The sequence below is a fragment of the Ostrea edulis genome, chromosome 1, assembly GCF_947568905.1.
Source record: "Ostrea edulis chromosome 1, xbOstEdul1.1, whole genome shotgun sequence".
Classification (NCBI taxonomy): Eukaryota; Metazoa; Mollusca; class Bivalvia; order Ostreida; family Ostreidae; genus Ostrea; species Ostrea edulis.
The window spans coordinates 22,204,358-22,326,253 of NC_079164.1; the positions used below are offsets into that span (position 1 = coordinate 22,204,358).

Here is a 121,896-nt window from a genome sequence, read left to right on the forward strand (position 1 = left end):
GGTCACTGTAGGAATGTTGACAAATTTGTAGAACTTTGTAGAAAACATGCACACATGGACCTTAAAGGAAAATAACAATTTATATTTTAATAACTATCTAAGCGTACATATTTTCATACTCTGGACTGTTTATTAAATGATACTAGTGCTCGGAAGCAAAACAAAAATATGTATGCAGGTGTTTTTTTTTCAAAATCACCGTTCTCAGTGTTTGAATTAAAAAAAGTTATATATTCCAATAGACCTCTAGACTTCAATTCATCATCATTACCGGTACCAGCACCATCTTCAGCGCAAAATCAAAAAAAAAAAAAAATACTTGTAGAGGAATAGAGGTAGTTTAGTAGCGAAGAACTCAACTTCTTTTATGAACGTTTCACTAAATCTTAAGTTAGCCCCATCCTCATGTGACGTCATAGGCTTTTGCAAAATCTTTTTTTGATTAAACTTTGTTCATGATAGAAATATATCTAATGGAGTAATTTTATTCAAAGGATGAAATGATAAATTTAGTAAACTATCGATACTGAAAAAGTTGATATTTTCCATAAATAATCAATCATTTATAATAAAAATATGTTTTCAAGGGCAATAGGCCTAACTCCTATGTTGGTATTTTCTCTGAATACTGCATGTCTATTATACAATGATTTTCCTGATATCCACAATCGATTTATACATATTTATAGGGTAGTCTTTTTTAACTGATGACATTAAAAATTAGTCATTCTAACAAATTTTATGTATTTTTATTATTCTTTTTAATCGAATGATGCGACATTCTGATGTTGACATATATATTTCTGTTTGTGTATGTCTGACATCATTAAAAAGGTGGCAACACATTTTCTTTGGTTATTGATTAAATCAAACTATATCAAGTGAAAATTAATGCAGTTTTTCCACTTTGAACCATTAATATTGATAATTCACGTGAGGATGGAGCTACCTTAAATAAGGATATGTCAACGATGATTTCGTTTTAGCATATATACAATTTCACTCTTTCAATTTATCTTACAGTCAGATCAGTAAAACAACCATAACGCTGAAATCAGCTGATTAAGTGTTTAAAACGTCAACAGAAAAAACCCACCGCAAAACAAATCATCTCTTCTGAAATCAACAGGATAGAAATGGCAGTTATGAAGCATCTGCAATACAGGTCTTTTCGTAAGTTTTTACAACATCGATAATTTTATGTACATTTGTTTTGAAGATTTTTAAATGTAACACGAACTCTGATAAATAGAGACATACGCACATTAACAGCTTAGCTGTTCTTTTTTATATACAAATAATCGCAATAATATGATTAAATATCAATATAAACATGCTCCACCTTTTTGATATAACTATATTTATACTATCTTTATATTCTAAATAACGAACCAAACACACATGCTAACTCCTCCCCCCAAATAAAAAATAAACAACAACCCCAAAAACCAATTAACAACAACAAACGCAGAGGAAACCCACCAATAACGCACATATACCCCAAAACCCACCAATAACGCACATATACCCCCAAAACTCACCAATAACGCACATATACCCCCAAAGCCCATCAATAACGCACATATACCCCAAAACCCACCAATAACGCACATATACCCCCAAAGCCCACCAATAACACACATATACCCTCAAAACCCACCAATAACGCACATCTACCCCAAAACCCACCAATAACGCACATATACCCCCAAATCCCACCAATAACGCACATATACCCCAAAACACACCAATAACGCACATATACCCCCAAAGCCCACCAATAACACACATATACCCTCAAAACCCACCAATAACGCACATCTACCCCAAAACCCACCAATAACGCACATATACCCCCAAAGCCCACCAATAACACACATATACCCTTAAAACCCACCAATAACGCACATCTACCCCAAAACCCACCAATAACGCACATATACCCCCAAATCCCACCAATAACGCACATATACCCCAAAACACACCAATAACGCACATATACCCCCAAAGCCCACCAATAACACACATATACCCTCAAAACCCACCAATAACGCACATCTACCCCAAAACCCACCAATAACGCACATATACCCCCAAATCCCACCAATAACGCACATATACCCCAAAACACACCAATAACGCACATATACCCCCCCCCCAAACCCACCAATAACGCACATTTATTATATAGCTAATAAATAGTCTATTATAAAATCTGCGTAAAATCTAGAGAATGTTAGCGTTCAATATCCTGAGAATTTATTGAACGCTAACTTTGCATTGCGTAAATTGTATGCGCCCGAAACATTCCGAGTATGAGCGTTCAATATTGACGTTACCGTAACGACGTAAACAAGCGAAAATGGCAGACGACGGTCCTCCGAATCTGACAGAGCCGGTATTTGATATTTACTTAAGCAAAATTTTTTACTGTACATAAATTATGATGTCCCCATTTGCAAAATCAGTTTGCTTCATGCATTAATGACGGGTTAAATATTGAACAGTTAAGAAATGCATGCTGTTATTGCACACCTTTACCTTAGATGCCAACATTGATGAATTCTCGTCTGTTTTGGAGTAGTTTGAGTGAAAAGGGATATAATTTAACAACTAAATACTTTAGCTATATAAGAAAAGGGTTATTGAACTTATATAGGTGAATATTGGCACTCGTTGGCTGTCAAAATGCACTCGCAAGCTCGTGTCTTTTCACAGCCAACTCGTGCCAATATTCACCAATATAAGTTCAATAACCCTATAATACCCCCAAAACCCACCAATAACGCACATATACCCCCAAACCCACCAACAAAGCACATATACCCCCAAAACCCATCAATAACGCACATATACCCCAAAACCCACCAATAACGCACATATACCCCCAAAACCCATCAATAACGCACATATACCCCAACACCCACCAATAACGCACATATACCCCCAAAACCCATCAATAACGCACATATACCCCAAAACCCACCAATAACGCACATATACCCCCAAAACCCATCAATAACGCACATATACCCCAAAACCCACCAATAACGCACATATACCCCCAAAACCCATCAATAACGCACATATACCCCCAAATCCCACCAATAACGCACATATAACCCCAAAACCCATCAATAACGCACATATACCCCCAAAACCCATCAATAACGCACATATACCCCCAAAAACCATCAATAACGCACATATACCCCCAAAAACCATCAATAACGCACATATACCCCCAAAACCCATCAATAACGCACATATAACCCCAAAACCCACCAATAACGCACATATACCCCCAAAACGCATCAATAACGCACATATACCCCCAAAACCCATCAATAACGCACATATACCCCCAAATCCCATCAACAACGCACATATACCCCCAAAACCCATCAATAACGCACATATACCCCTAAAACCCATCAATAACGCACATATACCCCCAAAACCCATCAATAACGCACATATACCCCTAAAACCCACCAATAGCGCACATATAACCCCACAACCCAACAATAACGCACATATACCCCCAAATCCCATCAACAGCATACACATGTTTTAAAAATGTTGTGATTATTCAAAATTAAAACACAATATAGAAGAGATGACATCAAAAGTCAAATGTTGGTCAAATTATTTCCCCCATAAGACTTCCTTGTGCCCTCACATTCTAATTTGATGACTAGAACCCCAGCTAGAACAGTATCGTAATGAACATCGTTATTGTATGATTATTTTCCATCTATAAGGCGTTATCACTGATGTCAGCGTTCTGTTATAACCTGCAATATGGTAATTGTAGTATTTGATCTAATGGAGGGGGATTAATACAAAGGAGTCGATGACTTCAACTGCAAATCAGCTATTGGACAACACGTGAAGTTTATGCAGTGCATTTACACCATGGTCCATATGTATGGAAAGCCAACGGGGTAAAAATTCTATCCCTGTAACTCTGTTTTTTGTAACTGCGCAATGCACCATTCGTTCATTGTAAATGTAAAAATGTTAAATGTAAATATAGAAATGTTAAACGTAAGTGCATAAATGTTAAAAATAACTTGACAGTTGCAGTATTTTGTATCATAATTAATGCAATGCCAATCCAGTGGTTGGAATGATTGTGTAAGTGTTGTGACACAATGCATTATCCGTTCGCAACTTTTAAGTTGTCAGTGTGTAATTTGTTCTTTGATAGCTCGTTTTGATGTACAGGTAGATCCATCATTTGTTATATTAACATTTGAAGTTGAGTTCTTCTGGTTGGTAATCAATGTTTACAGGTGTCACGTCATCATTCGTTCAATGTAAATTAGCTCGTGGTGCCTCTTTATGACCACAGGGGCGCGTAATGCAACAGAAATGCACTCATGTGTTTTACGGTGTGACCTTTGAGACGAGCGAAGATCTATAACATCTTGCAACACGACTTTAGGCCTCCCCTCCCCCGGTCATTCATTTAAAGATAGCATCTTCTGTCATTTAAGAGGATTCACAAGGCCTCATGGGGATCTCCCGAACATGTCGTAGAGAATCAGATCGATCACATCTGCCTCAACAAGAAATTCCGAAGATCGTGGAAAGGCGTCAGCGTGACTAGAAGTGCAGAAGTTTTGTTAGACCACCATCTTCTAATGACGACAAACACGCGATCAAGATACAACATGGGTCTCCTCAGAACAACGGACGTGAGGATAGGGTTCCACCTCAGCCTGTCCAACAGATTCCAGCCCTTACAAAACCAGCAGGGAGACCAGCATCGAAACCCAGTGGCAGCACATCAAGGAACTGGGGAAAGACATCTGTGAAGAAATCCTCGACGGGGGAAAGGCTCAACACAAAGAGTGGATCTCTGCTGATACCATTAACAAACTGGATAAGAGGAATGAAAAGAAAACTGCACTAAAAACAAGTCGGAAAAGATTACACAGTCACAGACAAAGAAGTTAAGAAAAGTATCAGGAAAGACAAGTGAGATCACATTGCCAAACAAACAGAAGAAGCTACGGGACAAGGAAACTTGAGAGAAAGAACTGTACATGATCATCAAGAAGCTCTCCAACAAGTTCCAGCAGACAGACAAGCCGGTGAAAGACAAGAACGGAAACCCTTCTTACAACAACAGAAGAACAATTGAAGAGCTGGACAGAACACTTTGGAGAGCTCAACATAAGATCAACACCAGAAACACCACCGGGCATCTGAAGGACTGCAACAGCAGCAGCAGCAACAACAACAACAACCGTGGAATCGTGCTCCTGTCAGTGTCCAGTAAGATCATCAACAGTATCCTTCTTGAGAGGATGAAAGAGGCAGTGGACCCCAAGCGCCGCGACCAGCACGCTGGTTTTCAACGCAACAGGTCATGTGCCGACCAGATAGCCAGTCTGCACATCGCCATAGAACAGTCCCTGGAGTGGAAGTCCCTCTCTGTCAACTTCATCGACTACGAGAAAGCGTTCGACAGTGTGGAACGAGAGACACTATGGAAGCTACTGAGGCACTACACAGTACTAGTACCCGAGAAGCTTGTCTCCCTGGTCTGTGACACCTACTAAGGCATAACATGCAGGGTCGGCCACGCTGCCCAGATGTCTGAGAGTTTCGAAGAAAAAACAGGGGTTCGACAAGGATGGTTGCTGTCGCTATTCCCTCTTCTTCTGATAATCGACTGAATCATGAGGACTACCACATCAGACAGGAACAACGGTATACAGTGGACACTCCTGACGCAGCTTGACGATCTCGATTTCACCGATAACCTGGCCCTCCTCTAGCACAACCACAGTCAGATGCAGGACAAAACAACTCGCCTCGCAACAACATCAGCAGGAACGGGTCTCAAGATCAACCCTGAGGAATCAGAATTGATGAAAATCAACGCCACTGCCCAATCACCAGTCACATTTGGTGGAGAGCCCATCAGAGGAGTCGAGTCCTTCGTTTACCTGGGGAGTGCGATGGACAGAGAGGGAGACATAGACCGGGACATTTAGTGAAGAATTGGCAAAGCACTAGCAGCGTTCATCATGCTCAAGAACATCTGGGCTCAAAGGACATCCGCATGACCACCAAACTGCGGATCTTCAACTCCAATGTTAAGTCCGTTACAATACGGAGTGGAGACATGGAAAATTACTAAAGCAACCACGCAGAAGATCCAGACATTCCACAACACCTGTCTCAGGCACATCCTTAACATCCGATGGCTTGATAGGAACTGTGAAGGAGAGCAGGACAGAAGCCGATGGACTTACAAATTAGACGGAGGAAGTGGGGCTGGATTGGACACATTCTAAGGAAGCCGCTATCCAAGACCACGCACCAGGCCCTGACTGGATCCTGCAGGGTAAGAGAAAAAGGGAACGGCCCAGAAATGCCTGGAGGTGGGATACTGAAAAAGAATTGAAGGCGCATGACATCACCTGACAAGGCGCATTTAGAGCGGCGCAGAACCGTGTTCGCTTGAGGACTGTCGTAGATGGCGTATGTTCCTTCCGGAACGACAGGCCTATGTATGTACATTTGCGTTTAACATTTCCACATTTGCAATGAATGAATGGTGCATTGCTTAGTTACAAATACACAGTTACAGGGATAGAATTTTGACCCCGTTAACTTTCCATACATACTAGTATGAGAAAGTCTGCGTTGGTCATTGCCTGTTACTTAAATCATAAACTGGAATTTCCAAAGCGATGGGAATTAGATGTTGAAACTTGCTAAGGAGTTTGTCATGTAACTGAAGCTTGTATGGATAAAAAGTATCATAGAAGTAAAGAAGTCATTTACATTTAGGCTTAAACTTAGATATTAAGAAAATTGTCTTATGTGGAAAAGATGTATTAAAAAATGTTTCGGAATGATGTGTTAGACGTCTGGCTATATTTTTAGTGATAAATCACCAGAACTAGAAGCGAATGTTTCTGTGGAATAATGATTTTAACAGATTTGTTTATTGGTAAAAAAAAAAAAACCAAATAAAAAACAAAACAACAATTAAAAAAAATACGGACTTTGATATTTCCAATTTAAGATACGGAATCAAAGTATACTTTCAAGTAGAATGGGGTGATAGCTGCTATTCGAGAATGGTTAAAAACAAAAATATCGCTTGTTTGCCAAAAAATTACGTGCCATATATTAAACAAAAAATGTGTTGTGTATTTAATGCATCCAGACTATTGAACCGGTAGGTAAAGTCAGCTGCAACCGGAATATTTTGAACGGGATACCGTTTTTCTCTACCAAAGATGCAAAACTTCAATGGTTTCATTTTCGAATAATCATAAAGCACTACCAATAAATGCATTTTTACCTAAAATCAAAAGAGTTGATTTATATCATTGTTCACTTTGTGAAAACAAGACTGAAAATTACTGAGCACATTCTCTGGGTATGGGAATTAATACAAGGTTCATTTAACGATTTTGCCAATCGTAGTTTTAGAAAGAACCAAACCAATGTATTGTATATTCAGACAAAGCACTTACACCGGGATCATTTGAAATAGAGTAGTTTGAAAAAATGCTTATTTGTATGCTTGTGCTGCTTAATTAGCTCTCAGACAATGCAAGTCATACTTAATTAGCTCTCAGACAATGCTAGTAATGCTGGATTAGCTCTCAGACAATGCTAGTAATGCTGAATTAGCTTTCAGACAATGCTAGTCATGCTTAATTAGCTCTCAGACAATGCTAGTCATGCTTAATTAGCTTTCAGACAATGCTAGTCATGCTTAATTAGCTCTCATACAATGCTAGTAATACTGAATTAGCTCTCAGACAATGCTAGTCATGCTTAATTAGCTCTCAGACAATGCTAGTAATGCTGGATTATCTCTCAGACAATGCTAGTAATGCTGGATTATCTCTCAGACAATGCTAGTAATGCTGGATTATCTCTCTGACAATGCTAGTAATGCTGGATTAGCTCTCAGACAATGCTAGTAATGCTGGATTATCTCTCAGACAATGCTAGTAATGCTGGATTATCTCTCAGACAATGCTAGTCATGCTTAATTAGCTCTCAGACAATGCTAGTCATGCTTAATTAGCTCTCATACAATGCTAGTAATACTGAATTATCTCTCTGACGATGCTGGTAATGCTGGATTATCTCCGACAATGCTGGTAATGCTGAATTAGCTCTCAGACAATGCTAGTAATGCTTAATTAGCTCTCAGACAATGCTAGTAATGCTGGATTATCTCTCTGACAATGCTGGTCATGCCAATTTTCATTGCTGACAGTGTCTATGGTTTGTTAGTTTTCTGAAATACTCAAAATGCTAATGCTAGTTTATGTATGAAATATTTGTCTCTATATTGTAATCATAATCATGCGTTTAGTGGGGAAAAAAACTGCTGCTGATAATGAAATCCCAATCAATGTCAATGAATTATACGTGCATGAGTGACTTAACACCCTAAAAATATACCAAATATCATTTTGTACTTGAGTATATCTTTAGTTTATGTCTCCAGGCCTGAATGTAGTGTGAAAATGGAATGTTTTAACTGAAAAATGTCAGTTCACATTGTGCGGACATTGACAGCTATTGATACCGATTACTGCTTTCATTTAGAGTTTTCACAGCGAGATTCTTTGATTAGAACTGATACCAGACAGAAAGCGCATATTTATGCAAAAGATGAATTCTGATAGATATTATTACATCATTGTGGTGATATATGAAGGAAATGAAATGATAAACAAATGATTAATGTTTTATACCAAAGTTAGAACCTCCCAACAAAAATCAAGGGATTCCCCAAAATTAAGGTTACCAAAAACATGATAGACCGAATGAAATATGGTGTTTTGTGAGTGATTAACTTGATGTTATGTCTCAACGTAGCAATATATTAGCTAAATCTCCCTCGTTATCTGTTCAGTCTTGTTTTTACGATGTTTGACATTTACCACTACACTTTCAAATGAAAACAAACGCTCTTTTTATTAACGATGTACATCCTTCAGCTAAGTTCGATAACTCTCATCCAGGAATTTCTCATTTTTCAACAAATCACAGTGATGAAGTGCGGGACCTCTAATTTCTTTTTAGATATAAAGTTCAAATCTTAGCAGAGGCATAATATTTTTTTCATTGCCACAATTATTTGTGAATTATTGATGCTATATCTGATAAAAATCAAATATGCAATCTTTATAAAAGGATGGTGAAGAGTCTAGCTAATTTAAGCTATCTCAATATTTTGTCTTAGGGAGGGAGGTGTTCAGCCTTAGTTTTTATTGTAGACGTTGGTAGATTCCTTTTTAGATTTCTCCCTAAAATCCCAGTCCTTAAACGATTGCTCTCTCAAGATCATGCCGTGATTTCTTTCGTGGGAAATATTTACTTAATTCAATCCATAAGAGGGGAGGGGGGGTGTAGATCACTACATCAAGACTTATACAGTTTATGTAACTACGTCACAAGATAGCGATTAAGATGTTTTGTGAAATTACTTGCTTGATCATCTCAGTGGGTAGGGTAATGGGTAGTAACTGACCCGCAGATCCCGAGTTCAAAACCGACAGCATTATCTATTCAGTATTGAAATAAAAATTTTGCAAATCAAGTTTTTTCTCTGCAAAATTGCAAACTCCGTGCCTATTTGACATATGTACTTATAACATTTCATCATATCTTTCATGATTAAATCATTTTGTGTTGATTTGAGAAACTCTTTCAATGTGTAGTGTGCCACCTTAATTGAAAAAATGAAGGGGAAAAATCAATCTATATCTAGTTTATGAATTGTAAAACCCATTTTAATGATTTAATGCCGAAAGCTACTCACGTGGTCCTGGTATTGATAGTAAGTTTGGTATTGTGCAAAACCGTCAGCGTGAAGGAAATATACCTGAAAAAATACACTCATTTTCAAATTTTAGAAAATGTAGGCCTATATGTATTTTAGAGAGCAAGATAAGAAATCCTTAAAAACAGACCTGTGTGTGGCCGATGAATTGAAGAAAAGAAAAAGAATTATAAGGGAAGGATATCTTTTGAAATTATTCTCTGAATCATTTCTTGTTTCCTGTGTGGAGTTGTTCGCTTCAAAAGATCATTTAATATCGATACCATGTTTTGATTTCTTTTGCAGGAATCAGTACAAGAAAGTCGTTGACATTTGTGACGATTGCTTCTTAACGAATGCAAATCATTTTTTTATCCGACCGGACCTACGACATTATTGTATCTGACGTTCATCCAACTTCATCCGGATAATCTTGTAACCTGAAAAAAATATTTCTTTGAAGGAAAAAAAAAGGAAATTTTTTTTTTTGCATGTGTGTGCAATCATTTTATTCATTTATCTGGAATGGAAACCCCATCGTTTGTTATACAAATAAAATCATGCATAAACTGGAACACGATCTACTATAAAGCATAAAGTACACATGCGATTCTGACGGGGGTAGGGGTGGGGGTGGGGGGTGGGGGGTAGTGGTTAGAATTTTAGAATGTTCACTGCTGTGTGACGTGTGTCATGTCCATTGTTATTCTTTACATACTGACTTTTTGACTACTGATTATGCATTATTCCGTATAAAGGGTTCACGGCGGGTGTGACCGGTCAACAGGGAATGCTTGTACTCCTCCTAGACACCTGATCCCACCTTTGGTATGTCAGGGGTCCGTTTTTGCCCTGCTCTTGTATTCTTCACAAGATTTTCATTATCCTCACGCAACAGAAATGCGCAAGAATATATATCGACTTGCCTGATCGTTCTTGTGTTCATTGGTTCTGCCTTGTGTACACAATTCTCTTGCCTTATCAAACCTTTAGGAATAGTACCTTGTATAAAGGCCATGTTTTGTATTGAGTTTTAAGTTTACAGAATGAAGGTCAAGGTCACTGGAAGGGAAATTCTGTAAAAACAATATTTTGTCACATTTTGCAGTAAACATTTATTAACATACTTTCAGAAATAGAAACTTGTATAAAATATGGGTCCCCGTTGGTTTTCAAGAAAAAACATGAAACGGGGGTGGGGGTGGGGGGGGGGGGTGTCTGTATTTTGCATTTTATTTCAAATGTACTTGCAAGGATGCTATCTACCGCAAAGATCTTTGCAATGTCAAACATAAACAATCAACTTCAGCAGAATGGAAATGGTTTGATTTCAACATATCACTTGTTGGGATATATACCATATGTTGTGAGGAGTAACCACTAAGCGGAACCTTTGATACCTTTAAAATACTAATAAAGACTCTATCATCTTTACCTATTGCACTGGTGAACCCAGCGGGGGTTACTGGGATTATAAACTGATAATGAGAGAGAGAGAGAGAGAGAGAGAGAGAGAGAGAGAGAGAGAGAGAGAGAGAGAGAGAGAGAGAGAGGAGAGAGAGAGAGAATTTGATCGACTTTAGTGATATAAATGGATATACATGTAGTAGTACTATCTCCCCTTCTCGATTGTTATCTGCAAACATGTCCTAATTATCCCTGTTCTGTGCATGAATTTTCTATTTATGCTTCCAAAATCAAGTATCACATTACTAATAACCTTAATAATAACTTATGAGCTGCACGATACCTGTGTGGTAGTATCGGTCTATATTATCTCCATTTCATTATTTTTCTACTTACTTGTCTACGTAAATTCCTATCTTCGTATTCGAGCTGTTTATTTCATGAAACAGGAAGAGAGTTATCTTATATTTTCAAACGTATTTTATTACAAAACTTCTCATTGGTTACTTCTAGATTTATTATCAAATCACATTACAGGTAACTTTTACTTTCATTCTTTTGTTAAGAATAGTATTTAAACCCGAGCACAACCGTGCTCGGGGCTTCTTCTGAGCCAAATCTTGCAACAAGGTAAATATCAGGAGTTGCCTCACCCTGTGTTTTTGATTACTGTTTCTTTATTTTTTCCTATTTAATTATATTTTTCTCTCAAGCCACATTCATTCCCCAGGATTATCATTTTGGTATTTATCATATAATTGTTGAACTTTATTAAAGGTCTAAAACTTCATTTATTTATTATTTTATTACTAGTCTCACTCTAGGTGGACTCAAACTTACCTGGAAAAATCTAAAGGGTTGAATACTTTATATAACACCTATCATCATTAAAAAAACACACCGCGAAGTAAAAATAACATATCAATAGTAGTGGCAGAATGTCCAACTACTACACATGTATAAATACTTTATCCTTTAATATTGAACCAAGAGATTAAAAGCTCCATCTATATGACTGATAAAGATCATATTTTGTCAAGGTTAAATAACCATACTTGTATTTTATCAAGGGTAGCGTTTCACAATTTGATCTTATGAATAAATGAAAATGAAATGAATAATTGTGATGTATACTATTAGATACTGAGTGCAGTCAGAGAGAAAATAGGATAGCACCCCCCCCCCACACCCACACCCCCCCAAGTTATCTATAATTGGGAAAACATGTTCCTTTTCGATTACATCTGTATATTATATTACATATTTCAATGTCTTTTTCTGGCAATATTCGTCTACAGTTATGTTCATTGTATATTGCATGTACAACTTCTTAATCCCTCTATAAAGTCTCCTTTTGTTATCTCGTAATTACGATTTGTTATCTCATAGTTACGACTTGTTATCTCGTAATTACGATTTGTTATCTCGTAGTTACGACTTGTTATCTCGTAATTACGACTTGTCATCTCAAAATAATGACTTATTATTTCGAAATAATGATTTCTACACAAATAAGGACTGTATACAGTTGTATGCAGTTGGTCCTACCCCAGACGACTGTAGTTGTTTGTTGATGTTATTCGGAATACCCCCAGACGACTGTAGTTGTGTGTTAACTAGTGTGATTCGGAATACCCCCAGACGACTGTAGTTGTTTGTTGATGTTATTCGGAATACCCCCAGACGACTGTAGTTGTTCGTTCGTTAGACTGTAGTCTGATGAATCAGGAATTTAGTAAACCTGCGCAATTTTGAGATTCATGTACTGATAGGATTCGCGATATATGAAAGAATCGTCAAAATGTTGTTTATACAAGCAATGTGTACGTTAAAACTTTTAAGTCTTCCCGAAAAACCTTTTCTTCCTAGTACGTTATTTTCACATGCAAAGTAAAATATATTGGCTAACACCCCCCTTAATTATTTTATGTATAAGTATATACATAAAGTCCTCCTATATATTCCTATGAAACTGTTTGATCCCCTATTGTGGCCCCACTGTACTTCTGGGGGCATATACTTCTGCACTGCCGGAGGATGTTTGCTTGTGAACATGACTAATCATGGCCTAGCTTTTCATGTCAACTTTTTGAAAAAGACTTCATTATAAATTCCCACGTAAACTTTGGCCCCGCCCTACCTCCACAAATTGAACACACTTATACCTGCACTTCTCGCTGCTCTATTTAAAATTGTCTTCCATATATAACCCCATATACAACTTTGTTTCCCTATTGTGGCAACGCCCTATAGTCTCTTTATAAAGACGAGGGTTGCGTCAAAAGTTTAAGGTTTAAGTAACCAACATGTCTTGGCCTTTTCAATGCGCTTATATATATATATATATATATATATATATATATATATATATATATCACAATAAGAAAAAACAAACGAATAAGTACAACAAACATTTCCCGGTAATTTTTCAACACGTGCTTTATTTTTTCTGTGTGTAGTACACAAACACGCCTATCTATAAGCAAAATAATTATAATCAATATAAATAATTAAATGAAAAAGCCAAGATATATTCAAATCACTAGCGCTTTCTGGATTTTAACATCCATCCTCAGGTGAATACAAATAATGAATATCAATGGCCCAATATTTGTCAATAGGCCTAATTGTTCAATATTTGTATTCACCTGAGGATTGATATATAAATGAATAATATATTTTGGAACTGCATATTTTCCTGCTTTTTTATTTAAGAGAGAGAGAGAGAGAGAGAGAGAGAGAGAGAGAGAGAGAGAGAGAGAGTTACAACTCAAAACAAAAATCCATACAAGGATATGACAAAGAAAATGCAACATTCGCCGTAGATTGGAAGCTCGTGTACCTTTTTTGTCTTCCAATTCCATCATGGCCATTATGCGATAAAGCATAGTTGATGAATGAAGTAGGTGTCGCGGTATTTTATCAAAGTTGTTGTCGGTGATGATAACAAAATTGGATTTTGCGTTTAATTTGTAGTCGTCTAATTGCTCCTGAATGATTAAAAGTTCACAAGTGACATCAAATGATTTCCTCTTCCGTGTAAACATTTATTCTACAAAATTGGTTTTTACTACCATTTTATGCTTTTATATCTCTGTAACTTTGGATTGTTTTATGTCGTTAATTGACGTTGGCAGATAGAGGTCTTTGATATCTACACCATTAGAGTGATTATTCATTAATTAGTGTGCCCTGATCAAACTTATCACCTTGTAAATTTTAAGGTCGAGATCAAAAGATCGATGCCGGATAAAATATAAATTCAAATAGTTAGGGGTAGGGGGTGGGGATAAAATCTCCCGTAACTTTCTGTCACCCGACATCCATTACACTTTAGTGGAAAAAAAGACAAAAAGACAAGCGACTGTTAAAAACTACATAATAATATAACATTTTAATGAACATGTAATAATTTTAATGTACACTGTCATCTGTGAACAAACAGTAGAAAAGGTATGCATAGTGTTTATGTATAATCGCTTTCCATAATAATCGTATGTTTTACTTGTTAACATGTTACGTAGTAGTTTAAACATTCATCATGTTTAGTTTTAATGGGGGGGGGGGGGGGTGTCTTGGTGAAAACTATGTGAATTCAGTTTTTCGTCAGACATCGAACTTTTGATATCGCCCCTTAATAGATCTATAATGAGTAATTCAGTTGGTGGTGGAATTAACATGATATTGAGTTTTCCGCCGGTGCTACTTTTCTTTCTTTCTGGATAATATACAAGCCTTTTAAAATATACTTCTTTGTAAATATAAGAGCAAACAAGATATGTATTTGTGAAACACAAATACCCCCGATAATGGCCAATTCCAAAGATGACCAAGGTCGCAAGGAAAAATATCTTCGTACCAGTAGATAGATCTTATCACAAGAAATGCTCATGTGCAAGATGGAAGCTCTGATATTTACCATTTAGAAGTTATGAACAATGTAAAAAAAAAAAAAAAAAAGTAGGTCAAATGTCATGGCAAAAGGTTTAGTCCCCACGAAAAAGTCTTGTCACAAAAAATACCCATGTCACTTACTGTTCAAAAGTTTTAAGCAAGGTTAAAATTTTCAAAAAAAATAGGTCAAACTCCAAGGTCAAGGTTACAGGGTCAACAATGTTGGTACCCACGGAAAGGTCTTGTCACAAGGAATACTCATGTGAAATAGCATAGCTCTAGCACTTACTGTTCAAAAGTTATTAGCAAGGTTAAAGTTTCAGGCAGAATTACAGAATGACGGAATGACAGACAGGACAAAAACAATATGTCCCCCCATCTTCGATCTCAGGGGCATAAAAAAATGATTAATTAGTACTTAAACGAAAATTTCTGCAGTTTACTGTATTGAAAACATACAAGACAAACATTCTAGTATTCAAAAGAGTCTTAAAATTTCGTGACATATGATTATAAATATATGCATCGAGTTAATAAAACTTGTGTAAAATAACGATAGAGTATAGAAATCTTAAAAACAGTAGAGAGAGAGAGAGAGAGAGAGAGAGAGAGAGAGAGAGAGAGAGAGAGAGAGAGAGAGAATTATAATCATTAATACTTTGAACAGAAAAGGTCTACGATTTTCTCAACCTTTCAAGAGATGTGTTTTTCAATTTGTTTGTAAACTAGTAATGATAATTTTAAAAAACCCAACTCAAATAAAATGAAAAAGTATTTGATCTCGTGCAAATTAAAAAACGAACAATTCTTTTATTCAATGTTAACTCATGTATTCATCAACAGAAAATTTTATGTGCGATTTTCATGTCAATTTTTATTTGGTCCTTTCAAGAAACACATTGATAAGAAGTTCATATCGTAGATAACATAACAGAACTACTTCCTGGAAATACGGCAGTTAACCGCCCGGTCAGTGCATATCAGAAAATAGTTCTATACGGCCTTGACGGAATATACCCTCCGGATACATTTCTTTGGATAAGAGAGATTCGCGACTTATACCTATTAGCACATTTCCTCAAGTTTTCTCCTTTCATGTCGAGTTCAGATGCTAATGCCCTTATTATCTGCCGTCTGCTGGCCGTCTTAAATCAATGTATAATTATTTGTTTCCCGTTTATTTAACTCTGATGTACTCAGAGAGACTCTTTAGAAATTCTGATAATGTCAGCTTTCTCTTGAAGTCATATCAGAAAAACCGTTATATTTCTATTAGAGCCCACTTTATGGTATCTCACTTCCACATGTTTTACATTGGGCGCTGCTATGACAGACCCGCAGAAGGATAAAACGTACGCTCAATAACCCGAAAATAGTTCTCTAAAATGTGTGTATTAATGAGCGACAGACCCACAATTCAGCAACAGCGAGAACATCCGTATTTTAAAATTCGTTATAGCTGTGTCCGATATAAAGTTTTTAAAAAATGTACATAATAGTGAGTATTTATAGTAATTCAGCTAACCAAAATGAAGACCCCTTCTACACGAACACTTCACGAAAACAGAGAAATTGTTCCTCAAAAAGTAAGTATCCTATGCATAGTGAATTATTACCCAAAATATAAATAAATGACTAAATAAAACTAAATAACAAACAAACAAAAAATTAGATAAATAAAAATGCCAACCCCTAAAAACCCCAGAAACTGAGAATATGTAATCGATATTATTTTTCATCTATTAGTTGAAATGATATGTCACATGATCATAAAAGCACGCTACAAACTGTTTTATCCAAAAATAGAAGAAAGAAAAATAATACATGTAAACCAATAGCACCATGTTGATCTAGTTAAGAAAATGATAAAGCAATTATCACCATGTTGATGTCGGTAAATGCATGGTTTTTTCACACCAATCATGCCCAAGAGAGCAAAATCGACCAAAGTCAATATCGCAGTGGCGGATATAGCGCCGGGAGCTATAGGAATATATATATATATATATGGGGGTCTTCTGGGGATCCGGGTTAGAATAGGTCCTCATTACCCCATGCTTGTCGTAAGAGGCGACTAAATGGGGCGGTTCAATCGGATGAGACTGCAAAAACCGAGGCTCCGTGTCACAGCAGCAAAAGAACAACTACAAACTGAATAGAATGGTCATTCTAGATTTACTGATGATTCTTAGATTGAATATATCGCCAATACGCAATAATTTCTTCACGCCGTTCAATTGCATCGTTTTAACCTTACCACCTACGGACAAGACCATAAAAACCGAGGTCCCGTGTCATAGCAAGTGTGGCATGATAAAGATCCCTCCCTGCTCAAAGGCCGTAAGCATCGAGCATAGACCTAAATTTTGCAGTCCTCCACCGGCAATGGTGACGTCTCCATGACTTACTTGACTTAATCCTCTGGGTTCCTTGGGGAACATAGGGCCGCAACCATACTCTTCCAACGTACACGGTTCTGGGCGATCCTCATTAGCTCAGCCCATGTCATTCCAGCAGCCTTCACTTCTTCGTTTACGCTTCTGTGTCAGGTCTGTCTGGATCTTCCTACTGTTCGTTTGCCCTGTGGGTTCCATTCAAGGGCTTGTTTGGTGACGTTTGACGAAGACTTTCGAAAAGTGTGGCCAATCCAGCTCCACTTCCGTATTCTGATTTACAGGTCTATCGGAACTTGCTTGGTCTTATTCCAGAGTTCTGAATTTGGAATAACATCCGGTAATTTGATGTCAATGCGGCGTCGGAGACATCTGTTGATGAATGTCTGGAGCTTGTGGGTATTTGTTTTCGTTGTTCGCCAAGTTTCAGAGCCATAAAGAAGGACAGATTTGACATTGGTGTTAAAAATTCTGATTTTGTTGTGGAGTGAAAGTGCAGAGGAATTCCAGATTGGTCTGAGGACAATAAAGGCCGGTTTTATTGATGCAACTCTTTATGTCCTCGTCCGTCTCGCCATCTTTGCTAACCACACTACCGAGATAGACAAACTTGTCTGTTTCCTTGATGTCTTCCTGTCCAAGTCGCAATGGGTTCTGGTACCGGTTGTTTACTCTCATCACCTCTGTCTTTTTGTGTTGATCTGGAGGTATGTCTTTCCTGCTTCTTTTGCAACACGGCACAACTTCTCTTGGGCATCTTGCTGCTTGTGGGAGAGAAGACTGATGTCATCAGCAAAGTCCAGGTCCTCCAACTGTTTAGCGAAGGTCCACTGGATTCCTTCTTCTGGCCTGTTGTGGACTGCCGCATTACCCAATGATCACTATCAGGAAAATTGTCGGCGAGAGTAAGCAGCCTTGGCGAACACCGGTTCCTACAGAGAAAGGTTCCGTCAGCTTCCTATCATGTACGACCTGGCATGTGGCATCTTCGTAAAGTTGTTGGATGATGGAGACAACTTTACATGGTAAGCCGTAGTGATGCATGAGTTTCCAGAGGAGTTATGAGATTGATCACTGTTCGTTATCTTCACCTTTCATGGTATCCCTGTCAACACTGTCAAATGCTTTATGGAAATCAACAAAGACTGCATATAGGGGGGTATGCCACTCCATAGACTGCTCTATGATTATTTTCGTTGTGGCAATGTGGTCGGTGCAGGATCTGTCTTGACGAAAGAGTGCCTGTTCTTCACACAGAGTCTTGTCGAGGGCAGTCTTTAGTCTCTCCAACATGATTCTGGCTAGCACCTTCCCTGGAATGGAAAACAGCATAAAGCCCCTGCAGTTGTTGCATAATGAGATATCTCCTTTTTCGGCAGCTTCACAAGGTGTCCTTTCTTCCAGTCTTCTGGCACTGTTTCCTGCTCCCAGATCTTGTGTAGGAGGGGGTACAACATCACTGTTGACATGTGGATGTCTGCTTTCAGTACTTCAGGTGTATTCCGTCGGGACCCGTTGCTTTGCCCAACATGAGGGACTTAATAGTTTTGGTGACCTCTGTCTTGGTTGGCCGGCCAGTATTGATGTCTAAAAGCTGGATTGGTGATGGAAGGGGGGGGGGGGTTACTGGTCTGTTCAGTTTCTCTTTGAAGTGCTCTGCCCACCTTGCTCTTTGTTCTGTTTCTCCTGGGATTGTGTGTTTATTCTTGTCTTTGACTGGACATGTAGGGTTGCCAGTTTTTCCAGAAAGCATTCTCGTTATCTCATGGAGTCTTTTTAATATTTCTCTGTCCTGCTGCTGTTTCTGCCTCCTCTGTGAGCTCATGAATGAATTTATTCTTATCCTGTTTCGCACTTCGTTTGACTTGACGGTTGACTTCCCTGTATGTCGTGTCTGTGATCTTCATCCTGGGTCTGGGTGATCTTGTTTTTTTTATTCCAGGTCTTTCCGTTCTGTGATCAGAGTCCAAGTTCTAGGTGTTAACCATTCTTTATGTCTTCTCGATTTTTCCCCCCAAGAGCTTTTCCGCATGTTGTCTGCCAGACATCTCTCAGGCCACACCAGTGTTCTTCAACTGTTTCTTCATTTAGTTGGGAAAGTACACTGAATTTGTTTCTTATTTCCAGTTTGTACTCATTTGCTGTCTCCCTCTCCTTGTGGCTGTGAACATTGTATTTGTGGGATGTTCGACCTGATTGGTCTTCGTAGGCTTTCAGTTTGGTCTTCAGCTCAGCCACTATTAAGTTGTGATCCGAGGCTGCATCTTAACTCTTACGTCATGCAAACTTCTGCGCCACTTTCTGCCGATTGTGATATGGTCTATCTGGCTATGAGTCTTCCCGTCGGGTGAAGTCCAAGTTGTTTTGTGAATTTCCTTGTGTGGAAATATCGTCCCTCTGATGACTAGATCATTGAATGCACGACATTCCACAAACAGTTCCCCATTTTCATTTTGTATTCCAACACCATGTTTGCCCACAGTCTCTTCTCTGTGTTTGTTTTCTGTCCCCACTTTTGCATTGAGATCTCCCATGAGGATCTTGAGGTCTCTCTTTGGTGCTGTATCAATGGCTGTTTGAAGTTGTCTCTAGAATTCTTCCTTTTCTTCTACATCTGCAGCGTTTTTTGGGGCATAGCTCTGTACGATTGTTGTTTTTCTGCCTGAATGGCAAAGGCAAGATATATTGTCATATTCTATGGTTTGTGATGATGTTAAACTCTTTCAATTAAATCATAAACAAGTAAACGTTACACTCCCTTTTCCGTCAGCATTAAAACGATAAGATTAAAAATTCCGATTTGAAGAAATAGCATGTTTTTGATGATATTCTGCGTATACAAAGTGACTGCTCATATATATGTTATTCATAAGCATTTACTCCATTAGAATTCTTAATTAAACCGTATAAAGGACACATAAACTTTGAACTTTTATGCCCCCTTCCCTTAAATCTGGCAATGAATAAATAATTCTACCGATAATAAGTTGACACAAATAACAGAAGGTATCGACTGGTGACAACTGATGACGTAATGAAAGTTGATACGACATCACATCCTTCAACACGACTGAAATACTTATAAACGAAGATTTTATGTATACAATGTATGTTTTGTCATAATTGCAAATTATGCAAATGCATATAACTAAACCATGGGCGGATCAAGAATTTCAGGGGGGGGGGGGGGGTCTAAGACGCAGGGGATCTGGGGACCGTCTTTAGATCCCCAAGTGGGTCCATTGCAAAAGCTCTAGGAGGGGGGGGGGGGGTCAAGCTTCCGTGTTTAATTGTATTTTGATAATGAAATGTGGCATAAAACTATAATGCTATTTTTTAAATTCTTTAAAAAGGAGTGCCCCCCCCCCCCCCGTAAATTGTTAAAAAGGGGGATTTAAGAAATAGTATATTTTCATAAAGCTATTGATTTTTTTTTTTCAAAAGTTGTTCAACAAAAAGAATTTTCAAAATCTTTAACTCCCTTAACCTAAAAAAAAAAGAACAGATCTATAAAAGAATGGCTTTTTTTTTTAATAACTTCAATTTCCAGAATTATTTATGTATAAAATAGCTTTCATTAGTTACTATATTAGTGTTTTTGCTACATTCAATTGCTGTTTCGGAAATGGCGTGCCTTAAAATCCCAATTCTTACAGACGATATCACTGCTGCAATCTAATTGGGAATAAATAATGTACTTTTAACTTCACCCAGTCATGTTTGCCCTGCCGGCTCTCTTCCTAGCATTTTATTTTCATAGACAGACATGAGTGACGTCGATTTATACCGAAAGCTAGAAGAGAGGGAAAAAATGATTTATACATTTCAATTTGACATTAAACTAAAGTGTTAATCAGGCATGGACACATATTTTAGAGATCATATTCATTAATTTATTTAGTCACCAATTCATGTGCCGAGATTTCATTTCTTGATTAAAAAAAATAAATTGATATATACATAGGTCTTCACCAAAACTTTTCTGAGACACTAAACCAAACTGGCTTATCAATTTGACAGATTTACTAGACCAATGTCACCATGAAGATTTACTAGCCCGTAAAAAGAACATAAATATATTGAAAGCATAATTCATAGAATACATTCTAAACACTTACGTGTAGGTCTAGAGATGCTTAAAAAGCATTGCACATAATAATGGACACACATACCATACTCAAATAGTAGAAAAACACTATGGAAGATTTTTTAAAATTCAATACAATATTTCACTAGACAGACAGGCTTAGTGTGTTTGCTGACTCCCTGATGCACGTGGTTTAGTACTGTTTGTTTGCTGACTCCCTGATGCACGTGGTTTAGTACTGTTTAAGACCTCTTACGGCTCACCTTCCATTTCTTAAACATTTTATGCTCTGTTACATTATTAATCGGACACCTATGAAATCTACGGCGAGAGTAAAACTTCTGATTTGAAGAAATAACATGTTTTCGATGATATTCTGTTTAAAAAGTGATATTTTAATGAATTGATCTACATTATTTATATACACATACTACATAGAAATTCTGAATTAAATTGTAAATTTGAAAAATTTAGGGAGGGGGCGCAACCCCCCTCCAATCCACCAAAGTAAGCAGGAATGAAAAATGGAGCATTAATATCTGGACGATTAGTTTATACGATAAGCTTTAAATAAGTGTATGATACTATAAGCACTGTAATCTCATTCTATGCAATTTAATTCAAAACCACAATACCTACATAGAAATATTTCTGAAGGTGTAATTTGCATATATATTGTGTCCTGCATTTTAACCATGCATATTTACTTTTCTTTCTTTTCCTATAATGGTAAAATGCTTCTTAAATGCAGAACAAATAGAAAAGACAATCAACCCAAATGAAATCTACTGAAACATAGTAAAAATTATCTAAATAAAATCTGAACAATTCAGCCCACATACGGTCTAGTGTTAATAATTGTTTGAAATTCCATTATTCTAGCTCATGTTTGTACCTAACATGTCTAAAGAGAAATAACTGCAATTCAGGTCACGTATAAAGCAACATTTTGTAAATTTTGTATCTAATGCCACCAAATCAATTACAGGTTAGTAGTGACGGTATTTCTCTTACCGACTGAACATCGAAACATTTTTTTAAATCATCATTCTTAAAACCCATTTTATTTGGACAGGTAGCCACCCACTCTGTGTTAGAAATCTACATCAAGTATATACCCCACCTTCCATGCGAAGCTGCCATCGCGTGAAATTCGATCATAAAGGTGTAAATCTGTAAATCGACAACCAGGTCTGTTTTAAAGTTAGCATATTTTGATAGTTCCTTGATGAGGCAATTTTAAAAAATGTAATGTCAGCTCTAAATTACATTACAGAGGGTTTTATATTTTGACATTATAAAGTTATTGCAGCAAAGAAGGGGAGAAAAATCTGTGGATGAATCGGAGATCGAACCTGAGACTTTTACATTCCTACTACTAACCACGGAGCTGACTAGGCCGACATATGAAGTATAGTAATATCACTACAATATACAATTTGATTAAACCTATTTCAGAATTCATATAAGAACGTATCGTGGAGATGAAAAAATTATTTTGTGGATGACCTTAAGGTAGAAATTCATTTGAAACTAAAGACGTACATACTGTAACCTAAAACTTTTTAAAAATTGTTAAATCATTTGATATAACAAGAGGCCCATGGGCCTAGAATCGCTCTTCTGATACATTGTAGAACAGGCAAAAATTCTCACTAACCAAGATTCATCAATTAACAAAGTTTGATGATGTTAAGTCAAATAGTACCTGAAAATTTAAATGTAACTGTCCAAAAGTAGGTCACGGTGACCTACTTTTGGTCGACACACTGAAGACTCAAGATGCATCAACTGACAAGTCAAATAGTATTCAAATATAGCCGTCAAATTCCAAAAGAAGGCCACAGTGACCTACTTTTTGGTCGACACACTCCAAAGACTCAAGATGCATCAACTGACAAAGTTTGATAATTGAAGTCAAATAGTATCTGAAATATTCAAATATAGCCGTCAAAATCCAAAAATAGGTCACGGTGACCTACTTTTTCGTCAACACACTCTGAAGACTCAACATGTATCAACTGACAAAGTTTGATAATTGTAAGTCAAATGGTATCCGGAATATTAAAATATAGCCGTCAAATTCCAAAAGTAGGTCACGGTGACCTACTTTTTGGTCAACAAACTATGAAGACTCCAGATGCATCAACTGACAAAGTTTGATGATCCTAGCTTTCATAGTGTCCAAAATATGCATCTAAAATTGAAAATGTGAAATTTGAATGTCTGCAAAATTCAAAAAGTAGGTCACTGTGACCTACTTTTTTTTATAAATATGTTTCGAGGCCTCTAGATGCATCAACTTACAAGGTTTGATGATTCTAAACCTCTCGGTATTTGAAATAACAACCTAAAATGTATTCATAAATGATTAGCCATAAAATTCAGACAGTAGGTCATGGTGACATACTTTTCAAATGACGCACTTCAAGGTCCCATGATCCATTAACTGACAACTTTTGATGATCATAGTCTCAAAAGTGTCCAAGATATGCATCAAAATCCATTTAATAATAATTACCTGTGAAATTCAATAAGTAGGTCACCATGACCTACTTTTGAGACAACATGATATTATGTCCTAAGATGCATCAACTGACAAAATTTGATGATCCTAGTCCTTATACTAAGCAAAATATCAAAGTTTTAACAAAACAAAATTGAAGGTCAACTTTGAAGTGACCTTGAGACCACATCCTTTGCCCCAGGATGATGCCTTGAACAATTTTTTATCTACAACCTATCCTCATCCTTATGCATAAGTTTGGTGATAATTTGCCCAGTGGTTCTTGAGATGATTTTTTAGCAACCACTACTTTTGTTTGCATTTTCCTAATTATCTCCCCTTGTTAAAGGGTCACAACCCTAGTTTTAGTAAAAATGAAAGCCCTTGGGCCAAGGATAACCTGTGACAAATTTGACAAAAATTGGCCAAGGGGTTCTTGAGATATACCCCTTTTTCCAAAAAGTTGACACACACCGCACGCCAGACATATGGCCATATGATTAGCTCTTTGAGCCTTCGCTCAGAAGAGCTAAAAATAGTAACTGAAGAATACAAAATGGGGAAAAAAAACCAAGGTGATAAAACTTCTCTCAATATTTTATTTTGTTCTATTGATGAAATCAATGTATGAATAAATCTTTTCTATTCTTAATAGCACAACAAAGAATGTAAATATGAGATTAAATAATAAATAAAAAGCATAATAATTTTCATGTATATGCATTATATTGATGAGAAAAAAGTAACAGACAGAGATCCACTAGTATGTTTTTTTTATATTAGTTACTACAATTTGTTCATTATGCAGTTCCACAGGTCTGTGGCAAAGCATTGTCCATCCACAGAGAGGAATATTGATGCGAAGTTTGGATATTCTAAAAAACAGTCGCTTTAATAGATCTAAATGGAGGTGGGTGAATGAACATGTCTGTGGAGAAGAGATCATGCTTGGTAAGTTGTGGAAGAAACATTGCCTCCGTGACCAGTCCAGTTTGTGTGGATGAAGTGTCCTGGGTTGTCCAGCAGTTCGTAAGTGTGTGCTCCGAAGTAGTCCCGCTGAGCCTGCAATGAAGGACGAGAAAGTAAGGGAAGTAACTACACATTGCAGCTTGGAGATGCTATTAAAAATCTAATAATCAAGATAAAAATTTTTTATCAATCACTTATCTTAGAAGTTTATGATACAGTAAAAGGACTTCATTCAGTAAGGGCCTAATTTAGCCCCCCCCCCCCCCCCCCCCCCCAAATGACTTTCAACTTTTGTAAGCAAAGTTTAATTTACAATAATTCCAATGTTATTTATTACAATTGTTTTGATTGGACAAAAATAAAGCTGAACAAGAGTTTATACATCAATAAATCCGAAAACGCGATGTATTCATACACGCCTGAAAACAAATAACATAGTGTGGGGAAACTATTCAAATTTTTGCAATTGTTAATAGAGTGAATGAATTGGAATTATAAGAATCAAACATTCTTTTTGAAGAATTTATCGATGTGTAAACTCCGGACATTTTACTCACAAACTTAACATAAAAGTGCTTTGCACTTTTATTCAGTTTGTGAGTAAAATGTCCGGAGTTTACACATCGATAAATTCTTCAAAAAGAATGTTTAATCCTATAGTAAAACAAACTTAACACAAAGTCCTGGGGATGAACACTTTTGATTCATTATAAGTTAAATCCAATATCTTTTTTAAACTTCAGGGGATGAAAATCATTTTGCTGTAAGCATATATTCATTATAAGCATGATCACTACAATAGTACTGTAGTTTGATGAAGATGCACAGTTTTCAGATCTATTTTTTTTTATATGGAAAAATACTGGTGAAGCACCACCATAAATATATTTTCTTAATTTTTTATGATAAAGTGCATATTTTGCATGATTTTCCTTTCAGCAAACAAAAGATGATTTATATTTTTACTCTGCATGTCAAACTTCAGCCAGAGTTCGTTTGCTCACAAACCAATCTCTTCCAGTTAGGCATTATGGGATAGCGAATTCTTATACCAATTATACTGTGTGACGTCACTGTAGAATGACGAAAAAACCATAACGTCAAACGTAAACAGTTCAAAACAAGAACGTAAACATTAAACACTATAATTTGAACAGAGTATCCATACCTGTTGATGATCTTTTGATAATTTTATGTTTAAAATAAAATCCATACTTTTATAATAATGCTCTTAATGTCAATATTTTCAAGCTTTTAACTACAAACTACTTCTTTATTGTTATTTGCCCGCGTGATAATCGCGGACTCACAATATACACATCTGTATATTGTGCTGCGTCACATAGGAGAGGTCTGTACGTAGGTGACGTAATGAGGCCTCGACGGGGAGTTTGCTCTGTATGTATCACTCAAAGATGGGTCAATGTTAGAAAAATAAGTCATCCTCTCCAATGCACTCCAGCAAAATAAGAAAAATTCCTAAAAGTGACATTTTCAGTGAAAGAAAAAACCCCACCCAATCACAAACAATAAAATGCTTCATGTTAAATTACAAACAAGAGGCCCATGGGCCACATCGCTCATCTGAGTCACCTTGGCCCATATCTGAAGACTTTCCATATATATTTGCATGTAAAACCTTAGTCCCTATTATGGCCTTAACCTACCCCTGGAGGCCATGATTTTTGCAAACTTGAATCTACACAATATTAGAAAGCTTTCATGTAAATGTCAACTTCTTTGGCCCAATGGTTCTTGAGAAGAAGATTTTTCCTATATTTGTATGTAAAACTTTGATCCCCTATTGTGGCCCCCATCCTACCCCCGGGGGCCATGATTTGAACAAACATGAATCTACACTATGTCAGAAAGCTTACATGTAAATATCAGCTTTTCTGGTTCAGTGGTCCTTGAGAAGAAGATTTTTAAAGATTTTCCTTATATATTTGTATGTAAAACTTTGATCCCCCTTGTGGCCCTATCCTACCCCCATGGGCAATGATTTCAACAAACTTGAGTCTACACTATGTCAGAAAGCTTTCAAATAAATATCAGCTTTTCTGGCTCAGTGGTTCCTGAGAAGAAGATTTTTAAAGATTTTTCCTATATATTTGTATGTAAAACTTTGATCCCCCCTTGTGGTCCCATCCTACCCCGGGGGCCATGATTTGAACAATTTAGAATCTGCACTATCTAATAAAGCTATCTATAAATTTCATCTTTTCTAGCCCAGTGGTTCTTGAGAAGAAGATTTTTTAATGACCCTACTCTATTTTTACCTTTTCTTGATTATCTCCCCTTGGAAGGTGGCCTGGCCCTTTATTTTAACAATTTAGAATTCCCTTTACCTAAGGCTAAGGATGCTTTGTGCCAACTTTGGTTGAAATTGGCCCAGTGGTTTTTGAGAAGAAGTCAAAAATGTTAAAAGTTTACAGACAGACAGAGTGACGGCCAAATGCCAGTGATCAGAAAAGCTCAATTGAGCTTTCAGCTCAGGTGAGCTAAAAATGGCCTGAAACTGTAAACATTATCAAGATTTTGTCACTCTAGAACTGAAGTTTGAAATGATACATTTCAAATCTCTTAAGATTTCACATGGACTTTCAAATTTTTTAGGTCGCCACCCGAGTCAGGTCCTTATCGTGTAAATCACTTTTTTAGAGTATCAAAAGAAATACTGATACCTGCTACATATATTCTATTGCAAACAGATTTGTCTAAGATATGCCCAAGTTGTTACATGTACACACATATACTAAAGTACTAATATAGAAATGAAACTTTTACACCTTATCAAATTTTCAAAACATTTAAGCAAGTTGCCAAGGCCTTCTAAATTTACTCGCACAGGTAATCAATGGTTCCATCTCTTATTTCCCTTTCTGAGCAAAAATGTTACAGTATATGTGCTAATTATTCAAGTGAAATTCATAGTGTACTGATTTTGGCACAAAAGTAAGAGTATTGTTTATGGTTGTGCTAAAATACTGAAGACTCTTGTTATACATTATGATAAACCAAAGAAGCGCAAATGATTACGTCAACCAGTACACCAGCTTCAACTGAGGTTTTAAACAGGCTAAAATGTAAAATAAGTACACACACAGTGTTGTATGTAAGTTTAAAAGCTTCAATCCCCATCTGATAGGGAAGGGGGATTGGCTACTATCTATGATCACATCCATCCCTCCTTTGAAAATTTCCTGCATCCATCCCTTAAGAATAAACTTTCTAACACTGGCTCAGCATAAAGAGATTATGTTTTATCTATACATTGCACCAAAGACCTCCAACAAATCTACATTTTACCTGAATGAAATTTTACCTGAATGAGATTTTACCTGGATGAGATTTTATTTGGATGAGATGTTACCTGAATGAGATTTTACCTGAATGAGATTAGCTGGTAGCCTGGCAGATCTGTATCCATCAAAGAAAGCCAGAGCAGTGCTGAATGCTGGAGTGGGGATTCCTAGAGTCACTGCCGTGGCCACAACCTTCCTCCACGACTCCTGTGAGAAGACATTGAAATATCAAGGTAGATCAATCCTCCCGTGATGTCATAGGTTTTTGTGAAAATCTTTATTGAATTAAACTTTGTGTATGATAGAAATCTATCTTTCAGACGAATTTTTTCATTGGATAAAATAAAAAATATGGTGAACTATTGATAGTGAAAAAGTTTATATTTTTCATAGATAATCATGTTGTCAAGGGGAATAACTCCTATGCTGGTATTTCATCTACATGTACTGTATGTCTTCTACACAATGATTTCCCCAATATCCACAATTTATACATATTCATAAACTATCCATTTTTCTAAACTGTTGTTATTAAAAATTTGTCACTTTATCAAGTTTTTATTTATTCTTATTCTGTTTTACACAAATATGTGACTTTCTGATGTTGACCTGTACTTCTGTTTTGTATGACTGACACCTTCAACAAGGTGGTATCATGTATATTTTCTTTGGTTATTAATTAAATTAAACTATTTTGAGTGGAAATTAATACAGTTTTTTCATTTTCAGCCATTAATATTGATAAGTTAAATGAGAGTGGAGCTACCTTAAAGTAATATATTTATCAAACTAAGAATGACTTTTACATCAATTGAAAATTTGATCCCACTATGTTTAATTTTCATGGGTGATGAAGTATGTGTATTAGAAATTTAGTTTTCATATCAATCGTATAACAACTGCTGTGATCACTGGCACACTCACACAAACAGCACTAGTATACACGCATAAAGCTTTTAAAGACATTTTACTTTTGAAATATGTGTTAGACTAGTTCATAAAAACTTTAGCCTTTGACTCAGGTGAGCTAAAAATTGATGGAATTCGACCGGATTGAAAACATTTGTTTTTTGAATCTTTGGTTTTTTTCTGTGTCTAAAAATAAGAACTGCTTAAATCTATTTCCTTGGCACATCCAGTAATGCAAACCACGACCCCCCCCCCCCCCCCCCCCCCCCCCCAGATAACCAAGCCATGCCACTTGCTATTAATGACTGAAAAGTCATTAATTATTAATTAACTCTAGTTTTGTGAATAAAACTTAATGTATCCCTACAACAACAGTGGGGAGGGGCTCAAATATTTTGCAATTTATTCAATAATGATATATTTCATCATTTGTGTTACAACTAGGATTATGTACAATATCATAAATATGGTTCTAATTTTCTCTTCTGATACATGCCATTGCTACAAGGAGATTGTTAAATGAATTTCATTTAAGAATTAGATAGGTGCGCATGGGGGGGGGGGATCCGTGCATGTATGTACAATAGTGTTGGATTTATCGATTTATTTAAAATTATCATTATATTGAAATGTGTTTAATGTTCAAAGGCAGTGCTGTTCACACAGTTTTACAAACTTGAAAGGTTTGCAACAAGACTGAGATATTGAGAGCAGAAATAAGGAAAGTAGAGGCAGTAGTGAGCATACAGTTCAGAACATTTTGCATGTCAAAGATTAAGCAAGTCACAGTGAAGGCAACAGAAATAAAATGTATATAGTATAAACATATTTCAGTCACATTCATGCATAATATGTTTCACTATGTTTACATCTTAGGTTTGATGTGTCTACGGCACGAGTGGGGCTTGAACTCAAAACCTTCCAGTCACAAAGCGAATGCTCTACCACTGAGCTACCGTGACCAGTAATTCTGTAGGTAAGGCAATATAGTATCTCCTACCTGGCACTTCTGGACCTCCTTCTTGAAGAAATCATCCAGTAGCAGATTACTTAGATCTGGCTTCTTGTCAAAAGCTTGTTTGATGTTTCCTAGGAAAACACTACCAACAAAGACACAAAAACATTCATTACTGTTCCTTATGTATTTCTTGGAGATACAGAAGATTAAACCAGAAATGGCAGTGAATTCAGTTTCTTGAGTTTTGTTCATGTTTAAATAAACATATACAGAAATGGCAGTGAATTCAGTTTCTTGAGTTTTGTTGGTATTTAAATAAACATATACAGAAATGGCAGTGAATTCAGTTTCTTGAGTTTTGTTGGTATTTAAATAAACATATACAGAAATGGCAGTGAATTCAGTTTCTTGAGTTTTGTTGGTGTTTAAATAAACATATACAGTAAAACACGGTTATAATGAACATCTACGGCTAGCAAAATAAACAAGAGGCCCATGGGCCACATCGCTCACCTGAGTCACCTTGGCCCATATCTGAAGACTTTCCATATACATTTGCAAGTAAAACCTTAGTCCCTATTGTAGCCCTGTCCTACCCCTGGAGGCCATGATTTTTACAAACTTGAATCTGCACTATGTCAGAAAGCTTTCATGTAAATCTCAGCTCTTCTGGCTCAATGGTTCTTGAGAAGAAGATTTTTAAAGATTTTCCCCTATATATTTCTATGTAAAACTTTGATCCCCTATTGTGGCCCCAACCTAACCCTGGGGGACATGATTTTTACAAACTTGAATCTGCACTGTGTCAGGAAGCTTTCATGTAAATCTCAGCTCTTTTATCTCAGTGGTTCTTGAGAAGAAGATTTTTAAAGATTTCCTCTATATATTTCTATGTAAAGCTTTGATCCCCTATTGTGGCCCCATCCTACCCCTGGGAGCAGTGATTTGAATAAACTTGAATCTGCACTATGTCAGGAAGCTTTCATATACATGTCAGCTCCTCTGGCTCAATGGTTCTTGAGAAGAAGATTTTTAAATGACTCTACCCTAATTTTGCATTTTTGTGATTTTCTCCCTTTTGAAGGGGGCATGGCCCTTCATTTGAACAAACTTGAAAGCCCTTCACCCAAGGATGCTTTGTGCTAAGTTTGGTTGAAATTGACCCAGTGGTTCTGGAGAAAAAGATAAAAAGTTTACAACGATGACGCCAATGACAGACAACAGACAAATTTTTATCAGAAAAGCTCACTGGAGCCTTTGGCTCAGGTGAGCTAAAAAAAAAAAAAAACCAGTTCATTATAATCAAACTTCGTTATATCAAACATGTTATTTTGCTCTCATTGGGGAATGAATATCACTTCACAATAAATGTGAATTCATTATAGGAATGTTTATGATAAGTTTGTTTTACTATACAACACCTTCTTATGATACAACCCCCTCGCCACATCAGAGCGATCCCTCCGAAGTTTAGCTTCCATTTGAATTCCTTAGCTGCCTCTCTCATCAACATAAAACCTTGGGCATAGGAAACTATTTTGGAGGCATATAGGGCCTGAAAATTAAAAAAAAGTTTGAATTTGTTTTAAATTAAACAGTCACATGATGAAAAAGTTGACCCCCCCCCTCCAGAATTTACACATAGTATTGTTACCAAATGCAACATCTATTCATTCATCAATCAGATATTTTATGGTTCAGTTAAGAGGGGGGGGGGGGGGTGTCTGTTTACCTACATGGAAAAAAAATCATTTTAAATAAAACCAGTTCTACCAACTCAAAAATGGTTTTAAAGTGATACCGAAACATAACACTTTTCTACAGAGGATAGAATTTTAATGATTATACAATTTTACTTCCTTGAAAAAAATTATCATATAAAAATTCTATATATGAATATTTCTTGTTCCATGCACATGCATCTATATTACATCTATCACTGCATGGGTAATGGTTATTCTTATGCTTATTTCTACATGCTATTTTTAGAATAGGAAGGTTTTAGGTATATATAAAAATCATTATTTGGCAGATACTATCACTTTTTAAACATGTCTAGAGACTTTTGAAAAAAAAATGAGATGTGGATATCTTAGCATTGAAAAGAATTGTTCAAATGTACCAGCTTTTTTTTTTGTTGTAAAATTTCCTTCAAATTCTATTTGGTTCAAATCTTAAAAGGTTTTGCAACATCATGTTGATTTTTAAAACAATAGAACTGAAACCTAGAACAAACAATCAAGCATATCAAAGGGGAAATAAAACTTCAAATCTTAAAAGTTCTGCGCAATATAATGGTGATTTTTAAAACAATGGAAATAAAAAAATAAAACAATGACATTTATAAAAGAAGTAAAAACAACTTGAAGTCTGATTATCTCTCTGCCAATACATGTACTTACATATTTGATGTCATTAATAAACTGTTTTTTATCTCCCTCATATTTGGTTTTACTAGGACCCTGGATTTGTTTGCTAGCTTCAATTCTCTCCCCTTGTAGTGAGGATAAGCACCTCGCAAACACTGCCTCAGCTGTCAAACAATGATATACATTTATATACAATAGTGTACATTTATATACAAAAGTGTACATTTATATACAATTGTGTACATTTATAAACAATTGTGTACATTTATATACAATTGTGTACATTTATATACAATTATGTACATTTATATACAATTGTATACATTTATATACAATTGTGTACATTAATACCAAAGTTCAAAACAAAATCCTTAATACTTGTATTTGCAGTTTGTCCAATTACTAGAAATTCAACACTTAAATTTATTAATTAATTTCAACGTTGATGTCGCGGTCTTATGATGCAATATACTGCCATTTTATGACACGTCATTACTTTTCTGAATTGCTGATCTCTGAATGACAAACAGGCCATTTAGCAGTCAGAATAGTTTTCTAATTTGATAAATCAATTGTATTCAATGTAATGCATTACCAATCAGTGAAACGGGAACTCCGTACTCCAGGGCAGATATGGCGGTCCATTTGCCAGTCCCTTTCTAAAGAAAAAATATTGTTTTTAAACATTTGCTTCCAAGTTTAAAATCAATATACATGTAACTAAGCCTATACACAGGCTAAATGTTCATGCTCTTTCATAAAATGATAAAAAAAAAAGGCATTGCTACAGGGGTGCACAATACCATTCATCAACCCCAGGGACACACTCAAAAATCAAAACCTAACATGCACTCTACATGTCATACCCTATCATTTGCTGAAATCAAATCATTTTCATGTGTTACAGTATGTCAGTACTGTGGTATAGTGATTCTCTGTTTACAGTATGTCAGTACTGTGGTATAATGATTCTCTGTTTACAGTATGTCAGTACTGTGGTATAATGATTCTCTGTTTACAGTATGTCAGTACTGTGGTATACTGATTCTCTGTTTACAGTATGTCAGTACTGTGGTATAATGATTCTCTGTTTACAGTATGTCAGTACTATGTCAATCTAATTAGAATTAGATATTATTCCGCTCACATACATACATGTGTATACAAGCGGGTCTAACATCTGATTGTAATTAGATTGGTACTATGTGTAGCGATTTTCTGTTTCCAGCATGTTTAATAGTGAATTATCTGTTGATACTGCATGCAAATGAAGTTACACTGCACAATTTGATAGAGGAGATATGTACCTGAAGCACACATAGTGAGCCACTGAACAGTAATTTCCACATGCATGAAGCCGAAATGACAGGTGTAAGCAATCCTCTACACTATGTATGATAAATTTCCATTTCTAATAGACTAACCTGCCCAGCAGTGTCTCTGATTTTCACTAACCTGCCCAGCACTGTCTCTGATTTTCACTAACCTGTCCAGCAGTGTCTCAGATTTTCACTAACCTGCCCAGCAGTGTCTCAGATTTTCACTAACCTGCCCAGCAGTGTCTCTGATTTTCTCGAGAAGATATTGTCCATCCTTGTCTTTAAAGCGCAGAATGTCTCGGGAAATTTCTATTAGGAAAGAGTCCAATTCTCCTTTATTCCACTCGTCCAATACCTGAAATTTTTTTTTACATGTAGTTATAAAATGGCTGGTACATGTATTATCTATCAATTCTCAATTCTTTGAAAATGGGCGAGAGTCGTCTGAGAAAAAACTTCAAGAGTTAAATGCAAATTGTTTATTCTGATTATGCGAGTTATTTGTCCTACTTCATTAAAGCAACAAAGAAGGTAATACACTATTCAATGCTTTATATCAAAATAAAGTCTTTTGGCAAAAACTATACCTGATGTTCTGACAAGGCATAAATCACAATGACAAGCAAATTCAGCTTCAACTGATGAAAACGAGAATCTTTGCCCAAGACAAGAATTCATTTGTAAACCTAACATGACCTGTCTTTCATATGTAATTAAATAAACAATTTGATTCGCTGGCTTACATCAGCCATCTCTGCTTGTGACATTCCGAGCGCGTCCTTCATCACATTGTACGCCTCACAGATCAGCTGCATGTCGCCGTACTCGATTCCATTGTGTACCATCTTCACAAAATGGCCCGCTCCATCAGGACCAACCTAAATACAGGGTCAAAGTTTAAAATGTCTTTTTATAACTTCTTTTCAAAAGAGGACCACAGTCAAAAATTTCCCCTGAACAGACAAGTGATGTTCATGATTGGTTAGAATCACTGGTTCATTTGTATAGCAGAATACACAGCAACACCAACTACTATTTTGGCAATTAGATTTATCAAAATCATATCTCAGGAAACCTTTAACCCCCAGTTTATAGGTTATCAAGTAAGCCCAGTTAATAGGTTACCAAGTAAATCCAGTTTATAGGTTAATTACCAAGTAAGCCCAGTTAATAAGTTTATAGGATACCAAGTAAGCCCAGTTAATAGGTTACCAAGTAAATCCAGTTTATAGGTTACCAAGTAAGCCCAGTTAATATATTACCAAGTAAGCCCAGTTAAAATTTAATTGCACATCTACAGGACACCACCAATCTTCCAAAAAAAAATGATTTAGCTACTGCGTAAAATGTAAGGAGTCCTGGGAACCATATATTTATAGAAAAACAGTGTTTTCCAACCCCCGGGGTAAAAATGAAAATTTAAAAACTTTACTACACATCTACAGGACACCACCAATCTTCCAAAAGATGATTTGGCTACTGCGTAAAATGTAAGAGGAGTTCTGGGAACCAGGTTTTAGTAGAAAAACGTAATGTTTTTTACCCCCAGGGTAAAATTCAAAGTTCTAAACCTTATTGCACATCTACATGACACCACAAATCATATATTCCAAAAGATTAATTGGTTACTGCTTAAAATAAGAGGTTGAGGAAGAAGAAAGTGTGATAGATGGACGGACGGACCATGCTAACAATATACCCAAACTTTCTTAGGAAAGTGCGGGTATAATGACATTTCCAGTCACAATAACATACCAAGTCTAAATAACTTACCCAATCACAACATGGCTCATTGCCTGACTTTGCTGCTATGGACTGGAAAATATCTTTGATAGCTGGCCTACAAGTGATATAAAATTACCTCCACGTTGATGAAACAAAACTAGCTATTTATACAGGTTAATATTGGAAAATATCTTTGATAGCTGACCTGTTTTAAATTTACCTCCATGCAAACAAAATATCTATAAAAAGTTACACTTTCTGTTTCATCCTGTAAATCCACAAACATGATCAATATTCTTCCTAAATTTTCTTCACATATATCAGCAAAAATCTACTATCAGAATCCTTAACATGATAAGGTTTCGTCCTATGACACATCTTGACAGCACATATAATCAGAATCCCTAAATCTGTATAAGTGGACATACCAGGCCTGCTCAGCTCCCCCAGGCATCAGGGAGGGGCCGTATCGAGCACCATCCTCTCCCCCTGATACACCACTCCCCACAAACAAAAGACCCTGGGCAGCTAAAGCCTTACACCGCCTCTGTAATGGTAAATCATAATCTATATTGACATAATTCACTTTTACAGTTTCTTGATTATGTATAGTTTTCTGTTGAATGAGTTCGACTACCTATAAATAAGTACAGTATATGTTCTCAATGTAGAAATCATGGCTATTGTAAACACTAGTACTTTTCATCAATTACATGTACTCATGATTATCACTGAAAACTCACATTACTGTCTGTGTATTCTGAATTCCCGCCATCAATTATGATATCTCCCTTTTCTAATAATGGAACCTACAAAGTGACAAAGTCATACAATACAGACACAGTTCAGACTGCATTATTCCTGTAATTAACTTATCCTATATATGTCCTATGGCACTAACTGGCAACATTTATTTCAGATGATAATTTTCAAAATCTGACCAGTTTGAGGATGAAGTCATCCACTGCTTGACCAGCCTTGACCAACAACATAACCCGTCTTGGCTTCTTTAGTTTGCTGACCATGTCTTCCATGGACTTGGCACCAATGACCTTGGTTCCTTTAGCCTCATTTTGTAAGAAGTGTTCCACCTTTTCTACAGTTCTGTTAAATGCAACAACCTGCAACAAACATTGTACCACCATTGAAATTACATCTCTACGAAATATACCATATGTCAATTTTGGCGCAACAGTCTCGGATGTGATATGTGTACAAAGAGATAGAGATCTGTGGAGGATCTACATAAAGTCTGCGGAGAGTAGATCGAAATTAGTTACTGAAGGATTCTCACTTGGAAGCAGATCAATCCAGGTTTATGACACGAACCCATTCTCTGCGGGTACAGACTCTCCTGATGAGAAAGTTGTTCGAGTCCTAATTAAAGGTATACCTCTATCGGTTGAAGATTCATGTATTAAAAAGATGCTCAAAGGCTTAGGTCTAGGAGTAGAATTAACAAGTGATATCAAATATGAAAAAATCAGACATCCTAAAACCCACAGAATGACTGAAATATTAAATGGAAATCGTTTTGTGTATATGTCGCCTCTAGAGAATGGAAAATTCCTTCCACGCTCTGCGTCATGTGCAGGTTTACGCTGTACCATATCTCACAAAGGCCAACCCCTACGGGAACGAAAGAAGCAGTGCACAAACTGCTGGGCAGATGACCATTACAAAAATGCTTGCGAATTCGAGCAGAGTTGTAGAATATGCAAGCTACCAAGTCACTTTCCGGGATCGGATAAATGCAGATCATATGTCACTCACCAGGAGGACATAGTATGCTTCTCTGGAAAAGATAACCCTCTTTCAAATTTCTTCCCTACTGAGTTAAAGGTTTTTGGGCAAACATATCCTTCAGCCGAACATGCTTTCCAACACATCAAATCCTTACGTTCTGGTGATCTTAACCGTGCAGAAGCCGTAAGTAAAGCTGAAACCGCCTTAGATGCCAAACGTGTAGGAGGTCAGGTCCTGGAATCTGATGCTTGGATTACATCTAAAGACTCCGTTATGCGGGAAATACTGGAATCTAAACTACAGCATTGTTCACAATTCAGAAGTGCTTTAAAAAAAATCAGAAAATCAGATATTCTGGTGGAATCGACGTGGGATACTTATTGGGGTAGCGGGCTGAACGTGACCGGAACATCTCATACTCTAATGCAACATTGGCCAGGTGAAAATAAGCTTGGACGTATCCTCGACGGCATGGCAGCCAAATTGCAGCGTACGGACGAAAATTCAGCTACCAACAATTCCTCTAGATCAACAAGAAACAAGCAGGGCAAAAAACAGAGTTAAGTCTACCAAACAAAAAAAAAAACAAAACAAAAAAAACCGCTAGTCAGTCATACGCATGAACAAGTTAAATATTATTTCAGTGAACTGCAGGGGTTTAAATACTGCAGAAAAACGTATAAAATTTTATACCTGGATTAATGATAGCTGTTTTGATGTAATATTTATGCAAGAAACCCACTATATTGAAAAAAATGTACTAAATTATGATGCAAGGTGGAAAGGTATATCAATACATTGCTTTTCCGATTCAATTTTCAGTAGAGGAGTTTCAATATTATTTAATAAAGATTTGAATTTCAAAATACTAAATATACATAAATCTAATGAAGGCAGGAAACTCATGGTTAACATAGCATATGATGAAAAAATTATTACATTAGTTAATTTATATGCTCCAAACGATATCAATTATAGATGTGATTTTTTTAAACGGGCTAAAGAATGGATTAGTAAATATACAGCAAATTTTGATAATCTATTGATATGTGGTGACCTTAATTGCTCAACAGAAAATGAATCAGATAAAAGTGTTATAATTTTAAAACAACTACTGAACAAGCTCGATTTACACGACATGTGGAAAACTATGAAAAGCGGAAAAAAAGGATATTCATGGTGTAACGGAGTAAATATCCCAACAAGTAGAATAGATTATATTTTACTATCCGATACCTTTTGTTTTCAATGTGAAAATATAAGGCTTCAAAACATTCCTGGTTCACACTCAAACGGTACTAGGATGTCTGATCATAAGTGTTTAATTTTTTCTTTGATTGTAAATGAAAACCTTAGAGGTCCAGGATACTGGAAATTTAACACATCTTTAATTGAAAATGAAACCTTCATGAACGAAATGAATACATTCCTGAAAAACTATAATTTCGATAAAGAAAATGCACTAGATTCATGGGAAAATTTGAAAAGGAATATAAAAACAAAATGTATAAATTTATCGAAAAATATATCTAAATCTTACAAAAACAAAATAAATTCTATTCAAGGAGAAATAAGTAAGATAGAAGACTTGCCATATGAAAAAATAGATATGAATAGAAAAAGAAAATTAGAAAATGAATTGACAGAATTAATAAACAAAAAGGCAAAAGGTGCACAGGTAAGATCAAGGGCAAAATGGATTGAAGAGGGAGAAAGAAATACCTCTTATTTTTTAAATTTAGAAAAGAGACGACAAATATCAAATGTGATAAAATCATTAAAAAATGAAAAAGGTACAGTTTTTGATGAAGATGAAATTTTAGATTCTACATGCAATTTTTATGAAAAATTGTATACATCAAATAATGAAAATGATAATAAAGTGAATGAATATTTAAGTAATATACAATTAGAATATAGTCTAAATGATGAAGAAAAAAATGAATTAGACACCCTTCCCTCACTATCAGAATGTACAGAAACAGTATTCATTATGAAAAAAAATAAATCACCCGGATCTGATGGATTACCGTGTGAATTCTATCAAACTTTCTGGGAAAACATAAAACAACATTATTATTGCACTCTTCAAGAGATCTTCCAAAAGTATACAATGACATATTCACAAAGACTATCTTTAATTACTCTCTTATTTAAAAAAGGAGACCCGCAGAGTCTTAACAATTATAGGCCTATTAGTCTTACAAATACTGATTATAAAATAATAGCTTTTCTTTTAGCTAATAGACTACAAAAAGTGTTGGATAAAGCAATACATGTTAATCAATCAGCTTATATAAAAGGGAGAAATATAGCTCTGAATGCAAGGTTAATTATTGATATTTTTGAATATTGTGAAGAAAATGATATAGAATCAATAATGTTATTTCTTGATTTCCAAAAAGCGTTCGACTCTGTGGAATGGAACTTCATGACGAAAGTTCTTAAAAAATTTAACTTTGCCGAAAACTTTCTCAAATGGGTCAACATACTATACAATAAACCTATATTTAAAATAAAAAATAATGGATGGATGTCCAAAACATGCAATATGCAGAGAGGTATAAGACAAGGATGTCCCATCTCTGCAATATTATTTCTTTTTGTTATAGAAATATTAGCGGTAAATATTAGATCGAATTCAAATATTAATGGATTTCAAAAACCAGGAATGACTAACAGTATTAAGATTATACAACATGCAGATGATTGTACTCTTCCTCTTAAAGATGAAACCTCTCTAGAACATTCTTTAAAAGTCATAGCAAAATTCAGCAATGTTTCGGGTATGTATTTAAATATGTCAAAAACAGAATGTATATTAACGGGTCCTCACAAATATCATTATAAACAAATTAGAAATGTTAACGTAAACAATGATAGCATAAAAACTCTTGGAATTTATATAGGACACAACAAAGAAATATGTTATAAAAACAATTGGACAAAAATTGTAGATGACTTAGAAAAACTGTTTGAATCATGGAAAAAAAGAAAACTAACCATTTTTGGTAAAGTTTGTGTCATCAATAGCCTAGCAATATCAAAGATTATATATGTTGGATCAGTTCTGAGCTTTCCAAATGAAGAAGTAATTAAGAAATTTCAAAGTTTGTTATATAATTATATATGGAACAAAAGAGATAGAATTAAAAGAAATACACAGATTGGAAATGTCCTAAAGGGAGGCATTGGAATTGTCGATGTATCTTTGAAATTAAAATCCATAAAAGTATCTTGGATAAACAGGATTTCAAGCGAGAGAAACTCTCTATTCTTTTTTGTAGATAGTTTGTGCAAAGAAAGAGACTTTGATTTTGAATATCTATGTAAAACAAATATTACGAAATCAAATGATTATCAAATAATGGAACATTTTCCTCTATTCTACAAGGAAATGCTTGTATTTTTCAACGAATGTAAAAAAAATAAAAAACAATTTTATCTGAATGCATTATTGAAAGAACCGTTGTGGTGTAATAAAAATTTTATGTACAAAAACAAGCCAATATTTTTTCATAATTGGCTGAGGAGCGGTTTTAAATTTTTGAATGATATTGTAAATGAAAATGGCATAAAACCTTTGGAATGGTTTGATGACAAACTTATATGTAAAAAAAACTGGATGTGTGAATATATGATTATAAAAACAGTTATAACAAAAACCTTCAAAAGTTATGAATTTTCAAATATACGATACGAAAACATTTTTCATGGGAGTACATCATACGATTTATTATGTAAAGGACATGTTAAAGTGTGTGATATCAATTCAAAGTTGATTTACGAAATTCTTTGTCATGAAAAATTTATACCTCCATTACACCAAACATATTACGGAAAGGTTTTTGAAATAACAAAAACGGCTTGGAAATCTATTTATGAACAAAAAATCTTATCCATAAGAGACAGAAGTATATCAGAATTTAATTATAAATTATTAAATAATCTATTGTGTAACAGAGAATTGCTGAAGAAATGGAAGATAGTAGAAAATGATTTTTGTGTCTTTTGCAGAGATGCTAAAGAAAACAATGAACATCTTATCTTAAAATGTAAAAATGTTTCTCATATATGGGACATTGTTAAACAAATTTTAAAATTTGATATATCGTGGAAAACAATTGTGATAGGATTTTACTATGAAAACAATGAAAAGACACTCTTTTTGAATAGCATAATATCTCTTATTGCCTGTAAAATATACAAGTATAAAATGTGTTGTAGATTAGATAACAAAGACGAAAAACCTCAAGAAATATGTAACCACATAAAAAGTAAATTGAATTTTTATACAGAAGTGTACACAAAAATTCAGGATAAAAAATATGCTAAAGTTATGAAAGCAATTAAAGACAAATTGTAATTTATACACCTTTGCAGGTATGACTTTTTATAATATGAAACCTGACAAATATCTGTCTATGCACATTTTTAACTATGTTACAATGTGAGTTTATTTTGAACAATTTGAATTGATTACAAACAACTATATTTCTATATCAAATAAAATTTTGTAATAAACCTTTTATATACTGGTATTTTGCAAAAAGTTCCCACTATGAGGAGGGGTCCTGTCCTCCTATAGTGCTGCCATGGGGGTTGTGATATGAACTTTTGAATTGTTAACCCCGCATATGGCAGTTTCAGGTTCTTTATGTACATAATTATATTGTTGTGTTGTTGGTTTTTCCGTAAAAATAAGAACCTTTTTTGCCATAACATGTTAATAAATTTTGTTATATAACAGTATATTATATGTGTGTGTGTTTGTATGTATGCATATATGTTTGTGTTTTCTATATGTAGAAATTTATATGATAAATTTATATATATGTATATGTATGCCTATATATATACATCTAATCCAAGGGGCCCCTGGCACCCTAGGTAAAGATTATAAGGGGGTCTCTGCGGAGACTTTACCCCGAAATAGTAATGTATTTTGGAATTAAAGACTGATATATGTGAAAAAAAAAAAAAAAAAAATGTCAATTTTGGCTAAATGGATATGTTTTTGGTGGATGAAAAAATCTGCCAGAAATTAAAGTGCTTAAATTTCTATCCATATAAAATTCATACACTTATTAAATGAAACCATGCCAAAAATTAAAGTGCTAAAACTTCAAACTTTTCATATTCTCGTATAAAAACTCGCCAAATATTCCCCACACTAAAATTACTCGATACACGGTTGTTGATATTCAAATTACTTCTCAATCATAGTGTAATGTTATTTTTAAAAATGCTGCATATCAATTAAGTATTTACAGTTTACTGGTGGTAAGAAACAATCTAAATCTAAAAAAAAAAAAAATCATAAAGCTTCCTTTCATTCTATACGTAGACATAATACCATGGAGTGATCAGATAAGAAATTAAAGACAGTAGCATAATCAAAGGATCACATGACGTGTGCACACCTCACTATGAACTAAAGCAGTTCTGACAGCCTGTCTAATTGAAATAACTCGTTCACTGGGAAGCTAATGATTCAAGTGCAGTGTATGCATAATGTTTGTTTACTCAGGTGAACAGGTAACTTACGGTCTCCTGCTCAATGAACAGGCCAGTGCAAGTATGGTCTAGGGATGTTACACCAACTCAAAACAGATATTTATCCAGAACAGACATTTATCCAGAACTCTAAACAGACCTTTATCCAGAACTCTAGACAGATATTTATCCAGAACTCTAAACAGATATTTATCCTAAACTCTAGACAGATATTTATCCAGAACTCTAAACAGATATTTATCCTGAACTCTAGACAGATATTTATCCAGAACTCTAAACAGATATTTATCCTAAACTCTAAACAGATATTTATCCAGAACTCTAAACAGATATTTATCCTAAACTCTAGACAGATATTTATCCAGAACTCTAAACAGATATTTATCCTGAACTCTAAACAGATATTTATCCAGAACTCTAAACAGACAATTATCCAGAACTCTAAACAGATATTTATCCAGAACTCTAAACAGACCTTTATCCAGTATATGGGTTACATCATTACATGTATGTATAAGTTTTATTTCAATTATCTAAGTAAACTAACAATGATTAAATAATTGTCTAAATAAAATGGCATTTTCTTTCACATACAAAACTGAATATTGCAGACATATACCATCAAAGGGTAGAACATTGAAATTTTAGCTTTAAATGTGATGGAACACAAGAGGAGGAGAGTAAACCAACTTACAGTAAAGCCATGGTCGTTCATGTTTAGGATCAGATTCTGGCCCATGACTGCCAGTCCTATAAGGGCGATGTCTCCTCTGTAAATAAAATAGTACACAATGATTATGTACCAAAGTGCTGTCTGTAATGTCACAGGAAGGGAAAAATGTAAAAGATCGAACTGAGATTTGAATCTGGGTCCCCTGAATCTCTCGTCAGATGCTTTACCAACTGAGCTATCTGGCCACCAGTAATAGAACCTGTATGACTGACCAGCAATAGTTCCAATAAAATGTTCACAATATATGTGAATTCAAAAATACCATTAATTACACAATTATCATTTTCCACATGGAGCTGTCAATCTGAAAATGTGATATACATATGTAACACATGTATATGACAAAATCATAAATTTCCAACATTCGAAGAAACACTGTCTATAAAAATTTAACCCCCCCCCCCCCCCAGACTACAGAGCAAGTCCAAACTGGGACATGTCATATAATTTTGAGCAATGGCAAGTTAATCATAAACAAATTGTATGGTACAATCATGGATTTAGTGCTTTTCAAATGTTCCACTATACATTAAATATGTGTACTAGCTGTCTTATGACATGTTAATCATGTACAAATATGCTTAAAATAAAAATAAATACACTGCACCAATATTGCATGTACAAATACAGAATTTGAAACACTGCATGTTTGAATAATACTATCGACAGAGCGAGACATTTGATGTTTCTCACACCTGGTGTTGTAATCTCCATGACTCAGTAGTTACACTGTACACAAAGGATCCACCTCTTCATTTCTTCTTGCATTTTCAAGGGGCAAATTTAAATTTACATAATAGACGTTTCTTGATGAGTAGCAATTTTATTGAACACAATGGTTTTTCACTGTGTCTGATTAGAAATAAAATGGGGCAAAAAATATTTCTGAACAGTGTGTTGCTGGACACAGATCCAAAGGAGATTTGAGTTTGAATCTGGCAGAGAATTTTTCTTTTTTGAAAATTTTGAAATTCATTCATGTTCATTGTTATTCATACATCTTTACAATATTGATAACTACAGTTGTATTAATAAAATAACATTTTCTTCTGAACTGAGAGTATTTTATCAGATCTATTATGTTTTTGCTCATGAAATCCAGACCTAATGGATGACTATTATTAGAAGAACATTTTGTCTGTGTAAATTCAGTTAGGACTTGTACTTCTTAGTAGGAAGACTGAATGTAAAACACGGTATCTTAAACTCTTGGAAATCAATAACATTGTTTCTTTTAATTCAATTTACATTAATTTTTTCCCCTTGTTCAAGTAAGAAATGGTTTAATTTCGTGTGTACACGTACATTATATGACCTGACATAAGTTTTTATGGACTTTCATCATGAAATCTGGTTTGGCATCAGATTACTAAAACCATTGAAATCATTTATTACCAGCACGGTTTCTGAAGCATATATAATTTGTAATACGTTAAACTTGCGTGTAAATGAAAAGAAAATGTCATTGTGAATCATAAAACACATTCAATCAAACTTCTCCATCAGAACACGATACACAAAATAAAAATTAGAAGATAAGAAACATGAATTGTACAACATAAAAAAAAAATTCAAGAGAAAGGTCAATAACATTGTAATTCTCTCTTATCAATGTTTTAATGTTTTGTCAACAATAATTTATGATGAAAGCATTGACCTTACAAATTGACAAAAAACCTACAGCTACATAAATATGAAGAAATGAACTGAAACTCAAAATATAATGCATGAAAATACCTTCTTTGTGTCATGGAAATATGAATTTATGACAATAAAAATAAACATGAATTCAAAACATTATGCATAACTTCATTTGTCATATTTCCCCAAATGTTATATTGTCGATGAAATTTTCCGAAATTCATGAAACATGGCATTTCCCAAATTAGACTGATAAATCCCTAGAACTCTAAAGGTGAGCATGCTTAAGTTGACAATGTTTATTATAGTGTTAGAATATTGAACACAAGATCCTTCATGAATCATGAAAAACCAAATGCAGTTTGGAACTCACCCCCTCCATCAATGAATATAGATTGATTGATTGTATCTTGCTTAACATCTCTCAAGAGAATTTTTCACTCATATGGAGACGTCACCAAGACCGGTGAAGGGCTTCAAATTTAGGCCTATGCTTGGCGCTTACGGCCATTGAGCAGTGAGGGTTCTTTAGCATGCCACACCCACTGTGACACGGGACATCCGTTTTTAAGGTCATCTTCGAGGACCCGTGACATTCACACCTGATGCCGAGCGTTTAGTGATGGAACTGTCATTACCTGTTTTAACGACTCAGGTCTGTCGCGGCCAGGATTCGAACCCCGACCTTCCACATGCGGAGCAAAAAGGCCGGGTTCATTTAGAATGGAACACTCAGATGTCAACCGAGTTATGGAGAATCCCTCACATTTGTTCACACCCAATAATGAAATTGTTAATGGAGTATGGAGCATCCATTCATCCGCTTCTGATAATGAACATGCAGACTGACCTAAGGGTAATGGAACACCCCTTCACAAGTGCTAGCACATCCACCTTCTTCCCTCTGTGCAAAGTGTTAACACCCATTCAAGCCAAATTAAAAAAATAAATAAAAAATAATTAAATAGATAAATAAAAAAAACAAAGAAAAACACCCCCAACCACCAAAATGGGAAAACGCAGACTAAAGAATTTGCTTATATCAGGTCATTTAAAATGGTAGAAGTGAGAAATTTTACATGACTGAATAAAAATCTGATGGTTTGAGAACTCAGCAAATGCAGCATTCTCCATCAACTTTACCACCCAAGTGAAGTAATGGAGCATCAATCCTCCAGCTGAACTCTAAGTTTCAGCATGATTGCATGTTTGAGTACCAAAACACGATCAGAAGTATCTTTTTATGAATGTGAGCAGCAACATGACATGGTGAGTTTACCTTCAGCAGCTGTACTGTGACAGGGGTGTTAAATCTAACTGCACTGTGACAAGGGTGTTAAATCTAACTGCACTGCAACAAGGGTGTTAAATCTAACTGCACTGTGACAAGGGTGTTAAATCTAACTGCACTGTGACAAGGGTGTTATAACCTAACTGCACTGTGACATTAGGGTGTTATAATCTATTAGGGTGTTATAATCTAACTGAACTGTGACATTAAAGTGTTATAATCTAACTGCACTGTGACAAGGGTGTTATAACCTAACTGAACTGTGACATTAAAGTGTTATAATCTAACTGAACTGTGACATTAGGGTGTTATAATCTAACTGCACTGTGACAAGGGTGTTATAACCTAACTGCACTATGACATTAGGGTGTTATAATCTATTAGGGTGTTATAATCTAACTGAACTGTGACATTAAAGTGTTATAATCTAACTGAACTGTGACAAGGGTGTTATAACCTAACTGCACTGTGACATTAGGGTGTTATAATCTATTAGGGTGTTATAATCTAACTGCACTGTGACATTAGGGTGTTATAATCTAACTGAACTGTGACAAGGGTGTTATAATCTAACTGCACTGCAACAAGGGTGTAACTGCACTGTGACAAGGGTGTTAAATTAACTGCACTGCAACAAGGGTGTTAAATCTAACTGCACTGTGACAAGGGTGTTATAATCTAACTGCACTGTGACATTAGGGTGTTATAATCTAACTGAACTGTGACAAGGGTGTTATAATCTAACTGCACTGCAACAAGGGTGTTAAATCTAACTGCACTGTGACAAGGTTGTTAAATCTAACTGCACTAGCTGCGACATTAGGGTGTTTAATCTAACTGCACTGTGACAAGGGTATTAAATCTAACTGCACTGCGACAAGGGTGTTATAATCTAACTGCACTGAGACAAGGGTGTTAAATCTAACTGCACTGTGACAAGGGTGTTAAATCTAACTACACTGAGACAAGGGTGTTACAATCTAACTGCACTGAGACAAGGGTGTTATAATCTAACTGCACTGCAACAAGGGTGTTAAATCTAACTGCACTGCAACATGGGTGTTATATCTAACTGCACTGTGACAAGGGTGTTATAATAATCTAACTGCACTGCTACAAGGGGTGGGGGGGTGGGGGGGGGGTTATAACCAAACACTAAATGGGAATTAACCTGACTGCACTGCCACAAGGTGAAATAACCTAACTTCACTATGCACTACAAGAGGTTGGGGTGTTGGTGTTAAATAAGCTAACTGCAATGCTACAAGGGGGTAATAAATGATGTAACTGCACTGCCCCGAGAAGAGAAATCAATAATTTAGAGTAAATTTTAGGAAAAAGTATTTGCATTGAAAAACTTTAGTCATGCAATTGAATGACAGAGACACTCTGTAATTTTTTTTTATGATTCAATCCTAACTGTTTACATCACCCTCCAACTTTACAGCATTAATCACATTAACACATCATGGGGCAGTTCCTTTACAATGATGTGGCAGGAAGTTTTTGTCATACCCCTAGGAGCCAAACAATCATATCCCCAACCAGGAAGTAACATGTCTTAATTTGTTTTACTCTCCATGTCCTTTAAAAGCATAATTCACTGCATTTAACATTGCACCTCACACTATACCATTTATTACTCCTCCGCCAACACATGCACAGACAGTAAACCATGTTTTAGTGGAGATATTTCACAATATATATATTTTCTTTTTTTTAATGCAAATCTGGTTTAAACTAAGTGGGAGTTACTCTGGTTCAGAGGTGCATCAATGTATCTAACTTGAGAGATTAACTCCTCTCACAAGTAAACATGCTGTAGAAAATATTTAAGTGGTTATAACTGGGTGAACAGACAAAGGCGGATATTTCGCAATTAAGCAGATCTTCTAATTCATGTAGCCCCATGTTTGTTGATTTTACCCCGTTTGATTTGAAAATTTCATTTTTTTTTTCTTCTTCAAAATTTCAGAAATTCAATAAAATAATTTTATAAGCTATTACCAAATAGGACACAACTAAATATATCTAAGAAAATAATAGAAGATTTGTGTAGCTATATACATGTACATGTAATATGTGTATTGATCATTTCTGTGGCAAGATGAGATATGACTATGCACTAGGTGATGAGATATAAGACTATGCCCTAGGTGATGAGAGCTAAGACTATGCCCTAGGTGATGAGATCTAAGACTATGCCCTAGGTGATGAGATCTAAGACTATGCCCTAGGTGATGAGATCTAAGACTATGCACTAGGTGATGAGATCTAAGACTGTGCACTAGGTGATGAGATCTAAGACTATGCACTAGGTGATGAGATCTAAGACTATGCACTAGGTGGTCTATGATTGACTGAGTAACAGCTACAAAGATGGCTATTAAAGTGAATCTGTAGTTCACCTGAACAGGTATTGGGTTAATTACCACAAGTTAAAAGGTCTGAAAACAAGGTTCACGAGTTTCTAGATATAATTGTTTTAAAAACCCACAGAAAACCATTCCAAAAAAGAAACGTCATTTAAAGACAACAGAGGTTTAGTTCATTTTATACAAGTTTTGCCACAAAGTAAGAATTAAATAAATTTCAACCTATTTGAAAGTGCTTGATCAGGTGTAGCTGGGATGCAATTATAAAAGGAAACAAAAATGTAATGGACCAGACATGTATTCCTGACTCTAGTCCAGTGCTCTAACAGCTGAGCTACCTATCCAGCAGTGATATAACCAGCTGAGCTACCTATCCAGCAGTGCTCTAACAGCTGAGCTACCTATCCAGCAGTGATATAACAGCTGAGCTACCTATCCAGCAGTGCTCTAACCAGCTGAGCTACCTATCCAGCAGTGCTCTAACAGCTGAGCTACCTATCCAGCAGTGCTCTAACCAGCTGAGCTACCTATCCAGCAGTGATATAACCAGCTGACCACCAGGTCTTCATTCTTAAAGATACACAACACTGTATCTCAAATGGCCTAACAACTGAGTCATCTGACCACTGGGTATTGCAACAGGGCAGCTGCTCACTACATTGGTCAAAATGATTTGTTACCCTACATATAGGTAGCATTTGTTTTACCAAAAAATGGGATATAATATTTGCTTAAACACTATAATTAAAACAGATCTAAATTCTAGTATTTATTTCTTCTAATCATTGAGTAATTCATGCATTTGGGAATTGTCAGAATTCATTTTGTTAAACTGTTGCAGATCTGATATCTATACTTTGCACCTGTAAAACTACAGTTCATTCAGGTGCTAATATATGTTCTTCTTATTGCATTGGCCCTTGTGGGTCCATGATTGGTCAATAAATCATATTGTATATCATCGACTAGACTTGTGAAGTCTACGTTTAGACTAGACTATATGTTGGCATGCAAATTCATTTTTAAATGCAACAGTCATCAGTTGTAGCATATCTCTGATAACAAAATTCTATTTATTCATACAAAGTACTATATAAATATACAATTGCAAATTTTGAAATTACATTTTCATCATATCATAAGCAATGCAGGGGTAAAATTAAGCAAATACGGACCCCCCCCCCCCCCTTCATGCATAGACTGAAGTCATTCCGCTCCAACGAAATAAACAAATTCAACACAAATATATCCCTGTCAGATTGTCCACAAACATTTTTCAATTTATTACAAATTAGCAACTGAACTTGAAAGTAAATGATTGGCTGGACCTTTGAAAGAATATTCATTATAATTTCTTACATATGAATAACCCATTCTAAAAATGAACTTTCCCCGTGTTCACCACAATCAATACAACTATTGCACTCGAAAAGCCCCCAGGTTTGACTGTACATAACAGTGCACTGTACAGAACATGCAGTCCACATTCTGAAAACATGTCATATGCACACGGCCGCAGAGAAGACGATGTTGTACACTATATCTGTTTATAACAGTTATATAACTAGAGATAACTTACGTGGGTTGTGACATCGTAACTGTCTTTCTTGTTGTAGTAGGACCTATTAGTTTCTAACACAAGTCCAGTGTCACGTCGATAGCCGGTTTACGTTTGGGTCTCCTATTACCTGACCTTTAACCTCTGACCTTGATTCCTCAAGCAAAACCGTCTACTTTCATTTTACAAAACAAATAAAAGTAAATAGGTAGATAAAGGTACAATAAACAAACCAGCCTAGAAAAAATTACTACAAAAATTAATAACGTTACATTATTCACAGTGATGAAGCTAATGCTTTCATATGATATTTTTTCCAAGGCTTTTTTCGTACGAGTTAATGATTAAATTGGACAAAGTGAAAATAAGATTTTACCCTTGCAACAAGAAGAACGTGCATTTACCTAAAACATGGTTTTCTTGTCTCGTCAAGTTTATGGAAGACTCAATCGTCTTCGGAAGATGACAGACGGAGTTCATCATCCAGACCGCACGAACAAAAAGAATTTTATATTTCGAATGACATGGGTTTGTACATAGGATTTTCATAAATGCCCGAATTTACTCGCAAAATAAAAAAATAAAAGTTAGAAAAATTAAACAAATGTAAATAAAAAGTTCTGGTCCCATAGTGTCGTGGATTCTGCTCTTCGTCCATTTTGTCAATTCAGTCTACATGTTTTTATCTCTAAACAAATTGCCTGGAAATGGAGCTGCACATTTACAGTGAATAAGAAGCATACAATGTTAATGGATAATGCTATTTTAATTTTTGTTTATGGAAAGTCGACTGAATCATGCAAATTGCATGCTTTTTGCAAAAGTACGAAAAACAGCATCTTACACAGGACCCAGGTTATTTACAGTTAAATTTAAAATGATGAAAACTAGTCTAAGATTATGTTAGGGCTCTGTTGTGTGCTGGCAATCTATCCCTCAAAGACCCGAACCTTTCAGTTGATGTTGCCACATGATTGTTTTAGGAGAGTATGTTCCACTATGTAAATTGTTCTTGGGACATGACAGTGCAACATTCCATATTATGTCCACATTTGATACCTTCACATCTGCATGTGTAATTATTTAGCAATTGATCAAAATCAACTGCTGATAGTGAACAAATCTTTCCTGATTAATAAAGCAATATATGGTTATTTTGATAAATAGATAAAAACTAACTCTTGTACACTAGGTTTAGTTATCACATGTCTGATCTTTGGTAAAGCACATATTGTTGAGATAGCTCTAATGGGCAATATATTTTCGTGTAATTTTTTTTTTTACATGTAAAATGTACTTTATTCACATTGTACCAGTGAATACTGGTTATAATGGGATGACTTGTTTATGGAAATGTGATGAGTCTGATGACATCACATTTAGTACCTATTTATTTATAATTACAACTTATTGAGACTCTCAACATCATCATCATTCAAAAAGGAACAAATTCAGGTGATTCACAGCTGCAGAGAAATATTGTGAATAAAAAGAATAACAGAGGATGCACCACATGACTGTAAACTGAACATTTTCCCAGTTTTTTTTAACTTTTAAAGAAAATTGCTGGAATTAACGTTTTATGGTTGTATATCATGAGTAGTTTTCTACAACTACAGAGGGTATGTTTGCACTATTGTGAGGTGATTTTGTTTGAGGGGAATTGTGTCCTTGCATGAGGAGAATTGTGTCCTTACCTGAGGAGAATTGTGTCCTTGCTTGAGGAGAATTGTGTCCTTGCTTGAGGGGATTCTTGTGCCCAACCTGTTTAATTTTAGAGGTAGAAGTTGAGAGAGTATTGTTTTATTTTATAGCATTTTTATGGGAGGAGAAGGAACTGTTATTCTATAGCTATTCGTGCAGCTCAGAAGATGTTACAGAGAGTTACAAGAACACGGAAACAACATAAAATAGACATGAAATTGGTGAGTACGACATACCGATATTAACTTTAGCAAGCTGTTAACAACATAAAATAGACATGAAATTGGTGAGTACGACATACCGATATTAACTTTAGCAAGCTGTTAACAACATAAAATAGACATGAAATTGGTGAGTACGACATACTGATATTAACTTTAGCAAGCTGTTAACAACATAAAATAGACATGAAATTGGTGAGTACGACATACCGATATTAACTTTAGCAAGCTGTTAACAACATAAAATAGACATGAAATTGGTGAGTACGACATACTGATATTAACTTTAGCAAGCTGTTCGACAACTTGGATGTTTTAAAAAAAATTAGCATGAAATGCATGGTGTTTTACATCTATGTATCATTTCCACTGCTCATCAAAATAAAGTAAAACGCAGTTATAATAAACCTCCAGGGTCAGTGAAAAACAGTTCATTTAATCAAACTCTGTTATATCTCATAAATTTTCCTCTCTTAGCCAGTCATAGGTGAATAAACATCATTTCACAGTAAGTGTGAATTCGTTATTAGTCAAATAGTGTATTTTACTGTATAAATATGAAAAATTTTCATTTATTTTTATTTTTTTTGCATTTTGATCCCCGTGACTAATGGTTATGATATTGGTCTGTTTCCATTTTCATGTATAAACTTTATTAAGTGTAAATTCACACAGTACTTTTAGAGCCAAATTTTCAAAGAAGTTGAAAAAAAACCAAGAAATTGAATTGTATATGAAATTTGTCTATATGGTGCTGCTCCATATACAATATTATAATTAAAATAAAATGAATGAATGGTTACAACAGTCCATGGGAAATTTAATCTGACCATTGTATTTCCAAATTTTGACCCATTGGATTTTTAGGTCACCTGAGTTAATCAGGTGACCTATTGCAATTGGTTATCGTCTGGCGACATGCGTCGTGCGTTAACAATTGAACATTTTTAACTTCTTCTTGATAACTACCTGTCCAATTCTTTTCATATTTGGCATGAAGCATCTTTGGGACAAGGGGGACATAAATTGTAAATTTCAGGACTCCAGCACCCCTGAGGCCCTATGGGCGGGGCAAAAACTGCCCAAAATTGACCAATTTTCAAAAATCTTCTTCTCAAGAAATGCACATGTGTAAGAAAAACTAAATGCATAGTGATGTAGAGCAGGAAGGCCTCTACCAAAATTGTAATTTTCATGATCCCTGAGGTAGGGGTTTTGCCCCAGGGCAGGGCCAAACTTGGTATATAGTGTTTATGTGTAAAACACTTGAAACTCAATAGATATTTAGAAAAAACAGGGATAGTCCTTTACCAAAATTGTAAATTTGACGATCCTAGGGGTAGGGGTTTTGGTATCAGGGTGGGGCCAAAATGGTCAGTTATTAAATGTGTGAACAATAGACATCTTTACCTTCTTCTTCATAACTATCATTCCAATTCTTTTCAAATTTGGTATGAAGCATCTTTGGAACAAGGAGACATAAATTGTAAATTTCAGGATTCCTACACCCCTGGTGCCTTAGGAGTAGTGATACTTTTTCACTAGTACTCAGGTGACTGATAAGGCCTGTGGGCCTCTTGTTGCTACAGGGTTCGTATGAATACTGGTGTACAGTGTGATCTGGTAATCTTGAAGCTGGAATCAAGAGAACTTCAACATGCTCTTTGTGATTTTTCTGAGAAAGCAAATTTCTCAGGTGAAAATTTTTTTTAGGTGCAGGGTACCTGTATGTGAAGCCCAGGATCCTATCAAATTTGTAACATGGTGTTGAAATGATAAATAATTGCAGACATATGGAATTTAGAATTTTTTGTTTTCTCTCCTTAAAGAAATATTTTGTTGTGTATATTAAAAATAAACTGGACACATATCAGAACTTTTAGATATACATGGGATAAAAATGTGAAAATTTTACATACACCATCATCCTTAAATGAAATGTTGACAAGATGTCACATGCTGTGCATTAAAATCCATTGAACAGATGGTCACTGACACGACAACTTACAACTTTTTCTGCATCGAAAAAAACCCCCCAACAACAACAAAAAATAAATAAAACAAAAGAAAGCAAGACACAGAGAAATAAATCATTTGAGTGGGACAACATTGGATGAGTTGATTGTGTTACAGCAAAACAACATGTTTTTAAAAGAATGATATCAGACCTGTTTGATATTCATTTTAATCTTACTGTATCTCAAAATTTATGTTCTCTTTTGCTTTGCTCAGCCGAACATAAAATATTTCCTGTTCTATCATCAAAATAAAATAAAACACAAAGATGTATTTAGGTGGCGACAATGTTCGCTAATTTCATTCACATATGTACAAAATAGCACGCGATTCTTTCAATCCATAGACAGGCAACCGGGAATGGAAGCTTCAATTGGCAATGCATGTCATCGGAAGGGAAACCAGGATTTCCGAACACTAACTTGAAAAATGTATCTGAAAAGAAAACTCATTCACAAAAATGAATACGATTTCGAAGGAAACTTACTGGTCCTAGTTAAATTGTCGAATGATATTCAAGATTCGAACACGAATTTAAATACCCTGATGGACAAATAACTGTGAATGATAAAGTAGTACCTGATAAAATTATAATGTAACAATACGCTCAATGAAGAATAGGAAAATGCTGACAGTACAAAATCATTCAGGTAGAACCATGAAAAAGCTGAATCAACGAATTCGAAACATAATGCAATTTTTGTTTTATTTGAAAAACGAAAAGAAATATATGTATATTATGAAACACTGTGCCCATATACTTGTATTAAATGTCAACATAAATTCAATTAAACTTTTATTACTCTTCAACAGTGCTGAGAACTTGCCTGGCTGTAGTTTTATATGATAATAACTTAATTCAGCTCTTTGTTACATTTACTACTTATAGTATACATGTGGGGGAAATGGAGAAACTACATGTAAAATGCACCTAGATTTTCCAAGACTTGGTTAAATTACCATGGACTTTATTTTGATTCAATTTAAGAAGTATTTTTGATTAATCATTATGAAGTTCACAATAGATAAGGATTGAACAGCAGATATTATGCCTACTCTTGGACTAAGGCATGTACATGTATATGCTTTATACATGACCTTAGTATACATATACAAATATAGTATAATCTGTAATGAGGAGAGGAACAGAGAGAGATCATTATTTTATTTTGAATGTTTCACTGTTTTGCCTTAAGACATTCACTTTTCGATGGTGATATTTACAGCTTTGGATTCAGCGTCTGACAGCAGCATTACAAGAACATGACATGGAGTATGTTCCGTTTATGTCCGTCCTGGCAGAGGTAATCCTTCAGCTAATTCATTCAGCAATCCATACACATTTACAAATTATTGATTATTAAAGTAAATGGTGATCTAGAAGACCGAGATTACCAGCAGCATTTCATAATGATGTGCCATTGATTGATTATAACTGAAAATCTGTTGATTGTTGGCTCAAATCAAGTGCTCAATTTCACCAATCATCGATTATATATTCCTTCCAAGTCCCTGTTCCCAGCATGTCAACATTTGGTCTTAGAATTCTAATTAAAGAAAGGTACCTGCTCAGTGCACCCAGAGGTTTATATACCTGTTGTGGTTGTTTGTATTATAGAGTTATAAAAACATGGGATCAGGATGTATGGGGTAAATTGTAAATGAACTCCACTGTGAATTACTCCATGCTTCCTTCGTTTCCTATATCCCAGCCCCCGTAAAACATTCCTTATCTCTCTGTTTATTTCAAATTGAAAGGTCAATGCTCTTTAAATATTAAAAAAAATGTAAAACTTGGTAAAAAATATTTATATAACAGATATTAATTAATATTTAATATGTATAATTTTTGTCTTTTGCAGTCAGATATTCAACTAAACAAGAAGGTTTTACATGATATTTGTATATATGAACCAAGAACATTCCAGGTACAATATGAAATGAAATACAGCAAAAATTTCTCTCCCTATTAAAAAGTTTGCTTTATTCCCAAATTAAATACATCAGAATAATGGACATAAGAAAATACCAACATTGAAGTGTAAAGTAATGATTTTGATGAATATCCTTACTCTTCAGGGATTGGTGGAATATGCTAAACAGCGACATCAGGAAATTGGATTATATGATGCCATAGCACCTGTCCCCGAGGGAATCATGACGCGATCTATGTTTGAGAAAATTGAACATAACAAAGCTAGAAGGGAAATAAAAAGACAGAAATTAGGAAAAAAGATGTTGAAATGAGTATTCTAATTCTAAAGAAGTGGAAAAACAGGACACCATATTTATAGTGAACCATTGGTATCACTGACAGACAGCAGGGATCTTACTATGTGGATGTGAGTTTGTCGTACAGGTGGAGCTTCTCAGTACTTCAACTGATCCCAAAATGTTCTAGTGGTTCAGCTTGTTCCATTTAGAATGGCATGTGTATGACTGAATGTGAGCGTTATACAAATGTGAACTTAAATGCTGAATGAAAGTGTTGGTGAACTTATGTAATGGTGTACAAGTGTGTAGACTGAAAATGATGTACATGTAATATATGAATATACCTGTGCTTGTTATTGATAAAAACAGTTTTTTATTATTGTCTTGGAGTTTATATGTATAATGAATATTCAGCTTTATAGTCTGATAAGTAAAGCACCAAATTTATTGATTTCTATGATTTTCTGTCTCACTAAGAGCTTATTTACCCTGATATACAGCTGAACTCCATTTCTCTTCCACCATAAAGGATGCTTTTAGACAACTTCCTATGTAGAGGAATTGTGGCATATGAACTTGTAACAGGGAGAAAATGTGACAGATGAGACCGGGATTCGAACTCGGGCCCTTCGAATCACTAGTCAGGTGCTCTACCAACTGAGCTAATGGGCCACCGGCAATCAAACCCTGCTGAACACTACATTCCTCCCTCATTAAATGTCTTCATACTTGAAGACATCAACCCCTAATCTTAATCCCCTGGCAAGCATTTTCACCTGTCAGTTCCAGGGGTTGGTCTATGGTACCAAATGTAACATGAAGGGAGAAAATGCAACAGATCAGACCGGGATTCGAACCCAGGTCCCCTGAATCACTGGTCAAGTGCTCTACCAACTGAGCTAACTGGCCACCGGCAATCAAACCTGGCTGACGGCTACAAACTCTTAAACCCTGGCCAAACCTTTTGAACTTTGCTTATCAGGGCTGAAAGCTCCAAGGAGTTTTACTGATCAAACTCTGTCCGTTATCAGTCTGCTCACTGTACCACTGGGCCATTTTTAACCACATTTGACACAAAGTATCTTGAGTGAATGGGGATTCAGGTTTCTTCAGATGAAGAGTCATGCCCCCTTCCAAAGGGAAAGAGGGTGAAAGGTTTTAAAATATCTACTTCTCATGAATGTCTTGGGTGGAAACTTACTTGAAAGTTTCCTTATATACTGACTCAGAGGTTTCAATTTTGATGAAACCATGACCCCTGGAGCCACAATTGGGGTTTAAATTATACACACATTTACATAGAAATACATGTATATATAGGGGACAAAATTATATAGCCAGGAAAATTCTTTTAAAATCTTCTTGAGAACCACAAGTTGACAGTTTGATAAATTTATTTGCAAGCATCCTCATGTAGCATAGATTTATTTTGTTCAAACCACGATACTCGGGACCAAGGTGAGGCCAGTCTGGATTTATTTTGTTCAAACCACGATACTCGGGACCAAGGTGAGGCCACAATCTGGATTTTTGTTCAAACCACAATACTCAGGACCAACATGAGGCCACAGTCCGGATTTATATGCAGAAAGAATGGGTTGGCCACCATGGAGGTTAATTAAGTTTGCGTAATTGAGCAATTTTACTACATTCTAGATCAAAGAACGATATCTTATGTTTTCAGATAGGCTTATATGATATATGAAAAATTTTGGGGGAAAGAATCCCATGGGTACAATTTGTCTAATAAATATTCAATTTTATTTTAAGTGTAAGACCAGGCTGGGCCAGAATAAGAATTTAGAGTTTTACGTGGTGTAAATATATGAATTTTTTCCCCATATCTTCTCAGGAACCACAAGGGTAAAATTTCAAATTCATGTTTTATTACCGACTTTAAATACTTGATAAATTCAGGTAATACAAGGTTAATAAGTTGTTCAATGCTGAAGTAAATCTTTTAAGCTTTATGTAACCTGTTACTTTCATCTCGTGATTTGAAGGGAAAATATTAGACCAAATTTGGGCTGAAATCTAGGAACTCTCACTTTAACTGAACAGGTGCTCTATCAAATATAAAGATACCAGGCACATGTATCCCCAATAATTAAATTGAAAATATCTTCAAATTAGTGATTTTTTAAATTATTTGAGTATGTCTCAATTTGGTGTTCTATATGGTTTTGAGCTCCGATTTTTACAGACCCGAGTTATTAAAATACATAGGTAGTGATTGTTCCTAAACTCTGGGCATCAGAGGCAAAAGTCTCATGGGTTTGGATGAGACCAGTTTCACAGCACTGACATCATTCCTCAATGCATTGTCCCCAAGTCCCAAGCACAACTTAATTTATGGCACTTAAACTACAGCTAATGACATCTTGATACAAAAAGATATTTTTATGCTGGAGTTTTTAACAAGCAAACTAAGATTTCCCCACAAATTTATCATGTAGATTATCACACCCCAATAAACAAAATTTGAGTGATATATTATAGGAGATCTGTCCTTCCATCCTACTTCATGTCAATATGAGGGGTATGTAAATACATCTTTACAATGTCAATATGAGGGGTGTGTGTGTATATATATATATATCTTGGTTCTTTTATCCCACTTACTCTGACCAGTGGTTCTTGTCTTGGTGGCCACAACTTTATAACAGACTGACATTATAATTTCATTCTGGGTACAAAAACTTGTGTGTCAGAACCCTAAATCGAGATCATTTTGCCCAAGGTCAAGGGGAGGAAAATTAATGTACGGATATCTTACTTAATCATGCAAAGGTTTTTTGTGACCTAAGGCTGTGTCATAACCCTGGTTCAAGGTCATACATGTAATGGGGAAAAAATAAAAATCAAATATACCTGTCAAGACAGCTTTAGTTTTGTTTGATATCAAATACATGTACATGTATTGATAAATGAATGCTTATCTAAGACTGAATTTGGGCTTCACTGAGCCAATTTTTGGTTTTTGTTTTGCTACAATGATGGCACAACCAATTTCTAAACCGTAATAAAGAATTCCACAAAAGAAAATCACCCTTCTACTCCGTTTTATTAGTCAAGGGAAGTGGTGACGTCCAACCACTGGAACAATCTTTTTCCTATTTATGAAGAGATGTAATTAATAGAAAATTTACCGGTAGATAAAAGCTAATTAGATTTAAATTAGTTATTGACTGGTTACCTCACACTAATTAGTCCTCACTTGAAAACTGGAAGGAGTTGGACAAAGCATGATGTACCTTCCATAATATCAAGTTTCAAATAAAGGGGCAAAACTCCTGTAAGGGAGGTCAAAAAGTGACTTTCAAAAAATCTACACAGCAAGTTTCAGTTTAATATATTACAGAAATGACAACATAGAAACCAAAAAACATGGACAAACAGTACTATTTACTTTTAACTTATTTTTGTTACAATTTCTAAGAAAAAAAAAGTGCTATGGTACTTCCAGTAACAATTCAGTCAAAACAGGTACAGTGGTTCTTTTGGTCAAGTGTATTTAAGAAAACTAGGTACCGCCATATCATTTTCAGAAAATAATTATACTTTTGTTTGAAAGAAAAAATATAATATAAAATTCCCAAGCCCTATAGGATTTCTTTTTTTCAAACAAAATCTTGATTTATATCTAGTGCATTTACATTCTTCAACAATATTCTAACAAAATGGTAATTGTTTCCATTTTATCAGACAATTTCAGACAGTAGAACTCTTCTGCAAGAGAGTTGTGTATTGTTTTCACCATTGGCTCTCTCTCTCTTTTAATTTTATTTCAATTGCAGACAAACAAGCAATCACTCACATACACACAAACTATTGATAGATTATTTAATGTTTTCAGTCATATATGTATAATGGAACTGGCCAAATTTTTTTATCACAACATTATCTGGTATGTTCTCATAACATAATCGGGTTAGAAAATTATCATTCATCAACTGAAGGACTGCCACACATCCTAGGGAACAGAAACTAGAAAATTATCATTCATCAACTGAGGGACTGCCACACATCCTAGGGAACAGAAACTACAACAAAACAAAGTATGAAGGTACATATTTTTTTTTTATTATCCATACATAGGTTCATGAGCACAAAACACATCCCCATCAATATCATATTCATTACTATCTACCTTGCGTCAGATGTACATTAAAATTAATTCGGTAAAATTTCATGGTTAAAAGGCCAAATATTCATGTATTATGCATAAAAGCTAAAAAGCTACGTGAGCAATTGCATATCTACATATCATAGCATTTGATATGAAACAAACTTTGGCAGCATTGAAACATTAATTACTTTACAATTAATGAATCATATGTAAAATATTTCCTTAAACAAGACTGGAACACTCTTATAATATAAATCTTACAGCCTTATAATATAAATCTTACAGTCTTATAATAAAAATCTTACAGTCTTATAATATAAATCTTACAGCCCTTTATTTCCAAACACTGAAAGAAAAGTTTACAAGTAACTTCACAAATTTTAACTTTGTTATAATTCATATAAAACACTTCCAAGATTATTGATGGCATTTAACTTCACAAAAAACTTCCTGATAATTAATGACATAAAACTACACAATGTAAAGCACCCTTTTCCCAAGAACATCAACCTTGGTTGAGTCATGGTTTGAGGGGAGACCCCCCCCCCCCCTAATAACTGTTAACACCTAAATATGTAAAACTTAAAACCCATCTTATCTCATCCTTGCTCCAGGGGTCCTACTAGTGTAAACATCTCATCCTTGCTCCAGGGGTCCTACTAGTGTAAACAAACTTTTATCTACATTAATATAGGGATGCTTATATAAATATATTAATATTTTCAGACATTGAAACCTCATGGTTTTTTTTAAGGACCTTTTCAAAGATATCTCTTGTGGTTCTTGAAAACATTTTTCAAGAGCATTTTCAGAACCCCAACCCCTGGGGTCATGGTTTGAACAAACTTAACCTACATTTTGTAAGGTTTTACAAGTCCGGGCTTTTATACTTCTGTGGTTCTTAATGAGATTTTTTAAAAACACCCTTCCCCATTCCTTAATTTATCCCCCCCCCCTCCCTTGGAGGCTGACATATCCCTTCATTTAAAGAAACTTGAGTCCAGATGCTTCATGACAAGTTTGGTTGAAAATGGTCCAATAGACACTGGACAAATCAAAAGTGACCACTTAAACAAAGTGAAGAAAACACTGAAAGTAAACTACAGTACAGGAATCTTGCATGTTACTTTGACAAATGATAGCTCCTCCCAGGGGAGGAGCTTAAAAAAAAGATTCTCCTACAAGTGTTTAATGCTATAACATAAAATGTTGTGTGGCCCCGGACCTACATGTATGTGCATGGTATGAACAAATCTGAACTACAAAAGGAGAAGTACTTTGATTTTATTTTGGCAATGTAAAAGATTGTCAGAGATCAAAGGTCAATGTCTGAACACACTGGATTCTGCACTATTTAACAATGCTTGCATACTAGAATCTACATTATATGAGAATACTGGCATACTGTTTTGACAACTTGTAGTTTCATTGTTCTTAATATGGTGAACACATTCTGCTTAATTAATTTGCCCTGTTCAGTACTGTACGTAAAGAATGTTAAGAAATATATTTGCTGGTATTGCCATTCAGAATCAGTATGATGAAATTTCTCTATGACAATTAAAATGAGACAAATTTAGATGAAATAATCTCTGGGTGCAATTTCATGTCTGCTTTTGCATCCTGTCTGTGCTGCCTCTCTAGGACATATCAACACACACACACAAACACTCCATAGGCACACTTCTAAAGGTCCCACAGACAGCTGACATTGTCATTCAGTCACTGAATTCTAGCATAGCTGTGATTTAAATGAATAACTATCTATTGAACACATTGGATATTTATGAGATTTACAAGCTACTATAAATGCCTAAGGCACATGGGTATATCTGACTATCAACTACTGTAAATCACATTTCATTCACAAGAACATTATCAACAAGTTATTTCGTGAGACTATTCATTCTCAAAAAATTCTAGCTCTCGAGAATAAACTCTGCAATATAGAAGTTGTAAGCACTAAATAACAATTTGCGAAAGATGTGTCTCTTGAATAAACACACATTCTGGGAGTATTACATAAGCAATACATGTCCCCTTAACAGCGCCCCCATTAATTGATGGATAATGTACATTTGATGTTGTTTGACCTTTGATTATATGAACTGTGACCTAAAATATCGGTACCAAGTCACCATGTTCACCAATATTGAATTAGTTTGATGTTTCCTTGTTCATACAGTTGATTCATGTAGTTTTTATCTGGGATAAAATAATCTTAGTCAGAACTTTATAATTCTAAAATTCATTTCATAAACATGTAGCATATATTCTAAATGTCATACAGTAAATTTGGGTCTGATAATTATATTTATAAAAACAACCAAGAAAATTTGGTAGTCCGTCATCGTGCGACACACTGTTTGCCTTTTTTTTTAATACACGCAATTTCAGTCGGTAAATTGAGTACTTCGCTAACCAACTACAGATAAAAACTCGCGTGATTAACAGATTTGATATATTTTCATTGATACGTTCCATTTGTGATTAATGAGCTTGAAATATAAAATTAATTGATTTTTTACCCAATCAGCGTCCTTTCATCAACTGCCTCTATCCAGATGTCCTACTTTTACAGCTTTTCCATCAGAACATGATCCCAATGAATATAAATTTAGAATGTAAAATATAAAAAATTGATTTCTTTAAACTTTACGAAATTCAAACTTGATCCTTAATTTGCCACTCTGAAACTACACTGCAAGTTTCAAATGAATCCTCATACGCATAATGGAAAAAAGTCAGAAAACCAATGGGACAGACTGACAGATGGAAAAGAAAGCTATAGTCCCCTTCAGTTTTACAAACCAGTAGACTAATAAATCAGTGTATCCTCACAAAAATATGGTCTTACAAAATAAAAGTGATCTATAGTACATTACACACAGTCTATATGCATATTCAACTTTTTTATCTATGAAAACATAAAAAAAAAATTCTAAAAGTACTTTTTCAAGAATATTTGAAACTTATATTTGTGCTGACACAGAAAACTAAAACATTTATTATTTCAGACGAGTAAGAATTGGGATCTTCCTATTACGAGATACAGCTGACGATGCCTCAAGACATTAATACATGTACGTATATTTCTAAAACAAATTACTACATTAATGTAGCATTTTCATATTAAAAAAAAATCTTTTGAAGATATACAAAGAGTAAAAATTATTCAATTCATGTACAATCACGATAACTTAGACAGAGATACATACAAGACTCACACAAAATAATTTTATAGGGATACTGAAAACATTCATAAATTGAAAAATAAGCAAACAAGACAAATAAACTAATAAGTGTAAAAACCATTACAAGTTTAATACTGTAAAGAAACTATGGTTAATGCTGGAATATGTTTGATTAAAATGAACAAAATAAATAAATAAATCAATCTCAAGTCCAAAAAAAGTGTGAACTTCTAGTGAATCTCCAGAAAAAGATACAAATTTCTCTGCATTGAACTACGCCTATATGTACTTCTCTGGCATTGTTTCTATAAAAACGAAGGGAAAAAAAGAGTTATGTTGAAATTTTGACGTCCGTGGTGATTTTATGTATTTGGTAATAATTGGCAAACACGACTTTGGTTGTTAATGCCTCTTTAAGATTATCTGAACACATTTTTAGTACATAATATTTTATTTTGTACTGTATAACATAATATGATCAGGCAGAGCCTATATAAACCTTCTCCCAGTACATAATCTACATGGGTCCGAATCTATATAGTCCGAATGCTTGACCCAAGAGCGATAAATTTCATCATTTTGTAGAAACCACCAATGCTAATATTAAACAACTATGCTTTCAGTTTGTTTGCTACATGTTAAGTGTATATAAATAAAATGAAGTTCTTTTTTTTGTTTTGGTAAAGATAACAATATTTGGAGGTTTTAGCCCCATCCCTAATTAGTCTCCAGTGGATGGGTACCTTTAAATTAAAAATACATATTCCAGAACTGGTTCAAAGGTTTCCAAGAATAAGTGAAAAATATAAGTTTACAGACAACAATGGACAGGAACGTATTGCAATAAAGGCTCAAGCACCCTAAAAAACAAAAGCTGAGATCAAAGCAGATAAAAAAGCATGGAAAAAATGGTTCTGAACATAGAACTTGTAAAATTCATTTTAAATCCTTGAAATCAGATTTTTTTGGTAAAGCTAAACATTGAAAGACCTTCATCAAAACTAGATCTCTATCTAATTTACACACATACACACGTTTCACTCAAGACTATCACAGCAAACCTCTGGGAAAAGACATTTGAAGATGAAGACAGGCTCATCCATGTCCTGTGCACACACACATCTATATTACTATTTAGAAACAAGTATGACATTTCACCATTGTGTCTGTTTCAATTTCTTAGCCCAGTTGAGATATTTTCTGACAAGGGGGACTTTCTCAACATTAAAAATCACTGTTGGTGACAAACTCCACCTCTCCATGATAAGGTTCACTCTGACTGGTGGTTAGCGTCATGTACACATATAACGTGATACTGATTTCTGCAGAAACACATGTATATTTCAGTATGCAACATTGCCTACAGAAGCACCTGACAAATTGTTGGCAGCATATCATGATTTTCCCAATTAGATAACATTCACTGTATACATGTATCAGATTAAAGCACAGGCAATTATATTGCTTGGGTTCAAATTTACTATTACAGAGTATAAGTGATATAACTGCCTGTGGATTAAAGCTATTAATAATTGCTTTTCTTTAATATAACAATTTCTAGTTTCCTATGATTTTTCGTAATTAAAAATAAAAATGGGGGGAAAAGACAAAGTTTTCTACACAGCGTCACAGCAAAATTCCACTATCGATAAGAAACTAACATAAATGCAATGCTAGCAGATTTTTGTGTCTTCTTGAGATCCGAAAGTTTTCTTTCTACCTGGGGGTGGATCAATCAGGGGTATAGCACTGGAACTGTTGGAAACTTTATCTCTGGACCGGGCATGTGCTAAAGATGTGATTTCATCAGACAGAAGAATGTCGTCGTTAGTCGTCCCTTCAGCATTGTCTACAGCCGACTCGCTCAATGTCCGAGATTTCCGAGTCTGTCTCAGAGAGGTAGTATCCTTGGAATTTTGCACAATGCAGGGTAAAGACCCTTGGTTGAATGCAGATTTATCGACACAATTTCGATGTGTATTAGTTGCAACCTTTTGAGAAGAAACAGATGTCAGGCTTTTGATATCAGATTCGGAATCGGAGGGGTGATAAATGTTGACTCCTTGAATAGAATTCATGCTGTCTAATCTCATATAACCATTTGCCACACCTTCTGCTGTTTTATCAATGGGAGGCCAGTCTGGGGCTTCAATTATTTCCCTTTCTATTGTCTTGTATTTCACTTCTGTGTGTCGAAGACAGCGGTCCACAAATCGTGACCATCGATTTCGTAAATATGGGTTGTCAAGGAAGTAAGTCTGAAAGTTTCAGAGAAAGACACCTATATGTATATGCTAGAGATATTTCACTATCTGATTTTGTTTGCGATATTGTTTTACTACACTCTATAAAATGAGCTTGATGTTTTTGAAGCACGCGAAAATTATCAAGATGTGAGAGAATTCAAGCTGTTACAAAACATGGAAACTTACCTCAATAAGCACCGACAATAAAAACTCGGAAACTTACCTCAATAAGCACCGACAATAAGAACTCAGAAACTTACCTCAATAAGCACCGACAATAAGAACTCGGAAACTTACCTCAATAAGCACCGACAATAAGAACTCAGAAATTTACCTCAATAAGCACCGACAATAACAACACGAAAACTTACCTCAATAAGCACCGACAATAAGAAGTTGGCAGCTGCTATCCCAACATACAGTAGTCGATAGCTTATTGATTCTGGTGAACGAAGCTACAAATATAAGAATTTCAAGAAATATAATCTTATTTTAAAAACATTTGAATTTTTTATCAGTTAAATTATTCTAAAAACAAACATTTGAATTTTTTATATAAAGTTAAATATCCTTTGACATGAGTACAGGAAACGCTATCTAAAACCACTCAAAGTAACCAGATTATTGTAATGAGGTGGGATAGTGAAGCCTGATGAGGGGGGGGGGGGGGGGGGGGGGGGGAGGGACAAGATTTATGGTACAAGATGAGGCTTTGCCAATACCTAAACCAAATCTTTGTCCCGAGTTGGAATTTCATTATCCCATATGACCTCATAATGAAGGATTATTTCTCTCATATTTGCCTCACATTAGGAGCTTTCAGAAAATTATAAACTAAATCATCAAAATCCTTATTCAAACTAATGCAATAATCAATTAGACACTCAGAAAGAGCATATCCAAAAATGGTTTACTCTTAATGTGTAAACTTAAATAAAATATAAATGTCTGCAAGAGTGCCCATTCATAATGATAAATAGTTGAGAAGACATTGAATTGCAGGGGTTTTAGTAAACAAAACAACAAAAATGGTTGAGAGTGAAGAGTTTGATGACAGGAAAACTTAAAACTTTTATATTTCTATCATTTTGCTTAACGTGGATTCTCTAACTTAACATGACAGGTCTTGTCGTAAGCAATGTATAGACAAACAAGAGGCCCATGGACCAAATCCCTCACCTGAGTCACCTTGACCCATATTTAAAGATTTTCGCTACATATTCACATGTAAAACTTTTAAACCCTATTGTGGCCCCCAACCTACCACTAGGGGCCATGAGTTTTACAAACTTGAATCTGCACTGTGTCAGGAAGCTTTCATGTAAATATTAACTTCTATGGCCCAATGGTTCTTAAGAAGATTTTTAAGGATTTTCTTTATATACTTGTTTGTAAAACTTTGATCCCCTATTGTGACCCCATCCTACCCCTGGGGGCGATGATTTTAACAAACTTGAGTCTGCACTATGTCAGGAAGCTTTCATGTACATGTAAATTTGTACTTTCCTAGCTCAGAGGTTCTTGAGAAGAAGATTTTGAAAGATTTTCCCTCTATATCTGTATGCAAAACTTTGATCCCCTATTGTGGTCCCATCTTACCCCCAAGGGTCATTATTTAAGAAATTTGAATCTGCACTATGTCAGAAAGCTTTCATTTAAATTTCAGCTCTTGTGGCCCAGTGGTTCTTGAGAAGATTTTTAAATGACCATACCATATTTTTTCCATTTTTGTGATTATCTTCCCTTTGAACAAACTTAAAAGCCCTTCACCCAAGGACGCTGTTGGCCACGTTTGTTTATAATTGGCCCAGTGATTCTTCAGAAGAAGATTTTTAATAATTTTATGATTTTCTCTATGTATTTGTATGTAAAACTTTGTTCCCCTACTGTGGCCCCATCTCACCCCCGAGGACCATGATTTTTACAAACTTGAATCTGCACTATGTCAGGAAGTTTTCATGCAATTGTAAACTTTTTTGGTCCCAATGGTTCTTAAGAGGAAGATTTTCATATCTATTCATCAGTATGTAAAACTTTGATCCCCTATTGTGACCCCATCCTACCCCCGGGACCTTTATTTTAACAAACTTGAATCTACACTATGTCAGGAAACTTTCATGTGAATCTACACTATGTAAAAAAGCTTTCATGTAAATCTCAGCATTTCTGGCTCAGTGGATCTTGAGAAGAAGACTTTTAAAGATTTTCCTTATATATTTGTATGTAAAAACTCTGATCCCCTATTGTGGCTCCATCTTACCTCGGGGGCCATGATTTTAACAAACTTGAATCTGCACTATGTCAGGGAGCTTTCGTGTAAATTTCTACTTTCCTGGCCCAGTAGTTCTTAAGAAGATTTTTAAAGATTTTCCCTATATATTAGTATGTAAAACTTTGATCCCCTATTGTGGCCCCATCCTACCCCCGGGACCTTTATTTTAACAAACTTGAATCTGCACTATGTCAGGAAACTTTCATGTAAATCTCAGATTTTCTGACTCGGTGGATCTTGCAAGGAAGACTTTTAAATATTTTGGAGAAGAATGTTGTCCTTCATTTGAACAAACTTAAATTTCCATCACCCAAGGATGCTTTTTGCCAAGTTTGATTGAAATTGGCCCAGTGGTTCTAGAGAAGAAGTTGAAAATATGAAAAGTTTACAGATAGTCAGACAATGGGTGACCAGAAAAGCTCACTTAAGCTTTCAACTCAGGTGAGCTGAAACAAATATAATTTTAACCCAATTCATTATATGAAATTGGAATGATACATACCTCCATAACCTCTTGAAATCCCTTAGGTTCTGGATAAATTGTGACCCATAAAGTTACCAACACACAAACCACAACATTGACCAAGAACCAATCTGCAAAATTTCAAAATAGTTCAACTGCATGTTCATTTATCTAGATAACAGAGTATCTTAGCTTCAAAATAGAATGTCATGGTATGATATACAGATGAACATAAGCAAACACATTGGTGTACAGTAATTCTCATCAACATCTTAATTTGCAGTTCATGATGAGGGACAAATATTCATTTACAAACACTGCAGAGTGTTTCCTTACACTTTTCAGGATTAATACATTGCTCAACACAACTTACAGTTTGTAAACATGTTTCTGCGATACGGGAATCCCTTGGAGAAGGTGATGGCCAGAATTATGTATTGATAGGCCGACATGGAGAACACCGCTGTATTCTCATAGCTCCAGTAGTTGTCATCAGGATTCTCCACAAATGGTTCAAACCTAACAAACAGAAATCTACATTTATCATAATAGTATAAATAACATGAATTATATGAACATTATCAAAGTGCTACAGTAACTGAATGAAAACAATTATCAAAATGTTTTTTGAATGTAACTACATGTATTTAGTAATCTGCATTTTGATAGGGAAATATACTGAAGGTTAAGTTACTTAAATGAGTGTTAACAAGACAGAAACCATTCTATCTGTAAAAGCATAACCGAGAATAGAGAAAGAACCGAAGATGGATAAGTATTGATGGCTGTGATCAGATCACATTCCCTTACCATGGTTGTGATTAGAATTCTTTCTTACAACAGTTGTATTTGGATAATTCTTGCTTACTGTGGTTGTGACTGGATAATTTTTCTTACCATGGCTGTTATTGAATATAACTCTTTCTTATCATGGCTGTTGTTGGATAATTCTTGCTTACTGTGGTTGTGACTGGATACTTTTTCTTACCATGGCTGTTATTGGATAACTCTTTCTTATCATGGCTGTTATTGTGTAACTCTTTCTTACCATGGCTGTTATTGGATAACTCTTTCTTATCATGGTTGTTATTGGGTAACTCTTTCTTACCATGGCTGTTATTGGATAACTCTTTCTTATCATGGCTGTTATTGGGTAACTCTTTCTTATCATGGCTGTTATTGGATACTCTCTTTCTTACCATGGCTGTTATTGGATAATTCTTTCTTATCATGGCTGTTATTGGATAACTCTTTCTTATCATGGCTGTTATTGGGTAACTCTTTTTTATCATGGCTGTTATTGGGTAACTTTTTCTTATCATGGCTGTTATTGGATAACTCTTTCTTATCATGGCTGTTATTGGGTAACTCTTTCTTATCAAGGCTGCTATTGGATAACTCTTTCTTATCATGGCTGTTATTGGGTAACTTTTTCTTATCATGGCTGTTATTGGGTAACTCTTTCTTTCCATGGCTGTTATTGGGTAATCTTTCTTACCATGGTTGTGATTTGATGTGAAGGAAACAGAATGTCTGAGCTGCTGTCTGTATAAGCATCTGTAGAACTAATGACATGATAGGGAAGATGCTGGTCAGACTGATAGGTGGGGGTTCCTTGGCCAGCTCTGGATACGGATCTGTCCTGCCAACTATTCAACACAAAGCTATGTAAATAATATCTGTTATAAATCTCCACTTTGTTGAAGCTGACATTTCAGTTCAATCTTCTGTACACGTTTGTTACAAATGGGAAAAGCATGGAGACAAATGTGAATTTGAAGAATAAATTATCTTCCACATCATCCACAAGAGGAACTTCCTATACAGACTCCGCTCTATGAAAACTAACTCTTCTTTACTTACATGTGATGCTGAGAGTGGACAGGAGGAACAAATCAATGTACAGAAACTCCGGGTCAGTGAGACTGGCTGATATCTGAAGTAAACAAGATTTTATCTTGTATATTCAAAAACAATACATCAGCGAATTTCACAGCTGCTTAAGTCCTCCACTTACATAGTACAAAATGGAGACCGACACAAACTGGGTCAAACTGTAACAGGCCATGTACTTGAAAATACCATAGGATGTCACTAACGCAGCTCGTCCTTGCCTAGAAAGTCAACACACATTAATGTTACACACACCTTATTTGTAAACCCTGTTCTTAAATAAAACTTTAAGAAGCATTTCACATACAGAAATCGGCCTTGCAACCCCCCCCCCCCCCCCCCCCCCCCCCCAAAGAAAAGTAACAAGCATGAGAAACACCCAAGTTTAGGAAAAACAGAATGTTTTCTGATGCATTCAAGGTGTTTTTTTTGTAAAAAGTCATGCGTTAACTATGGTCTGGTCTGGTCTTGTCAATAGACTGGATGTGAATGTTAACGACACATTGTGCCAGATTCACAAAATGTCTTCATTTCATGTCATCTTGATATCAAAAGAAAAATGAGAACCTGCATAATAGTTTTTGAGCAAACACCTAGTCTATTACATTTTTTGAATGAGTGTTAAATTTCACTGTGATCACTTTGTGTATCTGATGACACTGTGTGTATCTGATGACATTGTGTGTACCTGATGACATTGGGGATTACGTGTACCTGATGACAATGGGGACACACTTGACATTGGGGATTACGTGTACCTGATGACATTGGGGACACACTTGACATTGGGGATTACGTGTACCTGATGACATTGGGGACACACTTGACATTGGGGACTTTGGAGGTGAAAGGTGAGGCGACGGAAGCCTCGGCTTCAGACAGAGATATTCCAGCGTGGGCCATCTTAAGTGCTCCACAATCGTTAGCACCATCTCCACACATTCCTACATAATACCTGAAATGAAAGATTTCACATAAAAAATCTAGTTTTACCTGGGGATAATATTTCACAATAAAAATACTTGCTAAAATATTTAGTACTTATCATGTATTTTAAAAAAAACCTGTAAATTACCCAAGTTCTTGCAGTAATTCCACTAGCTGACCTTTCTGCTCTGGTGACATTCTTGCAAACACAGTTCCTTTGACTGCAATCTAAACAATGAAAATGCTAGGTAGCAAATCAAAAACACAACAGTCCTGAAAATTTAATACAGGCATCGAAATTTGTGATAAAAATTTCCTTTGAATCAATAATATTAACATCAACATGTTTGGATAAAAATCCCGGTCTGATCTTTGAAGGTGTAATGAAGGTGGCTGGTTCACCTTGGGCAGTATCTCTGGGTAGTGTTTTGAAGGTGTAATGAAGGTGGCTGGTTTACCTTGGGCAGTATCTCTGGGTAGTGTTTTTGTAGTACGGCCCAAGACCTGCCCTCCACAGCAAAGTGAAACACCTGGTCCAGTTCTTCTATCTGAATCAAACTGCCGGACTCCCCACTCTTGACTTCCTCCACTGGCTTTGTCTTATCATCAGCATACACAAAGTTCAGCATCGGCTTGCTGTCCTTGCTGACAGCTGCCTCCACTACGATGATCTGATCAGCGGTGTCTACCATGCGACATTCTCTGGCTACGCTGACTGCTGTTAAGACATTGTCGCCTACCAACCAGAGGGAATAAAATTTAGGTATTACTGATTTAAACCAGGACAATGTGTCTCATAAAACAGGAAATGTCAAATTTACTATCATCGAATGGAAAATGGTGAAATACATGTTGTCACCTGACCAAATACTTAAAAAAGAAGAGAGAACTACTTTTAGAATTCATCTGTAGATGGCCTATAATTCATTGTTACTGAGTCTCTGAATGGTACTCTACAGATGGTCAAACTTACCTGTGACCATGATACACCTGATGTTGGCCTCCCTTAGTTCATTAATTACTGGTGTAGTCTCAGGCTTTAGTTTGTTTTCCATTACTATCAGACCCAGAAAAATCAGATCTTTCTCTACCTGCTCTCTGAATAACAGAAAATCACAAAGCGTCACCACGCAGCACAGGTGTACATTCAACTTGACATTAAGTACAAACTTCACCCATTTCCAAAGTAAGTCTGGTACTTAATTACATGACAGAAGATGCCTAAAATCTAGTTTTCTTTCCAAGATGGATTAATCATGTCATTGCAATACAGAATATCAGAACCATTATTTTGTCTCTGATTCTGTCGGGGTTTTAATATTTAGTATGTCTAACGAGATCATGTTTTCTGCATTAACTTGGGCAACTTTTCCTTAAACAAGCACAGGTTTCTGTTAGATATAGTGAGTTCAGGCACTTAGTGTCATTTTTGAAAGTTGAGGGGTGGGGAGCAAAATGGAGAAAATAGTTGCTGTCATATTTGTATGAAAATTCTTGGTTAGCCAAGCAAGAAAAGCAGTTCTGTCCAAACCCCACAATCGTAAAAGGGGGAGGGCTATCCTTCAGTAAATGAATTCAATTCATCAGTTCAAGTACAGGAACTGGTAAAAATAATTTGTCTATAATAATAGCAGGGGTCTATACCATATACCACACCACCCCCTAATAAAAAACACAACCTTGTAATGGAGAAAAAACCCACTTAACTTTCAATATATGCAAAAAAAAGTTATAAAAAATTCAATAAATGTCACATCCTTCCTTCCTGACTAACCTTTGTATTCTTTGAACTTTGACATAATTGATTTTGGAAGGCAGTTCTTTCCATGCCATGGCAATGACTCGATAGCCATGCTGAGTGTAAGACATCAGTTTCTCGTGAAAATCTGGAGGCACTGTTTCCTGTTTACAGAGGGAGGCAATCATTTCTGGAGCCCCCTTTGTATAAAGCTCGAAACTCTGTCCATTTAAGTTTCTGGCCACTACTGACATTCTCTGCAGTGCTGAGGAGAATGTAAACTGCCTGATCACTCCATATTGAAGATCATCCTAAAACACAGCAGTACAGTTCATAATACACAATGTCTGCACAGCTGGATTCACTAGCTTGAAATGTTGACAGGAAACCATCACAAATTACACATCAGAAGTTGGTAGTTTTGAAAAAAATTATCACAATACATGTCAAATCATAGCACTTAGATATCAACAATTAATTTCTATCTATGAAAATATACATCCTTGATACTAAAGGTTCATGTCAGATACTGAATGACCTTGATTGAATGAGATCTGCGATATCAACAGAACAAGAGGCCCATGGGCCACACTGCTCACCTGAGTCACCTTGGGCCTGCCATTGTTCACCTGTTGTGATCTTTAAATATTTTAACAATCTTTATTCCCATGAAAAATTTTGACCCCATATTGTGGCTTCAACCTAGTCCCAAAGGATCACAACATAACTGACAAAGAGGCCCATGGGGCAACATCGCTCACCTGAGTCACCTTGGCCCATATTAAAAGGTTTTCCCTAAATATTCGCATGTAAAACTTTGATCCCTATTGTGGCCCCAACCTACCCCCAGGGTCCATGATTTTTACAAACTTGAATCTGCCCTATGTCAGAAAGCTTTCATGTAAATATAAACTTCTATGGCCCTTTGGTTCTCCCTATACATTTGCTTGTAAAACTCTGATCCCCTATTGCAGCCCTACCCTAACCCTGGGGGCCTTGATTTGAAAAAAAATTGAATCTGCATTATGTCAGTAAACTTTCATGTAAATTTGAACTTTTCTGTACCAGTGGTTCATGAGAATTTTTCTTTTAATGACCCCACCCTTATTTTGCATTTTTGTGATTATCTCCCTTTTGAAGGGGGCATGGCTCTTCATATGAACAAACTTGAATCCCCTTCACCAATGAATGATGTGTACTGAGTCTTATTGAAATTAGCCTAGTGGTTCTGGAAAAGAAGATGAAAATTTGAAAAGTTTACAAACAGACGGACAACAGGTGACCAGAATAGCTCACTTGAACTAAAAACTAATGAAGGACAGTAGCATACTGGGATATTTTTGCCCTGTGTTATAATTCGCTGTTTGCAATGATTGTGATAGACGCAAATATGAAATAGGGTGAAAACATTCCCAACATGTATTACCAATTTGAGCAACAGAAGGGAATACCTTGAACTTGAGTGGTGAGGTACTAGGATACACCACAGTGGGGACCATCATGTCGAAGCGGCTTTCTTCTTCCCCTGGCTCCTCCAACACCTGAATATGTACATGTATATCTAATGTAGTGAGTTCCTTTGGCAAGTCTGGACTTCTTACTGATTAGTATTAATTTTACACATTCCAGAAAATTTAAAGTACAGTGAAAACTGTCTAATCCGACACCTGTGCAATCCATATCACTGGGCATTCCGATCCATATTTTCATTCTCAATTTCATATTTTCATTGTTTTTTTCCCCACTGTTTATTCTGACACACTGCATTCCGACAAAAAATCTGTCACCCATTGCATGTGACATTGGACAGGTTTAACTGTACATCTCCATGCAATGTTGAGTCAATTGTATTTGGTGAGGAATCAGTTATTATGGATTTCTTGGCTACACTGAAAGTCTTATACTCTGAATTCAAAACCTCACTGGAATACACAATTTATAAGACAATGTACAAAGACTGCGTCCACAAAGTTACATCCTAAAGAAACTGTCAAACCTTGGCAATCCATGATCATTGGCCCAAACAAATCAACTGATTCCATTTTATATGTATTCTGTAGCTAGGAATAAATTTATTGACCAAGACATAGATTAGAAAATTTTTCCCCCAGCAGCATCTCTAGTACTAATCCATTTTACATTGGTGGTATTAAGACACTTTATTTTACATGTTAAAGCCATGTACCATTCACTTACCCAGCCAATGCTGTTAAACATGATGACATCTAATGGGTCCCCTGTAATGCTGCCCTCAATGATTGTCAGAGAGTGACATGTTGCCATGCCAACTAGTAGCGGATTTGCTTTTAAAAAACTTGGATCTAGCACCTCATCTTCAAAACTGTAAGCAAGTTAAATGGAGTGATAGGTCAAATATATAAAAGCTCACACCTTGTAAAGCTCACACCTTGTAAATAAACAAAGAAAGCATGTGATTATGATGTTTATTGATAACAGTATTGATATTGATCTGGCATTCACGGCTGCTAATAACAAAATCATGGAAAATTCTAAACAATTAATAGCCACATTTATCTTAGGCTGATGTGTTTACAGTGTTACCAACTAACATATTTACATCCTAAATATATGCCAGTGCTCAATTTTAATAACTTTATCTGACAAAATGGTAGCTTCCAGATGCTGCAGCATATAAAAAGTTTCATATTTAATGACTTGGCAATTGTTGTCAGGTTCCTGCTTTGAGAGAAAGTTGCTCATTCAATAAACAAAATCTAAACAAGTTTTTACACACCTGTTCCTTATTATCAGTATTATATATCAAATGACTTCAGCACAATTATATTGATAGAGCTGAAACAGTTTATGTTTTAACACTAATTAGCTTAGCTTGCGATTCAAAATAAAACTGGTGCCTGTTCAGTGTATTGCAGCCAATTATCATCAGCAAATCTCATTTCTCATCAAAAGTAAATCAGAAAAGCTTGAAATACTTTAACATGTCTGAAGAAGATGGGATGCCTATTGACAATCAGAGAATACAGTGGCGCCATCTGTCCATTACCTGCTATCATTGGCGGGTACAACTCCCTGCATCATTAAGCCATCTTCTGTTAAAGTCCCAGTCTGCAAACCAATCAGATTTTAAAATTCCTGTTAATATTTATAAACAGTCTGGTTCAATCCACTACTAAATTCCTGTTAATATTTATAAACAGTCTGGTTCAATCCAATACTTAGAATCAGATTTTAAAATTCCTGTTAATATTTATAAACAGTCTGGTTTAATCCAATACTAAATTCCTGTTAATATTTATAAACAGTCTGGTTCAATCCACTACTAAATTCCTGTTAATATTTATAAACAGTCTGGTTCAATAAAATACTCATCAGATTTTAAAATTCCTGTTAATATTTATAAACAGTCTGGTTCAATCCAATACTAAATTCCTGTTAATATTTATAAACAGTCTGGTTCAATCCAATACTAAATTCCTGTTAATATTTATAAACAGTCTGGTTCAATAAAATACTCATCAGATTTTAAAATTCCTGTTAATATTTATAAACAGTCTGGTTCAATCCAATACTAAATTCCTGTTAATATTTATAAAGTCTGGTTCAATCAAATACTAATTTTTTGGAAGCCATTCTCAATAAAATCGAGGCATTTGAACATGTGACTATGGGTGTTGATTACACAATTAACATGTATCAGCTTCTAGGTGGATGTTTTCAGGTCGATTTGCATGTGTTCTGGCCCATCATTGTCAAATGATCGCAATACTTTGGGTCAAATCAGAGTTATCTTTCTTAAAGTAGATGAATCAATGAAATTACATCCCCATGAACCGTCAAAAAAGTTCGGCAATCCACGAAAATTGACATCCATGAATTTAAATGATTCTACAGTACTTGCCCATATATTGGTACATCTAAAAGTCCACCACATTTTTTTCAAAATATCATAGGGGAATTTGCCATATAAGACAGATAAGATTTTCACTACAATTAAGTGTCTATTTCAGATTGATATTTTATCACAGACCTAATGACTTCAATATATGGCCTTTTTCCATTTTCAGCAATTATACCATAAAAAAATAAACTTCATATTGCAGTTATATAAATTGATTTGTATCAAGTTTGTGTCCTCTCTCAAACATGTATATTGAACTAGAGATATTTGCCCTCCTTTTTTTGAATATTGATCTTGATCCTGACACTTTGACCATCTTCGTGTTATAGATCTATAAATCAGGTAAAGTTTAATTACCGGTAACAATCTTTTTGGCATGATAACTGAAACTTTTAACTTTAGTATTGATAATTATGAGATAGCCAATTTCACTACTAGATATCTGTTATTTCCAGGTATGCCACTGCTAAATATCTGTTATTTCCAGGTATGTCACTGCTAAATATCTGTTATTTCCAGGTATGTCACTGCTAAATATCTGTTATTTCCAGGTATATCATTGCTAGATATGTTATTTCCAGGTATGTCATTGCTAAATATCTGTTATTTCCAGGTATATCATTGCTAAATATCTGTTATTTCCAGGTATGTCACTACTAAATATTTGTTATTTCCAGGTATGTCACTGCTAAATATTTGTTATTTCCAGGTATATCATTGCTAAATATCTGTTATTTCCAGGTATGTCATTGCTAAATATCTGTTATTTCCAGGTATGTCATTGCTAAATATGTTATTTCCAGGTATATCATTGCTAAATATCTGTTATTTCCTGGTATGTCATTGCTAAATATCTGTTATTTCTAGGTATGTCACTACTAGATATTTGTTATTTCCAGGTATGTCATTGCTAAATATGTTATTTCCAGGTGTACATGGGAATAAGAATGGGCAATGAATAAAATTAAATATCATTAATTATCATAATTCATATCCTACCTGGATCATATTTATTTAGTTACATGCAACACAGGAAATTCTGTTTATAAGATGCAAACAAGTGAAAATTAGACAACTTTTAATTATTTGAAATAGATAAATGTTCTCCCAATACATTGTAATGCAATGGTAAAGACAAGAAATAGGCATATCAAATTTACAAGATTTTGATATCCATCTGATTTGCAAAAATTTACCATTTCTTGCACTATCATATACATTATGCAAGTTGGATTAAAGTATCAAATTCTGCTATATATTCTTACTAAAACTACATGATGCTCTTTCAAAACAAAATCTGGAGAAATTCTTATTCACACCTTATGTAGCAAAAAATGCATAGCCATCTAACAAGGACCCAAAAAGTTTGTTTACCTCAAACTTAAGCAATATCTTATTTTCATTCAGCAGCTATAATCACGAACTGACACATAATTATTAATTCTAGGGGAAAAAATCAGACACACTCTCGCACAAAAACACATGAATCCAAATGGGAAATGCCAAGATTACTTCTGAACCTCTGGACAATTACTGGAGTGTTATGTTGTCCTGTTTAGTAGCTTTTATGATTTATAGACTCATGCTTGTTGCAATTTAAGACCTTTTAATTGATTGTTATTGAAGTCTGATGAATACTGCCTAACAAATGTCAGAAATTACCACAATTTGATGGCTAGAAATTTTCTCATGGCAAATGGACATAATCCAAAAGTTTACTCCCAAAAATCTGACATGTGTAAGCAAGTGTATAATATGATAGATGCATTTACATGTACCTCCATATACAGTATTCTCCAGATATACTGATACTCAGGGGACTGACTGAATTGTTCATTATATCCAAAGTTCAGTATAACCAATAATGAACTATATAAATAATGTTATTGGAGATGTGTTAACAGAGAGTTCAATATAAGTGACTTCAATATAAGTTGAGTAGACTGTAAGTGCATGTACATTCTACTTTGTGAACTCCTAGTCACTGAAGTACCTTATCAAAGCAGACAGCATTGATGCCTCCACACACATTGATGCAGCGAGGACTGATGCAGTAGATCTTCAGGTTCTTTAGTCTCTGCTGAGCAAACACGATACCCACTGTCAGGGCGGCAGGAAGTGCCGGAGGAACAGCAATGGTGATGATGTCAAGTGCATGAAGAATGATGTCAGAGGTATCCTCACCATTACGAACCTAGTACATAATAAACATAATCACTCATCAAATTATACCAATGAAAATGAAAAGATTTTTTGAATTCATTAATTCTTGAGTTTTGAAATTTTAATTTTGACACTACGGTAAGCTCACAACATGTTCCTCATAAAGTATTTTGTTTTACAAATTAGTACGCAAATGTAAACCAGTCTGATGATCAACAGCCTCCATCAATAAAAGTGAATTTAAACAGATGTCAGCATGGAAGCATTAATTTTCTGATGGAAATGAACTAATGATAAAGTTTATTAGAAAAGAGTAGCTTCATAGAGACAGACTGACAGACAATGAAGGGACATCCCTAGCAGTGTCTTACAGACAGTCTGACAGACAATGAAGGGACATCCCTAGCAGTGTCTTACAGACAGACTGACAGACAATGAAGGGACATCCCTAGCAGTGTCTTACAGACAGACTGACAGACAATGAAGGGATATCCCTATCAGTGTCTTACAGACAGACTGACAGACAATGAAGGGACATCCCTAGCAGTGTCTTACAGACAGACTGACAGACAATGAGGGGACATCCCTAGCAGTGTCTTACAGACAGACTGACAGACAATGAGGGGACATCCCTAGCAGTGTCTTACAGACAGACTGACAGACAATGAAGGGACATCCCTAGCAGTGTCTTACAGACAGACTGACAGACAATGAAGGGACATCCCTTGCAGTGCTCTTTTGATTCACTAATATCACATTAGAATAACACCTCAACACTCCAACAGAACACTACACTACTAAGACTGGGATGATTCACCGAAATATCGATACTGTTCTATATGAACGCTTGATTCAATGTTCAATTCACTGAAATATCGATACTGTTCTATATAAGCGCTCGATTCAATGTTCAATTCACTGAAATATCGATACTGTTCTATATGAACGCTTGATTCAATGTTCAATTCACTGAAATATCGATACTGTTCTATATGAACGCTTGATTCAATGTTCAATTCACTGAAATATCGATACTCAGTATCGATCAGTTCTATATAAGCGCTCGATTCAATGTTCGATTCACCGAAATATTGATATTGTTCTATATAAATGCTCAATTCAATGTTCGATTCACTAAAATATTGATACTGTTCTATATAAACGCTTGATTCAATGTTTAATTCACTGAAATATCAATACTGTTCCATATAAACATTTGATTCAATGATTGATCCACCGAAATATCGATACTGTTCTATATAAACGCTCGAATCAATGAAATATCAATACTGTTCTATATAAACGCTCGAATCAATGAAATATCAATACTGTTCATTATAAACGTTCAAGTCAATGTTCGATTCATTGCCTCGATCTTCGGTTCCATACGTTTTTTTAAAATTGGGTTTGGTAAAATACATCAGGCTTGACTTGTATTTGTCATTTCTACATGCACAAGGGACAAAATGGCATACGATAATGGTCAGACTGTTGTTGGCCTCGAGTCTAACAAAAACGATTTATAATGAACTTAATCAGTTTAAACTACAAAGCCAACAGGCATCTTTACCATTCGGCGTTTTGGAAACAGTTTACTTTTGAAATTCAGACTGTGAATCTTCGTATCAACATTTTCGTGAAAGTTATCATTGTTTCTTCTATAAAATATATCGTATTGAAAATATTGAATCATTGCATAAGAATGGCAATATGTATCCTATTGTGAAGGGGGTGTATCCTATTGTGAAGGAGGAGGGGGGGTATCGTTTCAGCCCTAAACACTACCATACATATGGGGTATCAATTACAAGTGATTATTGATCAATACCTCCAGAACAATGGAGTAGATGAATCCAAAGCCAGCAATAATGGCCAGCACACCCACAAAAATGTATGTGTCCCTCTCAAATTTGAAATCTGCTGGCTTTGGGTACATGATAGACCTGACTAAATCTCCCTTAGATGTGGAAAACCCTACAAAACAGGATTTGTAATAGAGATGTAACAAATAAGGTAAATCAATATCTAAAAGCTGAAATGAATACCGAAATCAATATCTGAATATTGGTAACCTCTTATCTATTCATATCCAAAACATCATCATACTAGAATATTTATAAGTTTTATCTACTACATGTAAAATGATTTTGGTGAAATCACTGTAACAGGTACTTGAGGAATAAATGTTTAGTGTGTTAGCATTATGGATATAAATAAATATATGTACATTTCCAATGTTTCTGCATTTGATATCTTTACAAATTGTAGTGATGGGCATTTCCTGATGAATGTGTGGTAGTTGTAAACAATGCGTGTATCAATACAGAACTACTTAATAAATATAGTAACTGTACATCTATTTTAACGTCTGGGAATTACGACAAAAATGAAAGTAGAACATGAATAAAAGAAATAAAATACATGAGGGTATGAGCTGTAACGTTTAACAATGACATTCTTTTCATCATTATTGCTTCATGAAGTAAGCTGGCGTGAAGCATGAGAATTATGATGTGATGCATGTTATTTTGAATGTTTGTATCATGAAGCTTATTGTATCATGAGGTAGCCTGCTCAGGCCAACTGTCAGGAATTGTAAATTTTTGTCCGGGCTGACAACTTCCGCAAGCAGTCAGCCCTGTATGTCTACAGCAAGTTTCTTATACTGAAGTTAACAGCAACAAATCTAATGATTTTTATTTGTACATTGCCCTTAATCAATTCAAAACAAAGGGAGCTGCCGACTTTTTTTCGTTATCAAATTTTCTCTGTACTTGTACATTCATGTAATGACCAAAGAATCTTACCTGTTCTGATGACAAGAGCTTTAACTTTCTGGTTGCCATAGAAACGAGTCTGAATAACTTGAGTTCCACAGAACAGCACATGTTTTGAGTGCTCCTTCATACTGAATTTTACATCAGAGTCCTCCTCTTCATGACCTCCTGGATTAGGAAGAGGTGTTTTTGTGATCGGCACACTCTCCCCTATCAGAGAAATGTATAAAATGCCATGAATAACGTGTGTGTAATTCTATCCATAGTATTAGTATACGGATAGAAACACATATTCTAACAATTTACTTAATCCTCGACAGTGTGAAGAGTATTTTTTAACTCCATTAAAGTTTGTTTCGAGTTTACATGTAATGGCATTTAATTATATTGCTTTAATCAAAATGCTTAATGCATGATAATGTACAGTGTTCTACTATCCTGAAAAACTAGTAAACTCGAAACAAACTTTAATGGAATTAGAAAATACTCTTAACACTGTCGAGGATTAAGTAAATTGGTAGAATCACAGGTAGATTTGTTATCGAGAGAGGAAGAACCCTAACGATTTTGGGGTCCAAAGGTCAAGATCACTATGGGACTTCATAGAGGCTGGTCTGAATCTAAATCAGAACACTTTAAAAAGAGTTACTGAACTTGTTTAATGTTTTAGAATTTTTTTTTATTTGGTACAGACACAATTGCAATAATGGTAATACATGTGATGGCATTTATCGCAATTCACCTTTGAATTAGAACGCTTTGGCCGATATAGTATTGCGTTGTGTGACGACACAATTGAATCTGTTTGTAATACAATTGCGAAATGCAACAGAAACTCTCATTGGTCCATATGTATAAGTCCGCCCAAATTCCCTAACATGACGGCCAGATGCTAGATGGAAAAAAAAAACTTTAAAGGAAGAAAGAGAAAAAGTTGTATTCTTGTGTTGTTGTCTCATAAATTTAATATTAAAAAATTCATAACATTTTCCTACTATACTTGTGTCCAAACATACCTTCAAATATTTATTAAAGCCCCATACGACCCAAAAACTCGATCACAGCTTTTGATGATTTCGTTCGTAGACGTAGCCATGTTAGGTAGCCAGTCAATTCTAATCCCGGTTCATTTCCATATTGGCACAATAGTGTCTAGATGTGTACTAATACCCCACAAATATTTTAGCTAAATTGTTTAAACAATATACCACTCCAGTCCTATTAATTAAGGAGGTATGCTACACCAGAGAAATTTGATGTAGATGAAAAGTGTAGGATATGTACAAAAATATTTTGAATTTGACAATTTTCAAATTTACTTTATTTTGTCAAAAAATACAGTTTTAGTAGAAGGTAATCTGAAAAAAATTTAAAACCCCTGCTGGACTCGAACCTGTGACCTACAGTTCAGCAGTCGGTATTCTAACCTACTGAACTACTCAGCTAGGTATTTAAATGGAAAAGGAAAAGTCAAATATTGCTGATATCGATTTTGTCTTCCATGTTTTTAAAGGAAGTTAGCCATTATGACGATGTAGAGTACTACCTTAATTAAATGATAATTATTCAAAAAGCTAAACTCACGGCAGTGCGGATTTCATTAGTCATGAGCAGCCGCGCCGGCCGATCTCCATCTAACGGGCTTATGTAGCATTTTCGTTCATCTAGAGCTTATTTTACCTAATTACAAAAACTGGTACAAAAAGTTTTAATTTCTATTAATTATTCGTGTTGATAATAAATGAAGAGCGAATACATAACTTACAACCGATTTTATGAATAGATACCAATAGCAAGAGTTCGAATTGACCGGCTACCTAACATGGCTACGTCAACAAACGAAATCATTTGAAGCTGCAAGTTTTCGGGTGGTGTGTGGCTTTAATGAATATTTGAAGGTATGTTTGGACGCAAGTATATAGTAGGAAAATATGTTAAGATTTTTTTTATATTGAGTTTATGAGACAGCAACACAAGAATACACCGATTTCAGGCCTCAACCGTCCGCAGCTTTTTGTGGCCCGTAAATCGAAGGTTTTTATAAGAGGTGAATCTTTTCAGAGAGCTATGTACAGTTCTCCAGCTACATTGAATCCGCTCGAGAAAGTGGGCGGGCTGTAATCGGCCAATGAAAACTCTTGTTGTATTACATCAAACATGTCATTCAAATTGTTCAATCGTCTCATTCAATTGTGTCGTCACACAACGCAATACTATATCGGGTAAAGCGTTCTAATTCAAAGGTGAATTGCGATAATTATATTGCTTTAATCAACGAGTGTTGATAACAAATCTACCTGTGAAGTATCAAATCAATCAAGCATAAAATGTATTTTGTAGAGTGCCTCCAAGCTCAGTGATACACACCCACACACAAACTCAATGTTACACACCCACACACACAAACTCAATGTTACACACCCACACACAAACTCAATGTTACACACACACACACACAAACTCAGTGTTACAAACACACCAACAAACTCAGTGTTACACACACACAAACTCAATGTTACACACACACACACACAAACTCAATGTTACACACCCACACACAAACTCAGTGTTACACACACACACACACAAACTCAATGTTACACACCCACACACAAACTCAATGTTACACACCCACACACACAAACTCAATGTTACACACCCACACACAAACTCAATGTTACACACACACACACACAAACTCAGTGTTACAAACACACCAACAAACTCAGTGTTACACACACACAAACTCAATGTTACACACACACACACACAAACTCAATGTTACACACCCACACACAAACTCAGTGTTACACACACACACACACAAACTCAATGTTACACACCCACACACAAACTCAATGTTACACACACACACACACAAACTCAGTGTTACAAACACACCAACAAACTCAGTGTTACACACACACAAACTCAATGTTACACACACACACACACACACAAACTCAATGTTACACACCCACACACAAACTCAGTGTTACACACACACACACACAAACTCAATGTTAAACACCCACACACAAACTCAGTGTTACACACACACACACACAAACTCAATGTTACACACCCACACACAAACTCAGTGTTACACACACACACACACAAACTCAGTGTTACAAACACACCAACAAACTCAGTGTTACACACACACAAACTGTCCGGTTACTATATTCCCCCTCACAATGAATTGCGAGGAGATAACAGCAGAACCCATGAAAATGCAGAATGGGGGCAGATGGACTGACTGACAGACAGAAAACTTAGCCCCCTCCAGTTTCACCCATAGTGGGACTTTAAAAGGAGTGAATTTTTCTTACCTGTGAGCATGCTCTCATTGACGATGCAGTTTCCTGTCAGTAGTACAGCGTCACACTGCATGTTACAACCTCGCCGTGGGATTTCAATGATATCGCCAGGAACAAGATCATCAGAATGGATGTCAACAAACTCTGTCAAAGACAGCAACTGGCAATTAGTAAGGAATTCTGGGTTATTACGTCCTAATGAATTATAGAAAATACAAATGTTTTGTTACACACCATTATTTTCTCGACAGACACTCACAACCGTAGAGGATTGAATTGTGTTTTTCAGTGCTCTTTGCATCTATTTAAAAAAAAAGAGAGAAGATGATTCAGTTTTACAAGTACAGATGTGAAACAGACTGCCTTGCTCTTGTGTTTTACTTACTTTTCTGGTTTGATAAATGGAGACAATGATGGATAACGTGGACAGGAAGACGATACAAGAAGCGTAGATTTCATACTCATCAGAAAACCACACTGAGGCACTGAAGGCTTGGAACACATAAAATGGAGATAAAATCTGGAAATAAAATGGGTTTGATCTAAAACACAAATGCCCCCAACAGTGACCATTTGTAATGATAAACAATTGAAAAGACATTGAATTTAAAAGGTTTATTCATCTTTGAGGTTTTTCTAACCAGAAATTTTCATATTTCCTTTCAAAAATTTTAAATACAAATTTTCTAAGTTTTTTTTCTTTGTTTTAAAACCCGTCGAGAATTTTTAACCCATATTAAGATGTCACCAGTTGTAGGTGAATTACCACAAATTTAGACCTATGAATTAGTGCTTATGGCCGTAGCAGTGAGGGTTCTTTATCATACCAACGCCTGACGTGACACGGGACCTCCAATTTTACGGTTATATCTGAAAGATCCATGATTCTCACTCTTAAATGCTGAGCCTTTGGTGAAGGAGCAACCGTTACCTATGTTTACGTCTTAGGTTTGACGCAGCCATGGCATAAGCAGGGCCCGAACTCTCAAGATCTCCCAGTTTATGAAGTAAACGCTCTACCACTGAGCTACCATGACTGGTAATTTTCTAAGTAAACACACTCTAAAAGTCATCTGTTACCTCCATTTATGAGTTTGTTTGTCCACAAATACTTCACGTAGTCATTTTGTCTAGATGTCAATGAAAGAGGGGGGGGGGGGTAAATATGCTCTGGGACATTGGAACCACTGATTGATAAAGCACATTATGATATGTAATCATGTATGTGGATCCAGGACCACCTTTTTTCAATTTTGACAGTGGTATTCTTCAATGTTGGTGGTATCATATTTGCTGGCTTAGTTCAATTAGTTTTTTCTGGAGTTTAAAGACCAACAAATCAAAATTATGACATGATAATATATGAAAGAACTTTTCATATAATTATGAATTCCCATCCTATACAACACTTTGTACTGCATTTCATAACAAAGTATATTGAAATCAATGATGCCCACAAGTATAGTTACAGCAAAACCATTAGATTTTGTGTGTGGGGGGGTGGGTGGGGGGGGGGGTCAATTTTCGTGAACTTTGTGACTTCTATTCAAAGAATTTAAAACCACAATGAAATACAGTTTATACAGTGTACAGAAACCGATCCATGAAATCACATCTCAAGAAAACTGTAAAATCTCACCAATCCATGAAGTTACATCTCAACACAACTGTAAAATCTCACCAATCCGTGAAATTACATCTCAACAAAACTGTAAAATCTCACCAATCCGTGAAATTACATCTCAACAAAACTGTAAAATCTCACCAATCCATGAAATTACATCTCAACAAAACTGTAAAATCTCACCAATCCATGAAATTACATCTCAATAAACCTGTAAACTCTCACCAATCCATGAAATTACATCTCAACAAAACTGTAAAATCTCACCAATCCATGAAATTACATCTCAACAAAACTGTAAAATCTCACCAATCCATGAAAATCGGACCCCAAGAATTCGTGTGATTTCACAGTATCCCATGAATACAGGTAAATGTCCACTCCCACAGAATGTCTCAGGTGAGCTAAAAATTCTAATGTTCAAGACAAAACCTTTCTAAATTGATTAATGATCTTACCTCTTTGAACAACAGGTGTACTACTGGTTTAACATGAACAGCAATAGAGTTGGCACCGTATGTAATTCGCCTGTTGGTTGAGAAAAAAATAAACTCAAAGGCGAAAATGTTTTGTGCCTTTTCAACATATAAATACGACATTAATAATTTAGATAATATAATGCTGAAACTAGGATTAATTAATATCTAAGCCTTTTGGCTTAGTTTCCAATCTCCATTAAATACAGATGTCTATTGTAAAATGTTGATCATTATGAAATAAATATTGTTTAAACTAAGATGCACTTTTTAAGGCATTTTATTAGCATTTTTTTTTACTTTAAAATTCATTGGGGTTATTTACTCCTTAGGGGGTACATGTGTGCCAAGTTTGATATCTATCAAGCTTGCCCCTAACCGTTGACCTCAAAACCAATGAGGTCATGCTCTCTTTCAGGGCTATCAGTATACCAAGTTTGATGTTTGTCAAGCAAAGGATTTTCAAGATATTGAGCAGACAACACTTGACTGACAGACCAACTGACTGACAGACGAGTGCAAACCAATATGCCCCCCCCCCCCCCCCCTTTTCAAAAAAAAGAGCATAAAAAATTAGCATCATTCGTTTAGTAACAAGAGACTCACAGGCCTTATTACTGTATTGGGGGGACATTAAAAAAAAAGGGGGGGGGGGGCTTCTGGTGATTCGAATCCGCGAATTTTATGTACCTGCGAATGTGTCTAAAATGAAAAAAAACCTGAAAATTACAACCCGTGAAATTATTCCCCTATACAGTAGTTAAAAGTATCGATCACTAGCCTCAAGAGCTTTGAAATCTAGAAATAATTTCCTTTTGTGCATATCTCAGCTAAATTCTAATATTCAGCAACTGTTACAGTATAGATATAAAACAAGATGTGTTCTTGAAACTTAAATGTCCCCAAAAAAAGGTATATACTGATGAAAGGCTTTACATAAACTATGTTACATCAACATAATAGGAATAAAGTGCCTATACTGATGAAAGGCTTTACATAAACTATGTTACATCAACATAATAGGAATAATTAGGATCCATCCCAGAGTAAAACCCTTGGGTTGCGAAATTCACAATTTTGGTACATCCTTTTATGCTTTTCCTAAATATGCATTTAGTTTTTATATTATGTCAGCAAACTGAAAGAAGTCTTTCAAATGATGACAATAATCACTATTATAATAACTTTGGCCCCACCTTGAACCAAAATCCTTACCCTTGTGATTATGAAATTTACAATTATGCTAAAAGACTGCCTACTCCTTTAAAATATGCATTTGCTTTATATTTAGTATCAATAGTATTAAAGATTGATTGATTGATTAAATATAGTTTAACGTCCCTCTCGAGAATATTTCACTCACATGGAGACGTCACCACTGCCGATGAAGGGCTGCAAAATTGAGGCCTATGCTCGGCGCTTATGGCCTTTGAGCAAGGAGGGATCTTTATCGTGTCACACCTGCTGTGACACACGACCTCAGTTTTTGCGGTCTCATCCGAAGGATCTCCCATTTAGTCACCTTCTACGACAAGCAAGGGGTACTGAGGACCTATTCTAACCCGGATCCCCACAGGTAAATGTTTTACACATACATACTATATATACCAAATTTGACCCAGCCCTGGAGTCAGAACCTCTACCCCTGGATCATGAAGTTTACAATTTTTGTAGAGGCCTTCCTGCTCTACATTACTTTCCTTACATATGTGCATTTGTAAAGAAGAATTTTGAATATTGGTCAATATTTGGCAGTTTTTACCCTGCCCCTAAGACCCAAGGGTGCAGGAGTCCTCAAATTTACAACTTACCGGTATGTCACCCTTGTTCCAAAGATGCTCCTTACAAAATTCGAAAAGAATTGGAATGGTAGTTATCAAGAAGTTTAGATATGTTCAATTTGTTAATATGTGAAATTAGATGGATGACTGACGCTGACCAAACGCAACAGATCACCTGAGTCTACTCAGGTGACCTAAAAATCAAACACATTGAGAAATAAATCCCACCTGCGACACTGCTCTGTAGCAGACAATCCCTGGAGAGCATGAAGCTGTGAACAGGTCATGTTATTCTCCAAACCTCTGCAATATAGATAACAAAATCATGGCAGTTCAGTTCCTTCACATTGGAATAACAGTCTGCTAAATTCCCTTAGCTGTTGCTTGAACAATAACATATACATATTCTCAATGCCATTATTTCACATCTAAATAAGATGCTGTCATTGAGACTTATGTATTGGAAAACGAACTATTTCCAGTAAATCAATTGTGTCATAAAATTAGAAAATGTCAAATTCAAAGTGCCTTGAAATATAGAGACCCACAGGCCTTATTCTTCACCCAAGTATCACACAACAAAAACCTCTCATGCTGATGCTGCACTGAGCACAACTCTGAGAATGGTGTCACGTGTCGGACCTCGATCGTGGCCAAATGTTCATGTTTCTTGGTCACAACAAACTGTCTGATCATATCCAACCTCTGCCTAATACAGGCTTCCTCTGTCTCTTCATTATAAACTTGTAGCTCAAAACAAATATTTGTATTATATTTACCTTGACTTTTACTAATTAATCTTAACCTAAGGTTATCACACATTATCCTAATAATAATTAGCCTTTGTGCCTTGTAAGAACTTTTAGTATCTCTCCATTACAAAGTTATGGCCCCACAGAAATGTTTGTCATTTTTTTTATCCTTTAACGTTGGACAAATTATCTTGATTTAGGGTCCAAGAGGTGTAACCAATGAGATATCTGTAATGTCTGAGAATCTTAGCTTGTTTGAGTGAGTTTGAATCCTTTTGGAGACTTTTACACTTTTTTTTTATCTTTGCAGTCGCCAAAGAGGTCCAAAAACACTCCTTAATTATGATCCTCTAATGTTCCTTCATTATTGAGGCCTTGACCTTCGCTATATATATAGGTCCTTGGTTTATGGCCCCGAACACGCTGTCTGATCATTAGAAGCCTTTGTGACTAGTATGAATTCTAATACATATTCATTAGCAGCCTTTGTGACAAGTACGAACTTCTAATACATATTTGTTACAAACCTGTAGTCTGGACTAATAGTTCAAATTTTTTTTTTAACACTGGTCTTCAATTTGGCCAAAAGACCTTGATTTTAGGTCACCAAAACACTCAGATGACCAGAAAAATGCTTACTTGAATATAGTGATACTTACTTGAGTTTCTCAAACTCCTGAGATTCATTATTCCAGCAATACTTGACTTTCTTCACAACGAAATATCTCATTAGATTTTCATCATGCTACAATATTCAAATGAAAATCATTACATGTATAATCAAATGTTTAATCAAAGTATGATGCAACAAGAACAGAAAATCTTTTCTTACACAGCACATACATAAGACATGTTTCAGAAACACTATCCCCACCCCCACCCTTGTTCTATTCAAGATATGACCTTCACATTTCAGTTCACAAAGTGACAAGCCTCTATCTTGCATCAGTCAAAAGTTATAATCAAGGTTAGAGTTGCCTCTCATCTTTGATTACAGGGGCATAAAAACAAAAACGTACAGTCAGAGGATCAACTTCTTAAATGATTGAAATGCAATTGACTATCATCTACTTGCATATTTTCCAAAGTGTTATAAAAAGTAGTACAGGTTCTGTTAACAGACAGGTCTCGGCTCACCAATAAGTATACTCACTCCTGTAAGTAAAATGTCCGCCGTAGCTTTCCGTCTTCTTTTAGAGAAGGAGAATGCTGGGGTGGGACGGATTATTTTGACTCTGTAACACAAGAAGGATTTACAGCATTGAGTTAAATATTGCTTACACCTCACTCTCTCATACACATTACTGAGTTCAGTATTGCTTACACCTCACTCCCTCGTACACATTACTGAGTTAAGTATTGCTTACACCTCACACCCTTGTACACCTCACAGAGTTAAGTATTGCTTACACCTCACTCCTTCGTACACATTACTGAGTTAAGTATTGCTTACACCTCACTCCCTCGTACACATTACTGAGTTAAGTATTGCTTACACCTCACTCCTTCGTACACATTACTGAGTTAAGTATTGCTTACATCTCACTCTCTCATACACATTACTGAGTTAAGTATTGCTTACACCTCACTCTCTCATACACATTACTGAGTTAAAGGACACATGACACAAAAAATTATTTGTCTGTAATCATTGTCTTTGTAATCCTTAAGTCAGATTCTCACACTGAATCTGTTAAACAAGCATCTGATAACAAGGCACAGCTGGAAATAGTAATCTGTAAACACCAGCCGAAGCAGTTCTCCGAGCAGTGCCGACAGTTAATGAGATAAGAGTCACGTGTGTGTTATATACGTCAGAGGTGAGCTTCTTGGAAATTCTCACCGTAACGTATTCAATACAATGGCTGAAGACTTATCAGAACTCTGATTTATTTAAGAAATAACAAAATTCAATTGCAGTAAAATATTATTGGAAATCATGTAATAAACTTAAACTTTGATATTCACATTTGCAGCAGATTTAGGTTGTTGATCCTCCTTCCCCCCAAGCTCTAAATTGCTAAACATATATAAATATGTACCAGTATGTATATCATGTATATATTGAAAAAAAAAATCAACAAAAATTCCGTATATGTCTAATGAATTGACATCATGGCATTCTGAACCCCTTATCTATAAAAATGTATGTCACATATAAATAATGTAAGAAACCTACCATAAAACGAATGTAGGAAAAAAAATCACGGGAAAAAAGTCACGGATGAAAAATCACAGGAAAATAAGTCACAGGAAAAACAGTCACAATATATATTTTGTATAAAAATCACATAGATGTATGAAAAAAAGTCACAATATATATTATATTATATGTATAGGGGAAAATTCATAGTATATATTTTGATAGAAAAGGGTCACATATACAAAGAAAGGGGGAGAAAGTCACAGTATATATATTTTGAAAGAAAACTACACACATATATATATATATATATATATATATATATATATATATATATATATAGAAAAAAGTCAATTATTATATAAGGAGAAAAGTTTTACTTAAATTTGATTCAAAGTTAGAAGATTCCATGGTTTTTTTTAATCGTTTGCAACAAACAAATAACCCCAATAAAAATTAACTTTTAAGTATTTACAACAGTTGTTGAAGGGACTGTTGAGATTAATTAGTGGCTTCACAAGGCACCTTTCCCCTTTTCTAGACAGTGTATTCCCTGTATAAGTAGACAAAATGGCATCAGTTTACAATCTTTGAAGCCATACATAGGATGAAGGAAAAAATATGTTTGGTTTTTTTTTAGCAAATGTTAACTATTCATCGGTGCTTTATTTTTTCTACGTATGGTCAAAGTCACTCTTTATAAATATTGTGACTTTTTTTCCTTAGTATAGGCAAAAGCAATCAAAAATTTTGAACAAAAGAAATTGTGACTTTTTTTGCTAGGTGTGGTCATAGACACTCTTTATACATATTGTGACTTTTTTTCCTGTGACTTACTTTCCAGTGACTTTTTTTCCTACCCAGATTGTGACTTTTTTTCCCTGTGACTTTTTTCCCGTTTACCCATATGACAGGGATTATAAGAAATGATCTTTGTTTTCTTTTGGTAACAATTTTCTCTAGCAAATTGTACCCCCTCCCCAAATTTAAATTTGAATCCTGATACAAAATACGAATAGTAAAAAGCAGTTAACTTGCAGCACATATGTAATCATATTGTAAAAAAAAAATCAGTTTTTTTTTAACCTGAAGTTTTTGTCGCTTTCTATATGCACCATACCCAGATGGGTTTTTTCTCTCAGTATTTGATTAAGTTGAATATTCACCTTGGGTAGGCCACTCAGCATCGGGTACAGCATCATCTTTTAACTGAGCATGAGCATTATCATAACCTAATTCAGCTAACCGGGGTGGGTAACGAGAATACTGATCTGGCGTAAAGTGTTTCTCACATATTTTACTGTATTTGGTTAATGTAAGGTCTCTTCTACGACAGTAATGTACCCATGCTTTTTGAAGACCTGCATCTTTGGGGAAGCGAAAAAATGACACATTTTTGTCCACTTTTGAAGAGGTTGAACAATTATAAACAGCACAATACGGCATCCTTACAAACTATATGACTACAGTGTAACTCTTTAGATACAAAGAAATATGAGTGTGCATGTTCTTTGTTTATGATAGCATTTAACCCATTACTGGTAATTAGGGAAACTGTTTGTCTTTGATCAGTGATAAGAAAGATTTATAGTATCTCTTCTGTAGAAGCATATAGCATCTCTGTGCTGTAGCTCATCTCTGACGTCACCCCGACTGTTTCCGATCTCTGGGGTTTAGAATATGCATATTGAGGTCATGCTGCTTATCAGTACAGTGTTACAGCTTTAGCTGTGAAACGGATGCGTGTTTAACAGATTCAGTGTGAGAGTCTGACTTAAGGATTATAAAGACAATGATTGCAGATAAATAATTTTTTGTGTCATGTGTCCTTTAAGTATTGCTTACACCTCACTCTCTCATACACATTACTGAGTTAAGTATTGCTTACACCTCACTCCCTCGTACACATTACTGAGTTAAGTATTGCTTATACCTCACTGGGTTCAGTATTGCTTACACCTCACTCCCTCGTACACATTCTCACTCCCTCGTACACATTACTGAGTTAAGTATTGCTTACACCTCACTCCCTCGTACACATTACTGAGTTCAGTATTGCTTACACCTCACTGGGTTCAGTATTGCTTACACCTCACTCCCTCATACACATTACTGAGTTAAGTATTGCTTACACCTCACACCCTCATACACATTACTGAGTTAAGTATTGCTTAACCCCCCCCCCCCCCCCCACCCCGATCTTCGGGGCATAAAAACATATAAATCACTCCTCTTTAATCCACTGTGAATTATAGGAAAAGATTAGATCCCTGGTCAGAACAATGTGAACATCATTAAATGATAATGAAGCATTGTACAAAGTTTCAAGGCTATCCAATAAGCCATGTAGGAGGAAAAGTGTTCAAAAGCTATTTTACATCCTCCTACCCTCTTATATCCAATGTAACTTTTAGGAAAATAATTGGATCCTCCTGTCTGATAATATGCACATCTGCAAATTGCAATGAAGTATTGTACAAAGTTTAAAGTTTATCCAATATGCCGTAAAGGAGGAGAAGCGTTCACAAGATTTTGTGAGACAGATGGACAGACAGAAAGTAGAAAAACAATACGTCTCCCCCTGGAAGATAGAAGGCATACATGTAATAAACATATACAAAGCAACATGTAAATATTTGCTAGAAAATTCAATATGTTGGTAGATATTTCATATTTTCCTGTTTTACCTGCACTTATATATTGAGTGAAAAAAATTGTAGAACTTGGTTGAAACTTAAGAAGACTACTTATCTATCTCCTTTTTTATTGGTTACACATATATATGTAAATACAGCAGTACTAAATATGCAGGAAATATTTACCTGGAGAGGGAAATTTTTCAGTTTCTTTATCAATTCTGTACATACTTTCAAACAGATTACCTCAGAACTTTAAAAACCGTCTACTCTGCCCAGGAATAATCACTAATGGTGAGTTTATAATGTTATCAATGGTGTACATGGTGTCACTTTTATAATATGAGATTTTAATATAGTTTCTTGATTTCCTTTTGATAGACTTTCTTTCACTGACAATGTTTACCATAATCCCATAAACATAAGGATAGCAACCTAATTTGATATTTTGAGAACCAGGTAAATGTACTCAAATTGTGGTTATTGCAATAACCTATCAATACATTTTGTATCTTGTAGTGGGAAGTCAATCATTGTTTTTATCATACGAAAATATAAAATAGTAAATCTCACGAAAAAATATTGTGTATTAATTAGTAAATAATGAATTCATGAAATACAACTGATTATCATTTGATTTCTTGATACTGGTGTGTTACAATGTAAATCATAAATTGCAATGGACTCCATAGAAATCTATGTCTGACAGAAGATTGACCTCAATGATATATGATTGGAATCTCAATTGAACAACATTGACAGATTTTGATGTCAATGAAATGTGTGTAATATGAGAAGTCAATCTTTGGTTGGACTGGGAATCAAAACCTGGAACCCCTGCATTACTAGTAAGGTACTCTTAACCACTGAGCTATCCAGGCCGATGTCCACAGTCCATATAACCCTAACTACTACATTCCTCCCACCTTTAATCTAAATATACTTTGTTACAATAATAATCATGTAAACTTCACAAAATAACAAGAATGACAAAAATATGGTTTAGAATTCTAGACAGCGATTTTGATTCTATTGTAAGATAGACTATGCATTTGATAAGAAATTGGAATGTAAATGGAACTGCGTGTGATTTTTCAAGGTAATTGATGAAATTATAATTATTTGTAATTGAAGGAAACACTGATGGCAAAACTCTAAGGTCATGAGGTAAAAAAAATTTAAAACAAGAGGCCCATGGGCCACATCGCTCACCTGAGTCACCTTGGCCCATATCTGAAGACTTTCCATATATATTTGCATGTAAAACCTTGGTCCCTATCATGGCCCAAACTACCCTTTGCAAACTTGAATTTACACTATGTCAGAAAGCTTTCATGTAAATGTCAACTTCTTTGGCCCAATGGTTCTTTTAAAGCTTTTTTCTATATTTGAAGTGGTTCTTGAGAAGAAGATTTTTAAAGTTTTTCCCTATATATTTGTATGTAAAACTTTGCTCCCCCCCTTGGGGCCCCATCTTATCCCCGGGGGGCATGATTTGAACAAACTTGAATCTGCACTATGTCAGGAAGCTTTCATGTAAATCTCAGCTTTTCTGGCTTAGTGGTTCTTGAGAAGAAGATTTTTAAAGTTTTTCCCTATATATTTGTGTGTAAAACTTTGACCCCCCCCCCCCCCTTGGGGCCCCATCTTATCCCCGGGGGCCATGATTTGAACAAACTTGAATCTGCACTATGTCAGAAAGTTTTCATGTAAAAATCAGCTTTTCTGGCTTAGTGGTTCTTGAGAAGATTTTTAAAGATTTTTCCTATATATTTGTATGTAAAACTTTGATCCCCTATTGTGGCCCCATCCAACCCCAGGGGCCCATGATTTGAACAAACTTGAATCTGCATTATGTCAGGAAGCTTTCATGTAAATCTCAGCTTTTCTGGCTTAGTGGTTCTTGAGAAGATTTTTAAAGTTTTTCCCTATATATTTGTGTGCAAAACTTTGATCCCCCCTTGGGGCCCTATCCTATCCCCGGGGGCCATGATTTGAACAAACTTGAATCTGCACTATGTCAGGAAGTTTTCAGGTAAAAATCAGCTTTTCTGACTCAGTGGTTCTTGAGAAGAAGATTTTTAAAGATTTTTCCTATATATTTGTATGTAAAACTTTGATCCCCTATTGTGGCCCCATCCAACCCCCGGGGCCCATGATTTGAACAAACTTGAATCTGCATTATGTCAGGAAGCTTTCATGTAAATCTCAGCTTTTCTGGCTCAGTGGTTCTTGAGAAGAAGATTTTTTCTATATATTTGTATGTAAAACTTTGATCCCCTATTGTGGCCCCATCCAACCCCCGGAGCCCATGATTTGAACAAACTTGAATCTGCACTATGTCAGGAAGCTTTCATGTAAATCTTAGCTTTTCTGGCTTAGTGGTTCTTGAGAAGAAGATTTTTAAAAGTTTTTCCCTATATATTTGTGTGTAAAACTTTGATCCCCCCTTGTGGCCCCATCCAACCCCCGGGGCCCATGATTTGAACAAACTTGAATCTGCATTATGTCAGGAAGCTTTCATGTAAATCTCAGCTTTTCTGGCTTAGTGGTTCTTGAGAAGAAGATTTTTAAAGTTTTTCCCTATATATTTGTATGTAAAACTTTGATCCCCCCTTGTGGCCCCATCCTACCACCGGGGGCCATGATTTGAACAAACTTGAATCTGCAATATGTCAGGAAGCTTTCAGGTAAATTTCAGCTCTTCTGGCCCAGTGGTTCTTGAGAAGAAGATTTTTAAATGACCCCACCCTATTTTTGCATTTTTGTGATTATCTCCCCTTTGAAAGGGACATGGCCCTTCATTTGAACAAACTTGAAAGCCCTTCACCCAAGGATGCTTTTGGCCAAGTTAGGTTGAAATTGGCCCAGTGGTTCTGGAGAAGAAGTCGAAAATGTGAAAAGTTTACAGACAGACGGACAGACAGACATACGGACGCCGGACAAAATGTGATCAGAATAGCTCACTTGAACCTTCGGTTCAGGTGAGCTAATAAAAAGAAAGGTCTTGTCACAAGGAATACAAAATGTGAAATTTGAAAGCTTTAACACCTTCCACTCAAAAAGTTATGGTCAAGGTTAAAGTTTTAGCAAACAAACCAAAAACTATATACCTTAGAATTTCCAATTATGAGGGCATAAAAATGTTCCATTACAAATTACTTTGAATTAGTAATTAATCACCCTCAATTACAATTACATTTTTAATTACCCCATCCCCATCCAACAACACTCCGATTTTTGAGGAATTAAGTTCAAATATCCTTTACAAAAAACAAAATAATTAAAAAGATGTAATTTTGTCATCATCAGTTTGATTTTATTTTGACCAAGTTAATATCTAAGTGCGCTGCACGTACATTTACAATATACACTGCATACATGAATTGCAAACTAAGTTCAAAACATTTTCATATAATATATATATATATACGCAAATGTACTCTTTGCATCCTCACCTTGTGCCATCTTTTGTGACCAGCACGACTTCAGCAACAAACCACTGCTCATACTGATCCTGAAATGAATTTTTAAGATTGTACAATTCAATAATGACTAAAAAACAAGAATACAGAAGACTAGACATATATAATACAAGAATTAAAGAAGTTCAGTCAACCATGAATATAATTCTAACATTTTTGTTAGAACATTAAGTCAACTGTGATGAGAGTGAAACCTAAAATACTCAGTAGATAAGATCATGTATACCAAATTTCAGTTTCCTAAGTTATATGATAGAGGAGAAAAGTCCAGAAAACTGTATTTGGCACAAAGTCCCATAAGTCTCATAAAAATCAGTCAACTGTGGCAAATTTTTGATTTGATCTGTAATATATTAGTAAATCATATACCAAATTTCAGTTTCTAAAAGAGTTTCGTAGTTAAATGTAAAAATTTTTGGAAGTATACTTTTGATTTCTACATTGAAGAGAAATTATGAAATTAATAGAAAACCTGGGGTAACAACGCTCGTCATCAAGCTACATTGTGTTAAAATTCACTTTTTTGCACTTAAAATTGATTGACTTATGATTTATTTGCATAAACTAGATCTATCTGTTGGTGTCAACACAACATAAGCAACACAAATCAATCATTACATCAAATTAATACATACTCATGTCTATAAAAACAGAAATATAAAAAAGTTAATTTTAGTAGATTGGAAATAAATAATGATCTTTTTGCATTTAATACACTTACGTAGCAATATTCCAATTATCACCTGCATATAGTGTTTATGCCTCTCAACTGATTTGGTAGGCAAGTACTTGCTCTGCATATGATCAGTTTTTAAATCAATGCAGGCTACTGACAAGCAAGTTGATGTTACAGGGGTTTCAACAGTCTTGTTTAAAGTCAACATTTCGCAAATTCTATGGGCGTTATAATGATCTAGTTTGCCAATCTGACATGTTTCATATCAATTGTTAAGCAGTATGTTCTTTACATACTGATTTTGACTACGGATTACTCTGTTTATCTGATTAAGATACAAGGCTCACAAAGGATGCAGTGTTCGAAACTAACTTTTCAATCCTGTAGACCTTCGGTCCACAATCATTTTATTTCACCAAATCCCTATAGACCAAATAAAAACACTAAATGCTGTTTTCAGCATTCTAAAAGAACAGTTAAAACTTTGGAAAGTTTGTACTCAGTGGGTCCCCCATATCCTTACAGAAGAGGTCCCATGTGGATCTGGGTTAGAATAGGTCCTCAGTACCCCTTGTTTGTTGTAAGAGGTGTCTAAATGGGATTGTCCTTTGGATGAACAGCAAAAACTGAGACCACATATCACAGCAGGTGTGGCATGATAAAGATCCCTCTCTGCTCAATGCTGTAAGCACTGATGCTAGCTAGCATAGGCATTAATTTTCTACCCCTTCACCAGCAATGGTGACGTCTCCATATGAGTGAAAGATTCTCAAGCAGGACATTACACATACAACCAACCAACCTTACAGAGAGCAAAAACGCGTCCATATAGAAATGATCACCCAGTTCCTTAGCAATTATGAAGACTGTGATCAGCGGCACTAAAATGAGATCGCTACTGGTAAAGAAACTTTTTTTTTTAACTCAATACTAAACAAGGTTTGGATCTCATTCTGTGAAACTAAACCAAGGGCACGCAAAGATGAAACCGAAATTACATATCAAGTTGATTGTTCCATTCCCCCCTTTCTTTTAAAATGGAATAATCTGTTTCGAATGATTCGTCATTAGATTGTGGAACATTTTATTATAACAAGAGGTCCATGGGCCACATGGCTTACCCGAGTCACTTTGGCCTGCATATTTAAAGATTTTCCCTATATATTCGCATGTAAAACTTTGATCCCTATTGTGGCCCCCACCTACCCCTGGGGGGCATGATTTTCACAAACTTGAATTTGCACTATGTCAGGAATAAGCTTTAATGTAAATATAAACTTCTTTTGCCCAATGGTTCTTAAGAAGATTTTTTTCTATATATTTGTATGCAAAAGTTTGATTCCCTATATGTGGCCCCATCCTACCCCCCCCCCACCCACCCCCGCAGCCATGATTTTTACAAACCTGAATCTGCACTATGTCAGAAAGCTTTCATGCAAATGTAAACTTCTTTGGCCCAACGGTTCTCAAGAAGATGATTTTCAAAGATTTTTTTTCTACTTCTTTGTATCGTCGACTGCCCTATTTCGGTGACTGACCAGAATCGGTGACCTTTTGTTTTCGTGTTCGCGTTGTTGTTTCCAGGTGTAGATTGTGTCATCAATTTCGCCGTAGTGTTTACAAACATATACAGAGTACGTCTTCCAATTTTTTTTCCGAAAATGAACTACTAGAAGGAGAGTATGCAAACAATCAGCATGAGCACCCCAAAAATAAGCCCATTTACGTATTACTTTTTCAAGCAAATCTTCAAATTGATATAAAGCATACCAAAAGTCTAGAATTCTACAACATGTTATGTTATTCATTGACGTTTAGTTGCACATTCCTCCTGTATATATGTTTTTACAGTTACAAACTTTTGGCAAACTTATATATTAACAATGGTCACCGAAATAGGTGACGTCACCGTTTAAGGACCACAAAGTGATATGTTTTTTATTACGAAAATATTTTCAATTAACGTACCAATGAAATTGGAATTTTTGGATGAAAGTAAAGGAATCTAATTACTTTAAAGGTAGGTGTATTGTTTATTTATTTTATCCAAGTGATTAATGAGAAAATCGTGGTTTATTACTAAGGTCACCGAAACTGGTCAGTCGACGATACTTTCCTAGCCCAGTGGTTCTTGAGAATTTTTTTATAAAGATTTTCCCTATATATTTGTATGTAAAACTTTGATCCCCTATTGTGGCCCCATCCTACCCCCAGGGTCATTTTTAACAAACGTGAATCTGCACTATGTCAGGAAGCTTTCAAGCAAATTTTAGCTTTTCTGGCTCAGTGGTTCTTGAGAAGATTTTTGAAGGACCCCACCCTATTTTTTGCATTTTGTGATTATCTCCCCTTTGAAGGGGGCATGAAAGCTTGAAAGCCCTTCATCCAAGGATGCTTTTTGCCAAGTTTGGTGGACATTGGCCCTGTGGTTCTGGAGAAGATGAAAATGTAAAAAGTTTATGCCAACGACTACAGACAATGGACAAATTTTGATCAGAAAAGCCTTTGGCTCAGGTGAGCTAAAATAGACACGTGACTGTTAAAAACCACATAAATTAATAATATTACATTCTAATGACCATTTAATAGATTGAATGTAATGTTGACGTGAATAAACAGTAGAAAAGGTATAAAAAGTGTTATTTATAATAGTAAGTAAGTTTTCACTTGTTAATCATTTAGTTTCAATATTCATCATATTTAGTTATTTAGTTTTAAGGGGGGGGGGGGGGGGGGGGTCCTTGTTGAAAACTATGTGAAATAAGTTTTTTGTCAGACATTGAACTTTTGATCTCGTCCCTAAAAAAGTGGGGTTGTAGATGAAATTTTCATATTATTGGCCAAAATATTCAATTTTCATACAATCAATAAAGATGTTTTTAAGGATTGGTGTTGTTTAGCAAAACATTTGAATTAGTTTCAAGTCTCTACTACAGGTACTTGATATAAATACATGTCTAAGGGTACAAATATTGATGACATATTGGATAAAACAGAAACTGTAATATCAAAAGATAGCATCTCGCACGGCTATGCTCATATACTCAGGAGCTAACTTCTTCAAACAATAGTATGATGAAACTGAGTTGTGACAAATGGACTGAAGGACGGACGGCTGGACTGAGTGAAAAATGTCGTCGCATTTGACATCGCAAGAAGGGGACTAATAATTGTCCTGAAATAAAACAGAGCTTTTCAATATAACTTTAAACACTTTACCTTAAGTACGACTTTAGTGGCCTCGGAGAGCTGTGTTACAGTATGCGTACACTTGATATACCAATGTGGACACCAGTACAACACCAACGGTAGAATTCCACCAGTCAGCAAATACCCTACATACACCATCCATCTCCTTACTTTGTTTACTCTGTAACCACTGATTACCTACAAACATAAAAACATACCACTATAAGAAACATCGGATTCCTACAAACATAAAAACATACCACTGTAAGAAACATCGGATTCCTACAAACATAAAAACATACCACTGTAAGAAACATCGGATACCTACAAACATAAAAACATACCACTATAAGAAACATTGGATTCCTACAAACATAAAAACATACCACTATAAGAAACATTGGATTCCTACAAACATAAAAACATATACCACTATAAGAAACATCGGATTCCTACAAACATAAAAACATATACCACTATAAGAAACATCGGATTCCTACAAACATAAAAACATACCACTATAAGAAATATCGGATTCCTACAAACATAAAAACATACCACTATAAGAAACATCGGATTCCTACAAACATAAAAACATACCCCCATAAGAAACATCGGATTCCTACAAACATAAAAACATACCCCCGTAAGAAACATCGGATTCCTACAAACATAAAAACATACCCCCGTAAGAAACATCGGATTCCTACAAACATAAAAACATACCCCCATAAGAAACATCGGATTCCTACAAACATAAAAACATACCCCCATAAGAAACATCGGATTCCTACAAACATAAAAACTTACCCCCATAAGAAACATCGGATTCCTACAAACATAAAAACATACCCCCATAAGAAACATCGGATTCCTACAAACATAAAAACATATCCCCGTAAGAAACATCGGATTCCTACAAACATAAAAACATACCCCCGTAAGAAACATCAGATTCCTACAAACATAAAAACATACCCCCGTAAGAAACATCGGATTCCTACAAACATAAAAACATACCCCCGTAAGAAACATCGCATTCCTTGTCCATCTGGATATTTTTATTTGTACTTATCGATTGATTTTTCTCTATTGAACATATAATACGACTATACATGTATAATTAGTTACTTTAAACATTTATATACTTTTTAAATCTGATATCTGGGGTATTTTTGTTTTTTGGGGTATTTTTTAAAATTTGCATAGATCTACATCAAATTTCTACTCCCTCGCAAGTCTTTCCAAATCATGAAAAATTTGTGTACATTTCATATTACAATTTATGTTTATGAATACTCTCTCTCTCGCTGAGTAATTTTAATGGCTTTGTTTCCACCCTATAGATTTAAGTCATGCCCTGTATGTAAGGTAACGACAAAGGCCTTAACTTGAAAACTGTGCGAGGAGTTAGATGGACAAATCATATACTTACTTGGTAACAATTCCTCAAAACTGATTAAGTTCAACAACCTATTTTCTCAAAAACTGAAGAAATTAAAAATCCTTGCAATTTGCACATCTTCAATATAATACAAACACCTGTACAATTAGAAGGTCCTCACTTGAAAAGTGTGGTAGGAGTTAATCAGTCTGTGAGACAAACAGCACATATTAACATTAATTTCAAATAAATATGCAAAATTTCTGCAAGAGAAGTCCAAATGGATCAAAACTGCAACTTAATCTAGAGTGACCCACAAAGAATTACACAGCAAGTTTCAGCTTAACATGTGACAGAGAATCTCAGAAATGAAAATAGAAACAGAAATCCCCAAACAGACAAATGGATGGACCGACACCGCTGTACCACACTACACCCATCTGAAGACGAGCATGTAAAAAAGAATAGAATGCAGTTGAGTTTTCCAACATTGGACCAAATATTGATTGTAAATTCCCCAATTGATTGGTTATTATTTTTTGGTCATCCAAAGAAAACTAATATATCTAATTACTTTCATCAAGGCCTTACACTTTAGCTGTAAACAAAGATGGCTAAACATGTATCATTTGGTAAGCTCTATTGATTGATTGATTGATTGATGTATGTTTTCTGCCACACTCAACAATTTTTCAGTTATCTGGTGGCGCCCAGTTTTTATTGGTGGAAGAGAGAACCCAGATACAATGTACCTGGGAAGAGACCACTGACCTTCCGAAAGTAAACTAGGAAACTTTCTCACTTACCGGCGCGAGCGGGATTCGAACAGAGGTGAGAGGCCGTGTGATTTTGAGCGCAATGCTCTAACCAATCGGCCACGGAGGCCCCTTGGTAAGCTCTAATAGCTTGTTTTGGTGTTTTAACATGTTTAAGAAATGTACCCGATATTTTTTCAAGGCAAATCTCTGTTGAGTTGAAAACTTTAAAGACTAGCAATGATCACAGTACAATGGACTTTTTCTGATTGTTAACCAATCATATCAATGCTGTAACTTTTACTAGTATGAGGAAAATACAATTTCCAGAAGTGTTTCTTCCTTGGATTAATGGGTTCAATAATCTTCCAAATGCAGCACATTGTAGCATTTTATAAAAAAAGGTGGCCTGACAAAAAACTGAATAACATAACTACATAGTTTACCATCTGGTCATCAGTGTCCTTATTGAGGAAGGTCAGCCCACTGTTCATCTCCATCTTCACCTGGTTAGAGTCACCTACAATACAACAGGCAATCTTCAGTTGACACTCTCATGTCCGGAGGCATGTCCCCTTTTATTTAGGTCAGAGAGACCAAAAATAATAATCTACTACATGTGATAAGAGAAGAATTTCAATAACTATTTACATAGGATACAAATAAAATGTTTGTGCAATTTCGTCACATTTGTTTTAATACCAAGTTTGTAAAGCAATGCCTCCATAACTTTTACTCATAAATCATGCTTGTATGTTAAAGGGACTGATTCACGATTTTTCTCCCAATTTTGTTTTTCACTTTAATTTATAATGATCAAAATCTACAGTCTAATATGTTTAGAAGGTTTCACAAAAATTTTCAAAGTTATTCATCATGACAAAAGCTCCCTATAGAGAATTCATTATTTGTTTTGAAAACAAAGATTGAGGTGTGTAATTGTTTAAGAAGTTTTCAAAATAAATGGATATTGATCCAAGTTTATTATATATATATACATCACTTCTCCAGTATACTTCAGGTAAAATGTGTCATTTAAAAGTTAAAATTTGTGAAAGTACAAAATGAAGATGCTTTAAATTACAAAATTAACATTTCACTGGTTTGTTTGTTTACATAAAAAGAATCAAAGCTAAAATATTGCTCTTATCCTTGCATTCAGATGGTCCAAATTTTGGTTGTCAACATTAAATAAGTTATATTCTTAATTTTTAACAAAAACAAGATGTGTTTGTAAAACACAAATGCCTCCAATAATGACCAATTCCAAAGACAGTCAAGGTCACAAGGATAAATATCTTGGTACGTGTAGAAAGATCTTTTCACAATAAATGCTTATGTGCAATATAAAAGCTCTAATAAAAATTTACCATTTAGAAGTTATGACCAATGTCAAATTTTTTAAAAGTAGGTCAAACTCAAAGGTCACAGGGTCAAACAATTTGGTATCCACAGAAAGGTCTTGTCACAAGAAATACTCATGTGAAATATCAAAGCTCTAGCACTTACTGTGCAAAAGTTATTAGCAAGGTTAAAGTTTTCAAAAGGTAGGTCAAACTCCAAAGTTAAGGTCACAGGGTAAAAAAATGTTGGCACCCACGGAAAGGTCTTGTCACAAGGAATACTCGTGTGAAATATCAAAGCTCTAGCAATTGCTGTTCAAAAGTTATTAGCAAGGTTAAAGTATATATATCAGTCTATGCGAAAGACATCAGACCGTCGGACCTGACCGATGTGCAGTGCCTCAGGTCCGATACATCATTTCTTACACTGGACTGGAATGTCCCATGTCTCAGTGTCCGATTTTGAGCTTTACTATTTTGACATGGAGTCATTTAAATGTTTGTTATAAGTAAAAAATATCACACAAATCCAAGTTTCACTTTTTTATGTTAGGTTTTTCGGTCTGACAAAATCTGGTTCGGTCCGGTGTGTTCATTAATTACACAGGACCTAATGTCCTGTGTGGACCAAACAACTTTCGCATAGACTGATATATATATAAAAATAATTGTTATGTAGTGCCTAGTTGCAGAGGACTTAAATTTAACTGACAGTAAACGTCTAGTTGATGCTATATAAATGTAAGAGTTAATGGGAAAGTTAACTGTCTGTTAAAAGTTAACTGTCATGCAACTGAGTCAAGAGGTTTTCTCTATCATTTGTACATTTAACTAACACATGCCAAGCAGTAATCTAAATCAGTTACACCGGGCCTGCTGCACATTCATCAGTCATTTATACAGAACATATATACTCTCAAGTACGGTCAAGATAGCATCGGGTAGCCTATGGGCTAGGTATGGTGGCCAATTTGTGCCATTCTAGAATGTGTTGTCTTTTCGTTATTTTGAAACAAAAAGTAGCTAATATTATCATTTTGTTGTCTTTTTAAAGTCTCTAAATATTGTTTCCTTGTCTTTTCACCTCGAAATAACAAAAAGACAATGAAGTGTAAAATGGTACAAATCAGCCACCATACCTTGCCCCTAGGCTAGCTGCTACAATCTCAAACACAGCCCTGGATAAGGACAACATGCACTCTGAGTATCAGTCTGATTAAAACCACCTCCCTTCTTACACTCATCGCCGAGTCATTTTCAAAATACTATGTAAGGAAATAAAATAAAAAGCAATTCATATTTTGCACCAATTAAACAGTAAATAAACACTATACCAAAGGAGTTCAAATCAAAGTAACTGTTCTCATACTTATATCCATACACAATTCCTCAGACAAAAAGGAAATAATCGATCCCCAGAATTTTTACCCAATGGATGGTCTGTCATTATGGGGGTGGGTGGGAAGAGGACAACAACATCTTCAGTCAATAACATTAACACAAATGACAATATGTTACTGGGTAAAAACCGATTACACACACACACCAAAACAAAAAATACATCATACGAGTAGACGAGAGATATTGCATGCATTTTAAAAACTACTGACATTACTACATGAACTTTTCATGTACAAATAGCTAATATATGTACTTATTTAAAAGGGAATTGTGCATGTTGTGTGGTCATGACCATTTCATATACATAATAAAATAAGAGTAAATTATTCCTTATTTTTCCAAAACACAGCAAGATTATGTGTTATTTGAGATTTCATGAAGCATGATCAATACTTACACCTACTTTCAATTTCCTCCTCCTCATTAAATCTTGTTTGTGATATTATTTCACAGATTGGACAAATCCAAACAAACATACACGTTCTTACATTGTATACTTGTATATATTACATATATCATGTGACAAAAAAAACCTCAGTGTTAACAGCTGCTCAACATCTGTATGCGACTATATGCATTTAATTACATACATTGTGTATCCAAATGTTATCTCTGACTGCTATCATTTCCCCATGTAAACATGGTCAATATAGGCATTTCCTCTTATCTTTACACATAAGTTGTGATCAAGATTTTGAAGCACTATAAGCAGTCACAGAGTTAATACAGAAATCTCTCTCTCTCTCTCTCTCTCTCTAAAGTTTTCAAGGTTAAAGGTAAAACGAAATAGTCACACACTGTTTTCTGTAGGATTTTGTCTTGGACTTTTGATTTTTGAAAATAATAAGTTCCAGAAAATCTTGCTGAGTCCCAGTAAATTTTTATGCATTCACAAGTTAAAATATCGAAATTAAGTAAAATCACATACAATGAACTTCCCTTATTTGAAAGTATCACTTTTAGGATCTAAGAAAATTTGTCTGATATTTTGGTTAGTTTTTTTTTGTTTTGAGAAATATATTATATAATTATTGACCTCTTGAAGATAATGCTTTAACTTTTAACCTTAGAAGTACAATTTTCAACAAAACTGAAATACTGTACAATGTACAAGTATACCTCTGGTATATAGCTAAAGCACCATATTGACCTAAACAAGAGGCTTACAGGCCTTATCGGTCACCTGAGTATTAGTTAAAAGTATCACTTATAGTCCCAAGGGTTATGAAATGTAGAAAAAATTTCCTGTTCTGAAAATCTAAACTAAATTTTGGTAGAGGCCTTCCTATTCTATATCACTATATGTATTTGGTTTCTCTCATACATGTGCGGTTGCAAAGAAAAAGATTTTTGAAAATTGGTCAATTTTGGGCAGTTTTTGCCCCACCCTGCCCAGCAGGCCCCAGGGGTGAAGGAGTCCTGAATTTTATATTTTATGCCCCCCTTGTCCCAAAGATCTATGCTTCATACCAAATTTAAAAAGAATTGGAATAGTACTGATCAAGAAGTTAAAAATGTTCAATTGTTAATGCACGTACAACACGCGACGACAACCAATTGCAATAGGTCACCTGAGTTTACGCGGGTGACCTAAAAATATCAATAATTGTTTTACTGTATATATATATATGAATAATTTAAAACAGCAAAACTGGCTGGTAGACTCTATGAAACAATACCTGATCAGAATGTTCTATTTTGCCTTAAGTTGTTGAATAGTTTTCAATCAGAAAGTGCAGAATAATTTGATCATAAAACCATTGTTTAAAACAGCAATGACTATTGCAATAAAATCACTTCAAAATTTAATTGTTATACAAGTGACAATAAAGATTCCTCCCTGCTCAAAGGCCGTACATGCCGACCATTGGCCTAAATTTTGCAGCCCTTCACCGGCAATGGTGCGTAGGACATTAAACAGTGTACACAACCAACCAAAACAATCATAGATATCTTACCATAAACAAAACTTTAGTGAAAGAATAAGGTTATTGAGCCTATTTTGAAATTTATGGTTGCATATTGTTGATATCCTACTTGAGAATTCTTCACTCATATGGAGTCCTTTGTTAGTGAAGGGCTGCAAAATTTAGGCCTATGCTCAGCACTTACTGCCTTTGAGCTGGGAGGAATCTTTATCATGCCACATCTGCTGTGACGCGGGGCCTTAGTTTTTGCGGTCTCATCCAAAGGACCGCCACAGTTAGTCGCCTCTTACGACAAGCTAGGGGTACTGAGGACCTTTTTTGACTGTATCCCTACGGGATGAAATTTATGGTGTTCAAGATCAAACTTTATTTTTTACTTATATTTTGGCATACTAGGAATGGTACATTATGTTGAATGAGAGTGCAACAAGCTCTAATTACTAAAGATTACAAGAGAAAAAATTCCACTCTAATTACGCATCTAAAAATAGTCTATTGGAATTCCCATGGGCACAAATTGTGCTCCTTTGTTAGCTGACAGGTTTTATATGTGTATTTTTATAAAGCAGAATTTATTCATTTCAAAGCTTCTACATGAAAAGAAAAAATCTCTTGTTGTGGCCTTCGATCAACTCAACATTTAGGTAATCAAAAGAAAAACTAACCCGAACATAGTTTATTTTGATATACAGTGAAACTTCTCTAAACCGGCTGGCTCTCGGACTGAAAAAAAAAACAGCCGGTTTGGAGGGATGGCCGGTTAACCGAGAATTTAGCATTTAGAGACATTTTATCTCAATATTCACAAAGTAGCTACTGTTCCCTTTCTTCTGGTGATCTATGATCAATTATCGGCGGAGATCAAATTAGTCCGCTTGTACCTACAGGTATTGTACATGTGTAATTAACAAGAAATATTCTCATCGAAATCATCTAATTTTAAACTGAAAATCTATAACAGGATTCCGATACATGAAGAAAACACAGAGGCATATTGGAATTCCTCTTACCTATAAAAACCCTGTAAATACATGCATCGCTTATATCATTAACAAATTTGTTTTGACGTTTTTAAAAGTACAGTAATAAATATGAAATTTTAATTTGAATATGTCTTAGGAGTTTTAAGTCTATGGAAACCAAGAATATTAATTTATCTTTTAATAATTATCATTAACAGCTCATGGGTTTGTTTTCTTTATCAAATACCGCTTATATCCATACGATAGAATGGTGCAACAATATGGCATTTGATACTGTATTCATTCAACATGTTCCTAACTGTTTCTTATATTTTGTACAGAATTTGGAAGGGTCACTTGGGTTAGCCATTTAGTGTCACTTAACACCCTTGAAAGCACAGGTAAACAATAGACATTAAAGAGGCCACTTGTGTTTTTCACACCTCCAGTGGATGATTTCCCACCTGGCCAGTTGGTCAGTCCAATTGCACACCTGGCCAATCTTGATCACCCTCTGGCCAAAATTTTCTTGTCTTCAAAAAGTGGCAGGTATGATAAGGGTAAATTACACATGTTTGTTAACAAATGTACTTTAAAAAGTGGCAGATGTCCGGTTTTCAGGGGTGGTCGGTTTTCTTAAACTTTCTCTGTAAAGAAATGTTAAGATTTCTGCCGGGACTTTAAAAATCGGCCAATATCTAGGGAGAACCGGTTTTCTGAGGGGCCGATTTGGAGAAGTTTCACTGTAATTTCTATTCAAAACAGTTTATTGCTATAATTTTTCACTAGCCTGTTGGGCTACTTTTGAGACAAATTTTACTAGCTCAGACTAAATTTAAGTAGCCTTGGGTGTTGACCTAGTAAGTTTTCATGAAGACTGCCATTGTAATAAGTATGTTCTATTATTTGGAAAATGATGTGGAAGCACTAAGCCTTGTGTATTTGTGTACATGTAACTACACCCGTGGATCACAGGCAATTATATCGCTTGGGTTCAAATTATGTGTCCCCTCTTCCAGGGGAGACATTGTTCTTGTACTGTCCGTCCGTCTGTCTGTCACAAAGTCTTGTGAACACTTCTCCTACATGGCTTAATTATCGGACAGACTTGAAACTTTGTACAAATGCTTTATTGCCATTTGTAGATGTGCATATTGTTGGGACGAGAGGATCCAATTATTTTCTTAAAACTTATAGTGGATCTAAGAGGGGTGAAGGATGTAAAATAGCTTGTGAACGATTCTCCTCCTATATGGCTTATCCAACAGACTTGAAACTTTGTTTACAATACTTCAATGCCATTTGCAAATGTGCATATTGTAGGGACAAGAAGATCCTGACAATCGTTTTCCTGAAAGTTTTAGTGGATTTGAGGGGTGGAGGGCATAAAATAATTTGTGAACACTTCTCCTATGTGGCTTATCGGAGTTCATAATGGCTATGTTCCTCCTCGTGCTTTCTCCACCATATCACGCAGTACATTAAGGGGAGGAAGTTTCATTTGGTGCACTTCCAATTTGGGGAGCTGGGGAGAAATTTGTTTTTCAGAAAAGCAATCTCTAGTTTACTATTATATCAATTTAACGAGTACTCTTTAAAGGTAAATTCAAACCCAAGCGACTAATTGCCAGTGCCCTGGATATAAGCAATCAGTAAGCAAATCATAAATATTTACTGAAATCTTGCATCAAATTAAATATGCTGAAGTTGAATAAACTAGAGTATGCTTTTTAAATATTAATTTCAAGAAGTAAATCTACATGCAATACATAGTATACTGTCCAAATTTTTTTTATCTAATGGCATTATCCACTTTGATAATCAAGGAAAAAAATTATAGATTGTCATGTTTATAAAAAAAATGTATGCTTATCACATCGGACACCACTTCTATCAATCCAAGAGTACCTTTAATATGAATTAAAAATATTGCTCAAAGTTTAAAACTAAGTTCAACATGATGCATATGACAGAAGTTGACACGACTGATCCAGAATTGGAACAGATGGTGTTTCTTTGGTAGGGCATCTTGACTACAATAATCAGGGTTTGACACTAAGGCACGTCCGACCGACTGAGTCTACTAGATGATAGTTCCGGTTGGGTATATTGTCGATTTACCAGTTCGACTGGTCGTGTTGACAAAATAAACAAGAAACTTTACTATAAACAATAAGATATTTTATTCTTAACTAAAAAAAAAATCACTGTGAAGAGTTAACAAGCAACATGAACCGCGTGATGACATAATCTCTATTTTTTAGTTTTAATAAATAGTCACTGTCAGAAGTGATGTTTTACGAAATCTACTCGATGTTAATGTGTGTAAAGTTATGTTGCGGATAAATAGATATAAACTAAATTTATTTTCATTTGAAAAAAAAACCAGTTTATCTTAATTGAAGATAAGAAAGTGTCTATAAAATTAATAAATTACATCGTAAACAGCCATTTTTCGGTGTTGACACGTGTGCGGAAATGTTTCTATATTCAAATACGACTTTTCGTCCTCAAGGAAAGATGTCGCTAGAGATTCAGAAAAAAGGAATAGGTTGGGAAGAAACAAAGCAGGGCTTATGAAATAGACATTTTAAAAAAAGCGGTTGAGGGCATTTTATTCTAATAAATTGACTAAAAAATTTCTGTGCCGGGTAGAATTTAAAGAAACAGAAAATGCGTTTGAAATAAAAACATCAAATTGAATGACGAAACTAAAGATTTTTTTGAGACAATTAAATACGTTTTAGTTGAAACTTAACGTTTGTCATTTTAATTAAGTATCTAAATATGGAGAAACAATCAATGGGTTTTTTTCTGGAAAGTTGGTCAGGGCTAGTGGATGTAAGGTCAGGTCTAGTAAAAATCATTTGAAGTAGCCCGACTGGTCTAGTGCTCAAAAAAGTAAATGTCAAACCCTGATAATACACTCACTGAAGAAACATTAATTGATGCTATTGCTGAAAAATATATCAATTAAATGCATTTATGTTATGTGCAAAAAACATGGTTATACTTTAGCTACAGACAACTTTTCTCCTCAGTCCAGAACAACATTTTTAAGCGTGTAAATGACCAAGACGTTAAAGTCCTTATGTATTAAAGAAGTGTGACAAGTAATAAACCTGGATTGGATAAAAATTACAACAGTTTTGTATCCCTCAGTAATCATTTTTAACGTAGTTTACCTTTCTAAGTAGAAATCATATATCTCTTAAAAGTAATTCAGAATCGGAACTAGCCATGATCCGGAACAGGGCAAAAGACTGTATAGTGGGTAGCCAGATAATACAAGACTTGGATGTCTATGTTTCATGTTATTTCACTGAGCACAAATGTAATAGAAAGAGGAACATAATTTATAACTATGTGACTGGGCTGGGAATCAAACCTGTGATCCCTGCAAATACTAGCTAAGTAATCTACCAGGGTTCAACACTAAGGCACGTACAACTGACCGAGTCAACTAAATGATAGGTCCAGTTGGGTAATATGTCGATATACTAGTCTGACTGGTCGTGTTGAAAAAATAAACAAGAAACTTTAATTAAACCATAAGATATCTTATTCTAATTAAAAAAATAACAATAGAGTTTGCGAGCAATTTTGAACCGCGAGATGACATAATCTCTATTTTTAGTTCTAATAAATAAGTCACTGTCGGAAGTGATGTTTTACAATATCTACTCGAGGTTAATGTGTGTAAAGCTACGTTTCAGATAAATAGATATAAATTGAATTTCATTTTCATTTTTAAAAAAATAAGTTTATTTGAATTAAATGTAAGAAAGTGTTTATCAAATTAATAAATTATGTCATAAACAGCCATTTTTCGGTGTTGGCATATGTGTGGGAATGTCTCTTTATTCAAATTCGACTTCTTGTCCTCAAGGAAAGATGTGTCAGGAGAAAAAAAGGAAAAGGTTGGGAAGACACAAAGCAGGGCTTATGAAAAAGAAATTTTAAAAAACCGGTTGAGGTCATTTTATTCTAAATGGACTAAAGAATTTCAGTGCCGTGTAGAACTGAAAGAAACAGAAAATGTGTTTGAAATTAATTGCATCAAATTGAATGACGAGACTGAAGATATTTTGAGACAATTAAATATGTTTTAGTTGAAACTTAACATTTGTCATATGAATTAAGTATCTAAATATGGAGAATCTATCAGCTTTTTCTGGAAAGTTGGTCAGGGCTAGTGGACGTAAGGTTATGTCTAGTAAAAATCATTTGAAGTAGCCCGACTGGTCTAGTGCTAAACAAGAGGCCCATGGGACACATCACTAACCTGAGTCACCTTGGCTTATATTTATAGATTTTTCCTATTTGCATGTAAAACTTTTATCCCTAGAGTGGCCCCAACATACTCCCGGGGACCATGATTTTTACGAAATTGAATCTGCACTATGTAAATGTCAACTTCCCTGGCCAGTGATTTTTAAGAAAAAGATTTTAAATGAATTTCCCTAATATATATTTGTATGTAAAATTTTGATCCCCTACCCCTACCCCTGGGATCATGATTTTTACAAACTTCAATCTGCACTATGTCAGGAAGCTTTTGTGCAAATGTAAACTTCTTTAGCCTAATGTTTCTTGAGGAGAAAATTTTTAAAAGATTTTTTTCTATTTATTAGTTATGTAAAACTATGATCTCCTATTGTGGCACCATCCTAACCCCAGGGGTCATGAGTTTCACAAACTTGAATCTGCACTATGTCAGGAAGGTTTCATGTATCTCAGCTTTTCTGGCTCAGTGGTTCTTGAGAAGAAGATTTTCCCTATATATTTGGATGTAAAACTTTGATCCCCTATTGTCGTCTCATCTTACTCCCGGGGTCATGATTTTGACAAACTTGAATCTGCACGATGTCAGAAAAGCTTTCATGTAAATTTCCACTTTCTTGGCCCAGTAGTTTTTGAGAAGAAGATTTTTAAAGATTTTCCCTATATATTTGTATGTAAAACTTTGATCCCCCTATTGTTGCTTCAACTTACCCCCGGGGGCCATGGTTTTAACAAATTTGAATCTGCACTATGTCAGGAAGCTTTCATGTAAATTTCAGCTCTTCCGCCCAGTGGTTCTTGAGAAAAGATTTTTAAATGACCCCACCCTATTTTTGCATTTTTGTGATTATCTCCCCCTTTGAATGGGGCATGGCCCTTTATTTGAACGAATTTAAAAGCCCTTCACCCAAGAATGCTTTTGGCCAAGTTTGGTTATAATTGGCCCAGTGATTCTTCAGAAGAAGTCGAAAATGTAAAAAGTTTACAGATGGACAGACGATGGACAACAGGCGATCAGAAAAGCTCACTTGAGCTTTCAGCTCAGGTGAGCTAAAAAAGTAAATGTCAAACCCTGTCTACCCATTGAGCTATCCAGGCTTGGATTTCTCGAAAAAATCTTAAGTTTGAGTTTACTTCTATTTGAGCAGTCAAAATTTGAGACAAGTCCAAGTTTCTACTAAAAAGCTCTATTTGAGAAACCCAGGCCAATGTTTGTATACCATTATACAAATGAGGGTTAAAACACAAATCACCACTGACCAGTCCAGGGATAGCACGTCATCTCATCCCCACAAAAAAAATGACTACACTAATATTATCAACATTAACTGAAATTCACAGCTTTATTAAATAATAGATTTTCATGGGAATTATTACACAACATGACACAATGGGTACATTATATTACACTGATAAAAAAAACAATTAACGATTATAGTAGGCCCCTACGTTTACATAGGCGGTTCGTAAGATATGCTGTAAGTGTAAGGTCCTAATGACTAATGTTACCAAAATAAATACAGTATTTCAAATAGCATAACTTTACGAAGTTGGCTAAACAGACCTGGTGAGTTCTACAATCCATTTTTTCTTACCCCATTCTCTTTCATCCATGAATGTGGTCTCACCGTATAGAACTCAACTTTTATTCTGTTAGTAATACATGACAATGACTTACAGACTCAGACCATGCTGTTTCGATTTATACTTGCATTTTAGTGATGCATATGTACTGAAAAATTAAATTTATCGCTTTTATATGCCTCAAACATCGAACCCGACAACATATACTTCGCGCGGGGAATGCGAAGTGGAAAGGCGTTATCAGGCTTTTGAAAAGCATTATATATAAATGCGAAGTGAAAAAGTGTGATAACGCAAAAATATGCAGTCAAGATAGGGAACCCCTAGGATTATCGTTTTCCGTCATCAGTATGGGGCTGTACGGGTACCACTTGGTGCCTCCCGAGGGTGAAGCCACATTTCATACCGCTCTAACACAGGCAATTGCATCGCTTGGGGTCGAATTCACTATATAAAGAGTACTCTTTATATAGTAAATTCGACCCCAAGCGATGCAATTGCCTGTGGCTCTAATGATTGAATATGGGGTGATCGAATTTGTTACATGAATAGAACCCGGGACCTCTGGCACGACAGTCTAGTGCTCTACTGATCGAGCTAAAGGGTTAATCCACTAGTCAGAGCTGTAGGAAGGCCGTGTAACCAATACTACCACAGAATGAAACAAAACTGATAAATTTATAGAACCCTTAAAAGGGGTCACATGGGCCTTTAAGGGTAATTGAACTTTACTGAAAGTATCCAGTTTTACATCATGTAGGACATATCGATTGATTGATTATTATTTAACGTTCCTCTCGAGAATATTTCACTCATAGTGGAGACGTCACCATTGCCGGTAAAGGGCTGCAAAATTTATGTCTGTGCCTGGCACTTATGGCCTTTGAGCAGGGAGGGATTTTTAACGTGCCACACCTGCTGTGACACGGGACCTCGGTTTTTGTGGTCTCATCCGAAAGACCGCCCCATTTATAGTCGCCTTCTACGACAAGCAAGGGGTACTGAGGACCTATTCTAACCCGGATCCCCACGGGAGCATGTAGGACATAATGAAGATTGATAATGTTCAACTCAATCGTTGAAGAGTCCACAAAAGGAGTATGCAGACAAGATAACCCTTGACTTGTGAAGATGGGAGACCCCTAGAACCATCAATTGCCGCCCTTAGTATGGGGCTGTAGATCTAGGGGTAGCAACTTATCAATGCAAAAATGCTAATGAGAATTACATTTGAATGAGCTTATATCGCTATATATATATATATATATATAAATTTTCAGTACCTAGTTGTGATTATTTAGTGCTTTATATATATATATATATATATATATATATAAAGCACTAAATAATCACAACTAGGTACTGAAATTTTTCACCCCAGCCCGGGGTCGAACCAGCGACGTACGGCACCCACCACCTAGCAAGATTGTTAAACCAGTGTGTAAGTCCACTCGGCCACAACGCCTTCCCTATATATATATATAAAACAACTTGCAAGCAAATTAGGTGTGTTATCTAGATTACGTTCATTCTTGTCAACCAAATTATTACTGAATTTTTTTTATACAATTGTTTTTCCTCATTTTAACTACTGTTGTACTGTTTAGGGCAATACGAAAAACAAGGACGGTCTTTACAAATTATGCAAACTTCAAAAGCGAGCTGCTAGAGTGATTTTGAAAATAAATTTGTATACACCTACAACAGAAATTCATAAATTGATTGTGAATATTTAGGGAAATCATTTTATAATAGACATACAATAGAAGAAATACCAGCATAGGAGTTATTGCCCTTGACAATTTTTTTTTTTATTATAAATATTTGATTATAGAAAATATTTTTTTTTTCAGTATCAATAGTTTACCAGATTTCTTATTTTATGCATTGAATAAAATTCCTCTGAAAGATATATTTCTATCATGCGCAAAGTTTAATTTGATAAAGATTTTTGCAAAAACCTATGACGCCACATGAGGATCGATCCACCTTAAAATTAAGTTAAACTAAAAGTTGTTGCTTAGAAATAAAAATTCCAACATTTTACGATCTAGCAAGTCGTTAACATGACATACAAATTCGTTAAATTCGATTTTCATCCCTTGTAATTACGAGAACGGGATCATCCTTAAATATCTAGGAGATAAAAAGTTGTTATTTAAAAAAGAACGGATCTTGAAATTGCGCATTTGATCGAAATTGGACTTGCCTCACTTTTAATACTAGAAACTTATTGATTGCAAGCTATGGTGGCTGAGTTGTGCCATTTTACATTTTGTCGTCTTTTCGCCTCGAAAGAACAAAACGACAAGCGAAAATACGACAAAATTGGCCCCTAATTCGTAGGTTTTCTTTATCGTCTTTTAGCGTGTATTTTGTCGTCTTTTCGTTTTGTCGTCTTTTCTTGTTTTCGTTATTTTGGGGCGAAAAGTCGCTTATCTTCGTTTTGTCGTCTTTCGCCTCGAAATAACTAAAAGAAGAGAAGAAAATGGCACAAATCAGCCACCATACTAATCTCATCTCCGACTCTATCGACCAAGTTTTGTCTTAATTATAGTTTCTTGTGATTATAATTGCGTTGAAATTAGAGGACAATGTAAATAAGAAAACACATATAAAAGAATACATGTACATGAACGAATGCGTTCAGAGACCCATTAAGCATCGAAGACCCGACACCTTTATGTAATAGACTGTGAAGAAATTCACTGAGTCTGCGTTTCACTTTACACAAATAGGCCAATATATTTATTTTCTACCCAGCCCACGGGTGGTGGGTTCAAACCCCCATATATGCGTGCCTGACATAGCCTCTTCCAATGGAATTAATAAATGTGTTTTGAAAAGGAAACAAGAAAGTGTACTGAAAATCACACAATTTAGGATAATAAAAATCATCACGTGATTAGCAAGGCGGTGATTACCCCGAAAATTTATCTGACAATCTCCATATGTACATAGTGTAGCAATGACGTATTTAATTTAACACAATAATTAAATACATGTATTTCAGCATTCACATAATAGTAAAATAAATATCTACATATTTGAGGGGGGGGGGGGGGCTACTTTTTTGAGTTGTAGTAGTGATACATTGAAATCTATTCACAAACCTAAAATTAATCATTGTGTTCACGATCATTCGATGCCAAATGTTTTCATAGACAAAAATGTACAGTAATGGATTTCATTGATTTTGATAGTCATGTACTATACGAGTATATTATTAAAAGATGGTCTAATTATAACACTGGTCAAAGTCACATAAACAAAAATATACTCTATTTGTATCGTAGATCTCTTTACTCATAGAACCTACTTCCCATTTATATCAGCCAATTTAAAAAACAAAAACAAAACTTGTTGGTTGAAATCAGTGATTCGACATTGAAATACTCGTGTCCAATGACTTTAAATGGTAGGAATGGCGCTATTCAGGGGGTCACAGAAGTGACAGGCTAGAGATTAATTTACAAATAACAGAGAAAATGTCTACAGATCTAACTTGTTTACAAAGTAATGGAAGCATGGGGTAATTTGTCGGTAACACAAATAACGCCCACGCTTCCACTGTTTATAGATCTCACAGGATACAAACAATTTAGACGTCTACTCCTCATATATATATATATTAATACCAATAAGACAAACGTAGTCATTTTTAATAAAAGCGGACACCTAATTAAAGAAAATTTTGTGTTCGGTAACATATTTATTGAATGTACTAACAAATATAAATATCTAGGAGTAATATTATCCTCCTGTGGTTCGTTCAAGGAAGCAAAATCTGATCTATACAATAAAGCTCTTAAGGCCTCATTCAAACTTTATAAAGACATCAAATCTATCGATCCACCAATTAAAACATTTTTGCATCTTTTTGACCATATGGTAAAACCCATCGCCTTGTATGACTACGAGATATGGGGAACACTTTCAGCACGCATGCTGGAAAAAGACAGAGATTTATATGATATCTTTAAAAATTGGGAGGTAGAAAACCTGAATATTAAGTTTTGTAAACATCTACTGGGTGCCGGTAAAAGAAGTACTAATATTGCAATAATCTCTGAATTGGGTAGATATCCTATGTTCTGCTCTATAATCCAAAGTATTTTACTATATTGGCATAGACTTGAGAATTGCCCAGAATCATCCCTGTTATACAGTGCTTATACAGAGAATATCAATCTGAATTCGTATAATATAAATTGTTGGTACAAAAACATTAGTTATTTTAAGGAAAAAATGGGCATTTTGGTACCCAATTGTAAAAATCTCAAATTCTCATTTTTCAAAAAACAAATGAAGAATCAGGTACGGAAACAATTTTTACTTTACTGGTCAAAACGACGTGAAGAGGGTCAGAAATCAGGAAAACTCACAACATATTTTTCGTATAAAGAAAACTTTACTATGGAAAGTTATATATTTTTAGAATCCCTAGAATTAAGAAGAACTCTATGTAGATTTCGAATTAGTGCACATGACCTTCGAATTGAAAGAGGAAGATATGAATTTACAAAAACCAATTCTGGCCAGAAGATTTCTTTAGAAAGGAACAAAAGAATTTGCGAATTATGTAACCTTAATTGTGTAGAAGATGAAATTCATTTCCTTACTGATTGTCCATTCTATGTTGAAGAGAGAAATATGTTTTTTAATGGTATATACAAGCTCAACAAAATTTTTATCTATCTAACAAATAAGGACAATTTTACTTGGTTGATGATTAATGAAGACAAACCAGTAATTGTCAAATTGAGTGAATATTTAGTGCAAACTTTCAGAAAAAGAAGTGATGCTTTAAAACTGCAAAAATCATTATAGTTTATTATTCATATGTTGGTATAATACTGATACTGTCCATTTACTTGTGTATACACATGATTAGCAATTCATATATGTATGTACTTGTTTCCCCAACATGCTGCATCCACATGCAGTTTGCAGTCTATCTAACCTGTAGTTAATGTTGTAAACTTTCTTTCTTTTTTGAATTTCCTTCTTTATAAACTGTCTTACTGTTATGCCCTCTGGGCCCAAAATTGGAGAAAACTTATCTTATCTTATCTATATATATATAGAGAGAGAGGACCTCCCATGCTTTTGGTTTGATATGATCTATATTCAATGAGTTGTGAGTTTTCTACCCCCGAACCTTGGTGAGGGAATAGATAGAACAAAACGAGTTGGATATCATTCATATCAAAGCACAAACCATGGGGGGGGGGGGGGGGGGGGTATCATATTATTATTAACACCACCACCACCACCACCCCAACCCCCGGTTATTCATTTACATTATTGTTTTGTTGGGAATTTTGCTTCCTGTCATCCTGTAAACAAACTATGAGAATGAGTGATATCCACTGGATAAAGGATTAAACATGGTGTGTGTGTGTGTGTGTGTGTGTGTGTGTGTAAAACCACTGAACATAGCAATCATTTATTGCCAAAACATATATGTATGCAACCATGATACTAACGGTTTTTAAAATTACACATAGTTCCTACCTCTGTCTATTTTGTTACACTCTCGTTTTATTGATTTACTAGGAGTGGGAGGGAGACATTACATACTCAGATATTAACAACTGCCACGTCCCCCGACTGATAATTAACGACTCTCGAGTTATCAAGCATCCATGCCAACCCACTGAAATTGATCTGGTTAAATTTTTGAAAAGAATATTCTAGGTTTATTTTTATCTGTTGTTTTTTCATTCGGATGAGACCGCAAAAACCGAGGTCCCGTGTCACAGCAGGTGTGGCACGATAAAGATCCCTCCCCGCTGGCCCGCTCAAAGG

At 35.2% G+C, this 121,896-nt stretch overlaps 3 protein-coding genes across 5 annotated transcripts; 1 reads left to right on the forward strand and 2 right to left on the reverse strand.

Moving 5' to 3' along the window:
* Positions 1-24,686: 24,686 nt before the first annotated feature.
* On the reverse strand, positions 24,687-50,693 carry LOC125663703 (6-phosphogluconate dehydrogenase, decarboxylating-like). The gene is made up of 14 exons (XM_048896029.2): positions 50,544-50,693; positions 43,619-43,694; positions 36,603-36,782; positions 36,405-36,470; positions 36,090-36,208; positions 35,710-35,776; positions 34,680-34,814; positions 34,166-34,291; positions 33,213-33,276; positions 32,651-32,781; positions 31,670-31,803; positions 30,291-30,390; positions 28,466-28,588; positions 24,687-25,169 (listed from the first exon to the last, which is right to left on the reverse strand). The coding sequence occupies exons 1-14, from the start codon at positions 50,555-50,557 to the stop codon at positions 25,050-25,052; spliced, it is 1,455 nt and encodes a 484-aa protein (XP_048751986.2). The 5' UTR covers positions 50,558-50,693; the 3' UTR covers positions 24,687-25,049.
* A 163-nt stretch (positions 50,694-50,856) lies between these two features.
* LOC125663704 (50S ribosomal protein L20-like) lies at positions 50,857-57,054 on the forward strand. The gene is made up of 5 exons (XM_048896030.2): positions 50,857-51,050; positions 52,337-52,447; positions 55,690-55,767; positions 56,326-56,391; positions 56,543-57,054. The coding sequence occupies exons 1-5, from the start codon at positions 50,934-50,936 to the stop codon at positions 56,708-56,710; spliced, it is 540 nt and encodes a 179-aa protein (XP_048751987.1). The 5' UTR covers positions 50,857-50,933; the 3' UTR covers positions 56,711-57,054.
* A 3,684-nt stretch (positions 57,055-60,738) lies between these two features.
* Positions 60,739-116,232, reverse strand: LOC125663705 (polyamine-transporting ATPase 13A3-like). 3 transcript variants are annotated; one of them, XM_056153064.1, is made up of 29 exons: positions 116,097-116,232; positions 105,030-105,103; positions 102,475-102,642; positions 98,553-98,611; positions 91,469-91,550; positions 90,975-91,060; positions 89,792-89,866; positions 87,765-87,834; positions 86,068-86,202; positions 85,917-85,983; positions 85,695-85,826; positions 82,390-82,569; positions 81,411-81,556; positions 79,413-79,613; positions 76,565-76,626; positions 75,736-75,880; positions 74,991-75,080; positions 73,576-73,850; positions 72,775-72,899; positions 72,260-72,537; positions 71,950-72,029; positions 71,677-71,829; positions 70,999-71,095; positions 70,845-70,917; positions 70,480-70,630; positions 69,355-69,500; positions 69,021-69,112; positions 66,618-66,701; positions 60,739-66,258 (listed from the first exon to the last, which is right to left on the reverse strand). In XM_056153064.1, exons 1-29 carry the CDS (start codon positions 116,113-116,115, stop codon positions 65,674-65,676), a joined length of 3,930 nt encoding a protein of 1,309 aa, XP_056009039.1. In that variant the 5' UTR covers positions 116,116-116,232; the 3' UTR covers positions 60,739-65,673. The 3 variants fall into 3 exon arrangements, with proteins under 3 accessions (XP_056009039.1, XP_056009038.1, XP_056009040.1); XM_056153063.1 differs by lacking the exon at positions 116,097-116,232 and adding an exon at positions 107,725-108,074; XM_056153065.1 differs by lacking the exons at positions 98,553-98,611; positions 102,475-102,642; positions 105,030-105,103; positions 116,097-116,232 and having other exon boundaries at positions 91,453-91,552.
* Between the last annotated feature and the right edge of the window lie 5,664 nt (positions 116,233-121,896).

Bases quoted from the DNA above. Each gene is read 5' to 3' on its own strand.
- LOC125663703 (XM_048896029.2), bottom strand. The intron at 35,777-36,089 runs GTATGTCCACTT...TATCACTTGTAG, and splicing joins GGGGGAGCTGAGCAGGCCTG to GCCAGCTATCAAAGATATTT. The intron at 34,815-35,709 runs GTAAGTTATTTA...CCCTGTATTTAG, and splicing joins ATGAGCCATGTTGTGATTGG to GTTGGTCCTGATGGAGCGGG.
- LOC125663704 (XM_048896030.2), top strand. From the start codon at position 50,934: ATGGTTTTCTTGTCTCGTCAAGTTTATGGAAGACTCAATCGTCTTCGG. The intron at 51,051-52,336 runs GTTTGTACATAG...TTTATTTTATAG, and splicing joins TTATATTTCGAATGACATGG to CATTTTTATGGGAGGAGAAG. The intron at 52,448-55,689 runs GTGAGTACGACA...TGATATTTACAG, and splicing joins ATAAAATAGACATGAAATTG to CTTTGGATTCAGCGTCTGAC.
- LOC125663705 (XM_056153063.1), bottom strand. From the start codon at position 107,803: ATGTTTGTTTGGATTTGTCCAATCTGTGAAATAATATCACAAACAAGA. The intron at 72,030-72,259 runs GTAAACCAGCCA...TTCATTGTTTAG, and splicing joins ACCCAGAGATACTGCCCAAG to ATTGCAGTCAAAGGAACTGT. The intron at 66,702-69,020 runs GTATGTATCATT...TTATATTTGTAG, and splicing joins GATTTCAAGAGGTTATGGAG to CTTCGTTCACCAGAATCAAT.